Source organism: Carassius gibelio, chromosome B8, assembly GCF_023724105.1.
Source record: "Carassius gibelio isolate Cgi1373 ecotype wild population from Czech Republic chromosome B8, carGib1.2-hapl.c, whole genome shotgun sequence".
In the NCBI taxonomy this organism is placed as follows: Eukaryota; Metazoa; Chordata; class Actinopteri; order Cypriniformes; family Cyprinidae; genus Carassius; species Carassius gibelio.
Window position 1 is genome coordinate 6,228,228 of NC_068403.1, and position 114,732 is coordinate 6,342,959.

The window sequence follows — 114,732 nt, forward strand, 5'->3', positions numbered from 1 at the left end:
CTCATAACAGATGCTATCACTGGGAATTACAGTAGCAACTGTTCCTTTCCTCAAGTAGGCTCCGGAGGCAGCCAAGAGAGCGTTTCATTTTAAAGGGTCGACATGCTAAAAGACACTAAATTTGCCATGGAGTTGATGTGTGTAATTTTTGTGTCACTAGTGGCTCCAAATGGAATTGCACATCCCGTCAATCTGTCCCAAACCTGACACTTTGCTGAGAAATTTAATGCCTGCTCTATAATTGAAACCACACAATGTTGACGAACATGTGTGTAGAGAATGCTATTACATTAAATGGTTAATTCCACAGCGTAAACGGGACAGATGTAACCAAATCCCTCTATTTTAGGGGGAGCTCAACAAGCCATTGGAGACCCCGGCCGCATGTGTGTTGCATCTGCATGACAGGAATGGAAAGCGCAGTTGTTTTAAATGCTACATGAATGAGTGAGTGTCAGGCTGCTGAATTCTGCCTTTGTCCTCATGAATAATACAGTATGTAGACTAAAGAACAGTTTGTGAATGTAAACTAGTGGTTGACTGATATGGGTTTTCAATGGATTATGCCGATACTGATATCTATAGATCAAGAGAGCTGATGGATGGTTATATACTACCAATGAAAGGTTTGGAGACACCTTCTCATTCATTGCTATTAACTTTCCCATTTAAATTTTTACATTTTAGAGTAATATTAAGACAACTGTGAAATTATACCAATGGAAGTATGATAATTATGTAATGACCACCCTAAAAAACATTATACCAATGGAAACTCTTTCTTCTTCGTTTAAATTCCAGCTCTGCACTTTCTGAACTTTCAGCAGTCAGCTTCATGCAGTGAATGATGGGAAGTTTTGATACGGTATGTATATGGCACACTTGGTGACTGCTTTTTCTTCACTAACCTTAACAATTTGAATTTTGGTTTTTGTAAAGAAATATATTTTTAGAAACAACGTATCTCTCTTCATAAATGTCAACTCTGAAACAACATACAGTACTACCAAATTTAGCTATAAGTTTGATTGCAACGTATATAATTGCTAATAATATATCCTAATTAGCTGGTCTAATTATAGAGCAAAAGGTTGTGGGTTCAATTCCCAGGGAACACACATACTGATAAACAATGTATAGCCTAAATGTATAGTTACTCGATTTGGGTAAAAGCATCTGCTAAATATGTATATGTAAATGTAGTAAATATAATTTTAATAATTGCATATAATAATTGCTATAATATAAATAATCTTTAAGTGATTTTTCCATACATTTCTACAATATACCTGACAGTCACCACTGATAATCTACTACTAAATATATTGTAGAAACTTAATTTTCTGTAAAGTTGCTTTGCAACAATTTGTATTGTAAAAAGCTCCATACAAATAAACTTGAATTTAATTAAATAAATAAATGTAAAGCATTTAAGAAGCTTTTAGATCAGTGGTTTTCAACCTTTTTGACTTATTTAATACTTTAATACTTTTTGAATAATACTTATAATAGTATTATAACACTATGTATTATTTTGCTTATTATTTTATTTAAATATGCAAAACAAATAAAATTCAGTAATACCATTATCACTATTATTATTTTATTTTTGTAGTTCTTTTTAATGAGTCACACTATGTGTAGTGTGAGCACCAAACAAACCCAAAAATGATACATATAAAATATATATAAATTAATATTTCTATAAATGTGTATATACTGTATGTATGTATGTTTACTCATAATACATTTTTACCTGCTCATTTACAGCTTGGCCAAAAAAAAAAGGGAAAAAAAAGTTTTTAAAGATTGTTTTGACTTTTCCAAACAATTTTTGCAGATAAATCTTGATTTTTAGTTGTGTTGGCTTATTTTAATACTTGTTTTATAATAGTTTTAATTATTTTAACTCATCTTAAGGTCCTCTTGGGTGTTTACTGAGGCCCCCTAGTGAGCCGGGCCTCCTGTTTGAGAACCATTGCTTTACGTCAAAAGATGTAACACAAATTCAATAAAGTGTGTCCACACTTTTGACTAATAATCTACTGTATATAATACAATTTTATGATACCAAACAATGCTAAAATGAAATTGGACAAGAAGGATTATCATTGATCTAAAGCTCCCAAAGCATCTCCCAAAGCTTTCCGATCTCCGTCAATGATTTTAATACATTCTCCACTTTTCAGAAGTGTGCTGGCACCCCATTGTGCTCGGAAGCAGTTGAGGAAACTGAAATAAGAATGAAATTCTCATGCTGCTCCCACTGCCGAGAGAGGTGGAGCAACATGAAACGATCTGTTGAAAGAGGAGAGGATGCGATGTGTCTGAATGCAGTAAGCTGCAACAAAGGGCACAAGAAGATTGTGTGATCTAGTATTGTCAGGTTGTGTGGAACCTGAGCTATTGCCTCGTTCTCCATGACCCATTCTAGGGCAGGATGCATTTGCGAGAGATATAAGCTTTAAATGGATGTGTATAAGTGTAGAGAGAGAGTGTGAGAGAGAAAGAGGGTGGGGAGGTTGAGCAAGCAAATGAGAGTAAAAGAGAGAGAGAGAGGCAGCGCACGAATGCAACAGAGCAGCGGAGGAGAGGAGAGAGAGAGGCAAGGAGGACTAGGCATTACGGTCGCGCCTTTACAAGCTGCACGCGAGATGCCAGGACTGCTGCAGAGAGATTGCTGTTTCTTTCCTTTTTCTTTCTTTCATCAGCTTTCCCTCACATTGAACTCTTCCTCCTCTCGTCTGTCTCAGAGGTAACAAGTCTTTAAAACTAAGTCATTACTTATCGTTGCTGCTGTCAACTTGCTTGACTTTTTTTATGTTGTTTTATTTACGGCTCTCATTAATTTTGTGAGTCTCTTAAAAGAATGTGCATTTAACAAAATTTTAGAAGTACCTACATTTGCGTTTACACACTCGTCTGAAGAAAAAAAAGAAAGAATAAGTTGGTTAATGTGTTTTGCTCCAGAGCTGCATTAGTGCTAATGTAAACCCAGAATTTACTGTTCGTCTTCTACGTGCATGTTCTTGAGCATGGCGCAGGAGGTGTAGAGTAATGCATTATTGATTTTTGATTGTGGGAATGTGTTGTATGCATTATGTTGGGACTGGGCTGGGTCACCCTTCCTCTGAAAGTCGTGTGGTTATGTGATGATAACCCTAAAAAGTTTGTGTTGGTTTCAAAATCTGATTCTGGGTTAGGGAGGTTCTTTATACTGAGACATTTAGATGCAACAGGAAGTTGCATTAGCTTAGAAGTGGGGAAACACATTATTGATTGACTTTATACGTTGCATATCGATTGTTTTGAACCTGAACATTTACTTTTGCAAAATAATAGCATTTTTCTGACTGCATTGAAAAATGATAGCTCTCTATGCAAACTATTTTTATTTTTTTAGAAAGTAGTACAAATAGATAAATATTTATAAGCAATTTATGAATGTATTTCTGTGTATCCTATTTTATCTATGTACAGTGTAATGGCACACGTTTTCTGTGTAGCACAAAGTGTGCGAGAGCTCTCATAAACAGACTGTGAAGCTTGTTTATTTTAACAGTCTCTGACGTAAAACATGCTGGCGAAAGTAGCTACTGTGTCCCATGTTGCTTTAAGACATCATCTAAGGATTTGTTGTGCTGTTTCATGACAGGTGCATGAAGGAACGGCCATACTTGGAGTCCAGGTGGCTGCAGTTCTGAGATCTCTGTTTGAAAATCTTCTCAGCCTCTTGTGAGATTAAGTAGCCACTTGAAGCTTGAAGAAAGAAAAATTAAAGGCAAGAGCCTTGAAATTGCATAAAAAGGAGGGGAGAACGCCTTTAAAACAAAGGAATGGATGGAATAGAGGAGAAATAGTCTTCTTGCCTCATCACAGACTAATAAAAATTTGAAACGGCACAGCGCAGCAACAAATCAGTATTCCCCGGCAGAGCTTGCAAGAAATGGCCAAGAGGGTTAACCCTTTAAATAGCTGAACTGATTCTTTGAACAGCCACAATCTGCAAACAAAAGACTTGAGCTGATGAATTTTAATGGGTCATTTCAGAATCTTTTTTGATATATGGAGATCCTCAGATTCAAATGGCTTTGACACTCTGACAGCCCCAAATTTTTAGTAGCAGATAATGAAAACACACGCCTACTTCCATTTACCTCACAGGATTCTTTCTTAGCTTAATAAATGTACAGACAGAGCAAGGAACTATTCTGAGATCCTCAGCTCGGATGACTAGTTTGGAAAGACTCTTTCTTGTCCAAAACGGTTCAGAAAAACTTCTCAGGGCTGACTGGTGTTCTTCTCATTGACATATTTGATTCATTAGCAACGCTTAGCCACCAAATTAAACATGGCTGCTGGAGTGGCAACATGGCTACCATTTGCCAGGGCAGCGGCTGTCGGCTGGCTTCCTCTGGCCAAGAAAACCATGCCCAAACCACCAGTGGACAAAAAAAGCCGCAACGACGAGATCCTGTTCGTAAACGTGAGCGGACTCCGCTTCCAGACATGGAAGAACACGCTGGACCGCTATCCCGACACCCTGCTGGGCAGCTCGGAAAAGGAGTTTTTCTACAACGAGGACACTCAGGAGTATTTCTTCGACAGGGACCCGGAGATGTTTCGCCACATTTTGAACTTCTACCGAACCGGCAAGCTTCACTACCCGAAGCAGGAGTGCATTCAGGCCTTTGACGAGGAGCTGGCGTTTTACGGCATCGTGCCAGACATTATCGGTGACTGCTGCATGGAAGAGTACAGGGACCGCAAGAAAGAGAACCAGGAACGTTTGGCTGAGGACACGGAGGCTGAGAATGCGACAGATACTCCACTTCCGCCAGACAGCACATCTCGGGAACGTTTGTGGCGCGCCTTTGAAAACCCCCACACAAGCACCATGGCTCTCGTTTTCTACTACGTCACAGGTTTCTTCATCGCTGTTTCAGTCATCGCAAACGTGGTGGAAACCGTCCCCTGCCGACCCCCCAAAGGCAGCAAGAAAGACTTGCCATGCGGGGAGAAATACACGCTGGCGTTTTTTTGCATGGACACGGCCTGCGTCCTTATCTTCACATTCGAGTACCTCATGAGGCTTTTCGCCGCGCCCAGCCGCTGCAAGTTCATGCGCTCGGTCATGAGCGTCATTGACGTTGTCGCCATCATGCCCTACTACATCGGCCTGGTCATGCCTGAGAACGAGGACGTGAGCGGCGCATTCGTCACATTGAGGGTGTTCCGCGTCTTCAGGATCTTCAAGTTCTCGCGTCATTCTCAGGGCCTGCGGATCCTGGGTTATACTCTGAAGAGCTGCGCTTCTGAGTTGGGCTTCCTCCTGTTTTCCCTCACCATGGCCATCATAATATTTGCTACCGTCATGTTCTACGCCGAGAAAGGTACCAAGGGAACCAACTTTACCAGCATTCCAGCCTCCTTCTGGTACACCATAGTCACCATGACAACTCTTGGGTAAGTCCATTCCCTTTTTATCTGCAGCTTGTGATGTTTTGAATCTGCGACAGATTGTTTTTCTATATGCAGCGACTGTCGACTGGTGTTTTTGTTTAGACTACAGTGAAACTGGTTCCATGGTAGCATTAAAAAAGCTAAGGAAGGATTAGATGAGGTCCATTAAGAACTTTCGAGAAAATTCCCATGTGATCCAAACCACTTACAGCTTCATTGCTCATTTATGATGCTGACAATGTTCTTATATAGAAGTTTAAATGAAACCTTTGCAGTGATGTTTGAATATGAACAGGGTTTTGTCGTAAAGTTATAGCTATTGTGTGAGCTTTTTTTTTTTTTTTTGATTGAACACTGATTTGCTTACAAGCATTCAGGTTTACTATCGCACTTTTTTTTTGTTATATCTAATAATTACATTATTATATTTAAAAAGTTGATACATAAAATAAACAAACTTATATTATTTAATTATTGTATATTATTAATATAATTATTTCTATGATATTGTATTTAATAAAAAAATGTCTGTAGTAACCGGGTTAGTTACTTTCTTCTTGCTTAAATTTAAGACACCTGTCTACATGTTAAAAATGCAAGGTTAGAGAAACTTAAATCACCCCTAGCTACAAAACCAGTATATGTGACTTTGATTCCAGCAGTTATACCCTGAAACCTCTTTTATGGTTCTCTGTAGTGAGACATTTGCTCATAAACTGAGCTGTGAATAAGTGATGCGCTGTTTCTGTGTCTGGCCATTGGTTTGCTGTCAGGCTTTAGGGAAGCAGAAATGACAGAGTCCGGTTTTCTCTTGTTCACTGATGCAGTTTAATCCCTCAGAGTGATAGATGAAGAGTGGAACGCTGTGTCACTGCGCTCCAGAGCAGAAGATGAGGGAGATAGGTGAAGCGTACTCATTTTATGTGTGTTTCTCCTGAAACGTTTTCCTGAAACGTTTGGCTGTTTTGCAAATATCTCAATGTGGTCTCTCTTTCTTTTTTCATGTTGTTGTTGGGTAGAAAACACCCACACAGATGCAATGAGAATAAGTCAAATGTTGCAGAGTATGTGATGCAGATTATAGCACATGTAGGCTGTGTTCCCAATGACTTAGTATCATACAGTACTACTATTTTTTTCAGTATGTAGTAAGTATACTGCACAAGTGTGCTAGTTTTCTGTATGCATGGAACACCTGAATGGGCTGCTACTTTTGGCAAAAAGCGTGGTATATAACCATAGCACACTGTGAAATGTATCCTACAATGTAATGTGCCCGATTTGACCTTCCATTTCAAGTGTTAAGAATAAATTGGCAGCAATATCTATTCATTTGTTTTGTTTTCAAACAGATTTCCCTTAGCACTAATGGCAATGTTTGAGCCAATAATCAGGTTCTGAGAAGAAAATCTCCCTTCATTGCATTATAAATCCACTTCTGTTGAAGCCATCAGCCAGTGTAACTTCAATTTAATGTAAGTTTTGTATTTAGAAGTTTGAATTTAATTCCCAAATTTCAAATGAGGACTTCTAATGTGCGACCTTTATTCTATCATATAATACAATAAGAAACTATTTAGCTATATATGTGTAATTATATATATATATAGCAAGTGACTAAAATTAAAGGGGACATATGATGTTTTTTTTAAAGATCATTATTTTGTGTATTTGGTGTAATAGAATATGTTGACATGCTTTAATGTTCAAAAAACACTCTGTTTTTCAAATACTGCACATTATTGTAGATCCTCTGTGCCCCACCTCTCTCAAAAATGTCTAGTTTTCTAAAAATTCCCTCCTTAAGACAAGCGCAGTTAGCTCTGATCGGCCAACAGGCCCAGTGCGTTGTGATTGGCTGAACACTGCAAGCTCTCGTCTGAAATGTAACGCCCCTTTCCATAATCGCAAGCATCAGCTAAAAAAATAATTGTAAAGACAGTTAATCATTTCCTTAGTTTTACCATCAGTTCAAGCCTGAAAGGGGAACAGAGTGGCATGACAGACACAGTGATGAAGCTCAGACACAAGCCATGGATGTTTAAGACAGCTGACTCCACTGTGTGACTCTCTCTCTCTCTCTCTCTATCTCTCTCTCTCGCTCACTCTCTATCACAGATGCGAGGGCACACACTCACATGCGTAATGCTCAAAACTCTGCATTTGAACATTCAATAGCAAATACTTAAACTAATAACAAAACATACTTACAGTAGCTGATTCAGAAGCACCAGATTGTCATAGCAAAGTCAGAATTACCTCCTCTCCTAGGATCACAAAACGTTCATCCATAAAATGCGTTGCTGTTCTGTAAGTAATCTTAAAGATTCCTAAAAGCATCTAATGTAGGCCAAATAAAGTGTTTTTGCTTTCACCTAGATACACGCAGCATCTCCCTGACATGACTGCTTCAACACTATCTGTGTTACTGAAACCATGCCTTCTTTCTTTGTGTGAACATTTGGGTGGCATTGCGCAAATATTTCCACATAGTGACATAGACATGTGGGGGCGTGTTTGAATGAGCCATTTTAGAGTGGCGTAACAGTCTTAACTTTGATAAACTTTGATTAACTTTGGCTTTAAATCAGAGTTTGTAATGTTATGAGTCACACATCCAGATTGTTTCATGACTTTTTATTCTTTATTAAAGAGTTTTTCAGAATGCTTTATGGAGAAAACGTATTGGAAAAATCTGTCTGACGGCTGCACTTTGTATCACAGTGACTTGGGGGGTTATGATCCAAACTCATACTTGTAATGTATATCGTTGCATACTGCATATGGTTTCACATACTATTTTTTGTTGCAGCCAGTATCCGTTGGATACTTTGAAATACGACATTGTTGTGAATTTGGTGCAACTACATTTCTCTTGCTTTCGGGGAGTGAAAAAATTATGATGGTCTGTAACAATAGTGGACAGGTTTAGATATCAGATTCACATTAGTGTTAATGACAATCTTCCTGTGCATTATGCAAATGTCGGAAATAGCACCATATTACTCATAATATCGGAGCTTATCGTGCAAATGTCAGGAGCTGCGTATTAACACTCTCAGCAATACATCATCCTGTTTACATGATCATCGCACACACATATATTACCTGCTATCAGGTTTTCAGCAGTTTTTCATCAAACGACATGAACACTTTATACATTTATCTTTGGTGAGATGGTAATATCCATATCTGAGCAGAGTTATTGCTATCTAGAAGTCTACATATTTTATATACAATTTTTGTATATATTGAACTGTGTAAAATATGATCTTCTTCCACCTTTATGTATAATCTGAAACATATTATTAGATTTGCCCATTTCATGAAGTGGAGCTCCCAAACAGATGGTTCTCATTAATATAAGAGGTTCAGATGTTTGATCTAACAGTATCATGGTTTCAGTCTATCTGTTTATGCCATCTAGAAACCATCTATAATGTGCTTATTAGTAGATATAATCACTGTTGCTATTGCTAGAGGTGATTTTAACAAATTATTAAACCTGTGTCACACATTTGCCATGTGTGATGGTTGATATTGCGTGGTTTAAGAATGGTTGGTATTGTGATTCAGTTTTACAGTTTTTCTCCAGGCGAATTTTGCTTAATGCGTATTTATTTATTTATTTTGCTTTAGAATTTTTTTTTCCTTCGGGAAAGTGATTATTATTATTTTTATTTTCAATTTCAATTGCATTTCCTTTTTTTAAATTAACAAAATAAAAAATATTTTCACCCTCATGAAAAACTTTTGGCAAATCATTGTTGCCGGCATGTTTGAATATGCAGAAATGTGAATGAGATTTCAGAGCTATAGTGGAAGGAAAGATTTTAAGCGAATAATGATGTCAAGCAAGTTTTGTCTGTGTAAAGCAAGTCTGTTACGCCATCCTGCAACTTAAAACCTAATCGGTGACATTTCACCTTAAAACTAATTACTTTTACATAGACCTGGCTATGTGACCATTGTATAGTCTCCAAAGAAAATCAAATCTGGAAGCAATCATGTTGGAACAGCAAAAGTAATGTTCAGTGTTCAAATTCAGTACTATCTGTTTATATTTATATGTTAATATGCCCGAAAAAAAAACAGAGCGACGAGAAGTATGGCATTGTAAACCCTATAATCATATTTTCCAAATATAATTATGCACTTCTGTGGTTTGGAAATCCCGGGCAATGAAAAAGTAAATAACTCCATCAGGTTGCATGCTTCAGCGTGCATGTTAATGAATGTTTAAATTGAATAAATGAATATATTTGTGGCTGTTCAGTACAGAGATCACCTGATGCATTCATGTTTTATTCTGGGTTGGGTTGACTGGCCATGTTCCCTCTGGAGAGAGCCGGATAAACATTCTGCTTTAGCATTACTGTGCAGTGAGAAATGCATGTGTGCAGATCAAAGGAGCGAGCAAAGACACTGAGCAAGTACAAGATTCGATTGGTTGGTCTGTGGCGGCAGGCGAGTGGAATTCACATTACCAGGACTTAATATCCAACTTTACGCTTCCTCTCCTTTGACCTTGACAGGGCAGCATTTGGAGCAGGAGCTGCTGAATTAAGATGTCTGCTTCGTTCCATTTGGATACTGTGTTAAATGTTTAATGCACCTTCTTAGTTATTATTTAATACAACCTGGGAGAAAGCAGGATACAGTAGCCCAGTGTAAGACATAACAGAAGCTGCTCGTAAACGAGGTGATCTTGGCAGGAGTTACTTTCACTGCTTGAGTTAAAAATGTGCAGAAGTGAAGAGGAAATGTAATTTGAATTGAGTTGGCCAACAGAATGCAGAATTGAAATTTGAATTTGACACAAATTTGGGAAGTATAAATTAATATACGTGGACTCATTTTTTATTAAATGAATGGAATGTTGAGTTGAAAAACATTAATTAATTTTTTTAGTAATAATAGTAAGAGTAATAGATTAGATGATGGGTGGATTGAAGGATAGATTGAAGGTATGTAGGCAGATGGATGAATGGATAGATAGATACTATTCTTGTCATTCCAATTCAACGCTATTCAGTTAATTAATTAATTATCTTGCTTATTTTGAGATTAATAACTATATATAATTTTTATTTTTGGCCTTTCAGCCTATTTGCCTTTCATTTTAAGGAAAGTGGAGTGTAGACAAAATAGGAAAATAGGGTGAGAGAGGGTGAATGGGATTGGGACATGACCCAGGTCAAACTTAAACCTGTCTCCCTGTGGGCAAGCAGCTCTTATGCCCTAACATGTGCACAGTGCACTGCAGCACTGCCGTTTTATATATTTATTTATTTACTTTAATTTTGTTTGCACAGAATATATAGTGTATTTAAACATCTACATTCATTTTTTATAGCTTTTCAAAGAGCATATTAGGGAAGATATGGAATTGCATTTTTTTAAATAAGATATAGGAAATAAAATCTGTGTAATCCAAAAAAAAAGTGTTACGTAAAACAGGAGCAGGATGCAAAAGCAAGAGCACTTTATTAATTAGGTAAATAACAGTGGCCAGAAAGGAGACAACACCGATAGTCCACAACCCAGATGGTAGGTCGAACGATCACAAACTCCGATGGTGGGTGACGCAGGGACTTCGGTGGACAACCAGTGATGATCCTCAGTGATTCGGCGTAGTATCCCAGGTGACGGTGCTCATAATCCCAGTGCAGGTTGCAGGAAGACATGACGAAGAACAGAGAAGAATCCACGATTTACGACGGCACGATAAACAGCACGGGGGAACAGAAGGGAACACACCGAAGAACCACAACGATCTGACAACATGAGACACCAGTTACTGCACTTAAATAGACACACACAATAGGTAGCAGGTGGAGCTGCTGATCAGCCGTGATAATAGGCCACGCCCACAGACACAGACCTGCACACTAAACAAGATGATAGAGAGATAGCGAATTCATAAAACGTGACAGTAAGTTTAACAGATTGATTGGTTCTCAAATGAGTTTCGGTCCTACATTTTACCACGGTACAACCACAGTACCCTTTAAAAAAATAACAGTTGTTTTATTGTAGTAAAAGTGATGTAACCATGGCGTATTGATTACTATTAGTATAACCACAGTTTTACTACAAGTACCATGGCTAAACTATGGTTAATTTGTGGTTACCATGTTGGTTTTTTATGTTTTATTTGCACAAAAACCATGGTTTATTTTCACATGGGACATTTGTTAATTGTTCTTTGCTTGTTTTAGCATTTATCAATAACAGATATGATGGGCTGTTCAAATTATTTCCAGTCAGGGAGTAACGTTAAGCTGTCCCTTTATAAGAGGACAAAATTTGTTGTCCCAGAGCATCGGTGTCCCTCTCTAGAGTCCACACTCACCATCTGCTGTTGGCTTATATAAGTGTCTTGTGGGAAAAGCGTCGTCCTTGAACAATGCTAGACCCAAGAGACCTCACAGCAGCCGTGCTAAGCGCTAATGTCTGTGACAGAAACCACTCGACTTATCACTTCATTGAAGCTGTCAGGCTGCGTGATGAGATTGGGCCTCTTATTTTATTTATTTATTTTTTTCCTCGGAGTGATGATCTGTCAGAATTATGTATTAGTGATGTAATGCGGTTCTGGTCTTGGTTCAGTTCACATAATTTATCTTGTGCTGGAAGCAGCGGGAACCACATGTTTTTTTTTTTTTCGTTTGGTGTGTAAAGGTCAACCGTGATTGGCTGGGGTATTTGACTGTGGCATAAGAGATAATGTCGGCTGAGGACAGATTGAATTCAGGTGTGGATATGGTGCAGTTCGTTGAAGGATTTGTGCAAATTTATCAGTCAGCCTTTCCAAGTATTTTCTCCTTAAAACGTCAGTTTACCAAGTACAGTTTTTTTGTCCAATCACAACAACATACAGAACAGCCTTTTCATATCTGTTGTGTTTTTGCTACTTTGCTAACTGAGTGAAAGAGAAGCAGTTCTAATGCTGCATTCAATTTGTACTCAGATGTTGGAAATTCCAAGTTTCCAGTTTGAACTTTTAACTGGAATGCCTTACCGGGTCAGAGTTCCGACTTAAGAATCCAATATGGGTGCTCAGTGCATCAACAAAAGAGAAAAAAAGTAGTAATATGTTGTTTGTCTGGGTCTCAATAAACTCTATGGAATTATCTGTGAGAAAAAAGGATTTTTAAACAACTGGTATTGCTAACAATGGATGCGTAGATTTGACAAGTTCAGCGGAAGGGAAGATTTGAAGCAAATTATGACTTTTGGGTTCTTTCCTCACACATATATGGCTTGGACTTAGACTGTTGCTTTTTTGATGGTATTCTTCTTTTTTCTTTCAGTATTTTGTTTGACATCCGCTTCTGTGTTTTGCCGAAAAATCGATGTGAGGATGAGTAAATGATTACAGAATTTTCGTTTTTGGCTGATCTCAACATTTAACTTAATTACTCCAAAGATAAGTAAATTGACCTTTTTGTTGACATCTAGCACATTGTGTGTTTTATAATTTAGTGCAATGTCACATACTGATGGATGTCTAAGTACATTTATTCTGCCATTTAATCAAAGCAAACCAACTTCCTCCCTGCAAATGAATTTGAACTCCTCTGATCTGAAATAAAACCAATATCATCAGCTGCCTGTGGTCTTTCCATCTGTAATTATGGTCTGCCTATCAGGTGTCTCAGACTGTCTGCCTTGTAGAGATCGGTCTTAAAAGCATAAGCAGTGTCTCAAATGTTCTTCAAATTCCACCTGATTTCCAGGTACTGCTGAAGAAGTGATCAAGGTTAGATACTGTCCGCCTTTAATGGCACAGTCTTTGTGTGATGTGTGTGGTTTTTGGATAAGTGTATGGTTGCATGGCTGTAAATATAACAGTTTGAATATTTGCAAAAGCTAACAAATGCACAATTGAGGAAGTCACCAAGTCCATCTGTTTTCTAGCCACCCATCTTAACATATTTTTGCCATTTCATACTGTTTGTTATTTTATGCTGTTTGTCTGTGATTCATGGACTAAGGCTTTTTTTCACACTGCCAATCCAATTTAGTCATCAGACCAGATCTCTAGGACTGCACTGTAATTTGCAGTCAATTAAAATCACTGCAGTTAATATGCATTTTTAAAAATAATTTCTTTATCTTTATAATATGTATAAATTTGTATATATTAATTTAATTGTGTTGTTTATATTTTTCATTAATATTATTTCTTATCTTAAGACTAATCATATTTGATACAAAAACTAAAAAAAGTCCGATTTTTATAATTATGATGATGATTGTAATTACAGCAACATTTGAATTATTTGTGTATATTTATTTATTTTATATTATATTGTTGTTTATTTAACTCCCTCTTCAGACTAATAGTATTTTGAGTTAGACACAATTCGAAGATGATTTGGGTTTTTTTTCTGCCTGTCTGAACAAAGCTCAAAGGACTTGTATTGAACGCTGTAGTTCACACTCATGCTGGCTTCCTGACAGTTCTCAGGGTCCAGACAATAACAGGCAATACATAATCTTACAGGGAAAAGAGATCACACCTGGATTGCTGCAGATAAAGGGATTTGTTGAGGACTAGAGAGTCGTATGGTGCCATATGATGGATTAGATTAAAAAATCCTCTCAGCAGTATGCCATGGTGATTATTCGTCATTTCATTCAGATTTTTAAAATGATAAACAACTTTACAGCATAAGGAATAATAATTCAATGAAATTTAAAGGTCTGATTTTACTTTGCCTATGAGGTTGCAGGTTCTCACATACATGAGAACAGAAAATGAAATGTCAAAATGTCATGTGTAAATATCATATTTATTGTGGGGAAACAGCAGAGGTGATGACCCAAATGCAAATATCCTTGGCAGAAAGGTGCTGAGCATGTATTATCCTTGTAGTTTAGTAAATCATAGGATAAGGGTCTGTGGTCAGGAAGAGGGAGATATTTTAAATCCATTTGACCGTGATAATAATAGCGGGCCCAGGACAGAGCCATGAGGCACTGCCATCAGAGCTAGCTTTGTGTCGTAATACTGGGATTGAACAATAGCTTAAATAGAGGTTCCCATTGCCTTTCAGATGTTTTATGAAGGACATAAAAGCTGACACATGATTCAGAAGGTTAACTCACAATCAGGAAATCCAGCTCTCAGAATTTTCAAGATGATTATCTTTTTTTCCCATGCATGTAATTCTCATCAAACACATCTATGAATGTAGAGGTTGGTTATGGTTACAGTGACCTAGATTAATCATCACAGGTATATAAACCATTCAAATTGTCATACTGAGAGGCATTGCTTAATCAAAGTGTTCATAAGTAGCGATAGCTCTGTGCACAATTCATCTTCATGGTGCTGTTGCAAAAACGCACCCTCCCATTCTCCAGTGCTCCTGACATGATTTGGCCAACTTACACCTCCCTCCTATCCAAAAATAATCGGAGCTGCTCAGTCAGGTGGCCCCTGGCTGTGGTCCTTTTGTGTGCATGAGCCTGACCCATTTACCGCCTTTGTAGAGAAAAATGACAAAGCTGACATCATTTCCTCTTTTGCTTGTGCCTCTTGGTGAGGTCCACACCTTTCCCACAGGAGCTTGAGAGAAAGGGAAGACTGCGGCACTAGACTGAAGTGCAGGCACCGTGGAAGCAGCTAGTGCAGAATACTGTTGCTTTGATAACACTTTGCATGTCAGTCTTGTTTTCATGTTCGGTTCTTAATTAACTACTTACTTCCAAGCAGGACTTAATGTGTCACTGTGCAGACAGATATGTATTAGTAATGACAAACTTTCACTAAAAGGGGTCGTACCATGAATAATCAAATTTACCTTAATTATTTTGAGATGATAAAATCATAAAATGATAGTGTTCCTGTAGGTCAATTGGTAGAGAATTGCGCTATCAAGCCAAGGTTGGGGGTTCAATTCCCCAGGAACACATGATAGATTTATTTAAATGTAACTTAATTTAATTTTAATATTTTTAATTTTAAATACCAAGTGTTGCCAAGTCTGTGGTTGTTTTTCATGTCCGGGGTTCGAAGCGACCCCAATTCAAATAACGTGATGTTTAGCCCCTAAAATGCTAATTTTACCAAGGGAACCCCGCCAAATCATTTTTATTTTATCGCCCGGAACGAAACGCGATTGGGCTAGTTTTGAAAAGTAACGCTAATTGGTCAGGTTTTGTTTCTTTGAATCACTGATCATATCTGTGTAAATGAAAGCTCTTGCGCTCAAATGTGCTGGAAGGGAATCGGTCGTCCTTGCACATTGCCGCCTGCAAACCTGTGGGACCCTGAAAGTACAAATTCATTTACACGCTAAGAGCTGCATGTGCGCTATGTGAAGGTGTGTATATGCTTCTGCCCAGTGTCCAGAGGTTTGAAAATGTGGTGTGACAGTTTCCTGACCATGAAGTTCAAGGGAGAGAACTTGACAGAATACGTGATGGATAATTGTCTCACTGAGAGATGCAGATGAGTTCCTTTTCTGTTTTTCTGTTGAAAATTGTTTTTGTCACACATCATGAATTATAACGACACAGGTCAATCATTCCATTCTGAATAAGAAATTAAATGCAAACTAAAGATTTTAAACTCTTAAAGGGATAGTTCACCCAGATGACAGATTTTTCATTTTTGTTTGAACTATCCCTTTAACTTTTTAAAAACAAAAATCCTATACGTTTCATCTTTAATGTTGTTCATTTCCTGGGAGCAAGAAGCGTCCCATGAATGATCACCATTGTGCCCTTGAGGAAGGCACTTAACCCCAGGTTACTCCAAGGGGATTGTCCTTTTTATAGGGGTATGTCAAATTCATTTTAGGTCAAGAGCTGGATTGGAAAAAAAAAATATCACTATGTGAGCCAATTCTTTAGGACTAAAAAAAAATTACACTTTGGAAGACATATTAAGACCCTGGTTGTCTGGCCACGTTCTATTCTATTCTATTCTATTCTATTCTATTCTATTCTATTCCAATTCAGGTTTTTATTATTATTATTATTATTATTATTATTTATTATTTTTTTTCATAAAGTCCAGTCTGGCCTAATCTACTCTATTACAAGCCCAATGTTCATCTGCCCTTCCCGTTTCTGTTCCTCTTTTTTTTCTCTCAATATTAACTAGTTAGGGCTTATATACACAGTCATTCATTTTCACTCTGATAGTTAATCACTTTAATCATCTAGAGAACTGTTCATTGTTCATTATGCTTTGATTTATAACCCACTAAACATGTCTGGTTCTGGAGGGAAAACTCAGAGCTCAATGTCACCTATAAGAGAGGCACCTTTACATTGACTTTAATATGGTTTTTAATGTATGTTTGGGCATTTCAATAACATGTAATGGTAGAAAACAGTATAATTTTATAAGAAGCCAAAAATCATATATATTTTTAATTTTTATTTTATACAGTACAGGGCTAGTTGTCACATGGGCCTTCTCAGGAAGTTTTTGAATGAAATATTTCTATAAAGAATATGTTTGGGCAAGTGCACATTTATCCTTTGTGTTGTAATTGGAATATTTTAGTTTCATCATTTTTCAGTTTGTTCTTTAATTGCTTTTAGTTGAATTTTGTTGAAAACTTTACAACAGGCTGTTTAATGACAACTTACCCCATTAAGTGAAAAATAAGTGAAAAATCTACGTATGTATCGGATAAACTGTAAATTAAACATTAGTAACTTTTTGGAGCAAAAAACAACTTTTTTTTGAAAATTTACCCCACACAGAGAAATATTCACTAGAGTAAAAAGTGTGACACCCAGATCTGGTCTCCTCTACATCATAACACCAACAGCCACATTTTTGGGGACAAAGTTATTAGTGTTGACCTGATTATGCAACAATGTGTTATTAATTAAATATACCTTGAGACATTTATATATTCGCTATATTTAGGTCTCGTGAACTACAGGGTATTAGAAAAGAGACAAAGAGCTTCTACATGTTCACTTCATCAGCTTTAAAATGAGGTGCATTTTATCATTTTATCCCAAGAGCTCTCATTGTGTTCCAGAAAGAGCAGACATCATGATTTTTTTTTTTAATCTTTACGTTGGAACATGGATTATCTGAGTTTAAACTGTTCATTTTCAGAGATCTAACACACTAATAATACTTAAGAACCAAGTCTAACAGGCACATCGAGCTCTGGTCGCATGTGTGCAGTCCACAGATCTTTAATTAGACATTTCTGCAGCTTCCAATGTGGAGTCAAATTAAGTCCCTGCCATTTCCCCTCATCCCAGAGACCATTATCACCTTTCTGCATGATTGGGAAAGACTTTCATTTACAGCCTCAGCTCTATCTGACCGTAATCATGAGGAATGACAGCCGTGCAACCTTTCTTATTTTGAGCACTTGTATGATTGGGTTGGACTGTGTTCCTGTGATCCTGGCCAGCCATTGCAGCTTTGATTTAAGTGTTGATGCATGCTCGACTGTCTGCACATAACCATGTTAGCTGGAAGAAACCTGACAGATCCATGCACCGACCCAACAGCCTTTTTCAATTTGGCTTAGATGCTCTCTTTAGGTTCCATAATAACTTTCGATCTGAAACAGCTGTATTCTACATTTTTGTAGCATTTTTCTCCAAATATAATTTTATTTTTATTTTTCTGCCTCTAAACCTCCAGGAAATAGTTCCCCCCAAAATGAACATTTGCTAAGAACGTACTCTCCCTCAAGCCATCCAGGATTTGGGTTTGAAGTTTAAAAGTCTCAAAGCTGGATTTGTTTATTACATGCACACAGCTTGTAGATTACTTGGGGATTATTGTGGTGTTTTTATCAGCTGTTTGGCTCTCATTCTGATGGCACCCATTTACTGCAGATTTAATTCCATTGTTGAGCAAGTGATATAATGCAGATTGTCTCCAAATTTGTTCTCACAAAGAAACAAACTCATCTACATCCCAATTACCAGGGTTGGGAGATGCAGCATTTCAAAGCTTCAAACTTTTTGAACAAAAGAACTCAACAAAGCTAATTTAATAGTTAAATTCTGCTTTTTATTTTTTTTTGGCATTTATATTTTTACCTTTTAAATTCTTATTACACGTTTACTCTTTTATAATACTACATTCCTATTGTGATTACTTACCCCATAGAGTGTGACAACATACTTTACTACTGGGGCATGTTGTCACAAATGATCAATGCGTGTTAAATTAAGTGTTATTTTTTTGTGTGGTTTTGTATAAACAAGACTTCAAGGTGTGTGCATATAATCTGATTAATTGAATCAGTTCAACTTTTACAACCTTGGAAACACAATGTGAGTTACATTGCTGTTTTGCACAAATACACACTTTTGTTGTGCTACTGTACCTTTAAGACTTCTGTGGGGAGCTATATGTCTCTTTACATGCGACAAATAATCAAGTTCCTGAATTGAAGCATTGAAGATCATAGGCTGTGACATAATTTTTAATGTGGTTTCCATAAATAAGAATAGACTGAGAGCTTTGTTCAAGTAGAAACATATTTAGTTTGTATGCACACCACAAACTATGCAAATTTAAAGGTAAATGTGGAATAGATTACTGTGTGATCACATAACGGTCTGTTCTGTCTAAATTAAGGTCTTGTAAATTTAATTTAATCAAAAACATGTTCCTCTTGAAGTGTACTTCTGACCTTCTCTTTGCATATCAGATGGTCAGAACTGGAAACTTATTTCCAGGAATGAAACTTTGGTTATGAGACTTTGATACTTTTCTCCTGTTTGTGCTCTTGGCTCATAAACTGAAGCACTGCGATTAGACTCAAGTATAGCATATGGATCATACAGATGGCATAGCTTATCTTGGGTTTGTGCTGCTTTTTATTGCGCAGGTGGTGTAAACAATCAACTATCAGGGGTTGAAGGAGGAACATGATTTCCCAATCCATTCTCTTGCAACTTTTATGTACTTCCCATTAATAAGTCATTACAAAATATTGCATGCACTTAATGAGGTAATGCTAAAAGCCAAGAGGCAGCTTTGCATTTGTTGAGTTTCTGTTAAGCCACAGTTCAAATGTGCGATTTTCTTTGTGTTGTTGAACGCATTGAAAATTGCTGTCTTATTTCTAAGCAATGTTTTAATATATATAGAACTAGTTGGGAGGCGGGACTATCTGTTTGTATGACCAATGGCAGATTGGTTAGGTTTTTAGCACATACAGTATTTTTATTTATAGTAAAACCATGTTGTGAGTTGGTAAGTTTTGTAGATTTTCTTTTTAAAGTTAAATGAACAATGTCATGATGAACATGTCATTTATATTAAAGTTCAGCATTTATTCAGAATAGAAATCTTTTGTGACAATATACACTACTGTTCAAATGTTTGAGGTCATTAAAATGATTTTCCTTTCTTTATGAAAAAAAATTATACTTTTATTTAGCATAGTGATAGTAAAGACTTGAATAATTGCTGTTCATTTGACAGTTGTGTATATATATATATATATATATATATATATATATATATATATATATATATATATAATTTTCCAACATTTCCTCAAATGCTTGGTTACTTTGGTTTTTGTCTGTCTCTTAGAGTTCAAGCTCCCTTTAGTTCAGCATTTCTCTGACCAAACTTCAATAAAAGTACACTTTTTCACTCAATTAAATTTATGTCCATTCTTATATTACAGATGGATGGAGGCCTGATGGTCTGATGACGAAATAGGGTATGAATTTTTCTCTATTGAACTGAAACTGCGGGGTATGCTCTGTTACATTTTGGAAGAATTGTTCAATACTTCATCTGCATTTACTCAACATGAAATCAGAATTGACTCTATTCACTTTAATACTTGTTCCCAGTCTTATTGGCGATATTTCATTGGTGCATTCCTTTCCAACGAAATCTCAATTTCTCAAGATAGGATGTTGCTCATCTGAAGGCACAATAGCACACGTATAGTTGGATAAATTATCATGATCATCATTTCATTTTAAGTTTTATCAGTGCTTTTAACTACTGAATGAAGTATGTTTTTTATTATCAGTAGGCCTACTTTACATCTTTTCCACCATTTTGTCCTTTTAGATTTTTCTTTAGTGAGCCTGTTGCATTTTGCGAGGTCATGCTGCCTTGTCTTAAATGGGGGCTGAGTATGTACAGTAATTATTTTGTATAAGTAATTACTTCATGGCTGATAAAAAAGTATGTACTATATGTAAGCAGTGTAAATATAATCTGGACATGCTACAGTTGCTTTGTTGTCATTGTCACGTGAACTTACAGTACCAGCGTCAGTTGCATCATTTCACCTTCACAAATCCTTTCCCATGGCCTCATGAGATAGTAAAGTACCTATTGTATGCACTTCAGAATCTCACCGGAAGCAGTAGGTCATCTGGGGACATAATAAAAAAAAAAAAAAAAAAAAAAAAAAATAACATAAATTTTTTTTTACTTTTATTAAAAATAATAATAATTAAAAACTTACCAAGACAACATTTCTCATTAATTTTCTGACTGATGTAGGCCTACTAAAATGAGGAGAATAAATTAATAAATAAATTATTTATTGTTATGCAAATAACACTAAAATTATGCAGCACACTATGCTTTGCCAATGTTTTTTTATTTAAACAGCAGGTGCGTGTTGTCATTTAGATTTTCACTACATCCTTTAAAGTATGACTCCATATTTCCATATCTCATAACCTAGTAGTTTTAAATCACAGACTTGATGTTTGTAGACTGCATAGTAAAATCCTAGTTTATCTAAGAGCACTTTTCCTCCAGTTCCTGAGGCCTTTTTTTCTGTACAGGAATAAACCCCAGCTTTGTAGTCTCTGTTTTCTACACTGATGGTATTTGTGAGCGGGTGGTCCATTTAACCTGTGGATGCCGCATATATATCTCACGGACGAGGCCTTTCAGCACACTGGCAGCATCAGCGTCGGCTTTCCATTTATGGAGGTCTGCTGGAAGTCAAGCCTATGATCAGTTCTGTTTGTTTAGCTTCAAAGCTTTGATAAAAAAGGAAAGAATGTGAAACAGCAGATGGATTCTAATTTGTGCTCTGTCAGATGTCTCAATAAGTGGACCGCAAGCAAAGATCAGAAACAGGAGATTGAATCTGGCCTGAAAGCTTTAATAGTAAGTTACTATTTTATGCATACGGAATCCAAAAATAATGACCCCTTGGTTGATTCTCCAGTTGTTTTCTGCTGATCTGACTTATTCCCTGATGGTGTATTGATGTTGTGGCCACAGAATGAGCTAAATAAAACCAGTGTCTATTAATAGCTTTAATTTCTGTTGTTCTCCCTGTGAAGAGATGAGGTTTCAGAGCAGAAATATCATTTCTCACTTTCTCAGGCACGCTTGACGCCTCTCTCTGCTGCAGTCGTCTCAGCTGGAGTCTAATCTGACCGATCACGTGATGCACGAAAACCCGTCAAAAACCTGTTTTTTCAGATTCTGACATCTCCTTATAGCCGTATCCACATCTCCTTCCTGTTTGAATCTCTCTGGTGAAACAATGTAGCTGTAATTTGTTGATATCTGCAATGTTTTTCCCGACTGGTTGGTTGTCTGTGAGTATGTTGTCCTCTTGTAACTTCGCCGTCATTGTTGTATTGACTTATACTTACTCAGTGTCTTTATAACAGATGAGTTTCACTGTTCATTTGACCTTCCTTGAATCTTAAAATATTGGCAGAAAAAGAACAGCACAACACTGGTGTAGTCACTTCATATAGCATTTTACCAAACCGACAAATTGCAAATAATTGTGAAATTTTACTGCCCATAAATGTATCTTCCTGGCTTTGAAACTAGTTTTTGTCCCTGTGACATTGGACTTTTTGCCTCCTTTGCATATATTTGAGTTTAATAATTAAGTGAATGGCCAGTTTTTATTTATACACCAAACCCATCATTTTCTTTCTTTGGGTGACTGCTGGTTTTGAACCCTGAAGTTTTGGACCATGACATTACATTTCAAAGCATATATATATATATATATATATATATATATATATATATATATATATATATATATATATATATATATATATATATATATATATATATATATATATATATATATATATGTATATATATATTTTGCAATGGTCCCTTTGTTGCGTAATGATTAATAAATGTTTCTGTTTAACATGCATCTTTTTTGTACATTTTGCAGTTTAGCTTTTGTTTTGTAATTTCTTAATTCATTTTTTATTTTATTTTGTTTTTTTATTTCTGTGAAGTTTACATAATAGGGCTTGGGCGCCGCGTTCTCAAGCAGGTTCTCGAATCATTTGAGGCAGTTCGGCAGTTCGTAGCGGGTTCGCGAATCATTTGAGTCAGTTTGGGGATCGCGAATCATTTGAATCACTTCGGGAGTTCGGAGCGGCTTCGCGCATCATTTGAATCAATTCGAGAGTTCGTAGCGGGTTCGCGAATCATTTGAGTCAGTTTGGGGAACGCGAATCTTTTGAATCCGTTCGGTAATTCGCAGCGGGTTTGCGAATCATTTGAGTCAGTTTGGGGAATGCGAATCATTTGAATCACTTCGGGAGTTCGAAGCGGCTTCGCGGATCATTTGAATCAATTCGAGAGTTCGTAGGGGGTTCGCGAATCATTTGAGTCAGTTTGGTGAACGCGAATCATTTGAATCTGTTCGGGAGTTCGGAGCGGCTTCGCGGATCATTTGAATCAATTAGAGAGTTCTGAGCGGGTTCGCGAATCATTTGAGTCATTTTAGGAGTTCGGAGCGGGATCGCGAATCATTTGAGTCAGTTTGGGGATCGCAAATCATTTGAATCACTTCGGGAGTTCGGAGCGGCTTCGCGCATCATTTGAATCAATTCGAGAGTTCGGCGCGGGTTCGCGAATCATTTGAGTCAGTTTGGGGCACGCGAATCTTTTGAATCCGTTCGGCAGTTCGTAGCGGGATCGCGAATCATTTGAGTCAGTTTGGGGAACGCGAATCACTTGAATCACTTCGGGAGTTAGGAGCGGCTTCGCGGATCATTTGAATCAATTCGAGAGTTCGTAGCGGATTCGCGAATCATTTGAGTCCGTTTGGTGAACGCGAATCATTTGAATCTGTTCGGGAGTTCGTAGCGGGTTCGCGAATCATTTGAGTCAGTTTGGAAGTTTGAATGCAGTAGTTCAGTAGCTCTTTCTAAGGGTATTTTTTCAAAATCCTTTTGCACATTTTATTTATGTTCAGTAGTTCTTTCTAGCTCAAGCAAATCCACAAACTAATAAAAGGATTTATTATTAAAGTCGCCTGTTGACTGCTGTATATAAAACCCCTTCAATATAGTTGTTGTTACCTCAGGGGATGAAGGGAGTCATCAAAAAAAAAAAAAAAAAAAATTTAGCACCTCTTTTAGGCCACTTAAAGCAATGACTATATAGTAGGGAAGTATGCGATTTTGGATGCAGCTGGGGTGTCAGATGAGGCCAAATATTTAACTTTTGAAATATTGTTTATGTTAGGAACACTCACATGATATCTCATATTGTACTGGGTTATTATAGTTTAGTAAAACTAAAGCCATGAAAAAGCATTTTTGTCACTTGAAATAAAATAAACATTAATTCAAATACAATAAAATAGAAAAAATAATAATAATTTCAGCTAGTTTTTCAACATTTTCTGATTGATGTAGGCTACTAAAAAAAACTAAAATAGAAATGAATAACATCTATAGATATTAAAAAAAACTACTAGGGATGAGTAACAACAAAATTAAAACTTTACATTTAAAATGAACATTAAAATATATATATATCTTGAGGCTAAAATAACAGTTATGCAAATAATTTAAAAACTATTTATTTTACAATTTATTTTATTGTATTAATTTTTATTTTATTGAAATATTACATAATTCTGATGGTGCATTTCAAATATACTTTTCATTCCAACTGCATTGACATGATCTGTTTTAATGAATATAAATATAGGATTTTGATTTTGAAAACAGATCAAGTACTATTAAAAGTTGTTTAGGGGAGAAAAGGGATGTGGTTGTTTATTGGACATTAAGATTTCAATCCACATAATGTATGGGAAAAACTTTGGTGAAGTGGTATTTAGTTGCTTCACTTGCCATATTGCCATTCGTAAAAACAGCAAAAATACAGCTTGGGAAGCAGCTTTTAAAGCAACATTACCAGATGCAAAAATAAAATAGATTTGAGTGCACGGTTTGCTTCTCCACTCACTGCTGAACTGATTATTATTTTCATATACCGTGGTACTATGAAAGTTGCTTTAAACAATATCTGGTATAAACTTCATCATACAGTAGTGTGCAAAAAGCAAAGGTATTCCATTTTTATCATCTGAAATAAATCCATGGTGGGGCTTTGGTTTAGAAGAACACCTTCTTCTGCTTTGCTCCGATTACATGAGTGTCACCTAGAGGACTAGAGATGCATCAGACAGGAAGCTGTGTACAGGCACCTCTGACTTTCTCTTTACTGGCCTATCCATCCTTGCTATTAGCATGATGGTTGAAGCACTTTTGAACATCAACTTGTTTTCCACTCTTCCTTCCTCTGATCCTTCCATTCCCATTAGCTCATTCATAAGGGAACACTGAGAAGATTTTCTTTTTCTGCTTAATGCTGGCTAAGTAGTGGTTATTATTATTCTTTCTCAAACTTTTAATGCATGACTATTTTTTTTTTTGTTCTTTTTTTTTAAAATTGGTATTATTGTCTTGTTTTCCAGTAAAACATACCAGAACATTAAAGATCAGTTCACTTGAAATGCAAAAGTGTGTAAGATTTGTTTTGCATAAAGAAATTAGTGAAAATGTTTTTGTAGGCTAGCACTAGAAACAATTAGCCTTGGAGAAAGAGCAATGTAAAAAAAAAGGTTGGAGTTGCCATTCTAATCAGCTGTGATTTCACTTCATGAGTTATTTCCTTGCTTCGCCTTTGTTTCTCACTACGTTCTGCGATCATTTCTCTCTGTTATTGCCGCTCTCTGCTGCTATTTCTCTGCTGTCCTCTGTGGTATGTGTGATGGCTTCCGGGCATGATTGAGCTCAGATAATGACTTCAGCTCTTGTCTCCACATAGTGCTATTTAGCTGTCTTTTATTGACAGGCAGAGGTCAGTCACAGCCAGGGGAGACTTCCAAGACCACTGGAGACAGAAAGTGGACACAAATGTTCAGGGCAAACAGTCCTCACCGCTGAATAATTACAGTCTCAGGGAAGGACTGGATTTTGCTCAGTTCTGTAGTGATCCGAGGGATGACAAATAGACTAGGACAAGCACTAAAAACTATTAAGATTCAATTCTGATAGCTTGTATAAATCAACAACATAGCCAACTACTTTAGAGGAGACCTATTGTGTCTTAGGTGTCCCCAGAATGTGTCTGTGAAGGTTCTGCTCAAAATACCCCACATATCTTTTATTATATTATTTTGAAACAGAAAAAATTGCACTTCTCTTTAAATGCAAATGAGCTGCTGCTCCCTGCCCCATTTTCCAGAATAGGACTGTGCTTTTACAGCTTGCTCTTCAGATACTCTGCTATACAAACAGCTGTTTGGTTTTGATTATATTGTCTATTGCTTTGAACTTGTGCATTTTAAACCATATTAGTTTAAACTTAAATAGCACACACACAGAAAGTGGCCGTCAGACAGCATGTGAGTAATAATACTTCTCTTTCACGTCTTATTGCACTTAAACATGGAAAACATCAGATTTTCATGATATGTCACCTTTTATGTACAATACTAATTTGTTCAGTGCAGTTTTGATCATGTTGATAATTTATAGGCCTTAGAAATTCACTTTTTCAAATATAATACAGTATGGTTTTATAGGATTAGTATGCTGTTAAATAACAAAACATAAAAAATGGTTTGTTGTAGGTAATCTTCCCAGACTATACCAGAATGGCAGAACTTTTAAGGGGTCCTATTATGCTCTTTTACAAAGTCTTGATTTTGTTTTGGGGGTGTACTAGAACATGCTCTCAGGCTTGGTGGCTCGAAAAAAGCATTGTTTTTTCACATAATTTACATTATTACAATACCTTTTTCCCCAGCCTGTTACAAACGTCTCGATTAGTTCCGAGTTTGATGAAGGCCCGCCTTCCAAAAAACTAAATGTGATGTGATTGGTTAGCTGTCCCAGTGTGTTTTGATTGGCGAACAGCTTTGACAGTGTTTCAGTACTGCCAAATCTTCAAGTTCCCGTCAGCTCTGGTTTAGTTAAGGATGGCCTCAATATTGCCATACCAATTTGAGCTGGATTCAGACTCAGAAAATATTGAACAAGAGGATCCACAGAACTTTTGCACGCACAGATATTGCAAAACATATTAGAGTGGTAACGTAATTTTTTATTTTTTTTACATAATACATAAGTGCATATGTATTATGTTTATTGTTCTTTACACTATAACATGAATTGCAGTGAAACGGTTATATAGTTGAATTTTATACTATAGTCCATTGTTACCCACATACTTGACCTCTATTTGTGGCGGCTAATATGCAAATTTATGCTCTGCCAGCGGAGGTGCTGTTGGAGTGGTAGAGATGGGGGTTTCCCGTTTACGGCTGAACACAAATCAGCGCTACGCTCACAAACACAGTTTCATCAGACATCACATACAAGATGAAATGAAAATGACATCCAGTTTTCTGAAGACAGTCAATTCGGATTTCCACAGGCGGGAATTATTTTATTGATATTCTAAAGGGCCGCTTTGTGACATCACAAACCCCAGAAAAGTCCAAACTGGCCGTTTGTTGTAGTTCTTGAGGGATTTCTTTTAAACAAAATATCTCCCTTTTGAGTGGACTTTGAGATGTGTAACTTTGTAGATTATTTTTTTTATGCCCAAACATACTGTACACACTACACACTGACTAAAATGCAAAAAGTTAAAAAGCATAATAGGACCCCTTTAAGGAATTTTGCTGTATATCTTTAATTTTCTTTTTGTTCTTGTTGGATTCCAAGGTTTGTCCTGATGGCTGATTGTTGGCCATTGCGGGCACTAGCGCAGTTTTGACATTGATGTATAGTTTTGTCCTGTCTGAACTCTTTACACCCTGAAGGCACTTTAAAAGTATTCTTACCTCAATGACGTACATAATGGCTTATAGTGCTAAAAATAGCGAAGACACTCATTTCCATGGCTTAATTTTATAGAGACTATTTATGGGTTTGAAAAAAATTATCTCTGGGATCAATTATGGGACATTCAGGTACAAAGTATTTTGAATTAGTTTTTATTTTTATATTTTCCATATTTTTATTTTAGTTAATTTTGTTGTGTTTGTTGTTTTGTTTTGTTGTTGTTTGTTTTTTATTATTAACATTATGATTCTTTTTAAATATGTCTATATTTTTATTTCTTTTTTATTTCAGTTTTAGTTATTTTAGTACCATTTTAGTTTCAAGTTAAACTAAATGAAAATAAGAAATGTTTCACTTTTCAAAATGTTTGATCATCACAAAATTCATTCTGTTTTGCAAACACATATCTCAGAAAGTGAATAAATTTTGCTTAGTGGAAGGAAATAAAATTTTACAGCACTTGATGGACATTTTAATGTCAAAAAAAGTGTCAAAAAAAAAAACACCTTCTTGCAAGTAACTTTTTTTATTGAACGTAAAAATTGCTTGTAAATGCAAACATCACAATAAATCACCAAAGTACTTCTAAAAAAAAATGACAAGAGTGATGAAAACTAGTAAAAAGTAATACTTTTCCAACACTGCATGACTTACTTACTTATAGACTCTGATGTTGTTTGCTTTTAGGCATTCTTCAAAATATCTTCTTTCGTGTTCTTCATAGGTAAGAAAGTCATACAGATTTGATGTAGACATTAGGATATAAGTATATGATGACATATTTTTTTATTTTTGGTTTGTCTGTCCCTTTAAAACCAACACTATTGTGTTGGCAGATGGATTGTATTCAACATAAAAGTGTGCACTGCTAATGAATCTGCTTTAACACCAGTACAGAGGCTCATTTGGTATCATCTGCAGTATATCTGATAGCCCCTTTGGACCCGTCAGGTGGTTAAAAGTCTAACGTGACAAGTAAATGAAACATTAAATTAACCTTAGCATCATGTTGCGTGTGGCGTGTTGTTCTTCATAACTTATGTAAATTGACCTTTACTCCAAATAGCTTGTCGGAGATGTCTGACAGCAGTGCTACAGTTACTCCAGCCGTCGGCTCCAGGCCGTTAGCCAAACAGTAAGCATCTTGGTTAGCAGTTAGCAGTCTTGGGTTGCATTTTCCCCTCCTGAAACTGGGGTACGGTGAAGGGCAAGGCTAAAAGCCACTCAAATATGGTTCAGCATTCTGCATCGTGTTATCCATTATTCATGATTAGTGGTGCGCAAAGTAAATTTATCCGAGCTGTTATGAGGTGGAAGGGATTTTTGTGGAGTGATTACTGGTAAAGCACAGGTAGAGACTCCATTATGCCTTGTCATCTACACGGTTTTCTGCTTCAAGACAGCTGGACAAGCCAGGCTAGATTTATTTGAACCCCATTGGCTGTTTACAGCCGATTTCTTTTCCTGTGAGGATAGACGTCACTTTTTTCGCCCAGTTAATTATCAGTAAAGTAATTTAAAAAATGTTTGAGAATGCAGTAGAAGAGTCAATTGAAAATTAATGTGCACTTGAGATACAGTATGGATGTGGCCATGATGCAAAATGGAGTGGGAGTTACAGCTCTAGTGTGCATTCATTTTCAATAATTCAAACACGTGAAGTGAGTCAGTTGTTCTTGTTTCCACATATACACGTCTATATAATGTTTATCTAAAGACATTTCTCATGTTTATATGCCTAAACTAGTGTTGTGTGTAGTTTAAAACAGCTTTATCATTGCAGAGCAGAATATTACAGACAGGATGTTTTGACTTTTGGCACATTGGACATTTAAATTAATTTTTGCTGTAATTCTTCACTCAAATTTTAATCCCAAGTTTTAAGACCAATGTACACCAGTTACACATCAGTTACAATATCTAAAACCCCCTAAAACAAGATTTACTTAGCAACACTGTGAAATGTTAAAACTTGTTTTCAGAGATTGTGTCTATATTTGTATTACTGCCACTGCACTGACAGATTATTATCTATTTTACTTGTTTTACTTATAAACAAATTGAAAACAGCTGAACAAAATCTGCCAGTGCAGTGAGACAAAGTATAAAAATATCTATGAGAAAAAAATGTTGAATAAGACTAATTAAAACTTTTTAGCTGTGCATTAATTATCTAGGAAGATGAATAATAATCAGTGGAAACATGAACAAAAATAATTAGTGCATCTTTAATGGTAGCTAATGAATAAATAAGACAACACACCGGTATGTTCCCACACCACAAATATAACCAGTTCTAGAGTTACCACATTTTTTGTAAATGGTCTATAATGTTAAGTAAGTTGTCATTCATTAAGATATACTTTAACTTTGTCACTGTATACAGATTAACTCTTTCCATGCACTCATAGGAGTTATGAACTCATGACCTCCAATAGACAATTTTGCAGGCCCAACTGCCAACAGATGATGTCTATGAATCACAATGATCATCTTGGAGTGTTTCCTTTTCAACCAATACTCTTTAGCTCTGCTCATGCAAAACCTCACCCAGTAATGTGTAAAAATTCTTCCTCGGCTTTTTTGCGCTCTATTAAATTGGGATTTCAACAATCCCCTTCAATCTCATAATATGTAAAACCAGGAAGAACTTTCTTCTTCTGCTTATCATTTGGCTCATGGGTGGATTGTTATACCTGACACAGTTCCGGCAATAATATGTATCTCTAGCACATATCACTTTCGTCTTATTAGATAAGGGAGCTTCATATTCTTCCGCCTGCCAGTATCTCTAAGCAGAAATAGTGCTTCCCAGATGTCAGCAGTCCTACAGGTAACATTCACACTAGCAAAACTCTGTATTTACTCATCTATTCTCCTTGGAAAAGATACCAGAGGTTGGAATTGCAAACTGTTTTTTTTTTTATGTATATATAGCTAGAGTAATATAAAACTTTACAATAGTTCCATTAGTGTTGATTAGTGACTTAATAGGATAGCTAAATCTCCACCGGTTGCCCACTTCTCAGAAGATACAGTACGTCATCAGACTATATTTCCCTATTGTATCATGTATCTGATTGTTTATCAGGGAGAAGCGATTAGTCCACAGAAGAGACGGACGGCAGTGCATGAGTTTTTTGCTTAATACTTTGAAGATCTGCTGTTTAAATGATTAGCCTACTTGCCGCTAGGAAGGAATATTTCGTTGTCTACCTATTTCTACTTTTGTTTGCACTTTAGTCTCTCAAGGCTGATTTACATTTCTGTGTCAAAACTACGCCATAGCTACGCCATAGGTTGTGCATAGTACGTGCAGGCTGCAGCGTAACCAGTGCTTTAAGTGGGCCGGTACGCACCGGTACCCTCTCCGTGCGCCCAGAACGTGCTTTTAGCGTACTGGTATGTTCATTTGGACATCTGTTTTAATAGAGGTTTTAATCCTTTGCCTGTGCTGCCGCTTTTCAGAGCGCCCTTCACAATGCACGCTTCCTAATTCTCTCTAGTTCGGAGTATGGAGCTCGAATCATTTGAAACAGTTTGGGGATCGCAAATCATTTGAGTCAGTTCGGGAGTTCGGAGTGGCTTTGCGGATCATTTGAATCAATTTGAGAGTTCGTAGCGGGTTCGCGAATCATTTGAGTCAGTTCGGGGAACGCGAATCATTTGAATCAGTTCGGGAGTTCGTAGCGGGTTCGCGAATCATTTGAGTCAGTTCGGGGAATGCGAATTATTTGAATCCGTTCGGGAGTTTGGAGTGGCTTTGCGGATCATTTGAATCAATTCGAGAGTTCGTAGCGGGTTCGCGATTCATTTGAGTCATTTCGGGGAACGCGAATCATTTGAATCAGTTCGGGAGTTCGTAGCGGGTTCGCGAATCATTTGAGTCAGTTTGGAAGTTTGAACGAAGTAATGCAGTAGCTCTTTCTAAGGGTATTTTTTCAAAATGCTTTTGCACATTTTATTTATGTTCAGTAGTTATTTTCTGCTCAAGCAAATCCACAAACTAATAAAAGGATTTATATGTTAACTGCTGTATATAAAACCCCTTCAACATAGTTGTGGTTACCTCGAGATTCATAAAAAAAAAAAAAAAAAAAAAAAAACAGAAAAGAAAAAAATCAATTGGCTATAATAGAGTACCGACACCTCTTTTGGGCCACTTAAAGCACTGAGCGTAACCTAACGTGCACCTCCAATAATGTCACAGCGCGTCAAATTTACGCAGACTGTAGGCTCTGTGATTGGTCTACTAGTACCCCTCCCTCCGTATGTATTTGAGTTTTGTGTGTTTTGCACTTTAATATATCTAATGTTACAAAATAAAACAAAGCAAAAAAACAAGTGTCTTATCATTTATAATAAAATGTAACATTACATCACTTTGTTGTCGGCGACAAACTGTTCTTCTGCCATGGTACAAGTCTTTGTGGAGATTGAAACAATGCCATCTCCTGCGGTTCCGTTGTAGTTTCTTTTTTGTAGTTTTAAATAAATTATCAGTTCTTTGATATTTATTGGCCGCCATCACTGCTGTTGCTTCTCTGACAAGCTTCTTCTTCTTCATCTTTTGTCGTGGTGGTCTGCGGGTTACACAAGCAACATGCCTGTGGACACTGCAGACTAGCAGTTTGCATTTGAACTGCACGTCGACGCGGACAATGATGCAGAAGTATAAATGAAAACCGACACACATTCTATGGTGTAGAGGCTACAGCGTATGTCCGACGCAGAAGTATAAATCAGCCTTTAGACTGTGTGTTTCTTTTGTGTCTGTGAACTGATGCAGAAGTGTCAGCGGAAGCGTTCGACCCTCATGCTAAGACCAACGAGTGTAAAGACCTGCCACTTTACCTGTGCGACTTCGCCGAGCAACGAAATGGCAATGCACTTTTATCTTCCCTTTACACACTCTCTTTTCCACCTCTATCACGTGTTTCCAAAACATTTCGGTAGTTTCTCAACAACACTTTAACACATCACAGGCAGACAGCAACTCAGTCTTGATAACCTGCATCCTTTCTCTACATCTTCTACTGCAACTCTTTCTTTCTCTGTGGGTCTCTGGAAATGTCAGTCAGCTGTCAACAAAGCAGACTTCATTTCTACTTTTTCTTCACAATTCACACTCAGCATCTTGGGCTTGACTGAGACCTGGATTTGTCCAGAAACTTAGCAACACCAGCTGCTCTATCTAACAATTTCAAACGATTGGTAACAATCAACCCACTCTTCCCTGTGCAATTATAACTCATTTGAATCACTTGCTATTACTGTAACAGCTCCTATAAAACTCCATGTTGTGGTAATTTACCGCCCTCCTGGGCACCTTCCTAGAGGAGCTGGATGGGCTGCATTCCTCATTCATGGAGGATGGAAGTCCACTTTAAGTCTTTGGCGACTTCAACATTCATCTCAACAAGCCTTAAGGCCCTGATATACTTTAAGTGAAGTTCATTTTCATTCTTCATTTGGTGGCAAAGAGAAGTTTGAAAAAGCGGAGCGACAGTATACTGTTTTCGAATATTCCAACACCCCTGCTCTGCTGGAGGCGGGGTGTAGATTAATGTAAACATGTTGCAGTCTCGCGCATTATAATGAATGAATAATGCATTATAAAAAAACCTTATAATATGTTGTATCATCTCATGAATATTCATAAAAACTGTTTTAATATATGATAATATTTACTTATTTGTGGTAATAGCTTTTAAGAGCATGATAATTTATAACACAATAAACACGTTGCATCAACTTTTACAATGGATTATACTTCTCATAGTTATAATATATTATAAGTCTCATATCTTGCCTTTTTCTGATGCTACTTTACTTAAAGTGGTCAAAGATCACTTATAAGTAGTAATAATAATAATAACAAAAAAATTCTCTCAAACAGCCATAAAATCAGATATCGGATACCAGATTAATGTGTAATATGACACATTTGCTTTGAACTATTTTTATTGTAATATCAGTTTGATTATTTTGATGGTACCCTTTAGACAGCTGTTGATAAGTAAATCAACTAGCAGTCATCATAGTATTAGTATGTCTGCTACTGTATATATATATATATGCTAACACTTTATTTTGATGGTCAACCAACAGATCAACTGACTATAAGTGTCTTTAAAGTACATCAGCTTATTCTACCATACTAGATTCTACTATTCTTGAGCATACTAATACACTAATGAGAGTAGTAGTAGCAAAGTTGCTTTTAGTCGATTGATTAAGGGAACTATCAAAATAAAATGTAACCATATAAAACATTGCTTTTTTTTCAGTTAGAGTATTAAGCTCACATCAATTAATTAGCATTAGCTCCACTGGAAACACTCAAATAACACTCAACATCTAACCACTCACAAGCTGTAGTAAGATAATGTGCAGATCTTAAATAAATAATGTGTTCATTGTGTGTTATAAATAATAATAATAATCATACTCTTAAACTTATAACCACAAATACTTAAGTATTATGATGTATTATAATTGTTGTTATTATTCATGAGTTGATATATTATATAATAAGGCTTTTTATAATGCATTATGCATTCATTGTAATGGCTTAAGAATACCCATAAAATATATTATGAAGACAGGCTTCATAGAAAGTGTTACCCAATCTCTTTCTAGGAATTAAATGCTTTCTCTGAAACTTTAAAGTCTGTCCACTAGTGATCATATGTGGATATATTTGTGTCAGCTCAGCTATTTGACGAGGAGATATTGATTTCTTGTCTGACCTCGGTTGAATGAGAAATGAACTGACAAAAAAGAAATTGCACATCAAATAGGGTGGAGTTTTAGAAAACACCCACCAATTGCGTAATGGCCATGGAACAATGGAAGCTCAAAGGTGTTTATGAGCCAAAACAAACTCCCCCAGAAAGTTTGCTTTGGTCAGATGTTTCGAACTGCTGAAACAAACTCAAAATGAACTTAATTTAGACCTGACGTTAATATCAGGCCTGACTTCATATCCGTTTGTTCTTCGATTTTGTTTGAAGTATATAGGGGCTTTTATGCTACAGACTTCCATTCATTTGCTTCATTTGATCTCAAATGCCTTACCACCAAACATGCACAAATCAGGCAACCAACTTGAATTAATTTACACAAACCATTGTATTGCAGACAACATTTTGGTAGAACCCATACATATCTTTAAACATTTCTTTATTACATTAAACAACATTTTGCTGTCTGTATGCCACCAACCCCTATACCGGTTACTTTTAGATGAACCCTATGATCCCTTTTTACCCTCCCATCTTTCCTCTTTAGTATCCCCCTCTCTTCCCTTACCTACCCATTTCTTGTCTCTGGATGTGTGCAGCAACTGACACTCAGTATTGTGTGTCAAAATCCGTATTGTATCTGATCAGTATTGAAGAGTCAATTTAAATTTTTACTCAAAATGCGATATTCGCAGGGCTATTAGGTCATGTTGTCTACCTTTTTTGCAGAATTAGATACATCCGCTCAACCAATCACAGTGTACCAATCCACGTACTGACAACAGTAACAACCAATCACAGCGCACCATTTCACACACTCAAGACAGTAACGGCAGTACTTTGGATACACCTGGCATCCTAGTTTGCCTCATATACTTTGTAGTTTGTGATAAACAAGGGCTGCATGATAAATCGCATGTGATTGTCATGCGCATCTCATCAGTAAAGCAGATGTTTTATTCAGACGCATTTAATACACAGAGCCATAGATCACTGACAAGCTACACTAATATTGTGTTCATTAGATGAATCACATTCGATTATGAACGCCATATTTCGTAGCTTGTCAAGTGTTTTTATTAATGTCATCTATGTTTTTGTTAATACAGCACATAGCACAAGTCAACTAAATAAATGTATCATGGCAAAGATGAATGCACTTTTGGAAATTAAATGTAAGGGAAATGTGATCTTGAAATTTCTGTGGTCTAATGTGATGTTTTTCATGTTCTTTGTTTATGATGAAATTTGATTTTATTGCTGTAATTAATTTGTAACATTAACAAGATTGAGTTGAATTCATTTTGGAAAATGACTGATGAATGTATTTTTAGTCCACTGCCTGTATAAAGGATTAGTATTGACCAAGTTCAGAGGCTGTCATATGTCGATTAACTTACTATTTTGTGTATTTTCATTAGTTTCAAAATGAAAAATAACTTTCATATTGATTCAATGGATTTATTGCATTTTGGGATTTATTTTTTATTTTTTAAATAAATCTTTGAAAATCGAAACCTGGATTTAAATTTTTTATGTTTTTATAACCTAAAGATGCTCTGTTTTCATCTTGCCACTTTCTTGGTAAAAAAAAATAAAAATAATTATATATATATATATATATATATATATATATATATATATATATATATATATATATATATATATATATATATATATATATATAGAGAGAGAGAGAGAGACATTCCTGTTGATCAAAGCCGGATATATTGTGTGCGTTTCTCTTCTGTTCTGAAATGAGTAATTAATTTGTGCGGTAGACAAGAAACATGAGGCTTAGTTGCCAAGGCTGCGCGGTCCAAGAGGGTGGATGATAAATATAGCTCTCAGTCCAATAGGGATGACATCTGACCCCAAACACTTGGCTCATCCCGCTCAGCCTTGCCGAACAGCGCTGAATAGCTAGCTAATTGAATGTTAACAGTGGCTTTTCACACCAGCAAGGCCAGGGAGCTAAACCTGAAGCATGCAGAGAAAAATGGATTGGTTTAATGTTATCTCCTCGAGGGTGTTTTTACCGTCACACTCGACTGATGTAATCCAGTGTTTGGTTTCCTTTCTTCGAGAGCCAAAATTGGAAATGAAAGTGCAAAATAATCATGTGATTAAGAGTCTTTTTTTGTTTTGTTTTTTACCAGCGCTGCTTCCTCAAAATATCATATTTATATAATCAGCATATTTTATTCTGAACGTATTGCGCGTTCACACTTTTGGTGTTAAAGTAATCGTGGGTGTTTTACCAGATGGTCTTTAATCTGGTGCTGCACATTGTACTTTGGTACTTTGTAGGATGCAGAAAATGGTATATGGAAAATGGCTCTTTATAATTCATACATATATACATTATACATATTATTATTATTTAACTTATGTGTAAAATCATATATCTATATCTATCTATCTATCTGACTATACATATACACTCACCCAAAGGATTATTAGGGACACCACCATACTAATACTGTGTTTGCCCCCCGTTCACCTTCAGAACTGCCTTAATTCTACGTGGCATTGGCTCAACATGGTGCTGAAAGAATTCTTTAGAAATGTTGGTCCATATTGATAGGATAGCATCTTGCAGTTGATGGAGATTTGTGGGATGCACATCCAGAGCACGAAGCTCCCGTTCCACCACATCCCAAAGATGCTCTATTGGGTTGAGATCTGGTGACTGTGGGGGCCATTTTAGTTCAGTGAACTCATTGTCATGTTCAAGAAACCAATTTGAAATGATTCGAGCTTTGTGACATGGTGCATTATCCTGCTGGAAGTAGCCATCAGAGGATGGGTACATGGTGGTCATAAAGGGATGGACATGGTCAGAAACAATGCAATTTAAATGATGCCCACTTGGCACTAAGGGGCATAAAGTGTGCCAAGAAAACATCCCCCACACCATTACACCACCACCAGCCTGCACAGTGGTAACAAGGCATGATGGATCCATGTTCTCATTCTGTTTACGCCAAATTCTGATTCTACCATCTGAATGTCTCAACAGAAATCGAGACTCATCAGAACAGGCAATATTTTTCCAGTCTTCAACTGTCCAATTTTGCTGAGCTCGTGGAAATTGTAGCCTCTTTTTCCTATTTGTAGTGGAGATGAGTGGTACCCGGTGGGGTCTTCTGCTGTTGTAGCCCATCCTCCTCAAGGTTGTGCGTGTTGTGGCTTCACAAATTTTTTTCCTGCATACCTCGGTTGTAACGAGTGGTTATTTCAGTCAAAGTTGCTCTTCTATAAGCTTGAATCAGTCGACCCATTCTACTCTGACCTCTAACATCAACAATGCCCACAGGATTGCCGCATACTGGATGTTTTTCCCTTTTCACACCATTCTTTGTAAACCCTAGAAATGGTTGTGCGTTAAAATCCCAGTAACTCAAAATTGCTTAAATCACCTTTCTTTCCCATTCTGAAATTCAGTTTGGAGTTCAGGAGATGGTCTTGACCAGGACCACAACCCTAAATGCATTGAAGCAACTGCCATGTGATTGGCTGATTAGATAATTGCTTTAATGAGAAATTGAACCTGTGTTCCTAATAATCATATATATGTATATATGTATATATATACTTTATGTTTGTGTGTATATTTGTATACTTGTATATTTGTAAGTTCATATTGTTTGCCTTGTCATGAATTATGCGTAACTCCCTCTAATTAATGGTTTCTGTGAGCTTCTGTGCAATGTTGACAGCAGGTAGTCTCCATGGCATGATATTGGTGCATAACACCCTTGATTTCAGCTCCCATAATTCACTGATGTAGTGAGCCATTATTGTTATATATGGATCCAAGACGTTTTTGCCTTTCATTTCATATATACATATACAGAGGGTAAAATAAGAACACATCACCTTTTTTCTCAGTAAATATATTTCTTAAGGTGCTGTTGACATGAGGTGCAGAAAGGCATGGAAAGCCAAGACACCAGCAGAAATCTATCAGTAAGCAATCCTTCCCCTTGTCAGTGGAAATTAATATTAGTTGGTTCAGTCCCAACTGATGGCCTATAAAAAGGTTTCTCATTACCAAGGTGTCACACAAGAAACATCTCATGATGGGTAAAAGCAAGGAGTTCTCTGAAGACCTCCACAACCTTATTGTGGGCAAAACATACTGATGGTATTGGTTAAAGAATGATTTCTAAAATTCTGAATGTTCCATTGACCACTGTTGGGCCATAATCTGGAAGTGGAAATAACACCATTTCACCTTAAACCAGCCACAGTCAGGTGGTCCTCGCAATATTTCTAACAGAGGAGTAAAAATGATTATCAGAAGAGTTGTCCAACACTCAACTGCCGTGGCATGTCTGCATGCTCACCACACATGATTCCTTTGCTGAAGAAAAAGCATACTGAAGCCCATTTAAAGTTTGCTGCACAACATTTAGAGAAGACTGTAAAATAGTCTGGGAGAATATAGTCTGAGTCTGGTCAGATGAGACCAAACTTGAACTCTTTGGATACTATAATACTCATCATGTTTGGTGGTCAAATGGCACCTGAAAACACCATACCAACAGTGAAGTTTGGAGCTGGGAACATCATGTTTTTTCACCATATGGAACTGCCAAACTACATACAACTTACATTCTTGATAAAAAAATATGTTGCCATCTAACAGGACGATGAAGATGAAATGACTTTGGACATTTCAGCAGGACTCAGTTGGTTTCAGAGAAAAAAAAATAAAGCTGCTAGAATGGCCCAGCCAATCATCTGACTTGAAATCAATAGAAAATCTATGGAAAGAACTAAAGATCAAAGTTCAAGAGTGGGAAGAGTCCCACAGAACCTTTTTCAAAACATCAAGATTTGAAGACTTGTGCAAGAATGAGCTAAAATCACACCTGAGCAATGCATGCCACAAGTTTCTCCATTTAGTAGGGGTCTTGAAGCTGTCATTATCAACAAAGGCTTTTGTACAAAGTATTGAATACATTGAATACAAGTGTTTTCAGTACTTTTTCTCTGTGACATTCCATTTTATTACACACAACATAATGTCTGAACTTATTTATATAGTTTTCTTTATATGTATGGATTACTTGGTTTGTTACTGAGATCTGATGAAAATGTCACGTCAACAGCACATTTAGAAATATATTTACTAGGAAAATGGTGACGTTCAATACTTATTTTACCCACTGTATACACACACACACACACACACACACACACACACACACACACACACACACACACACACACACATATATATATATATATATGGGCTGTCAGTTTACAATGTTAACTTAATTAATTAGTTTAAAAAATTTAACACAAAAATAGCATTAAATTATATTTTGCATGTATTTTCACAGCCATATATAATTTGCAGTTAAATAGATTAATTTATGACATATGTCATTAATTTAATAATAAAAAAGTAATTGACTGACAGCCCTAATACACACACACACACACATAATTATATAAATATATATAATATATAATATTTATTTTTACACACAACCAATCCATCCAGGCAGCTGATCCAAGAAACTCCAGATTTTCAGCCCATGCTTTATTTTGTTCTGTTTATGTCTACTTTTGGATACAAGCATAATGGCATATACACATGTGAACATTGAAGCAGTTGGATGTTCACCATTTTTCTTGTTTAATGTTCTCATTCAGCCTGCATCAGCGTGACTCTGGGCACAAACTCGTAAATCTGGAGCCGAATGTGAGATACGTGGACACAATCGCTTAGATTTCTCTGTATTCTGTGGGAAGAAATAAATCACTCTTGGCACAGCCAAATGCACTCAGCCAGAAACAGTTCCAGAACGATCATCAAGCCACTATCAGAGACCCAGAACACCCACCCTATCATTACCACAAAGAATTACAGTGTTGGAGTCAGTGCGCCTCCAGGACATCACAATTGTGAGGTTAACCCACATAGACCAACTGATTTGTACTTCTTAGCTTGAACTACCTGACAAAATTTGGGACATGCTTGACTAAATTGAGGCTTTTTGTGGTCTTAAAGAAAAGCCTATGCTCATGCTTATGTCTATGTTTGAATTTCCTGATCCTTTGCATTTTGCTTTGTAAAGGGAAATGGCCACATGAGCACAGCAATTCCTTATATTTCATAAACTATAAAAATACATAAGTTGGACTAGATAAGTAAAAACAGCCAACAAGTTGCCGGCACACATGAATGGAAGCTATTTCCACTTCAGAGTAAAAAAAACAAGAAAAAAAGAGGGAGAGAGAGAGGGATTTATTTTATTAATTTATTTTAATTTATGAGATTTAAAGACATCGTGAGTTAAGATTTCTTAGTTGGAATTTTTTTTTTTTGAGTTTCACAATAAGAAATAATTATATTCGTGAGAGATGAAGTCGTACCATAAGCTATAAAGTCACATTGTGTGAGATTTGAATCAAGTCACATTATAAAACAGAATTGTGATTGTGAGATATGAAGTCACTTTGTGTGAGATTTAAGTCCCAATTGTGATATGTAAAGTCTTAATTATTAGAAATAAAGTTGCAATTGTTATAAATAAGATTTAGATATCAAGATAACTCTTAATTATAGGATCTGAAGTCCTAATAGATAAATGAGAATATATATATATATATATATATATATATATATATATATATATATATATATATATAAATATATATATATATATATTTTTTTTTTCTCCATGTTGGGAGTGGGCTGTTTAAATTAGTTTAAAAAGCATCCTAATTAAATTAGTCTATGGGCTGTGTATGTGTTTACATAATATTCATTATTCATGATGCAATAATCCAGTCAATATATCCTTGACTGGTTCTTACTCTAGACTTGGTTCCCAAAATATAATTTCTTTTCTCCGAATTATATATACCGATGCGGTTACATGGCTTAAATAATCATACAGACAATAGCTACATGATATAGCGCAGAACACTCGATCATCTCAGGTTTATCCAAAGGTAATGGCGATCTGTACTAGCGGTGAATGATACACAGGCTCTATGAGCATTTAGCATGCTCAGGGTAACCAGGTGTTGCTAAGCTGGGATGATTAATGATATTAACACACTATGTGGAAACTTCAGCACCTCATTTAATTTTCAGCACGCCCTGACAGTTGCCCATTCATAATTGAAGTAATTACTTAAATGTGATTAAATCTGAGTGGGAAGGATTTGGGAGATCGGCCTTTGAACAGGGAACTTTTGGCATGTCAAGTGGCAGTTTTGGACATGTCAGTTGCTTAGCAAGAGCCTGTCAGCTGGAGAAGACTTGTGCTTGATAATATGGACTGTCAGGCGTAATCGTTGGCCGAGTCAAAACACATTCATTTCTGTTTTGTACGGTTTAGCTGTCAGGCCCGACGGCTGATGTATTCAGTCGTGAAGTGTGCTAAATGAACTGTTATGTTTAATCAGAGAGTGTTTCAGAGTTTATGGTACATGCACATCCTGCAAACGCCGAGTTTGTAATTGTAGGCGGACGCCTCGTGAATATTTTATGTACAATTAAAATGTATGTGTCAGGCTTACATGGTCTGTGCTTTGTCTACACGGGCGTTATCTTGCTGAGCAAAACTTGTTGTGCGGCTGCCATCATATTCATTACTTGATGTTTTTAAATTGCCTAGGTAATCAAAACATCAAAGTTGCATTAATGTTGACTTGTTGTGCTTGTAAGACTTAACTGAAATCTTTAAGACCGGGTTCCAGTGGTTAGGAAATACCAAATAAATGCTATTAATTAAATAATCCTGGCTTATGCTAAATTGTTTTCACAATATTTATTTTTCACAATAGTTTTCACAAAAATGTAAACCTACATAACACTTTTTAACACTGATAGTAATACAAATGTTTCTTGAGCACCAAATCAGCATATTAGAATGATTTCTGAAGGATCATGTGACTCTGAATTTAGATTTTTTTATTGTTGTTATTATTATTATTATTATTTTTATTATTATTTAGTGTATTCTCTGTATAATGGCTTAAAAATATATACAGTATATAAGTATATATAAGTATGTTATATATAGACATTCAGATTATTATTATTATTGTTTTAATTTGTTCAAATTTTGTGAAAAATGTAAAATGTGATTAAGTAAAACAATAATGCAATAATCAGAATGCATATTTTTATATATAATAGTAGTGTTTTGGAGAGTCTTAAAATCTTAACATGCACATATATTTGTTCCCTGTTATCTGTATGTGGGGAAAACTCTTGTGCAATGACAGCAAAATTTAAATCAGATACTTCCAGGACTGAATGTGCAAGCCATTGAGATGAATGGTTTGCACCCCCCCCCCTCTTTTTAATCTATTCAAAGTCATACTTTTTGCTATGTACTTAATAATAGCTGACACTTCAATTACGAATTAAGTAGAAAACGTAATATTGACATGTCCACTGTTAGCTTTGCTTGAATTTTAAGCTTTAGATGTCTGCTGTCAGAGAATTTGCATACTGTCAGAACGTTGATTCCATCAGTAGCACAGGTGAATGCAATGTGAATGCAATCAGAGGTGTGTATTTGTCTTGAGACTTGAGTGCAGACACAGACTAGCTACAGAGGGAATGTGAAGACAGGGCCAAATGAGAGTTTTAAAAAAGACGGAGATTGATGATAAATGAAATGTAAAAAAACTAAATGGCACGGCTGGAATCCATGAAGCTGTGTTTCCACATGTAATCTATGCTTGAGCCTCCTCGATTTCCACCAGCAGATAAAAACCACCCATTCACCAGTTAACCCTTGACCTCCCACTGCTGGTCAGGTATATGTTTGTGCATGTTCAGAGGAGCATACTACCATTCTGCAGTATGTATTCTGTGCATATTGTGCAAATGTTTGGTTTGCTTGAAATATATACTATATTTGAAATGTATAGAGCACCGAATATACATATACAAAACATTTTTTTTTTTTCAGAGGTTGTCATGGAAATTAAACGACATTAGACATCGTTGGTTTAAAGATACTCAACATTTTTTTTGCTTGCGTTATATTGCACTGGTAGTTGTCATGAATATCAACTCCTAGTGGAATTAATGCATCACCATGCAAAAACAAACTTTCAGTCAGAGACTCCGTTACAGAAATGCACAATTTGTTATTCGCAATCATGATTAAGGTGAGATAAGCTCTTAAAAATAATGCGTTCAAAGGGTTTTTTTCGCAGCTGCACCAATGAAGAACCATTTCGGTTCCCCAGTGAACCTTTCAGTGGTCGGTTCTTGAACGATTTTTAAAGTAAATTTTAAAAATGTGAAATGATATGGTTCCATTGATGTTGTTAAAGGTTCTTTATGGAACCATCAATGCCAATAAAGAACCTTTAATTTAATTAAAGAGTGTAAAGGAACAATTTTGTGGTTTCACAACAAGCCTTTCAGTGACCAGTTCTCAAAAGTACCATATTTCTTTTGAACATTTTAATGATCTTAGTAACCTTTTTTCCACTATAAGAAACTTTTGTCCAGTGGAAAGGTTCCATGGATGTAAATGTTCTTCATGGAACCATCAATGGCAAAAAAGAGCCCTTATTTTTAAGAGTGTGCTGTTTTTTTTAATAACACGTATACAGTATGTAGATACTGTACCATGCAGCAAGCAATACATCAGCTGGTATTTCAGCACATTGCCCTTGTGTGTTACGCCATGATGGTGTACTCCTGATGCTGTGAAGGACTTCAGGATGACATGCTCCTAATTGCGATTGTGCAACCGCTTCTATTCATAGCTGAGTTTTGCCGAGTTTAAAGTGATGTCATGTTTCAAGGCCAGGGAAACAGGATTGTATCAGATTCGCAGGGAAAGACATGTTTGAGGAAGCTGTATTTTGGGCTCTGTAAGTTCTGTCCTCCTGTACCTAATCATCCCTTTATCTCCAGCAAGATTTCCGTGAGAGAGAGAGAGAGAGAGAGTGAGAGAGTAAGCATGACGTCCCAGCACTAGCACCTCAGGAAGGGAGGAAAAACTCAGCATCAGCAGTCATGAAAACAACTGTTTGCTGTTTTCCCTCTGATCCTTTCCATGCTGTCGCCAATTAATATTCCGTCCCATTTCTGCTCAATGTTCTCCGTGAACTTCTGACAAACCTCCTTGACCCCTTTCCAGACCGGCATCTAGGCCAGGCAGCCTCGTTCTTGCCCAGGGGACGTCTGTCTAAGACTTTCTATTATGGGAAAATTAAAGGGATAGTGAGCTCTCCTGGATAATGCCTGAACGATGCATTAATTGACACTGCATAATAAAAAATACGATGCGGCCTTGTTACATTACCTGTCCTTTTCGGAGCTACTTTTACTGTTTATGTAGCAGTTTTATGTTTCAAAGTTATCAGCATCCACCTCATGTAGGTAATGATGTTTTTGCTCTTGCAAAGGTTATTTTTTTCCTCCTCACTAACTGCTGATCTCTGCTTTATAGCTGAATAACAATAGTAGACAACAGAATGAATGTTCAGAGATCAAGAAAACGAAGAATCATTGGAGAGATAATAGGCATTGTCATTGTACAAATCTATATCTGCTTCTTGCCCTCCTTGTGCACCCGGGGCCATCTGCCGATGCCAGAATTTGGACGTTTACCAGTTGGAAACAAGATTAAGGGGCCAGGCCGATGTAGATTAGTCCCAGGAGTGTAGTGTGTACTGAGGGCCTGAAAAATGAGGAATGCTGGAATGTGTCAATAAAACATAATTGTGAGTCCTGGTCTGATTTTGGTGACAGGCCTGGATGTGACTGCTTTTACTGGAATCTTTCTAAAGAGATTGTTCCTGATCTCTGGAGAGACCGTAAAGAACATGTCCACATGGATATGGCATATGATTACTGCTGTATAGAAGGGAGATATTGTAGATTGTATTGTATTGGAGATTTTGTAGTCTGTAATAGCACTTAAAGGAATAAAAATACTAATTCTGCCATGATTTAATGACTCATGTCATTTGACTTCAGTGTTGCTTTTCTTCTGTGAAGGAAATGTTTTGGTCTTGGAATTTACTTGGTTTATTTAACAAAAGACGCATGAGAACTGATGTCTTTTGGCTTTTTTTAAATTGAAGTGTGAGAGAAATGTTTGTTTTTCTAAGTTATAAGTAAACATAATTAGTAAAACAAAATGTCACATTTTAATTAAATTTAATAAAGGTTCTTTTATAAAAAAAATTATTAATAATTTATGCATTGTTTAATATATTTAAATGCAATCCCTATTAAGACATGGCAATGGAAAACGATTACAAGGGTGGGTGAAATATATTTTTTTTCCTTTTTCTTTTTTCAGTGCTTTTCATTAATTGTTTTACACTATCCTTCTTCTGTAAAGCACTAAAGGGCATTTTTGGTCCCAGAGATTCTTTGCTTTGTTTGCAAAATTATTTATGAGAGAATATTTTTTTCTATGAATAAAAATAATTACTCATATTTATTTTAAGTAACAATTCATTTAAATACATATTTATTAACAATTTATTTTTTATGATATTATATTTAAATGGATCTCCTTATAAGACATGGTGATTGAACAAAAAAAAAAAACATTTTAATGAGGGGAAAATACATTTAGTCCCTTTGCTAATGATTTGCATTCCCCCAAGTAATTTTGCATTCACCTTTATTTTACTTCTGTGCAACACAAACAAATGTTTTGGTTCATGCAACAAAAGTGGATGGTTCATTTTTTTATTTATTTGGTGGTTATGGTAATTGGTGACATGACATATTCAGCGATTTTTTTTATTTTTATTTAACAAAGGCTTGAATGAGATTTATGAATGAAAAAAGGTTTTTAAGCAATAAATAAGCATTATTAGTAGCATAAAGGTTAAAATTGTATTTAATTTATCATTTTAATTAATTAATTTATTATTTGTTCATAATTTTGCATATTCATACAGTACCCTTAAAGAGACATGAAGATAGAATATATATATATGGGAGGAAAAAAATATATTTTGTGTTCCCCTATGAAACTTTGCATTTGCAAAAAACTCAAAAGTATTGCAAACAGGGTCAACATTTCTCTGGAAAATGCAAACATTTTGTATTGTTCACGCAAAAATAATAATAAAAAAAATTCCCTTAGAGCTCATATTTCTTACCCATCACCTTGTCCCTTGGCTGCTTTGTATTTTTATAATATTGTATATAATTAGTTTTACTGAAAAACCTGTATTAGAGAAATTACATTTCTTTGAATTGCAGTTCAGTAAACTCTTTTTCCTGTTATTCAAATCTTTTTCCTGTTATTCAAATTTAAATTCCCACTCATTGAATGAAAGAGAATACGTTCTTAAATTCAGAATTGTACCTGATTCTGCTGACCACACATCTTAACCATGGTCAAATCTCTATAATGCACAACCCTGAGTGTCTTATATAGCATTCCTGTTGCTCAAAGAGTAGATGACTGTGCTAGCAACATCAAGGTTACGGGTTTGATTCCCAGGGAATGCTTGAACTGATAAAATATATAGTTTGACTGTAGTAGTGCAAGTCACTTCAGCTAAAACCTTACTTATGTCACAACTCCAAAAAAATGTATCCGAGTTTTGATTTGCATGTACTGTCTGTATTATTGAAGAAAAGTGTTCAGACAGTTTCGTTCTGGTGATGCTGTAGACAGGATATAAGTGCAGAACATCAACACCGCTGTAAAAACAAATATTGGTTTAATTTACGCCACCTGCAGATCGGTCTCCTGTGAAGGGATGGAACATGATGTGAATATGAATGTGCCGTATGATGATTGCGTTCTCTCTCTCTCTCTCTCTTTTGTTGTGTTGTTGTCAGCGACTGATCCAAAATGCAGAGTACACCTCAGAGAAATGTTTATCGCACCAGGACCCTTTCAGAAACATCAGAAAATTACATTTCAAAAGTATTGCTATTTGCTTGTAAAGCTGTGAATAATTGTGCTATGGCCGTTTCATTCCCCACCATCCAAAAACTGCAGCTATGGATTTTATTGTTTTTTTTTTTTTTCATATTTTTCTTGCTTGTTTGAGTTATAAAAAAGTTTGATGCACCTTGCTATAAAAAATACAAAACGTTCAGCTTTCAGAACTTGCTTAATCCAGAATGAGTACTTATTGAATGACTTGATTTGATTTTAACTGAAAAATTTGGTGGTTTAATTATAAGTCATACATGACTAAGTAAAAATAAGTCATTAAGAAAAAGAGCTAGCTTAAATTTTATTTCAGAAAGTAATGAACAATTTATTTGGGAAAGAAATTACAGTTTTAATGTAGTAGGTGAAGCAGTAGGATTTATTTTAAGGTTAGGGATTTTAATTGATTGTATATAACACATCCTGAAAAGAGACACTTTATTATTTTTGATGTATGTATGTCTAAGAAAGAATTTAGTCTAGTCTTTAATTTTAATGAAAATGTAAATTATAATTTCATATATATATATATTTTAAATATTTTCCCATTAAAATGTTGTTCAATTTTTTTGTAGACAATTTAAGTAAATAATATTTACTGAAATATTGTAAATTATTGTATATATATATATATATATATATATATATATATATATATATATGTGTGTGTGTGTGTGTGTGTGTGTAAACAGGAATTTCATCTTTGAACACTAGTAATGTTCTAATGAATTCTGTTTAATTTAAGCTCTTTATTCAGTCATTAAATTTCCATTTTTCATTGACTTTATAAATGTTATTTTGAGTACATTTACTTGTATTTTTCTTTATATTGCATATTAATAATAGTATGAATAGTATGGTATAATGTAATTATCCAATAGTAATCCAAACAGATCAAATAATAGACAAGAATGTAAAAAAAATCACAGTTGTTTGAAATGCAAAGTCAAACTGAGTGCATTGCATTGTAGAATATATATGTAGAATATATAGAATATTTTAGAATATAGTATTTCACAGTGTGCTCTGGTTGTAAACTGTATACCTTTGCAAATGCCATCCAGGAATTGCATGCATATAGAAAATGTGTATATTGTACACAGTATGCATACTGTAAAAAATCATATGAATAATATCATAAACAAACATACCTATAGTGTTACATCTTAACCATGACAACTCCTCAAAATGAATTAACCCTCATGCAGTGTGTAGGAGGACAGCGCTGATTATGGCTGCTGCAGTGCTGCGGTGTGTGTGAGTGTTTATGAGAAGCACATCACTTTAATAGCATTCTGCAATTCTATGATGGTATATTTTGCTATTAAACATGGGTAATGGGATGTGTTAGGGGTCTTTTAGAGCCCCAGGGGTCTCAGAGATGAGCTTTGGAGCCTTGCGAATTGAAATATGCATGCACTTTTATAAACTCATTTACACAATTACATTAAATGTGACTGCAAAATAGATTCTAAGCAAGCATTTATCATTAAATAAGCGTAATTATATTTACACAAATTGCCATTGTCTTCTACACACACACACACACACATAGCAAGCACACACACAAATAGAGTTGTCAAGTGTTTGACTGACGTTGGTGTTTGTTGCAGGTATGGAGACATGGTTCCAAACACCATCGCTGGAAAGATCTTCGGCTCTATCTGCTCTCTCAGTGGCGTGCTGGTTATCGCCCTTCCTGTACCCGTCATCGTGTCCAACTTCAGCCGAATCTACCATCAGAACCAGAGAGCGGACAAGATGCGAGCCCAGCAGGTACTACATGACCGCTTCATCTCAGTCTAGATTTGTTCTGGATATTATTTTGGTTTTAAGAACTAATTCCTCCACAATTAAGTCTTTGCAAAATAGGTTTTTCAATTAGAAATATATGATAGAGTTGGATGTAGGCCTGTCGCAATAATCAGTAAATCGACTTATCACGCTATATATATATATATATATATATATATGACCTCAATAATTTTTGTTGATGCAATATGTCACTCATTATATTTTTTATAATTACATTCACTAATGACACCATGTTTTTTACATTCCACTTGCCGCGGTGTCTTTTGCAGCTTATCGTATATAATGTGGTGTAGTCATGAGGTGCTAGTTCAAACAATTATTAAAACTTATCATGACATCCCTAGTTGAATGCTATGCCAAATCAAGAATGTGATTGGATGCTTTATTGACTGGATTACGACGTAGTGAGCGGAGGCAGAAATCCGAAACAACAATGGAAAAAATGAATATTTGCAAAAGCCTAGAAACATTATCTGGTTTAAACTGGTTTCATAGTGTTTTGATGCACTGGACTATGCTGAGTTTAACCAGTTAAAAGTTCACCCCAAAATAAAAATTCTGTTAGAATTTACACATCCTCAAGTTTTTCCAGACCTGTATTAGTTTAATTATTTTACTTACCACAAAAGAAAGTTGTTCTTATTTGTGGGAAGTTGTGGCCTAGTGGTTAGAGAGTTTTACTCCTAACCCTAGGGTTGTGGGTTCGAATCTCAGGCCGGCAATATCACGACTTAGTTGCCCTTGAGCAAGGCACCGAACCCCCAACTGCTCCCCGGGTGCCCCAGCATAAATGTCTGCCCACTGCTCCGGGTGTGTGTTCACAGTGTGCGTGTGTGTTATCACTGCTCTGTGTGTGTGCACTTCGGATGGGTTAAATGCAGAGCACGAATTTTTGAGTATGGGTCACCATACTTGGCTGAATCTTTTGTGCTTAAAATAAACTTGTACTGGTTTGGAACAACTTGAGGATGAGTAAATTATAACAGAATTAAAATTTTGGCCAAAAGGCCAAAAATAACAGTAACTGTATAGATATTTCATAACTAAACAGTCTTACTGGCATCATTGCAGTTGTGTGTGAAACAAGTGCTGACAGTATCGATTCAGATAAATTCTCTTCTGTTTTATAGAAAGTCAGACTGGCCAGGATTCGCTTGGCCAAGAAGGGAACCACCAATGCCTTCCTACAATACAAAGAAGAAGGGGGATTTCAGGTGAGATTTTTTTTTCATGAGTAGTCTAAAAACAGTGTAACCATGTACTCGCCCCCATGTTGCTCCTTCGAGTTATGACTGCCTTGCTTCAAAATAAAAGAGGAATTTTTGAGGACAGCAGTGGTCAGGAACTGTCATGCTCCAAAAAGGGCCAAAATACGTAGTACATATAATCCATTTTACTAGTGGCTTTGAGGACACACTAAAAATTATTTGAACTTCTTTTTTGAATTTTATTTGTGTGTATGCAGACTTCATGCACACAGTTATTCAAAAGCTTGGGTCAGTAAGTTTCTAATGCTTCTGAAAGTCTCTGATGCTTGCACAAATGCTCTTTTATGCTGCATTTATTTGATTAAAAAAATACAGTAAAATGGCAGCAATATTGTAAAATGTTATGATTTATAATAACTCTTTTCTATTTGAATATATTATAAAATTGAATTTGTTCATGTGATGCCAAACTGAATTTTCAACTTCATTACTCCAGTGTTCAATGTCACATGATCCCATCAGGAATCATTCTAATATATAGATTTGATCATCGAGGAACATTTACTATTATTATTATTGTTATTATTATTATTGTTGTTGATCACAGGTGTGATGCTTGATATTTTTGATGAATGGAAATTTGAAACCAAAATTATTTGTAACTTTGGGACTTTTGATTCATTTAATGGATTCCTGCTGAATAAAACAAATCCGACTCAAAACCTATGCACTAAAATAAAAAAAATAAAAAAATAAAAAAAATGCATCATTTACATCAAATCAAGCTTGTAAAATAAACAGGCAAAGTTTGAATAAAGGTTTAGTCTGTTCTCAACACAAGGTTATCCCATATCTTCAGAAGACTTTAATTATAGCACAAAAATCATGTGAATTTAATTTTATGATACTTTTTATGCTTGTTGACCTTTTTGGAGCTTCTGATTAAAATTCTTCAGAATGTCTCTTTTCTGTAAGAAAGGAAGTCATGCGAGTTTGGTACAATAGGAGGGTGAGTAAATGATAACAGAACTTTGCTTTTGCTGTGAACTATATTGAATTGATCTGAAGAACAACAGTCTGGCTCACTGAGCACATCCAAGAAGAACTAGTTTTTGACTGTCTTTGCCTGACATCAAATCATTAAAAGATACACAGAGATATATGGAGATATAGACGGTAATATTTGTATGTGTATTCTGGGAAGTTGTATTGTTGAAAGAATCGTTAAGTGTTCTCTCAACTACAGTCAGTATTGTGTCTGCTTACATAGAGTGTAATAGATGCTGCAATGATTCTCCAGCAGAAATGTTTGATATTGTATCTTCCATAATAAGATGGATTTCGGTTTAGAGGCTAACAGTATCATCTCGTCTGACAGCAAATTTAAAAATGAAAAATCTCACAACATTTCATGCATATTACTGGCAAAGCTGTAATGTGCATACATACATTTTGCTCCGTATACTCAAAAGGATAGTTCACCTGAAGATACTAATTTTGTCATTATCTATTTGTGTTCCACAGAAAGAAAGTAAGTCAGGTACCATGTATGTATGTATATATGTATATGTATGCATGTGTATATATATGGTTTTTTTTTCATGTTGATTCAAAACTGACTTTCTTTCCATGGAACACAAATTAAGATTTTGTGTGTGGGTGTGGGTGTGTGTGTGTGTGTTTGGGGCCCAAAATTCTTAAAAATATATTTTTTGTGTATGTGTTCTAAAGAAAAAATTTCATTATTACTGTAGACATTCACTTTCACTTCACTACATGCAATTATGACTCTTTGTGGAACATAAAAGAAGATATTTTGAAAAAAGTTTTTTTCGTCCATACATTGAAAGTCAATGGGGACCAGTGTTGATGCACTCCAAATTTCCATATTTGTTGTAGTTTTTATTTTTGTTTTGCTTTGTTTTGTATGTTCTGCATAAAAATGAATCATGTACTGTAGTTTGTAGTGACAATACAATGCAACGAAAGTGAAAGGGGTTCAATGTTGTTTACACACCCTAATATACCCAGATTTTCACCCACTTTGCATGGAAAAATAAAGTCCTACAGCTTTGAAAAAGCATGAGGGTAAATTTATTTTCATTCTGTTTATAAATTGCCATAGCTCAGTCATCTTTAATTCATCAAAATGTATTTGTCCATTAATAATCTGAAACATTCACAGCTCAGAACTGCAACACAAATCTGATTCCTCAGATCTTAAAAGCATAAAACTATAAAAGTTTAATACAACACATTAAATTACAGTAGAACCCAGCAACAAGAAAAAGCTCCAGCTCCAGCATCAAAGTATTCATATTCACAGCATGACACAGAGGGTCATTAAAGCTTAACACAGCAGCTCGTAAAAAGTACAGTATATTATTCAGCTGCCAGCGTGCTGCTAAGCACAGAACAGATTTCTGAGATATTAACGATCATATGGTCTTTCCGATCTCATCAGACAGTGTTACAGTACATGTAAAGGTCAGTCAGTTGGCCTTTGAGAATGCATCAGTCCCACAGGGTCCTTGTAATAACAGCTTTTTCATATGGCCACTGACATTCAGAGTCAGCTAAACGTGTTTGAGGGCTGTGCCCAGGGTGCCTCGTCCTTGCTGTGAGGAAATAGCAATTAACAACAGGGAATGAAAGGCAGGTGATGCCGGACAGATGGGATGCACGGTAGTAATTACAGAGAACCTTTAAGGTGAGTCGGTTCACTTGATGCTTATCTTGGTAATAACCCCCAGGCATTTTTTGTCAAGGGGTCAGGTTCAGGTTAGTACAGTTCAGTTAGCCTCCTGCTGGTAGATGCCGTAACTACACCATCTGGAGACCTGTAAGAACTGGAGATCTAGGAAAATGTAGCTTTGTCCTGAAGCAATTATCATGAAGCAATTTATCACAGTATGATTCAGCAGTTTGAAAAGTATTTCAACAGGTTTTCTTTCTCCTTCCGGCATGTGGGTACGCTATGAGAAAATGAAAATTCTGTCATCATTTACCCACCCTTATGTCATTGAGAGAACTTCATGACTTTCTTTCTTCTGCTGAACACAAATGAATTTATTTTTTAAGAATGCTGATAACCATTTCAGTTAACTTCCATAGTATTTTTGGTTCATATGGTGAGCCAAAACTGTTGCCAACATACTGCAAAATATCTTTTGTGTTAATGTATGCATTTATTTTCTTCTGCTGAGGACAGAAGAGGATATTTTGAAGAATGTTGATAATCAATCAGTTTTGGTTCCCATTGACTTTCATAGTATTTTCTTGCCCATACAATGGAACTGAATGGGAATAACAACTGTTTGGTTACCAACATTCTACAAAATATCCTCTGAATTTATTTATTTCCACCTAACACAAAATATATTTTGAAGAATTTCAATAGCCAAATAGTTTTGGTTCCCATTGGGTTCCATAATATATATATATATATATATATATATATATATATATATATATATATATATATATATATATATATATATATATATATATATATATATATATATATATATATATATATATATATATATATATATATATATATATATATATATATATATATATGTATTTATTAAGTCAATGGGAGCCAAAATCAATGGGAACCAAAGCTGTTAAGTTACCAACATTCTTCAGAATATCTTATTTTGTGTTCCTGTATGCAATTCTTTTTTTCCAAAAAGTTTCAGCTCCCATTGTCATCCAAAGTATTTGGAAAAAATATCTATATTTTGTAGATTGTTGGTAACCAAACAATCAGTTGACGTAGAATACCATGTATACATAGTATTTTTTGTCAATACAATGGAAGTTAAAGGGAACCACAAAAGTTTATTCTTCAAAATATCTTCTTTTGTGTTCTATGCTTATTTGTTTTGTTTTTTAAATCCTGATATTTTGAAGAATGTTGGAAACCAAATCATTTTGGTTCCCATTGCATAGTATTTTACAAAGCATGTCAATGGGAACTGAAACTGAAACCAACATTCTTCATTCTTCAATGTTTCTTTTATGTTCCACAAAAGAAAAAAAAAAGACTTTCTTCCTTTTGTGGAACACAAGGTTTGGAATGACACGAGTGTGAGTAAATGATGGCAGAATTTTCATTTTGGGGTGAACTATCCCCTTAAAATCCTCAAATGGGATTTTCTCCTCTGCATTAAGTGATATTAAGTACAAGGTTTATTCCAATAGAAACAATATCTTGCCCTTTTCCAATCACTGCCTTTGAGGAAGCCCTGCTTATCATTATTCTGCAGTAATTGCCATCCCGGGGAAAACAAACCTGTTTAAATATCTGTGTCTCTCTGTGGTTTATGTAATTATTGCACTCGTTGCAGTTCCTCTTGCTCCAGGGTGTGTTTCCTGTGCTTGTCGTTGATCGTGTTGCTCTTGTAATACATTCTGAATAGTCTACTTCACAGTTAAGAGTGGAAAATGAAGATACATTGTGTAAATAACAGTGTATGGTTTTTCCAATTTGTTAAACATAAATCCAAAGTTACTTAAAGAATACGAAAGAATAAGAGCAAACCTTATTATTAGTCTATGCTTTCTGAAGAAATTATGGTGAATGATAATGCAGACATGCCAGCATGATGCTAAGGTGTTCTGGGTTGTTGTTAGGGTGTTGCTAGGCTCATGTCATTTAGTCAAAGTGTGTTGGATTGTATGTTTTATCATTTGCTGTGCAAACCGTGTAGCACTGTAAACATCTTTCCTTACTTAGTATTTAATCATGTGTTCCAGTACACATATTTAAACATTCTTAAATGAAAATATATTTATGTAAAATAACCTTTAAAGTTTAACCTAAAAAGTACTATTTTACTTACTTAGCACCCATTCATAATCAATTTAAAGGTCTCTTAAAGCTGCAGTCGGTAACTTTTGATGCTCTAGCGGTTAATAAACAGAACTGCTTGCGTCTTGCGGAAGAACATCGTAGCTGGAACTACTTCTCTCTGTTTATGTCTATGAAGAATCACAAAGGTACTGGGTTACTCTGCCGCTGTACCCCCGAAGCAATCTAAAATAGTCCGAATATAAACACTTATTATAGGTGCACCCTAGTGATTCAGGACAAGCTAAAAACACGGTTTGGAAAATGGGTTCATGGTGTACTCACTTATTATATACATTTTTCTACATTTTGAACACAAACAAAGTTACAGACCGCAGCTCTGATTGGTTGTTTTCTTACCATGAGCGGTCCGTAACTGCAGATGGCAATAGGACCACTGGGAAGGAGCTGGAGGAGCTTGAATTTTTTCACAGATTATCTGTCTCATATTCTACTGTCAGGACATAATGACAGGTTTAACAAATATGTAAAAAATATATTTTTACAAAAGTTACCTACTGCAGCTTTAAGATTAAAGGGATAGTTGACCCAAAAAAGAAAGTTCTGTCATTATTTACTCACCCTCATTTTGTTCCAGTTGTGTAGGACTTTATCATCTTTGCCATAAAATGAAAGTGAATGTTGACCGCTGCTGTCAGATAGCTAAGCTAGATAATTTATTTTATGTTCTTCTCTTTCTTAAAAGCTGGATTTACAGCTTGCAGGATTTTTTGAAGTGTGTGTTAGTGGTGTGTCGGTCTTGAAATCGTATCAGCCGCAGACTCGTGGCCTGTCAGTTTATCAGATCATAACTGCAGGGATTAAAGCAGCGCTCTCTTCCATCAACACACCTTTTCCCACTGCTGAAATCCATCTTCACCACGCTGGAAAAGTAGCTGTATTCAGAGCGTCTTTACTAATGCAGCAGGTAGAGTTCTCCGGAATCTTCTCAGGTTGTGAAACCCACAATAATCCAATATTTACAATCCCCGAGTGAGAGGGGTATTTTTTTTCAGCGTGGATCTATAAACCCATTACTAACAGGCCTGCAGTGCTATTTATAAACCAGACGAAGGCTTTTTTCAACTCTGCAGCCTGTTCTGGCTTTGAATTTCTACTTGGGTCTTACTTTTGTCTCTGCACAATGTTATTCAGCACTCAAGAGTCTGTGCGAGTCTTGTCCTTTGATGAAAGGTCATTAGGAAAAGTTTATGTGGTGTATGTATAAATAACCCGTTATTAATAAGTTATAATTGTAAGTAAGTGGCACTACATTTAATAGTGTATTTCAATAATAATAACAATAATATATTGTCGGAAATGTTCAAAGGAATTTAAAATAAAATTATACATCAAAATAACTTCATGCAAAATACAGCATTTTAAGTGTGGTTAAGACATTATAAATTAATATAAAATTATTAATAAAATACATACAGCAACAGCAACAATAATAGTTTATTTATTTTTAAGTAAATTATATATTGCCTTAGGAATCACCACTAAATATAATTTTGTATATAATAAGTAGTACGATTTATTATGATTATTATTAGTATTTTTTTGTTAATCATAATTATACTTGCATTATTAAGCACCACTAAATATAAGTATTATATTTACTTTAATAATAATACATTTTAAAGAGTAAACGTATTTAACTTAATCCTGTATTTAAGTTAACTCATCTGACTTTACCTAGAAGAAAATTCGGAAAATTCCAGCATTGTAATCATCTTTTTAAAAAAAGTTTGTGTTATGATTTACAAAAGCCAGTGACCTGCTGGATTTCTTGATCTTATCTAACCTTGGAGCTTTTCGGAGTACTGCACTGTGATGCATAGGTTTTTTTATTTTTTTTTACACCAGTACATTCTGCATAGAATGCTAATCACAGGTAGTGCTGTCATCCAAAGGCTGTATCTCTTGTCTCCACTGAGAAAATTGTGTCGTTAATGTGACTTCCCTATCAGCGCTTTTTTAACAATGGAATTGTCAGTGATTGATGGTTTAATACCCTCTGAGGTTTCTCCACAGGGAGGCAAATCTCTTCTCCTGATGGAGTGTTCGGGAAGAGAGTATTGCTGCCTGTGGATTTGACTGAAATGTATTTATTTGGGATTTATTGCTGGCGTACCTGTGATTGGGTGGCAGGGAAATTCACTTTGGGTTCCTCGGCCAAACAGGAACTAGATTAAGACAAATTGAGATTCTTTAATTTTCTCTTTTCGTGCCGCACCAAAGGACGTATCGCATTGTTACGAGTCAAGATAACATAGTGGATCCTTTATTGAAACAGCTCTCTAGAATTTGTTTGCTCACACACTTGTGCTTTGGGGCGTTTTTAAATCTAGTTCCCGTGTTGAATTAGATGGGAGTGAAATGCTTTGTATTATGTTCCTGGTTGTCTCGGTTCTGGTGGGCCACAAATGGATTGAGAAGTTTAAGTTTTTCTATCTGAGAAGAGGAATTGCCTTTTGCTCCCACTCGCGTCCTACGTGATCAAACTTTCTGGAATGTTTTCGCCGACGTAGCTGTGTCATGCCATTCTACTTGGGACTTTTAGTTTTTGCAAAAACAAGTCTAATTGTGCTTAGGTCCAGGTATTGGTGATCTTATCTGCCCAGACTCCCTCAGTCATCCTTGGTTTCGGCTGACGGGGCATTTCCTGCGTGGAGGACAGAGCCGTCCTTGCTCCTTCCCCGGCTGTCAGAGCCGCTCCGAACAGCCTGTCCTCTGTTTTCTCGATAAGATCGGCTGCTTTAAAGGCCTCCGATGGGCTGCATCTAGATGCGATAAACCACCTTGCCTTGAGCTACAAAGTGCTCAGGGGCCAGATGATATCAGGAGGCATAAAAGGGAGACGCTGGGACTGATGTTTTCTTGAGAGACTTGTTCTTCAGGACACAACATCCTTGTGTGTGATTGTTTTACAACCAGAGGTTAAAAAGGTTACCGGATACGTGTGTGTGGCATCAGGGACAGCGGTCTGTCTCGAGAGGTAGATGAGTGGTGAAGCAAGGTCAAATCACAGGTGACATGAGGACAATGATGTTTTTAACCCTCAGTGAGCCAGTGCCATGTTGAAAGCAGTTAAATAATGAATCAGGAATTATGGTATTAAAGTGCACAGAAACGGCTGCTCTCATTCTGAAATGTATCATAGCAACAAATTTGGCAGGAACAGAAATTAAATCTCCCAGCATGCCAAATTCACAAAACATGGTCACTGCTTACTACATTGCTGGCTGTTTTGGATCATATTTAGCAGTCTTTCATGTACATATTTGGTCTGTATTATTATTTTTTTTTTTTACTGTAGTTATAGAAATATATATATATATATATATATATTTATTATATTGTGTGTTGTTTAATATCTAATTAAAAAAACAATGGCCAAGTTACAGATAAAAGAAAGTAACTACACTCAGAATATTACCAAAGCTTTCTGTCATATAAATGTTCTTTTGAACTTATATTAAAATACATATTTATATAGAATACAATAAGACTATAATTTGTGTGTGTGTATATATATATATATATATATATGAAGTACAGAGTACAGGATTGATATTAATAAAAACAATCATCATAATGCATTATTATTATGTGCCAGTTGCTATGGTAAGTATATCAGATTAATATTAATTATACATTATTTTAACTTTTTAGTGTTATTTCTTATTATAATACGGCACTTGCCTCAGTATGTAAATAAATAAAATATTGTTCTCGCTCCCTCTCTGTCTCTCTCTAGATACATCAACATATTTTTGAACATTTATATCTATACAGAATTTAGCTTGAATTTGAGGACAAAATTGTTTTGTGGAATTAATCAATATAATGAGTAAATAGCAATATTTTTGTAGATTATACATATAAGGAGGATATATATATATATATATATATATATATATATATATATATATATATATATATATATATATATATATATATATATATATATATATATATATATCCAGGCATTCTACATTGGAGATGACAGTTGACAAAAGTGAACTTTTGTTCTTTAACAAAAATAAACCTGAAGTCATGCTGATGTTAACATCCTCTGAAGGCTTTAAATAATCGTGGTGTCTTTAAATAGATTTGTGTTCACTTTAGATTGATGTTTTAAGGTGAGTTGCTGGTATCTAAAAACGTGGTTTTTATGGATCGTCTTAAATAAACTCTTGTGGTGTTTTTATCTCTCAGGGTCGAGGCAGTGACAACGCTGTGTGTCTGAAGAACAGATCTTCCTTTGAGCACCAGCACCATCACCTGCTGCATTGTCTGGAAAAGACTACAGTAAGTGCAGCTCAGTCTGTCACTGGACACAAAATATGTTTCTTGTTCAAAATGTCCCAAAGGAAGAACTGCATGAAGCATTTCCTCCTGTATTTCCAACAGAACCATGAGTTCACAGATGAGCTGACTTTCAGTGAGATGTGTATGACTGAGTCGGTGGGCTATCGCACCAGCCGCAGCACTTCCATCTCCAGCCAGCAGGGGGTGTCGACATCCTGCTGCCCCCGCAGAGCTAAGCGAAGAGCCATCCGCCTCGCCAACTCCACCGTATCCGTCAGCCGGGGCAGCGTGCAGGAGCTGGACACTCTGCAAGTGCACAAAACCTCTTCTGGACCCCAAAGGTACGACATCACACAGAAATTGAATTTCTAATGAAAGATAATGAAAAGTCTTATTAGAGCCATTTTGAATTTTGGCATTATTACAATAAAAAAAACTCCTCATTACTGTAATAGAAGTAAATTATAATTAAAAATATGTAATTGTTTCATGAAAATGTAAACACAATTTTAAAGTAGGTGAATATCATTTATATTGATTTGTCATTTATATAGAATTTAGGGGAAGCTACATAAATACAAATAATTCAGATATCTTTTTAATTTTTTTATATTTAATAATGGTATATTTTAAATGATTATAAATGTTTTATTTTCATATTTATGCATATAGTAATTAATAAACATGATATTTGTTTTGAATTAATATTTTTATCCAACATAGGAAATCCCCTTTTTATTATAACTTTAATCATATTTCTTGACATTTTCCTTAACGTTTGTTAAGATTATATATTATTCTCTTTTTTCTTTTCTTTTTTTGTCATAGAACATAATTCCTATAAAAATGAAGTTGGCCATATTTAATACAAAATTGACAATAAATTCTAAAGAAAATTATACTCTGAGTAAAGCTTGTTAGACTTATGTCACAGTTGATATTTTTGTCATTTTTATACTATTTTTTTTATGTATATGACTATGTAACACTTAGGATGATATCTCATCTAACCTATAACTTTTTCTTGTGTGGTGTGTGTGCATACGTGTGTGCGTCCATGCATGTACGCATGCATGCGTGCGCACGTGTGCATCCAAACAGCCGCTCCAGTCTCAACGCCCGGACAGAAGACCTGAAGCTAAACTGTGAGGATCGGGATTTCACTGCGGCTATAATCAGTATACCCACCCCACCCGCCAACACCCCTGACGAGAGTCTGCCGCCCTCTCCTGCCATTCCCGGAATCTTACGCAACTCTCGCCCTACTTCCTTCACCCATGAGACAGTGAAGATCTCCTCCTTATAACCGCCACGAGCACATAAGCATCCCCTTCTGCACAGAGGAAAGGAAGTGATGCAGGCTTCTCCCAGGAAAGATCGCAAACGCCACAGAAAAGACAAAGTGCATCTCGTAACAAATCTGCTTCATTCCAAAATCGTCAATTCGACGTGGACTCGCATGAGCTGACATGCTTTGTGTGACCCCAGACAATTCATGCAAGACTGACGGTACGCGTTTGGGGGAGATTGAAAAGATGAACTCAATCGCATTTTACGATAAATCAGCAGTTGTAGTGGCACAGAAGGCCTTTTACTTTTAAAGATATGCAATGTTTCAACAAGCAGGAATTATGCTTATACGTCCACTGCGTAATACAGTTGCAGGAGAGATTACAAAAGGCGGAAATTATCGTAAAGTACATCGATATATCAAACCCGTAGATCTTTTCAGGGAAAAATACAATGGCCGAGATAAAGCAGGTGGTGTATATGTACCAATATTTGTATCATACCTCTTTAGATCACATGCATCTTCAAAAGCCCACAAAATAAGATGAGGAGATCTCTGACCCAAACATGCATGTTGTTGTATAGTAGATACCATGGCAGAGAATGGAGCCGCCAACATGCTACTCTCACATACTTTTGCATGGTACTTCTTTTACCTCCATTTCGTTTGTCTCGTTTTCTTTCTTGACATCGATGAAAAAAGACGATATTTACAGTATTAATGATCAAATGTGTTGCACCAGATGTGCACATTAGAAAAAAAAAGAACGATAAACAGAAAAAAAAAAAACATTCAGGCATGTTCTTTGCAAAAATCTGAGGTCGGCAATGAGTGTGTGTGTGAGTGCGTGTGTGTATGATGGGTGACTGGGAAGGACTTGTATTATTTGATCACAGATATGCATGGATACCGTTGTAGGTATTTTTATGTGTTTTCTCCCATGGGAAAATGAAAGGTTTCTATAGCATTTTAAAGCGAATGGAGGGCGTTTACCACTGTCATAGAGTTTTACTGCAGTAATTAGAGTCACTTCAACTTATTTTTCATTTGGCTTAGTAATTAAGTGTAACCTTTAAAACCAAGCTAGCTATTTTTATACAATAGCTTATGCATTGAACACGGCTATGTAATGATCCAGTGATGCATTTCTCAAATTTGTTTTTAAAGCTCATCTGTTAATGTTTATTTAAAAATCATTAGCAGCAATGAGACAGGCAATAATAGTGTAATTATTTTTAAGTACAGAACAGAAATGAAAGATACAATTATGTATGGAAATTAGTACAAAAAAGGAGGAATGCAAATTTGCACTTGACTGTGATGAAAATATACAGTATTTGTTACTCTGTTTACAAGCATTTTTCCAAACTTATTTTTTACGTTCGTTTTGGTTCTGTCTATTTCTCTCTCTCTCTCTCTCTCTCTCTTTTTTTCTCTCCAGCTTCATAAAGCAGTGTGAAGTGGTAAATTTAGTAATTGGTCAGGCACCTGCTCATTTTCGGTAGGGGGTGTTGGATGAAACGGCTCCCGGTAGGAGATTAAAGAGTTAGATAAAGCACAGAGGTGTAAAGTCTATTCCACAAATAAAGTGAACAGAACTCAGAAAACATGGTGTGTGTCGGCTCTCAATTACATGTAAACATACACATCAGTTCATTTGTTTGAAATGTGTCATTATTGAATATCAATGATGGCACAAAAATGTCTGAATGTTGACCAATTATGGTCTTTTCTTCAGATTTGCTGACACCATCTGATATTTTATAGTGCTAATCTTCAATGTGATGGTTGATGTTCACTTAAAAGTCTCATGGCTAATTGTTTTCTGGTCTTCTCCTGAGGGAGCACTGTGTAATTGGCTATCAATTTGCATAATGTGAGAATTTGCCATTAAATCATAATAATTTGGCTGAGCGTAATTACCCACACTGCATCCAATGATTCACTGTTATGTCAACATGAAATAGCATTAAAAACCCATTTAACTTCTAAAATGTGATATTTCAGAGAGGAATAGAATGCTAAAAATATGTAGGGTTGGGCTTGGTGTTATCTTCTGAGATTTAATGAATGAAATGTGGTGAGGAAATGGAAGATGTTCTTACATTGAGTTGCAGTGAAACTTAAGTATCACAAGATATTTTCTTCTGTATGTACATCTGAGTGTAATGGATTACTGGAAAAGAAAAATGAAGGGTGGGGACATGGGTCTTTGCATCAGTTGTTGATTGGATTTTGAGATGTAGCCTATACATTGCACTCAACAATGGAGGCAGATGAACATGACTTTGCAGGGGCAGGTTTTAAACGGAAACAAATTATTGAAGAAAGTCCCCATAAGGGACCCTATTCACAGACTGTGGTAACCACTGATCTATAATATAGAACTGGATTGCTCATGACGTCATTAAAGTGAAGCCGCTGCGCCGCCATATTGGTAATCCCTAGTGTGCGAAAACATTCCATTGAATTAATAGGAATTTGTATGATTTTAATGAGAAAACATCCCCTAACAAGTCAGTGTTTATAAATATGAAGTATCACTGTACATTATTACAATGCGAACACCCTAGGAAGGTAAACGGTTATTTTTAAAATGTCGGGAATTTCCCCTACTTATTAAAAAGCTACGTTTATTACAGCAGTGAGCATCATGAACATGATAAACATCAGAGGGGCACGATCTCAACACATATAACAAACTACAAAGTGTTCGTTCTGAAATCTGAATTTATTCAGAGAAATAACTGACTATATACAGTACAGATTTAAGAAATAAATACAAAGCTTTATTTCCCAGATAGTAAATTATTATTTTTTATTTCATTATAGAGAAATATTAACAACATAATTGTATAATTCATTATAATATATTAAAATCCATTTCTGATACTAATATGTTCGTTTAATAATTCCCGAATAATTTTGTTCATAAAGAAATAAGCCATTTTTGTTTGATCAGTTACCTATGTTGTCAGTGATCAGCAGACACACCCACCAACACGATTTAAATATATCGCTTATCCTGTCCCAAAAGACCGTAAACACTGAAGATAACTTCTGAAGTAAACATTACTTCATTACACATAGCATAAAAACGAGTCCCGTTTGACTGATCAGCTTCAAATCGAGTTATTTTAGGACAGCGGTTTGAATGTAACTCAATGGTGCTCTCTGCTGGTAGGGATTAGTAAGATGGCGGATCGAACACTTCCGGTGGCTTCACTGCCTGTTGGCAGTTTAGAACGCGATGAGCGATCCAGTTATATATATAGATCAGTGGTGGTAACACATTTCAGTGGTCATCAATTCTGTTTGGATGACAAATTTACTTAAAAGCAAAATTTTTAGGCTGGTCTGCCTCAGCTGTCTAACAGCATTCATCAACGTAAAAATTAGAGCTTCATTTAAGTGTTGCCAGACTGTATGATAAATTTGTATGATAAATTTTACATCTTCATGCATGGGTGTAGAATATGCATAGTACTTAATTTTTGGGAACTTTTGTAAAGTAACTGAAATTATAAATAAACCCACATATTATCATCTAAAATAAAGAGAAAACCTATGAACAGCTAGCCAGCCAAGCAGTACATCCACCTGGAGAGAGCTGGAGAAACATCAAATGTGCGTTAATTTGCTATTTATCTATCTATCTGTATAACATTTCTCTCTCCCTCACTTATGAAATGATGGCTGCGCCCCTGTCTGTAAGATCAGTAACGAAAAACATGCCATATGTACGATAATTTCGGAATTTCAAAATCTCAAAGCCCTCAACATCTGACAACAAACAGGATTCTGATGACGACAACTCAGAAGTGGAGTTTGGACTTTCCCACAAGGTACAGCTAGGGCCCTTTGATTTCCACGAATTGGAAAAATAATAATATATCTTACTGAATTATGGCGAATGTCACAGAATTGGTCAAAGTTTAGAGGACTTAAACAAACGAAGGTCATTAGACTTAAATCAAATCATGACATGGACTAGTACCTGTAAATATTAAGCAAAGAAAAAGACTATTAAAAATTAATCCTGCATGTTCTGTGTCTGTTTGAATGAATGACGCAGATGCGTGGTTTTGTTTACTACCCCAACACCCCCCCCCCCAAGCAGCAACCTTCCATAATTCTTGTAAAACCAACACGGAAGAGACTAAAACATCTCGATTACATATGTAACCACGGTTCCGTGAATAGGGAACGAGATGCTGCAGGGATGTCACCGTACGGGAACACCTCTTGCTGTGATGACTGTCTGAAGCCCTGTGCCAGCCAGCAAATCCTATTGGCCAAAGGGTGATTGGCACCGCCTTACGCATACGTAAGCACAGTACATACCTAACCGAAATGTTCCCTTTTATAGGTCACTTAATGATATACCATCACGCCTGATGTACCTTAGATAGCTGGGATCTGAGGACAGCATCTGCTCAAGTGGAAAGAACCCGGGAGCCATGGGCCGTCCTCACATCCAGGCTATACAATTTGACAAAAGTGCTCTGTGAGGACCATCCAGCCACAGCACCTAAGCTACCTATAGAAGATCCACTGAGAAAAGGTTTGATGAAGCCAAAGCCCTTGTTGAATGAGCTTGAATTCCTAAGGGCGAAGCGAGCCTGCGCGCCTCATAGACTAACGACATAGCCTCCACCAGACAATGGGACATGTGTTGCTTTGCGACAGCACTACCTTTATTTTTACTCCGAAAACAAATGAACAGCTGGTCGGACTCACGCAATTGGGCTGTATTATCAACATAGATCTTCAGTGCCCCCTTTGCCCATCTTCGGTTATCCGGGAGTGATGCACAGTGACATTCTGCAAAGATGGCAATGGTTGGCTCCACCCACTTAGAGCTTCAAAAATACCCTTCAGAAACCTATGGGTGATGTCACGGACACTACGTCCATGTTTTTATACAGTCTATTGCCTTGTCCAAATACCCACACTTGTGGTCTTGGCCACTCATGAGCATGTGCGCATGACAGGAAGTAAGTTGCCAAGACTGTCCAGAGTCTTAATAATGATGAAGTGCAGTACCCTGAATGCACACTAAATCAACACTATCTCAAATACTGCTCCTAGGCACTATTCAAGGTTTAGTGTATCCCATCATGTTCTGGAAATAAAACGTGAGACATTTTGCAAAGATCGCAAGAGGTCATGGAAAACGTCTCGGTTACGTATGTAACCCTTGTTCCCTGAAGGAGGGAATGGAGACGTAACATCAGAAAGAGACTGACGAATGGGATCTCGCCCGAGAGCACCTTCGAGTGATTACAAAACGAGCCAAGTCGGTCAGTCTGTCACGTTCTACGTTACGTCAGACAGAGACTGATGAATGGGGTCCCTCACAAAACGCAACATGCCTGTCTTCCAGTGACCCCTGAGAGAGATAGCACCCTGTCGTGAGGCCAGCACGAGTGAGGGCCTATAGCTAACACAGAATACACTTGGTAGCATATTCCAGCTGGACGTATGCTAGCAGGCTGCCTGCTCATAGGAGGACTTACAGGTATCAGGCAGGTATCAACCAAGGTGGTGATACAAATTAACTGTGAGGTACCCAGCCCGCAGGGTGGAGGTTTCAATGACAGAGCTGGCAAGGGGCTTTCACAGTAAGTCATGCTTCGAAGAGACTTACTGTGGACATACACACGTGGGATTGCCCAGAAAGGGGACTCACAACACATGGAGGCACCTAGTCCCACACAGGGCTGACCAAAGGGCACGCAAGCATGCAAGTGGACATCAAAAGTGCTGGAGGAACCCAGGATTCTTAACTGAGGAACTCACCTTAGGGGAATAGCGCACGTATCCATTCCGTGGAGTGGAATGGCGAAGCAAGCGGATTGACACCAAGCAGGGCCTGTAAGGACCTTTGTAGGGAAGGGGCGAGTACCTGGGTGGACACGGGCTCTACACAGAGATTATAAAATCTTGCAAATGTGTTAGGTGTCGCCCAGCCTGCAGCTCTACAGATTTCTTTTAGCAAGGCGCCATGCACCAGCGCCCAGGAGCAAGATACACTCCTAGTTGAGTGAGCTCTCACCCCTAGGGGGCATGGCAGGTCTTGAGCCTGATAAGCCTGGACAATAGCATCAACTATCCAGTGGGATAACATCTGCTTGTAGACAGCCTTTCCCTTCTGCTGGCCTCTGTGACAGAAAAAGAGCTGATCTGAGGTCCTAAGGCACTGAATTCTGTCTATGTAGGTGTGGAGCGTACGTACTGGACAGAGCAGCGCCAGGGCTGGGTCTGCCTCCTCCAGGGGCAGTGCTTGCAAGCTCACCACCTGATCCCTAAAAGGAGTGGTGGGAACTTTGGGCATGGATCCAGGCCGGGGTCTCAAGATAATGTGAGAGTTGGCTGGCCCGAATTCCAGTCACGCTGCATCAACTGAAAATGCCTGCAGGTCCTTGACCCTCTTCACCGAAGCCAAAGCAATCAGGAGCGCAGTTTTCAAAGATAGAAACTTTAGCTCTACTGAGAGAAAGGGTTCGAAGGGAGCCCTCTACAGTGCTGATAGAACCACTGGTTGAGGCGGATTGAGCCTCCTTGCTCCTCTCAGGAACCTGATGATCAGATCATTCTTCCCAAGAGACTTACCTTCAACAGGGTCATGGTGAGCCGAAATAGTTGCCACATAGACCTTGAGGGTGGAAGGAGACAGTTTTCGTTCCTTCCCCTCCTGAAGAAAGGGAAGCACTGACCCGATCGGGTATTTCCAGGGGTTCTCACGCCATGAAGAACACCAAGTGATGAAGAGGTTCCACTTCAAAGCATAGGCGTCTCTGGTGGACACGGCTCCAGCTGAAGTGATAGTAGCTACCACCCGAGGTGGCAAGGTACCTAAACCTTCTGTGACCCATCCAGAAACCACACATGTAGGTTCCAAAGATCAGGACGTGGATGGCAGAGGGTGCCCCGTCTTTGAGACAGAAGGTCTTTCCTCAGAGGAATTGGCCAGGGAGGGGCTGTGGCAAGGAGTAAAAGTTCGGCCAGCTGTGTGCCAGAGCGTCCGTGCCAAGGGTGCCCTCGGTCAGGGAGTAAAACAACTGGCAGTGGGAATTTTCTGGAGAGGAAAACAGGCCTACCTGAGCAACTTTGAAGTGTTCCCAAATCAGCTGAACCGACTGGGGGTGGAGTCTCCATTCCCCGGTGCTCAGATTCTTCTGACACCAAAAAGCAAGCGAGCGAGTTGCGACATGCGGTGGGAGTGTAGACCGCCCTGACGGTTGATGTATGCTACGGTCGCAGTGTTGTCTGTACAGACCAGAGCGAGCTTGTCCTTCAGCAGGGCCCTGAAGTGGTGCAGAGCAAGCCATACTGCTAGCAACTCGAGGCAATTGACATGCCACTGAAGTCGGGGTCCTGTCCAGGAGCCCGACGCAGCATGCCCGTTGCACATGGCACCCCAGCCCGTGGCAGAGGCATCTGTTGACTCTACATGTCTGGACACAGATTCTAGGGGAATGCCAGCCCATAAAAATGAGTCACTCTGAGCATGCCCAGTTGCCATGCCCATCTTGGGACTCGGTCGTGAAGTCAGTGCTGAAGCGGTCTCATATGGAGTAACCCGAGTGGTATGACTGCCGCCACGGATGCCATATGCCCCAGGAGCCTCTGAAACAGTTTCAGTGGAACCGCTCTCTTGCCCTTGAATTGTCTCAAGCAATTCAGCAGTGACTGTGCATGCACGTTTGTAAGCCGCGCAAACATGGTGACGAGTATATTTCCATACCCAGAAAAGAGATCCTCTGCACAGGGGAGAGTTTGCGAGGGTGAGGTGTCTGAGCACCAGATCCCTGTGCTCATACAACCACTCACGAGAGTGAGCTAGAATCAGCCAGTTGTTGAGGTAGTTGAGGATACGGACACCTCATTCCCTGAGAGGAGCCAGGGACAGAGCCAGAGACAGAGCCAACCCGAATGGGAGAACCTTGTACTGAAATGCCTGCCCCTCGAAAGCAAACTGAAGAAACTGTCTGTGTCAAGGAAGAATAGAGACATGAAAGTATGCATACTTCAGGTCGATTGCTGCAAACCAATCCAATGGACGAATGCATTCAAGGCACGCAAATCCAGGATTGGCCGTAACCCACCTGTTTTCTGGGGTACTATGAAGTAGGAGCTGTTAAAGCCGAACTTCATGTTGGTTGGAGGGACTGGCTCTATTGCGCCCTTTGCCAGCAGAGTCGTGACCTCCGCGCACATTGACAGGAGCATCTTTGCCCACCATCATAGCGTGAACACCCCAAAACCTGGGACACACTGGGCAAACTGATTCATGTAGCTGAGCCTCATCGTACGGATGAGCCAGCGGGATGGCCTGGGAAGCTCTAGCCAGGCTCACAGAAACCGATCCAGCGGGATCAAGGGGACTACAGGTGTACCCACAGTGGGGCAGCGAGGTGGAGCAGACAGCCCTGGCCCTGACTCCAAGTAGCAAAGAGGGCATGAGAAGGCAAATCATTCTCGAGCTGGCTTTGCATGGAAACTGGCAAGGGGAGAGGGGAATGAGACTGGTGAGGAAGCACATTGCCAACTGTCATTCATGGCCTCTTGGGACCCGGAGGTAGAGGAAACAGCTTTTTTAGTGAAGGTTTGGGTACCACTGGCCGCAGCTTGGCCTGGTAGACTTGAAGGGAGGCCATGGCATGCAGGGCAGAAGTGGCCTGGCCTATAGCTCTGTAAGCCTTGGCCACAAGTGTGGATGAGAACTTACAGGCAGTGAAGGCGGAGGAAGTACCAGAACGGTTTCAGGCAGTTAAAGGTGCCTTCCACTGGAAAGAAACCAGAGGGGGTTTCTGGCAATCAGCACGAGCAGCCCCCAGGAAGCAAGTCTCGTCCAGCCTCGAGCGCTCGGGACAGGGTGGAGGATTCCACTCAAGCCTAATGTTCTCAGCTGCCTGGGAAAGCACGGCCGTCAGCTCGGGATCTGACTCGGACAATGCTGCCACTCCCGAGGACTCAAGCCCGCCTTGTGATGTGGCGATCGACATAAGTTTCTCCTCCCAAGCTCCGAATGAGATGTCAGGATCCTGAGAGGGTCCAGCAAACTCTTACGGAAACTCAACCGGCTGCGGCGTTTGTGAGGGGGGTGTGGCCTGAGGAGGCTGGCTCATTGGGGAAGTAGCAGTTATGAGAAGAAGTGCTAGAACGGGGTGTGGCAGAGGGGACTCTATACCTTTTAAGGTAATCAAGTCTCGATCTTAACACCGAGATGGTCATGTCATGAAATAGCTCTTTTAGGTGCTGAAATGCTCAGGGGAACGCGGGGGCTGACACAGGAAACCCAGATGAACCGCTGAATCGTGCCTTTACACCAACACCAGCTGATTCATTTGTAACACTCCGGTGAAGCAGCAACGATGTGTTTAGCCCGATGCGAAAGCTTGAATGCGAGTTGCTTGCGCTGCTCCCTATATACATGCTCTGCGGGGCAGAGCTCGGGATGCAAGTTCCATAGACCAAGGTACTCGTCGTACCATTGGCTCGTTTTGTAACCACTCGAAGGTGATTGAGCTCTCGGGCAAGATCCCATTCGTCAGTCTCTTTCTGATGTAACGTAGAACGTGACCGACTGAAAGGGAACTTAAGTTAAACATTTATAATAATTAGATATTACATGTTGGTAGTAAAACAAAGTGCTACACATATTATTGGTGCACAGATGAGTATTTTGTACATCATTTGCAACTGTTTTTTATCACTTAATTAGGAGAACCAGATATTTTATTGTGTTCTCTGTAATAGGAACTACTGAATAGACATTTAAAAGTTTATTTTAAAATGCAAAGTATTGAAAACAAACATTTAAGCTCTGTGCATTTTTACAACACAATAAGTTTGTCCCATCGGGTAATGAAGTTTTACTCACAATTATGGTCTTCATCCTCATTTGAACACTGCATGGGGCTAGATACAGGAAATACATCATGTTAGTAGTCAAGCGATCGAATGCAAAGACCACATGTGTGGTTATTTGGACAAGGCTTCTGCTTACTACACACACACACACACACTGAAGAGTGCGTGTGGTGTGACACTCGCAGTGTTTTCAGCCTCTACTGTCTCACTAGATAGGATAAATACATCTACACAACATCTAAATACAACATCCCCAGAACTGCTCTGAGAGTCAGATATATATATATATATATAATTTCTATCAGAAATACATTACTATTGTTCAGTAGAATGTACATACAACTACTAGACTTACTTCAGAAATTAAGGCATAGCCACATAATAGCCTATTTCTTTCATGTTTTAATTTTATTTTAATTTTATTAATGCCTCTTTTTTTGCCAGTTAAAATTGGTTTCATTTTTATTAATTAAAATATATATTAAATTCATGAGTTATGCTTTCATTCGAGATAAAATAAACCACACAATGCAGAATTAAAATAATAATAATAAAAAATAAATAAATAAAAACATTTCATAAGGGTTTATATATACAATTAGTTTTTAATGCATTCAAATAATTAGACATGCTAAGCCTCTAAACATGTATTTTTATTATTTATCAATAGTAAAAAATAATTCACTTATTAATCGATTGATGTTGTATATGTTTCATGATTTAAATTAATAAGACATGCTTTTGATCAATACAATTTAAAAATGAGTTCAGAAACATTTTAATGGAAAAAAACGGAATCCAGAAAAATGTGAAATTTGGGGGAATTTTTTTTTCTTACGGATTTCACAGGGACCTAGCCTAGTTATTTATCTATTGTGGTAATTTGAAGGTCATGTCAAAAAGTTGTTGGTCTAGCCTAGAATAGATAAGCTGTATTGTGTATGTTTGACTTGTGTAGGACAATTTTCTTCCAAATACAATAATTTTGTGCTTCTGGTACGATACTTGTATATTTCCAATTTGACACTATTCAGTTTTAACGAGGTAAGGTGAAAGTAGTAAAACATTTAGTATTTGACTACTGTTTCACAATATAAATTTTAATGCAAACTACTAGAGATTATTATTTTTTTTTCTGGAATATGGCCATTCTGTATTTTGGATTTCTGTATCTCTTTTTATCACTCCATAAATCAGAAAATACTGTCAACAATCAGGAAAATAATAATAATAATAATAAGCTTTTTTTTCTTCTTTTTCTTTTTAGGAATTAAATTTGTAAAATCAGGCAAATTATATATGAATAAACACTCTGAAAAAATCTCCAGGATACAGATAGGAATAAAATTGCATCTAAAACTGTATGTAAAAACTGTATGTATTATAACTGAATTCTACAGATGCAAATAGACAAAGTGCTATGAAAGAAACAATTGAAATACAAAGTGTATTTTGGATGTTTTCCTTCTACTAGTCTGAGAGAGAAAAAAACGGAAAGCCAAAATCTCAAAATTAACAGGTATATTAAAAAAACTGTTTTTGCCTGTTGTGTCTTATTTTTAAATCTGGATGTGACAAGATTATCAATAAATAATTGCCTAAATTAAACGCAAAGCTCATTTTTATCAAGTGAAATGTGGATGAACGGTCTCAGGTGAAGAAAGTGAACAGGATGTTGAATAAAAAAAAAAAAAAAAAATGATGTAACATCACAGAGCCCTTAAAAGCAGGTACAATATTTGCCCAGTCCCTCTCCTCTGTCCTTCTTTCTGCGATCATGTGGTTCCTGCTCCTGTATTTTCAAATATCAGCTATTCAAGGCAAGTGAAATTGTTTTTAATAGATAAAACTAATTCCATATTCTGACATGTATTGTGTTAAATGTTGCTGTTAATTCGGCATTAGATGAAAATAATTTATGTGGCATACATGTGTTTAATGTGGGACCAAAAGTAATATGAGACAGCTAATGAAAATGCTTATACTTTGTGCAACTCAATGCAACTTTTAGTATGTATCATTAATTAATTTATATTTTTATATTTTACAAAAAAAGAACAATTTGAATGAAAAGAGGAGAAGCAACTTAATATTACAATATAAGCAATATTACTTAAAACGTGATGATGATGATTATGATGATGATGATCATTTATATCCATATATTATTTATATCCATATATTATTTATATCCAACATTTAAACATTGTAACTTTATTTAGAGGAAATAAATACGTACAGGTAAATCAAATAACGTTTCTCTATACTTTTACTTTATACTTAAAAAAAAAAAAAAAAAAAAAAAAAAATATATATATATATATATATATATATATATATGTGTGTGTGTGTGTGTGTGTGTGTGTGTGTGTGTGTGTGTGTGTGTGTGTGTGTATATATATAAATATATATATATATATATATATATATATATATATATATATATATATATATATATATATATATATATATATATATATATATATATATTTTTTTTTTTTTTTTTTTTTAAGTATAAAGTATATATATGGGAAAAAAAGCTTGTCAAAAACACACACACACACACACACACACACACACACACACATATATATATATATATATATATATATATATATATATATATATATATATATTATATGTTTTTTTTTATATATATGTTTTTTGACAAGCTTTTTTCCCATGACAAGCAGACGAAGATGACTTCCTTTCCTTTCCACAACTTCCTTTCCTCAGAGTACTCAGATTGCTTAGTGCACCATCTCCCCAGGGGGGCACCATCCCAGTTGCTCAAATAAATAAATAAATAAACAAACATTTGACGCGCCATTGCCCAAGCTCGCGACCACTCTCACCTCATTCTTGCGGCTGAATGCAAATAATCATAACTGATGGATGCACAAGATTAAATATTCCTTTGTGCGTTTTCTGAATGCTTGAGACTATAAAATCAAGAAGACAACTGTGATAATAAAGTCATAGCCATAGGTCTCTAGAGCTACAACTGGAATTTGTAAATAATACAATTTATTTATCTACTTTTATATTTTATTAAAGTTCTATTTTATCCTACTATCCTACTGAGAACCAGAAATAAAAAGCTTTGTGAATTTAATATTTTTTCATGTCATTACATTGTTTAGAGCGTAAGAAAAAAAAAGGGTGAAATATATATATATATTTAATTTTATTTTATTCATATGTCATGCTATGTCCTCTGTAGAGAACAGCAGGACTCCAGGAAATAAAGAATAGAGAATAGACATGAAAAGTCAAAAACAATGAAAAAAAAAAAAAAAAAACAATTCATTTTTAGGTTTCAGTATTTTTTTAGTAACACTTTACAATAATGTTGTATTAGTTAAAGTTAGTTAATGCATTAGTTAACATGATCTAACAAAGAACAACACATCTGTTTAGCGTTAATTAATCTTTATTCATGTTAACTTATTCATATACTAATGCATTAGTTAATGCTTTAGGTAACATGAACTAACAAAGAACTATGCCTGTAGACAGCTTTATTTAATAAACTTTATTTAATTAGACTAAATACAGTATATACACAAGTTTATTTAGCAGCTAACACACAATGGATAAACAATACCAACTCCCCATTTGGAAATTGATTTGGGCTATTGGTAAACTTGGAAACCATCTAAACATCAACTGATAATGTCTCTCATGTTTTTAGACTGTTTATTAACATGACTCACACTTAACAAAGCATTTATATAGGGGATTTGTGAACCTGTGGTGTGCACTAGTCTAACATTAAATAACTTTTAACTAACATCAGTCATTATTGATTTTACTGGACCTTAAACGAGTGAAAGCCATGCATGCATCTCTTACATTTTTAGAAACTTTTAAACATAGGCGTAATTTATTATTATTATTATTATTTTTTATTTTTTCTAAAGTTCTAAAGTTTCTATAGTTTTCTAAACGTTCTGTATTAGTGTATTAGTTCTGCTATAGAGCCTAATACAGCATGTAGGTCTCTGCCATGCCTCATCTTGTAAGCTAGTTTGTCATTGAATCTAATTCTGTTATTGTTGTTGTGCATTTTAGTTAAAAATAACAATGAATCCATCTTTTTTTTTAGTCTTAAAAGGTGAAAGGTGTCTAGATGTAAGCAAAACAAACAATTTTCTTTTTTTTTACCTGACAAGATTGTGAAATTGAAAGTGAAGGCATCCGAAGCCTGGCTTATAACACAGCAAAAGAGGAACTCCTTTCACAAATAATATAGGTACTGATGAAAAAGAACGGGTTGAATGTTATCCACTTTCGTTTCCATATAACTATAAACTACGATAAAAGTTTAGCAGCATGCATTGATTGGTAGTGCTCAATTCCAGTCCTCGTGCCCTCTGTTCTGCACATTTTGTATGTCTCTCTTATCACTTCAGGCGTTTGTTATATTCGAAACTAAGTGCTCCGCGAAGTGGACATCACAGGATATTCCGCAATGATTCCCGTTCGAAGTGAACGTATATTACATTCAAAGTGCACTGAAGAGTGCATTGTATTTATTTACCGAGGTATATGATGTCACACTTGTCCGTGTGTGAAAATCTGTGAATAAATTTCGTATCATTCATTCAAAGCAAAGTTACGCCACTGTTATTACATATTAGATTATTCTATAACAGTAGTATAAATTATATACATTTATGTAATATAGTCAGTGCATTAGATAAATAATCAAACAAACAAACTTCGAGAAGAAGCTGTTAAACTTCGCTGTTAAATTTATATATTTTCTGCCAGGTGTTTTTTGCTTATTTTAAGCAATCTGGCAACCCTGCGCACATGCTCACTCATCATTAAAGAAGCAGCGCCACAGATGATCTGATCGATCTAAATGAAAGCATCATGCAGCCTGTCAGTGTTCTGTCATGAGATCTCACTGTATTGTTTGAGATTGTGATCGCTGAATAAATACACTTACTCAATCGCTTTTGCTTTGCTAAAGAATAGACTATTGCAATAATGGAATTAGTGGAATTACTATGAATTTCACAGTTATAATATTTTTCATTTGTTTTAGATGTTTTCATAATATAAACAGAGAGTTTGCATATGTCTTTGATGTTTATTTAGATAATAAAAAGCTTATAGTAAATCAGTACACTAGAAGAGGTAAAATACAACGTGGCATAGGCCTATGTGTGTCCACATTCTATTGATTTGTGCTTACTGGAGAAAGTGCAATAAATGAAATGCAATAGTACATTTCTCAAATGACAACAATCATTATGATTATAATTTATTTATTGATTTTTTGATCTGTTTAACCATTATACAGAATGACGAAAATGTGACTAATATTTAATTTACTAAAAAACCTGACTAAAATGCTCATTCATTTTATTGTATAAACAAAAACTAAATATGATAACTAAAATGTTCTTTTGAGTAAGACTAAGACTAAATAAAAAAAATAGCTGCCAAAATTAATACTGCTGTAAGGTTAATTAATAATAATCTTATTGCTAGAACTAGACTAAAATAGGCCGACTTCATGTTTTATTAGTCTAAAACTTAATCAAATATGAAAAAAAACTAACAAGGACATTTTAGCCTGGGACTAAGACTAAGACTAAAATGAAAATAACTTGCAAAATTAACACTAGTCTCCATCCTGATTTATAATTAATTTGTTAATTTTACATACATATACGTTAATACATACATAATATAACATATAAATACACCCTTCATCTTTTCTTTTTTCTTGTCTCCTCTAAGTATAAATTTACAAATTTAATACAAAAACATTGCATTAATTCTAAATGAAAACCACTACAGTGATTAATATATATTAGTACATGATAATGCAACTTTGTGATATAATAGTTACTCAATTATCTATTTATTAAATCTACCTGGTGGAATGAAAATGGTAAGAATAAATAAATATTTATGCAAATGTAAACACATTACATTAGATATGAATCCATCTTCAGATGTAGTGCATACATTTTTAATTACTTTTCTATGAAGAGACCAAAACCAAGATCACGCTGTGGTTTGTGTGTCAAGCGTATGTTCTTCATAACCCTGTGTGGAAAGGCACAGTTATACCTGTGGTTAACGTACTCAAACTTATGTGAAGCGGGGTTATCTCAGAATCTGCATAAACATGCAACCTGCCAGAGTTTAAGAGCTGAAAACCACGGGCAGATATGAAACCGCAGCAGTTTCTGCAGAGTATGTGGCTCATCTGTTCTCAGAACTCAGAGCCGCATTTTTCCAATGACCATATAAGGTTAAAAGAGGAACATTGACCCTCAAAATAATAATTACATGTTTTAATTTACAAATATAACTTCTGTACCCTTTATATGTCATTGTATGTTTTTGTTTATTCAAGACGTACTGTACCCCTTATATTGCATTCAAAAGAAGTGTAGCAAAAAAAAAAAAAAAAATAATAATAATAATAATTATATATATATATATATATATATATATATATAATTTTTTAATTTAATATAATTTCATTCAATTTAATTAATTTACATTTCTTGCAGGTCTCAATGTGGCTTTGCGCGGATCTGACAGCCCTTGTAAAGGCCGGCTGGAGGTGTATCGTGGCGATAAGAAGCAGTGGGGCTTGGTGTGTCATTACGGGTGGAGTAAAGAAAATGGAGAGGTTGTGTGTAAATCAATAGGGTGTGGGGATCATACACGCTCTGATGTAGACATGACCCTCTACAAAGATCCACCTCTGCCCCAACAATACTGGATGGATCAAGTGAAATGCACATCTGGAGAAGAGAGCCTTTGGAAATGCCCTTATGTTGACATAAATAAAAAAGAAAAGTGTGATGAAAATAGTTTTGTTGCAGTTGAATGCTCGGGTAGGTAGTATTTCTTTAAGTATGTGTGTGTGTGTGTATATATTCATTTAATCTAAGTTAGTGTTCAGATGTGAATCTACACATTGCTGATGCCAAGCTTTTTACCACAGGAGAAGTTAAACTGAGTTTGAATCTGAATGGACAGCGTGATGTATGTGCTGGTGTGGTGGAGTTCTCTACAGCCAACGGCATCATTGGGGTCTGTAATGATAACTGGGGTAAGTGACCAAAAACAAGACGTTTATTTTAGTAGTATAAGAGATAATCTTTAAATGTCCTTGTATAACAAAATAAATAAATGAATAAATAGTAATCTCAAAGCAAATAGCAGTATTTTTCAGAGTCATCTTTGCAATGACTGGTCATTTAGTGGACTGATGCAATTTAAGTAAATGATTTGTAATTATTTAAGTATTTTAAATTGATAACAACTAATCTTCAGTTTATCTAATCTGTTTAAGAATGCAGTATGTATAATTATTATTTAAATCCCAATACCCTTTTTTTGTGAAATGTAAATATTAATTATTTATATGTTGATATATTCATTTTAATATGTAATTGCTAATAAATAATGCAGTTTGAAAAGGTTGTTCTCGTACAATGTTCCATATTCTATTGCAAACCATTTAAATTTAAATTCATTGTTTCAACTCAGATTAACAAATCAAACCAAGTTAAATGTTCAAGCAAATGTTACTCTAGAACTAATGGCACTTTTCTAAGAGGTTTTTTTTTTTAATCAAATGATCATTTAGTAGACGGAAATCAGTTCTCCTCAAGACCACAAAACTTTTTGTCCCAAGCTTCCAAACGCTTTTGACTCTGTTTTGAGCATCATGTCTATTTATTTATTTATTTAGTTTTTTTTAACTCAATAAACTTTATTTTTTTATATACACACACACACACACACACACACTACCAGTCAAATGTTTTCTGATGTTTTTTTTTAAAGAATGCTCTTCTGCTCACCTAGCCTGCATTTATTTATTTTAAAAGCAAAACTATTAATATTGTGAAATATTTTTACTATTTAAAGTAATTGCTTTTTGTGATCAAAGCTAAATTTCCAACTATTACCATTCAAAAGCTTGGAGTCAGTGTAATTTTATATAATTATAGAAATTCATACTTTTATTTAGCAAGGATGCTGTAAATTGATCAAAAGTGATGATAAATCAGAATCAGAATCAGAATCAGAATGAGCTTTATTGCCAGGTATGTTTACACATACGAGGAATTTGTTTTCGTGACAGAAGCTCCACAGTACAACAGAATGACAGCGTCAGAACATAAAACACATAATAAAAGAATAAAAAATACAAAAAAAAAAACATAATAAAGGCATTTAGAATGTTAGAAAAGATTTATATTTCAGAAAAATGCCTCTTCTGAATTTTCCTATTCATCAAAGAAAGCTTAAAAAAATCCACTCAGCTGTTTTCAACATAATAATAATAATAATAATAATAATAATAATAATAATAATAATAATAATAATAATAATAATAATAATAATAAATGTTTTTAAACAGCAAATCATAATATTAGAATGATTTCTGCAGAATCATGTGACTGGATTAATGATGCTAAAAATTCAGCTTTGAAATCACAGGAATAAGTTACATTTTAAAATATATTTAAATAGAAAACAGTTGTTTTAAGTAGTAAAAATATTTGAGTGTTTTTTTTTCTGTACTTTGGATCAAATAAATGTTGGCTTGGTGAGCAGAAGAGACTTCTTTAAAAAAAAAACATTACAGATCTTACTATTCAAAAACTTTTGACTGGTAGTATACACACACACACACACACACACACACACACAGACACACACAATATGTTACAGTGCATTTCAAACAAATTAAAATATGTGAAGTTTGATGTTTTATACAGTTATACAAACAGTATTTTAGCAGAAATAATATGTTTAATTGGTTCTTCTTAGTTTAACAAATTAAACCAAATAGCATGTTCAAGCAAATGATGCTCTGGAACTCTTTAATCACCTAGTTAGATCTTTTTTTTTCCAAGCATATAAAGTTTTATTTTATGTATTTATGTAACCTCAAACAAAGTTAAGACAGACTACTATCCATGGAACACTAATTTTGATTTCATGTCATTTAATAATGGTTTCTTCTACATTTTTGATGTCATTTTTACATTTGTAAATTAGTTTTTGACAGTACATTATTTGAGAAAAGCTTTAGTATTCACAGTGATGCTGAAACTTTATACATTCATTTTCTTTGTTGTTGTGTATATTTATTTAGCAAATAAGACATGTCAGGAGCTTGGTTGTGGAGATGTTCATTACAGTCCCAAGCCTGGAATGTTCAAAGGACAACAGAGCAAACGAAATGTAATGCTTAATTGTGTTGGCAATGAGAAGTTCTCTTGGCAGTGTATGGAGAGGTCAGACTGCCGGGAGCGAGCCAGTGTGATCTGCAGCAGTGAGTGTATACTATTATTAAACAGCTCTATGGAGTATGTTGTTCTGTTTGGGGTAAATGAAATGGTGCTGAAACGGCTTCTCAGTATTTCCATGTTTTGTGTGAGAGGTAAAATGCACATTTACACAGAAATACTTGTATTACAGATCACAGGAGGTTCAGTCTACAAGATGGCAGCGATGCTTGCTCTGGGTTGGTGGAAGAGAAAACTGTCAAACAAAAATCATGGAATCCTGTTCAGCCGGCAAATGTGAAGCCTGAAGTCATCTGTCCACAACTGAACTGTGGTTCCACTGGAAACTTTACAAAAGGAACTAACATACTGACATGCTCAGGTGATGCGGAGTTTCAGCTTTAAATAAAATTACATCAATAAATATAAGTAATTATTATTAAAAGATTTAATATGTTAATAATAACTAGGTAATTATAAATAAATAAATGTTGCATTAATACAAGATAAGAATTACACAAGTTTTTTGACAATTGTTTACACAGCAAAATCCTCAGTGTGGACTCATATAAACACTAAAGCAGTGTTAAAAAGTTACACTGAAGCAGAGTTGAAGTTAATGAGATAATTAAGAAGTTTATTGAGTTATGATTGACCATTATTGAAGACACCTGATGTTAACAAGCAGAATCACCAAACGAGAAAATCACAATTTGTGTGTCACCATTATAGTGTTCAGTGTTTGCTTTAGCTGGGATCTTGACCCTTCAGTTATTATATTTAGATTTTATGTGGCTGTGGTGACTGAATTATATCATACAGACAGACCACAGCAAAGGCAATCATGTGTGCCATTGATTGTGGTTTGAGCTATTTGTTATGGAGTGACCTGAATGCCTGAGTTTAGGTTTCTTTACTGCATAAATTAAGTGAAAAAGAAATGTAAGCAACCCAGCATTTTTGACATAATATGACATTGTATGACCCAACATAATATGACATGTTTTTAATAGTTAGTTCTACGTAAAAAAGAAATCTTTAGTTTAGACACACAGACATCAGGAATCAGCGTGAGCATCACGACAACGGTGACCATCAAAAAAGCATGTTGTAGCCAATAAAAACTCATCCATGGCTCCCATCAAGCATTGCGGCATGAATAAATTATGAGCTGAACTGTCTTTTTAACTTTTTATTCTAACTATATTTTATTTTTGCTGTTTTTATGTTCATTTTTTGTGTTTTGTGATGTTCAGAGTTGGTCTGTTTATCTGAATATGTTGTTTGTCACCGTTGTTGAGATTCATACGCTGATTATTGTTATCTGTGTGTGTCTAAAATTTAAATTCTTTAATAAAAAAAAATCAGAATCACTTGCAAGAGATACCTATAAAATGTATAGAAAATACAGACTTTTTCATTGTGGAATCAAAGCTATGACAATCAATAATGGAAGTTTTACTTTAGAAAAGACTGTAAATGAGTTCAGTGACTCATGTCAAACAACGATTACATTAAAACATAATCATCAACACGCGATGATTTTTGCTCTTGGTTTGACAAACAAACTTTAAAAGTAAAAAGTCACAAGCCAAGATCCCAGCTAAAGCAAACACTGAACACTATAATGGTGACACACAAATTGTGATTTTCTCGTTTGGTGAATCTGCTTGTTAACATCAGGTGTCTTCAATAATGGTCAATCATAACTCAATGAACTTCTTAATTATCTCATTAACTTCAACTCTGCTTCAGTGTTACTTTTAACACTGCTTCAGTGTTTATATGAGTCCACACTCAGAGTGTTAAATTAACACTGGGGATTTTGCTGTGTAGTGTTAATAAATTAATAGGATTATTATTATTATTACAGTAATAGGGTTGACATTGTTTGTTGACATTACAAGTTCAAAGTTAAACTATTCTATTAATATATTGTAACTATTAAACTATTAAACAAAGACATCATTCTGTCAAATAATTTTTTTCTTTTTCTTTACATTTAGTTTAACATGTTTGTTCTTATCTTATAAAAAGTTTAATTATAACTACAAATATTTTATTACAATGTATTAGATTTTGTTTATATATATATATAAGGCATTGTAACAAGTCATTTTGCTGTGTTCACAGACCGCGTGAAACTCCAGAATTTCACAGCAGATTGTTTTGGAGATGTTTCCATTGCTGTGAATGGTATTATCTATGGAGTGTGCTACAGTGATCAGGATTCGATTCAGTCCCGTAAAAAGATGGGGGCTATGGTCTGTCGAGAGCTTGGCTGTGGTGAGATACTGCGTGTGAAAAAGGGCTCCTTCACTTCTAATGGTTTTCTGAGTAATGTTGATTGTCAGGGTGATGAACGGTCACTGTGGCATTGTCTGGCAATTCATGAGAAACAAACATGCACAGGAACCAACGTTATATGTTCAGGTAACTAAGACGGCTTTGCAGGTAATTATAATAAACTCAGAATCTAGGACAACCAGAATCACCCATAACTGATAAAGTCTAAGTCATACCAATCTTTTTTTTTATTTTTTATTTTTTTTAATATAAACGGCAGGCAGCTTGGATGTGCGTTTGAGTGACGGTCTGGGTCGCTGTTCTGGACGTGTAGAGGTGAAATGGGAAGGCTCATGGAGGCCCATTAGCTCTAAAAGGAACACTATGAATTCAGACGTCGTGTGTAAACATCTAAACTGTGGTGCATCCTCAGAAATAAATAGACAACTTTTCACTGAAGGAGAAAAGACACTGCAATGGCTGTGGGATGTCCAGTGTAAAAGCTCTTCAGCAAAGCTCCATGAGTGTTTCGAGAATACTGTCTTGAGGACACCAAGTCTAGAGGAGAAAAACAAAGAAATCATTTGCCAAAGTAAGACAATATACTACACACCAGTCATACTGCTCAAAAGTTTGGAATACTTTAAATTTTATTATGTTTTTTTTAAAGAAAACTCTTATTAAGGTTACATTTATTTGATAAAGTAAAATGAGTAATATCATGAAATATAATCACAATTTAAAATAAGTGTTTTCTATAATTTATTTCTATAATGGCATTGCTGAATTTTCAACATCGTTACTCCAGTCTTCAGTGACACGTGATCCTTCAGAGATCATTCTAATAAGATGATTTTCTGCTCAAGAAACATTTCTTCTTCTTCTTAAAAACATTTGTGATGCATGTTTGGATGTTTAGTAATGTTTGATGTTAAGCTTTTTTGTTTACATAATTTTTAACAGGCTTTCCATGATTCCAGTAGTTTTAAGTTTTGCTTATTTAGTAAAAAGTCTTAGGTGTTACTCTGATTATATTGCCTGTGCAACATGCAGTAACCACAAATCCATTTTATTTGTTCTCAGAGGAAGAACTGAAGTTCTTTGAAGGCGATTCTCCATGCAAGGGAAAAGTGCGCATCAAGCAATTTGATGATAAGACTGCATCAAATCTGCCTGCAACACCAGAGGAAGAGAATAAGAAAAAAGCCAATGACGCATGCAAAGCAATGCAGTGTGGAACTCTGCTCTCGTTTGAACTGGGGCAAAACACCAAAGATGCCAAAGTCACATGTTCAGGTACAGTACATGCGGCACCAGAATTGCCTTATTGTTTTTAACCTACTCTCATAAAACTATATATTTTTTTAAAAGTTAAAATATTTTAAATGATATAAACTAAATAGCACGATTTTTGAAAATTTAATGCCAACTTAATTTAATTGTGTTCACTCTACCAAATATATTTATAATTTAAATTTGCATAATTAATTTGTATTAAAACCACATAAATAAATTTTGTTGACATAACTAACTGAGTAGTAGATCTTTATCCCAGAATGCTTAGCAAGGGACTGCATTAGAAGAGTAAATGTTTAATATTCAGTAATGTTGGACATTTAGAGGAGTTTCTGTAATGTTTTTGAATTTTGTTCTTACCATTGTGCTTAGGGCTGTGGGCACTCAGTGAGTTATTGCAATTAAAAAGTCAGAACTTTTCTAATTTGTTCATTATATGCATTGTTTATAATGATGAAAGCAATAGATTGTTTAAACATAAGAATATTAAATAAACCTCATTAAATTTATATTGATTCATATAAAATTTTTGTTTGACAAACCTAAAACACTTAAATTGTGTTTTAAAAACTAAATAGATTTATTTTAAATGAATTAAATTAAATCATGTGTATAAATGTTCTTCAGTGGTATTGAGGGTTGTGAATTCTTTCTTTTTTTTTCTTTTCTTTTTTTGAGTAGTATATAACTGCAATTTCCTGAAAACTTATTATCTTCTGCTAAGATGCATGCAGTTTTATTTTCTAGAAGGTCAAAAGTTACATAGTGTAGCTTTATCAGTTCTGTGTGTAAAATGCTTGTATTCTTACTGATGTCACATGTAGGGACAAAGACTCTTGCACTTGAAAACTCGCTTGGAGAAAAATGCTGGGGAATCGTGAAGGTCTGCGGAGATGACCAGTGTGGAGGGGTTTGCAGCAACAATTGGAGAACAGAAGAAGACTCCAGAATGATCTGTGGGAACCTGGGCTGTGGAAATCCAATTCAAGCCAAGTTACCACTTCAGATAAATAATCTACCTGCCACTTACAGTAGTGTGTACTGCTCAGAAAATGTACAAAATATGATCATGTGCAATTTTATTCCCAACAAAAACCCAACCTGCAAACCCCTGGCCCACGTGATATGCACAGGTAATGTAAACAGTCGCTTCATTCAAGACCAAAACTTCATGTTAACTCCTGCTTTATTTATCAGATTATTTATTTGGGCTTGTCACAGTCAAAATTGTTCAGGCTTACAATGTGTTCTGTTCCATGTTTTACAAATACTTTTAGTTTTCAAGGTCCCCTGAAGTTCGCAGCATTTCAACTGAAATGGGAAAGAGAGGGTAGGACATATAGAGCAGGCCCACCCCCTTTTTAAAATAGTCTTTTGACAGCCACAGTCTAATAGATTACCCCCTAGATTCAATATATTCTAAGTAAAACAAAATAGTGTTCATAATCATGCTGAGGATGTATAGTTGTAAAGGTTTTTTATATATATGACGACTTGCGCATATGATCCGCTCCGTGTGACCACATCTCTGGAACGGAGCCAAAGTGCAGATCAGACTTTGTGTGCTACCGCGGTTTGCCTGAAATATCGTGAAACCAGACCTCATTTGCCCCAATCAAAAGCATATTTACACTGTTTGAATCATTCCCTATTACCTACATTGTGCACTAGGACCCATTCACTATACAGGAAATACTACACTGTAAACAGTGACCGATCTCAGCTGGTGCTTCAGCGTCTATCTGTAGTGCAGGGGGCGGGCGCTTTGGATTCTAGAGAGCATTTGATTGATCAGAAGATTTGATGAGAAGATGAAGTACAATCAAAGAGTGTAGATTACCAAAGACGTGAGACACGTATAGTATAGTTTTGAATGGTGAAAACGCTAAATATGGCCGCTCAATTGCAGGAAGCCCCGCCTTCTGAATGAAAGAGCCAATTGCTAATCAGTAATGTCAGCGTGTCACTGCAGCTGCCGTTAGAAGCATCCAGTTGCTATAGAAACAAGCAGCACTCTGAGACGTGCATTTAGGTTTGCGCAAGCTTTTTTATTAAGCTATTTGAGCAAGAGTAATAACATTTAGTTGATGTCAGATTTTTTTGGTGATTTCAAATATGAAATGTAACCGCAAACTTAGTGAGCAGTTTTGGAGAATTTGATGTTTCCCCATTCAAAGAGCACTTGGATGCAACTTGGATGTGTTATTAAAGATGGTGGCCGAGTGACATGACTTGACTCAAAAGGACTTTGGTACAATGTGATGTAAAATAAAATACAAAATAAATAAATAAATTATTAAGCTGTTTTGGCGGAAGTGACGAAGTACAAGCTTTGAATTCTTATATCTTCGAATAAGATTATATCTTTGAATATCCCACCAGCACTACATTAGGACTGTGCAATTCTTTTCTGTGAAACAATAGTTTACTGTGTTTTGCAAAGTATGTTCACAAAGCATGTTTTAGTGACAATTATATCAACAAAATAATATAAATATAATATGAACATAAACAAAGTATGAAAAATGTCCAGAGTTTTCATGTTATTATAGATTTTTAACAAACATGTTATTACCAAATCTATGAGGCAAAAGGCCCCTCAAGTCTGACAAAGAAATTTGCTTTAAACATTTACAGCAAAATCAGAGTAAAGACAGTTTTTGCTTAAAATTAAAAAGATTATGATCAATAATTTTAAATTACAAAATTAAAGAAAAAACTATTTGACACATTTCGTTAGCTGATGCTAACTGGCTAGCTAACTAGCTACCTGAGGCTAACTTGAGGTATTTTTTAAATATAAAATGCAAATATTTTAATTTAGCCAACTAGTTAGAATACATCTGATGGAAAAACAAAGAATGATGTTCAAAAACAGAATAAATACAGTAATTGTGCATTGCCAACTGGGGGCCTTTTACCCCATAGGCTATGTTTAAAAATAATATATATATATAATAATATTTTTAAGAAATAACACGTACTCTCTATCTACAAGCCCTACTGTTCTCACATGTCATTAATAATTGTGATGTTCTACAAAACAACAAGCTTTAAAACAATTTTTTTCTTATTGCTGAAAATTAGATAATTTAATGTGAAATCGGTTTTCTCTCTGGTACATCACCAGTGTAAGCTTCATGGTGAAAACGTCTACATCACTCTCGTCAACGCTGTCCATAGTTACAATAAAAATTGATCTTGACTTTATCTTGTGGTTATTTTGGGAAAAACAGTTAGGGGGCGTTTCCCCCCACTCTATCTTAACATGTGTGAAAATGGCAATGTTTAAAAAAAAACTTACCACGTAAACCAAAATTTGCAATCTATATGTCACTATTCAACAGTTTCTCTCCGATGCTGAAACTAAAACACTGAAACTTTTTTGACTGTACAGAGCACATTAATATTTCATATGGCACCTGTTGTTTATTTTAAGACTGGTTGTCAAAAGATGCTCTTTACCCTTTCTACAGGATTATAAGTGTGATATATTGTCAAACCCATGACTAAAATGGGCCTTAAAGGAATAGTTCCCACAAAAAATTATAATTTGCTGAAAAAATGTACTCACCCTCAGACCACCAAAGATGTAGATGAGTTTGTTACTTCATGGAAACAATTTTGTAAAAATTTACAATTTTTACATCACTTGCTCACCAGTGGATCCTCTGCAGTGAATGGGTGCCATCAGAATGAGAATTCAATCAGCTGATAAAAACATCACAATAATCAAGCACCCAATCTCTGCAGATTCAAATTTTCTCCAGATCTGTTCCCATGAAGAAACTATTTCTTTATTACACTACCCAGGTGAAAAAAGAGTGTACTTGAATGCTATACTTGTATATTTGAAAATACCAGCAAGTACATTTATAGTACATTCATATTTTTTGTGCTAAATAAAATTGTAAAAGTTATACACTATATACACTAATTTAAAGTCTATTTTTACGTCAGTTTGCAAATAGCAAAAGTATGCCAAATACTACTGATATATATATATATATATATAGTGCATTGAAATAAAGTATATTACCACAAAAAATATTCAGAGGACTTTAATTTCTGTATTTCTAAAAAGTTTGCTTTGTATAAGTTAAAAACAAATTCACTTTTATGTAGTTATTGTTTAAATTACATTTATTTTAATTAACATATATTAGTAAAGTAATAGTTATAAGTACGTTTTCCCAACTGTACTACTGAAGTACACTTAAAGTAAATGCACGTTTTTGTACAAGTGGTAGGTAAATACATATTTTTAGAGGTATAAAGTATTTTAAAAGCACCTTGGTTCATATGCATGGTGTCCCAAAACAGCACAGTTGAGAACCCTTAGATGTTCTTAATCTTTATTTTCTGCTTAGATTAAGACGTACTAAAGAATAATTTTTGTACCTTAAGTACAAAATAAGTGTGCGGAAATAGAAAATTGCAAGTACATTATAGAATTGTACTAAATAAAGTGACCAAAATGAAGTGAATTTTACTATACTTTTTTTTTTTTTTTTTTTTTTTTTAAACCAGGGTATGTATAATGTTTAACACTGGATTAAATTATCAACTAACCATTTAGTTTTCATCCATTTTCTGTTTCAATATTAAGACAAATGTTAGTATGTAAAAATACATTTAGTTCATCCAAATTTTGGATGGCCTGAGGGTGAGTAATTTTCATTTTTGGGTGAACTATTACTTAAACACAGTTTAAAATTCATTTATTTGATATACTCTTCACAGACAGCATCAAAGCTAGACTGGAGGATCCAAGAGACAAATGCGCTGGAAAAGCATCACTGTTTTACGCTGGGAAGTGGACACCCATCTGTAAAGACAGTCTTAATACAAATCTTAAAAATTTGATCTGCAAGGAACTATCTTGTGGCGATAGCATAAATGACCAACATGATTGGATTTCACAAGAAGAATCTAAATCTAGAGGACTATCAGGAATTAAATGTCTGGATAATGCCAACTCTGTTTCCAAATGTGACCTCAAAGAGGTTTCAGAGAAAGAATGTATTGATGGCTATCTGAAATGCTCAGGTACTCACCTTTTTAATTTTGTGCAGACATGAAAAATTTTTCTTGCGATGGAAATTTTTGTGATCCCAACTAAGTTTTCTTTTTCTTGCAGTCTGGTTTGTATCCTTTTGAGAACAAAAGGTACCAACACTTTAGCCAAAGTTAGTTAATATATTGCCATAACAGATGCATATGAACGAGGTGACTAGATGTCTATCTTAATGTAATAATAATCATAACAGCCCATGACTTGATTAACATCCTGAAGTAATCATAAATCAAATGTGCTTTGCCTTTGAGTTTTCCTGATTTGCACATGAAGAACCAATTATTAGAGATAAATGATATAATAATGTCATCTTTGCCAAGAAGGTTTGGTTCACCGTTGCAGTCAGAATAAGTCACCTGTAGATAATTTAACTTTTTTAGGGTTTGTCAGATGCGAAGGGGAATTTTTACCACACTCTCTAAGTGTAGTTTCTGCAAGTCCTCTGACCTTTGACCTCTGCTCCTGCACATGTGATACAAGGTTTTTGATATTTCTGCCCTTTATGTAACAGCATGGAAACGATTGCTCCTCTATAATAAGGAAGGAGAATGCAGTGGTCCAGTATATGGTCTGCGAGATAGGAAAACACCCACTCCAGTCAGCATAAGTGGATGGGGCAACGAGGAAGGACAAAAGCTGTGCGAGTATCTACAGTGTGGAAATTTCACATCAAGCATCCCTAAAGACACGGACACAAACGAGTGGTGGAACAAGACCTATAAATGCTCAGGGAAGAAGAATATTTGGGAATGCGAGAGCAATGATCAGCCCGTCCAGAATCAACAGCAGTTAAACATCCAGTGTAACCGTAGGAATGATCTCTTTCTTCTGTTTGTTAGCACCCTTACACGGTCAACTATAATTAGAGTAGATTAACAGATTTAAAAAAGGCATTGCCAATTTAATTCTGAATCATTAATTCAATTACAGTTTTATTCATCTTTTGAATTCATTTTTTTAATTATTATTATTTCAGCCAGTTGCCCAGACAAAATTTCTAATTTTCATTGTTTAACTTTATTAAAACTTTATTATAACTACTAAAAAATAGCAAAAATGCACTTCAATGAAACTAAAATCCCACTACACAAATAATTTAATAACAAGTTGAGTTTTATAGACCATAGTGGAGAAACATTTATTTATTTATTTGCTGCAAATTAATTATACATTTATATGGAGACATTTCAAGAAACTTTACTGATTTTTGAAACAAATATACTAAAACAATAAATAATTAACCCTTTCATGCATGAATTATGATAACCTCAGTCAGGATTTTTTCCCTTTGTGTTTTTATCGTTCTTATATAGGGCATGAAAAACAAGAATTTTTTTTTTTTTTTTTTACATTTTTCAAAGAGATCTTCAGATGTTCACTTGAGTGGACAGCATGCGGTTATGGTTTAAAGATATATTAAATATAAGACGATAATCAAACAGATAAAGTATGTGAATTTAACAAACTAATCAATACAATTATTCATATAAAATCATGTAAAAACGATAAAATATATACAAAAAATATATATGCGAAATATTGCACTTCGCGTATCTTTGATATTAGAACATGAGGACTTTATTACATCAGAATTTTCTACAGCCTGTCAAGGTACAAATGTGTTAACCACTCAGATGCTCCGTCCAGTGCACCAGAGTATGGATATTTACCCTTATTAGCTGATTAATTCTGATTATGTTCAAGATGGACAGATGGACATACTTTTTGATGTAACGAGTAAGGAAACACATTACAAGTAACATGCATTACATAATCAGATTACTTTTTGATGTTATGAGTAAAAAAAAGCATTACAAGTAACATGCATTACGTAATCAGATTACTTTTTGATGTTTTGAATAAAGAAACACATTACAAGTAACATGCATTACGTAATCAGATTACTTTTTGATGTAACGAGTAAGGAAACACATTACAAGTAACATGCATTACATAATCAGATTACTTTTTGATGTTATGAGTAAAAAAACGCATTACAAGTAACATGCATTACGTAATCAGATTACTTTTTGATGTTTTGAATAAAGAAACACATTACAAGTGACATGCATTATGTAATCAGATTACTTTTTTATGTTATGTGTAAGAAAATTACAATAATGTGCATTACGGAATCAGATTACTTTTGGATCTAACAAGTAATGCATACATTATGTAATCACATGACTTTTTTGATGTCAATGAAAATTACATTCTAATAATACAAATACATTTATTTACAGTAAAAAGTCACTGCAGATTAAGTTTTTAAGTTTTAACTTTCAAAAACAATATTCACATTATAATTATGTGATTAATCAAGAGTTTTCTCTAAATCTAAATTCAAAATTTGGAAAATGTTACTGTGATATGACTCATTAGATATTGATTGATGCTGCAATATGTTTTTTACTTACAAGAGTCTCCTAAGATGTCTGACTGACCCTTGGCCACCTTGGTTTGGAGGGGGAAAAATCGGAACACAACAGCTTGCCACTTGGTTGCAATTTATAGGATGATGCACCAGGGTCCAATGAAGAAGCTGATGTGCAACTTTGCCATAAAACCCTGTGCAAATTAAAGAAAATGTTTTTTTTAATAGCTGTCCACTGTAGTGACCACTATGCGTGAAAGGGTCAAATAAAAATCATATAAATAAATATTTTTATTTAATAAATTAACTCTAAACTATTTTTTTTTTACAGAAACATTCATAGAAAAACACGTATTTTCCCAGAATGTTAAAATTGACCCTTACAACATGGCAGCATTTTACCCATTTATTTGAATATCCTTGGTTGCAGTTCAGTCATTCTCTTTTAATATCCTGAAGTGAAACAAACAGGAGTCAGTTCTTAAATGATGAATTTTCTCAACCCTGCACAAAGAGTAACACTTCACTCTCATATTACAGAAATATTTGATTGTCTGATTTCTCTCCTCTCCAGATAAACCTCCAAAAATGATGCTCTCAAAAAACTGCACAGGCGAGGTGCTCATAGATGAAGAGCATGTTTGTGCATCCCGGTGGGATGATGGGATGTCCAACAAGTTATGTGACAGCCTCAATTGTGGTAAGGCACTCTACAGCTGGACCACAGAGTCCAGAGAAAAAAATACTTGGCATTTCAGCTGCACAGGCATAGAGACATCGGTGTGGCAGTGTGGCTCTAGAAAAGACAGCTGTAAGAACATCCTCTCTGTGGCCTGCAAAGGTGAGTCATACACGTATTTCTGGACCGTAATTAAGAGTGTTACTGTAGTTAAATCATGAATAGATGTTGAAATGTAGTTCAGTTTCCCTTGTAAATGTCCCATAATGCATGTGTCCTCCTAGTTCATGTTTGCAGATAGATAGAAATATTAAAAAGATTAGTCATATTAGTCATATATCACATTAGTCATAAGCTGTGCTTTACCTTCAGTGACAGAAGTTATATTTGTATTGCAGATAGTGTTGAATTCAACTCTACTGAGAAGTGTGGTGGGAAGCTTGTGATCAAGTATCAAGGGCGATGGGAATATGTCTGTGGAAAACTGACTCCGAATGATAACAAGAAGTTTTGTGATGTGCTTAAGTGCAATGATAGACAAGAATTGCTGGAAGGACAGATAATAGAAAAAGAAATAAAGGTTAAAATTAATTGCCCAGAAACCCATTACAACATTTTTCAGTGCATGCACCATCTCAATAACGATAAATGCAGTCATGGACCTGCTGAAATCAAGTGTGAAGGTAAAAAAAAAAAAAACACACACAGATGCCATACACTGTAAAAAATTTATAATCTTCCCAACTCAAAATTTTCTAGTGACTGGTCACATCTAAATTTTTCAATTGGCCCAAGTGAAATTCTGTAAATGTAATTTTATCAATTGTAGCAATAGTCTGTTAACATTGGCTAAATTAGAAATAATTTGTTAAAACAATTGAAACGAAATTAGGTTACCAACCCATGTTATTGGCCCAATTATACATTTTAAATTGTAGTAGCATTCCTTTTTAGTTTTACCTAAACTAAAAATATATTTTGGTAAATTTATATTAGAAAAGCAACTTCACTGTATTGTTTATTCCCCGTTGCCCCAAAAGAAAAAAAATATATACATTAAACACTCAATCCATACTGCCACATTTTATTTAATACATTTGATCAAATCTACAACAGTATTGTGAAAATACCTTAAATGGAAAATACATTGAACATTTCTGCACAGTAGACCTTAGTAGATAAAAATCAAGCATTTCAATTCAGGATTTCAAGATGCACAAAACTCATTAGACCTTAGATCTTACATTAACAAAACCACTTTATTTTTTACACAATTATTTAAAAAACATGTATTATCAGTGTTTAGAGAAATTTCACTGACATTTTGGTATTTAGGTACTTCATTTATGAAACTGCACTAACAATATAAAATATTTTATTTATGCACATCCTAAGGAAGAAGATGGACTCGCATCATTGCACCTGTTCTCAGGACAAACTGATGTCCAGAATTTAATCCATTTAATTTTTAATTCATTTAATCCATGGGATTTGTATTTTCCTGTTCTTATGAGCTGTGAATGTACAGTAACTGTTGCTACAAAATTATAATTTAAAAATGGACAATGAACCCTCTCGTGGTTTTTAAGATGTCCTCTTAAATGGTAAAGAAATGTTGATTGAGAGCAGATTTCCCTAAAATCACAAGAAAATGTGGTATTCCCCTTGTTGCCAGTCTTTGGATGTACCCTCCACAAATGTGTTTTTAAAGCTCCAATTGTCTTGAAAATGCAAACACATTCTAGGTGTAAACATGGAAAGGAAGTTGCATTAACTGACCAATTGCAAGTTGAAAATTAGGTCTTGGTGAGGTGATGAAAACTTGCAGAAGCAGCACTGCATGGACTTCTTCTAAACCTGCAAAATAAATAAATGAAAAAGCTGAAAGATGATACTTTTGCAAAAAAAAAAAAAAAAGGCCTTCTAAAGATAGAGCTAAATGGGGAAAAGTTGTCATAAAGTCTGTACAGCAACTGGAAAATATAGCCAACTGTGGACTGAGTGACCAGCATGCTGGTGATAGTCAAGTCCACACTGCTGAAAGGGCAAAAGACCCATATATATATATATATATATATATAAAAAAAGAGTTAGAAATCTTTAGAAAAAATTAATTAGATGTACAATAAAATTTGTTCAAGTTTGTAGAGATTTTCTGAGGGAGGGGTTCCCAGACTAATGCCCATTTCACACATACTCCATTTGCAGTGAGTATGTTAACCGGTTAGAGCTTTCACAGTGTGTTCCAGGTGCGGTATGTCTGCAGCAGTGCGGCATTTCCGGTTTAAGTCTATTTTTTGCTGTGCTGGACCCACTAAATTAAAGTGACAGCACATTGTTCGCATTAAAATAAACATGTATTGACATGAAAATCTAGTAATTTCACCACAGATGCACATAATTTAAAGTCTACTCTGTTTCAAAGTCAACACATGGCTTTTTTCCTTGGATAAAGCAAGGAAAACGACACTATACCTGGCATTTTGGTAAAAAAAAGTGACATAATGGTTAACACTCATCCTTTCTTGGAGGATTTCTTGTAAAAAAAGATTTTAAAACAAAAGAAAAGATGAGAATCGGCTGTTTTTGTCAAGCCTGTTGTAAGTTTTAATTTAAAATATATCTCATTTCTAATAAATCTAGTAATTTCACCACATATGGATTTAATTTGAATATAATTTATAACTCTACTCTGTTCCAAAGTCATGTACACAATATGGCGTATCTCAATGGGATGCAAGCGGCGCAAGTGATCTTTCGTGCGTATCTCTATGCCATATCGTGTAATTTGACCTCATTACCAGAAGTGATGGTGTGGGGACGGCTGATTTGAGGTAAAATGTGATATAAATACTGTCACTGACACATTGATGTCTGACACGAAATGATCGGTTTGTGTGAGAAACCCAACAGTATTTAATTATTAATTAACAGATTGCTATTAATAAATAGTGATTTAATTAACATTACTAATTCTGAGCTTTATAGCTTGCCATACATGTACTGCAACACGAACATAAGCACTGCAGACGGAGTATGTGTCAAATGGGTGTAAGACAAATTGGCCAACCACTTTGTAAATTATGTAGCCTGAATTACAGTGTCACAAATTTTAGAAGCGTCTCATTGGCGGCTCTCAATAAAGCAATTTAACACAATTTAAATATCACAAGAGCTAAGGGTATTTGACACGAATATGGTATGAACAAATATGCAATAAAAACTTTTAAATACTCACTGTGAAAGTCGTAACGTTAGTCGTTCCGTTGAGTCAGACCTAGGATGTTTGGCTACATTGAGAGAGAAAAAAAAAGTTATAACAGAAACATATAACTAATAGCTAGTGTCTCATACATTTATCATAATCACAATATAGTTTGATAAAATTATTTAGTTCAATAAATAGTAAATGAGATATTAGTATTGGACTAAATTAGTTTATTAAAGGCTGTCATGAAACCAAGGCGTGAATTCAATGTTATTTTGCAAAATACAATGTTATGTAGGCTAAGGAAAATATTGTAGCGCACAGACTCTTCATAGTTGTGAAATTGGTGTTTGTTTTGCACCGGCAGTGATGGGGTTAACAAAGTAAGTTCGGAGCATAAGTTAGATCGGAGGGCCGGGACAGTGTTCTCATCTCACAGACTGTCTTCGTTCTGATTAAAACTTCGGAAATAGAGCTTCCCTTGTCTGTCATTTTTCAGACATTACAATATACTATGTCCTCAAGTAAAACATTCGGAGAGTCGTTAATGCGTTTAACCTTACCCAATGTTAGTGTAATGGCCGCGGTAGTGTAACATTAATGCCCATGTTTTACGGTTTTATGCTGAAACATTGAGACCTGCACTCGGTTTGACGTAAACAAGACTTAATAAATTCATATTTCAGTACTCACCATAACTTAAATGAAGAAAAATCTGTTTTGAAATGATGTCTGAACTTCTGTCGTCGTACTTCAGCATCGACTCCTCAGTCTCCTCATCTCTCCCGCGTAGATATATTTGAATCCACTATACCATTACCAACGGTTTCTCTCAGGTGCGTTTTTTTCTCCGCAAGGCTTGTTCAGCAAACACAGATATTTCACTTTTACTTGATTAATTGGCTGAACACAATTTAATATGTTCAGAGAATATATATTTTTAATTTTACCTTTGGACCAAAAGCTAAAATTACCCCAATGCATCTTTTTGTTTGGGGATAATTATTTGAAAGCAATTTGTTGGGTCAATATTTAATTGTCAGTTTCCAAAATGTTTCAAAAAAATTTTTTTTTACAGTGTACACTTTAATATAGGAAAATCATTTTATTGTTCTGGGATTTGTTTTGCTGTTGCTTGCATGAAGTTAAGTAGCTGTGAGTTTACTTTAACAAAGTTTCGTTAACATTCTAACCTGTGAAACTGTTTCATTAAAACTATAGGTTATATTCCAAAAACTGCAGATAATACTCCAAAAGGAGGTAATTCTTCAGTTGGTCTGATATTGGGTCTGTCGGGAGCTGTGCTGGGGTTGCTGATTTTGTTTTTAATGTGGAGAAATCGGAAACGTCTACTTTTAGCCTGTGAGTATCACTTGCACCAGAAAGACATTGTTCTGATTCGCAGATAAACATTATTTTTTCATGATGTTACAGCGATATTTGAAAGGTCTTCATGTTTTTAACCTGTTGGTGGCAGTGTTTCCCACTCCTTGTCTCACTACACACACTACACATCAAATAATAACCTGTAGAATTAATAGAAGCATAATTTTCTACCTGTTTCTGTTTTTGCAGTAAGATATTACAGAAGTAAAAAGGGCAAAGACGTCAGCCCAGATGTGAATGAAATGGATAAGATGGATACAGGGGACAAAGGTATACTGTAGAATTTAATTATTATTACTTTGAACAATGTAATTATAAAGACATAAGCAAATGTTTTGCTTAATTGCTAAATGTTATTGTTATTATAGTTATTTATTTATTTTACTTGTATAATAAGTTGAAAGAATCATTCACAAACAATCTATCTATCTATATAGATAGATAGATAGATAGATAGATAGATAGATAGATAGATAGATAGATAGATAGATAGATATTCACTCTTTTATTCATATTTTAATTATAAAATATTTTCATGAGCAAAGAGATTTTATATATATATATATATATATATATATATATATATATATATATATATATATATATATATATATATATATATATATATACACACACACATACACTCACCTAAAGGATTATTAGGGTTTACAAAGAATGGTGTGAAAAGGGAAAAACATCCAGTATACAGCAGTCATGTGGGTGAAAATTTCTTGTTGATGCTAGAGGTCAGAGGAGAATGGGCCGACTGATTCAAGCTTATAGAAGAGCAATTTTGACTGAAATAAACACTCGTTACAACCGAGGTATGCAGCAAAGCATTTGTGAAGCCACAACACGCACAACCTTGAGGCGGATGGGCTACAACAGCAGAAGACCCCACCGGGTACCACTCATCTCCACTACATATAGGCAAAAGAGGCTACAATTTCCACGAGCTCACCAAAATTGGACAGTTGAAGACTGGAAAAATATTGCCTGTTCTGATGAGTCTCGATTTCTGTTGAGACATTCAGATGGTAGAGTCAGAATTTGGTGTAAACAGAATGAGAACATGGATCCATCATGCCTTGTTACCACTGTGCAGGCTGCTGGTGGTGGTGTAATGGTGTGGGGGATGTTTTCTTGGCACACTTTATGCCCCTTAGTGCCAAGTGGGCATCGTTTAAATGCCACGGCATACCTGAGCATTGTTTCTGACCATGTCCATCCCTTTATGACCACCATGTACTAGGGTGACCACCCCTCCCGCGTAGCGCGTGCGCGCACAGCGTTTGAAGCCCAATTCATGCGTCCCACAAATTGAGACTGTGTCACGCCCAATTCAACACCACGTTGTTCTGGTGTTCTGGTGTTCAGGGCTCGCGCAGAGAAAGGCGTCTCAAAACACTTGAACACCGAATTTGCTTATTTTTGCTCTTGTGCCGACAAATACATACAAAATATGTCAAAATATCCACCTTAGAAATTATGCTCGAATAAACTGTCAGTTATTTCTTAAGTAAAAGTAAACAGTTGAGGAAAAAAATGGGATGTGTATTATATTGGATCATGCGTTCATCGTCTCTTAAAGGGACCGCGCCTAATTTAGCGACTGGCTGCTGTAATGTTAATCCAAGAAAATGAAAATCACTCACTGCTCTTGATTGAATTTCTTTGTAGTTTTAACAGTCAAACCAAAAATTATTCAGAAACTTTACCTTGACACCTACAAACTTGAAAAAAAAAAAACATTGGTGTGAAAGGTTGTTTTTGCACCTTGTGCAATGTGGAATTAGTTTACAGCTTTTTCAAGCACTTTGTGATGCATTTTGGAAACAGGAGATGAGCCCCTTTTCTAATGCACCACCTAGCTTGATAAACCCCTTCTCAAAGACTTACTGTTTGTCAATTTTATTTGGGTAACACATATTCTGAATGCCTTTGGCAGAATTCGAATGAGCTATTTTAATCTAGATTAATCTAGATTAATTTCAAGATCATAGTGCGATTAATCTAGAAAAAAAAAAAAAAATCTATGCCCACCTCTAATAAGTGAAAAACAATATATATATATATATATATATATATATATATATATATATTTTTTTTTTTTTTTTTTTTTTTTTTTTTTCAGGTTTTTCTGAAGAAAAGGCATCCTTTTTAGATGATGATTACGAGGATGTGGATTCTCTCATGGACAAGTCAGGTGAGATATTCAAATATTAGTCTTATAACAGCAGGTAATTTTTAATTTTCAGTTTCATTCATTGCAACACAATGTATGTCAGTCAATCAATCTTTTACTTAGTCTGTTGATTTTAGTCTGTTGCCTGACTGCCTGCACATTTGTCCATCCAAATAAATAAACTATACTAATACTCTACAAAGTAAACTTAAAAATAAGTATGTTCATCTCAACAAATTTTAATCAACAAAACTGCTGATTCTTTTAATGTTTGACAAACTAAAATGTCATGTAAAATGAGTATAAAAGTATAACCCAGTTTCACTGGGGTGGCAGTGGCTCAGTGGTTCATGTAGTTTGTCTACAAACAAGGAAGGTTTCCCTGGCTCCACCTGACCAAGTGTCGAGGTGTCCTTGAGCAAGACACCTAACCCCTGCTGCTCCCGATGAGCTGGATGGCGCCTTGAATGGGATGGCTGACACGAGTGTGAATGAGTGTGTGAATGGGTGAATGTGAGGCAAATTGTAAAGCGCTTTGGATGGCCATGTGGTCTGTTGAAAGCGCTATATAAATGCAGTCCATTCACCAAGTTTAAGTGATGTTTCCATGCAAAGATTCAAATTTAACTCCTGCGCAAAACTGGAATATCACATACAATTGATGGAAACAATTAAAAGGGCACATTCAGACTCTACAGGGGGAAATGAATAATGTATGAATAAATTAATATAGATGTATATCTATTCATGTAAGACTAAATCATGTTTCTCCAACAGGAGAGGAGGATGAAGATGACCGAAAGAGGGATTCTTCTGGGACAGAATATGATGACATTGAGGGACAAGCCAATGGAATCTCTCCTTCTCAAACCCACCATGATGAAGACCTCGACATCCCTCTCCTTCCCAAGAGACCCGAGAACATTCTTGGTACATCACTCAAATTTACACTTCACTGTATGTGTGTGTGTGTGTGTGTGTTTGTGACATATCAGGACACAACTCTGTATGATTGACATGGGTATGACACAGGTATTACAAGGAGAGGGTGACTTATTTTTCAAAACGCTTATAAAACATACAGAATGAGGTTTGTTTTTTTTTATTTTTGAGAAAGTAAAAATGCACAAAGTTTCCTGTGATGGTTAGGGTTAGGTTTAGGGTTGGAGTAGGGAGATAGAGTATACAGTTCGTACTGTATAAAAACCGTTACACCAATGGAATGTCCCCACTTTTCACAAAAACAAACTTGTGTGTGTGCCTTTATGGAAATGGTGCTGAACTTTTCCTTTGTGTTTCTCATCAGATCAGGACACCTATGAAGTGGAGACAGAGAAACAGCAGGACTATGATGATGTCATGTCTGTCGAGGCTACAGCCAATGAAAATGCAGGGATGACAGGCACACAAGCTCATGTAGATGTAGACATGGATGAAGGTGCAGATTCAGATTTAGATGCAGGTCTATTTGCAAATGCTGATGCAGATATGTTGACCACAGAGGTAGAGGTTCACGCTCAAGGAGAGTAATAAAGCAGCCACGAGACCAAATTGTTATTTTATGTTAATATTAATAAAATCTAAGATTGTATGTTCTTATGAAAGTAGAATATTAATAAGAAAATATGGATGAACAAATGCTGTTTAATAATGATGCTAGCTCTCTAGATTTTTTCTCAAGATGTATAAAAGAAGGGACACATACACAAACCTGATTTGGAATAACAAAATCTTTAATTATAGTCACAAAAGTGTATGAACTGAAGAAAAAAGCTAATTTTTGTACTGACAAACCAGTCAAACTTTTTGTAATTCTTAAGGTTTTGATGTGTAGTTTTGATCTGTTTGTTCCTGCTTTGCTTGATTTGTTTTTTAGTCTGTTAGAGCTCATGAGTAGGCCCACAAAAAACCTTGAAATTCAGTTATCATCATTCAATCTTATTCATTTGATTTGATAATTTTTTTAAACATTTACAAGATCAATGCTTTTAAAAAGGTTCAAGATCAGGTAACACAATGTTATCACAAACAGGCCAGAGCTCACTCAAATTTGCAGAATATTTCTAACAAGAGTTTGGTCACTACAGATAAACTAAAAAAAAAAAAAAAAAAAAAAAAAAAGAATTAGCATTATGTCACTTCACCAATGGATCCTCTGCTGTGAATGAATGCCATCAGAATCCACAAGTAATACACTTGACTCCATCAGTTAATGTCTTCTGAAGTGAAACGATTTGTGTTTACAAGAAACAAATCCATCAAGACATTTTTAACTTCGAACATTGCTTCAGACAAGAATGCAATTGCATAATCCACTAACATATTTTAATGTTTTGGATTTTTATTGTAAACTTGTGCTTGATCTGCGCATGTTTCTCTTCTGATTCAAACAAGTTGACTTAAAAAAAATAAAAAATAATAATTATGTATAAAGTACTTGTATTTTAGCTGGAAGCAGCAGTTTGAACTTAAAAACATCTTGATGGATATGTTTCCTGACAGGATTAATTGTGGGTCATTGTGATGTTTTTATCAGCTGTTTAGACTCTCATTCTGACGGCACCCATTCACTGCAGAGGAATTATTTGTGAGCAAGTGATGTAATGCTAAATTCCTCCACATCTGTTCCCATGAAGAATCAACCTCATCTACATCTTGGATGGCCTGAGAGTGAGTACATTTTCAGCCAATTTTAATTAATTTTTTTCACTTTAATACACAATGTATATATGGACAGATAAATGTTCAACTGTCCATTTAGTTTCCATTCCTCTGAATCAATAATAAGGCAAATGTAAGCATGTAAAAATATATTTAGTTATGCAAAAAAATCAATTAATCTGTAACACCTAGTTTCTTTAACTAGAGATGTTACTTATTTTAAAAGGAGTTATAGTTTAACACAATTTAACAATAACAATCTTATTTTCCATTTTTGTATATACAGTATTTTGAAAGATAAACTTAAATAATGGATTGTTCAGAAATTGTGCAATTTTTTTTAATCTGCGATTTTTTTGGCTTGTTTTTAATGATTTTATATTAAAGTAATTGATGGCTTTGACTCTTTTGTACATTATTATGACATTTAAAGGTGTCAGTTTCATGTATCTCAGTAAATCTCAGAAGAGCTGGAGGTGAAACCGTGTCAGTGGAGTCATGCTCTGGTGCTGTGTGTTAAACTGTATTGTTCTATAACACCTATAGTTTGATTCACAGCACAAGAGTTTGCTCTCCTTGCTTCATCAGGAATTCTCCTTCTAATTGCAAACATGTCTGATTACATTTGGCATTTACTCACACATGGCCAGCTTTAAACACAGTAACAGCTGCCGTGTACTATAACTAGTAGTACTAGTGTTACTGTATTTTGGTGACGTCTTTCTGTGGCCGAGAAAGTTCACATGTCATCTGCTTTACCCTGGGGGACTCGTGTGTAAGTGGTTTGTGTAAACAGAACATGTTTTTTATTTTATTTTATTTAAGAGAACTAACCGTGTGTCTTTAGGGGCCAGAATCTTTGAATAGAACATTCCAAAATTCAAATGAGGATTATCCAGGATTTATTTAACATTCACTACAGTTCCATTAAGAGCTTTTTTTTTATCACAGTCTGTTTAAAAAGATTAAACATGGCTGATTGTGCTGATTTTAACTAATGAATGTGATGCTAACTGTTCCCCCACTTAAATCATGGGTGGACATTTTTGTATTTTGTTTATATTGTCATTTTGACCTTGTATAACTTATTCTAGCAGTTGGTTTGCTAAAGTTATTCAGATAATGACTCAAACATAACAACTCAGATAATTAAAACACACTGCACACAGTATATATATATATATATATATATATATATATATATATATATAGATATATATAGATATATATATATATAGGACGCCAGCGCACAGAAGCATTCCTTTGCTCACGTTAGTTCAGAGTTACTGCTAGTTTTTATGAGGTTCCATTTGTGCCAAAATTATGTCGACATGCTGTCTGTCTATGCTATGTGTCGTCTCAACTTGTCATCTGTCTTTGTCATTTGACTGTGTCATTTTGCGTGTCAATGCTGCATGTGCTTTTTCGTTCTGTCGTTAATATGCGTCAATTCCCTCTGTCGTTACTATGTGGACATCCTCAGACCTCAGTCATTAAATGAAAAGGCGTCATGCCTCAGACTAAAAGGCTTCAAGGGGCAGTCACACTAGACTTTAAACGTGCAAAATTATTTTGGACGCCGCTGCGAATATGGGCGGGAACGAGATAAAACGGTCTCTCCTCAATTATCACAACATGGATTAATATGTGCTTGTACTGAAAGCTTCAGGTCTCAGGAAAAACTACGTCAGGTATCAGGTCTCATACAATTAGGCATCAGACGAAACAGACTAAGGTGGAGTATCGCGTTCCCCCGCCCCATGTGACGTCACAGATACGCCGTTCAGAGGAAGTGGTATATAGAGCATCACAGTCCCGCCCACAGCTGGTGCCGGAAGTAAAAATTCGATGCAATTTCTGCATTGACATTTGGGGTATAAGCCATAAAAACTTAACCATACATGGTAGACTTAAAACCAGCTACGGCAGTACTAAGTGTTAGTATATGCTCATATAAACGCAAAAGGATCATGGGGCACTAACCTTGTTTTGATATAAATGCCTTTTATTCGCGATGTCTTGGCTATGTACTTCATTACCCACAATCCCGAACAATCCCACAATCCCACAGTGATGCATCTGATTGGTAGAGCTCGTGTTACCTTCTGGTTAAACCCCGCGAAGGTCCGTGAAGACTGAAGATCATTAATAAAAAAAAAAATAAAAATAAAAACCTGTGTTGCGTTTCAGTACAATCATGATCTCCTTGGCTGCCATGATAGTTTTGCAGGGAGGTTGGTAACGCTAGTTAGCATTATCGTCCACTTTAGCTAGGCTACTGTAACCTTCATATGGTATGAGTCATATCAAGCATTTTATAATGCCACTTTCAAAACAATATTTAGCCTAGGCATACCTTTTTGTGCATTTACTGAACATTTGTGTAATGGCAACGACATGTGTTGACGACTGAGTGGTGATCCTAGAGAGCCGCAGTCCTGCAGAGTTCAGCTCCAACCCTGAAAAAAAAACTTTACCTACCTGTAGCCTTATTTATCCTGAAGACGTTCATGAGCTTGTTCAGGTGTGATTAATTAGGGTTGAAGCTGCACTCTGCAGGACTGCGGCTCTCTAGGACCGAACTTGCCTACCCCTGGTATAGGCTATTATTAGGGATGGACCGGTTGACCAACCATAAATCGGAACCGGCTGGTTTTTGGTCTTTTTCAGCCGATTTCTCCGGATGTGCGCTCGCGTGCACAGACTACATTGTGATCACCGTTCAGCACTGGAAGTGCAGAGCTACACATCTGAGGCACATAGACAGTAAAAGAAATGGACACAGCAACCCCATTGGATTCAACGGAGACAAGTGAAGTCAATTAGAAGCACGCACTTCTTGGGGGTCGAGTGTACTGCGCAGACTCAAACTGAGCTTGATGATGTAAATGTTACGTCGGCAAACTGTCTGACAATTGTAAGTCTTCTAATCGCTGTGTCAAGCGTAATCTGAATCACCCACCGAATCTTGGAGGATCTTGTTGAATAATTTTGTCCTGTTTTTTTTTTTTTTTTTTTTTTTTATGGACTCTATATGGGCTTCTCCCTTGACTTCATGCCTCCACGTCCCCCCGATAGCCTCATAGACAGTAAAAGATTTCCTGTGAGCTTCTCCTCCTGTACATACAGTAATTTCTCTACTGTGCCACAGAGAGTCGCAGGTTATGACGCAATCATTAGCCTATTTTTACTAAAACTGCTTCTACGGGGCCACAACATAAGATACAAGGTAATGGGGCCTTTTATACAGTATTGTCTTCTAGCCAATGTCGGCACTCAGGGATACTTCAATAAATATGAAACCCTGCCCCCTGCTGAGGCACAAATAGCAGGAAGCGAACAGCCGTTGGTGTACTGGTGTACAAAATAAGAGCATTTCCTGTGCTCACTGAAGTTGCGCGAGTGTACTGTACCTGTCCGCACCCTCCACAAGTGGAGACAGTGAAGGGATGTTCAGCTCAACTTCTCGCATGTTGGATGAGATGAAACGGACTAAATTGTGACAAAACAAAAGTTTTTTTTTTTTTTTTTTTTTTTTGTAAAGTAGAACTTGCATACACGTTTGAAAAGCTGGAAGTAAATGTCAATTCTATATAGGATGATTATTTTTATTTTACCTAAAAAATACATTGACTTAAAAATCACCTGCTGTAGCACACTGAAAAAAAAGTGTTTCATTCATCCAATTAAAAGATTTTAGGGTAATGATTCACATTTATATTTTATAACTTGAGACAATAGTTATTTATTTTTCATTGGCTCAAGTAAAAAAATGTAGATGTGAATCATTACCCCTTTTTTTAATAGGATGAATGAAACACTTTGCATCTTTGTTTTATTCACACCACTATTATTTGATTTTAACATTTTGTTTCGGAATAATGTATTTATATAGCATACTTTTATTTAGTCTCACTTGTAAATACCTTTTTTTAAAATTTAAAACCGAATTTAAAAACTAAAATACTGAATGCTGATTAAGAAACATCTTATTGAATGTGTGTTGATTGTGTTGTTTGGACTGTAGAACTATGCAGTTGTTGCCTTTAATTTCACATGGTTAGTTAATCTTTTAATTTAAGGCCAGTTCTATGTAGTTTCTGTCAGGGTTCTGTCACTTCAGTCTAGTGGTATTCATGGTTTTGTGACAGAGCCCTGATACTCTCCTCATGTCATTGTTTTCATGTGGCTTGCGATTGGTTTGCTGGCCATGTGCTTGTTTTTGTTTTTTGTGAGCACATGGCTTTTGTCTTTGTTCCTATGTGCCATGTGCTCTCGTCGATTGTCTTGACCCCACCCATCTTGTTACCTGATTATTGATGTAATTTTCCCCACATGTGTTCCCTCGTTACCCTCCTCATTAGCTTCCTATTTATTGTCCTTGTGTTTGCAGTCTGGTTGCTAGTTCGTTGTCTAATATTTGTCTGTGCACATCGTGTCTTGCCTTGCCAGTCAAGTTTTGTCTGTTTTCCCCTACGGGGTAGTTTTTGTTTGTTTATTTTATTATTATTACTATTAAAGAGCCCTTCTCTCTGCATCATTGAGTCCTCGCCTCATCCCTCTACCCAAACCCTGACAGAACGAACTAGCCAGTATGAGGACTCAGCGGAAGAAGGGATTGCACCGTCCACCAGCCTCCACTCTCTCCAGCCCCCACTACCAGCATATGCTCCAGTTTAAGACTTTGATCTCTCTTCATCAACAAGGGACTGGTGTGAGGGATTTTGCCCTGGAGTTCAGTGGTACTGCAGAGGGATTGGAGTTTAATGATGCGGCCCTCAAGGACCTCTTCAATTATGCCCTTGATGAGCCTCTCAGCTGGTGGAGAATGAGGGGGCTGGACCACCTGTCGTTTGGGGAATTTGTGGAGTTTGTGGCACGTTCCCCAGCTAAGGAGGCTGCAGTGCTGCCTGTGGTGCCCGACAAAGCTGCAGATCCACCTGTGGTGGATGAAGGAGCTGCAGTACCCCCTGAGGCGACTTGCGACACTGCAGAACCCCTAGAGGTGGCCGAAGAGACTGCAGCACCTCACTCTCGTAGACGGAAGAGGGGTAAGAAGAGGAATGGCTCTACCCCGCCACTGCCAGAGGAGCCTGATGAGGCTGCAGCGCCCCCAGAGGAGCCTGATGAGGCTGCAGCACCCCCAGAGGAGCCTGATGAGGCTGCAGCGCCCCCCTCTCGGAGACGGAGGAGGAGGAGAAGAAAGGCTTCCTCCATCCCACATGGCCTGGAGGCCATTCAGGAGCCCACTGCTGGCCTGGAGGCCATCCCAGTCATGCCCAAGCTCCTTGCCCTGCCGGCGCCGCCCAAGCTCCTTGCCCTTCCGGCGCCGCCCAAGCTCCTTGCCCTGCCGGCGCCGCCCAAGCTCCCTGCCCTGATGCCGGCTCCGCCCAAGCTCCCTGCCCTGATGCCGGCTCCGCCCAAGCTCCCTGCCCTGATGCCGGCTCCGCCCAAGCTCCCTGCCCTGATGCCGGTTCCGTCTATGCTCCCTGCCCTGATGCCGGCTCTGCCCTTGATGAGTGCCATGCCAGCTCTGCCCTACCTATCTGTCGGGTCCCTGTTTGGCTGGAGGCCTCCTTGTCTCTCCGTCTGGTTCCACCCTGCTGGTCTGCCGGGGTTCCTGTTAGGCCGAATCCTCGCTGGTCCGTCCCTCCGGCTCCGCCCTGGTGGTCTGCCGGGGTTCCTGTTAGGCCGGATCCTCGCTGGTCCGTCCCTCCGGCTCCGCCCTGGTGGTGTGCCGGGGTTCCTGTTAGGCCGGATCCTCGCTGGTCTGTCCCTCCGGCTCCGCCCTGGTGGTCTGCCGGGGTTCCTGTTAGGCCGGAGCCTCGCTGGTCTGTCCCTCCGGCACCGCCCTGGTGGTCTGTCGGGGTTTCTGTTAGGCCAGATCCTCGCTGGCTCATCTCTCCGGCTCCACCCTGGCCCACTGCTGGGACTCCTGGACTGCCTGAGTCTCCTTGGTTCAACCCTCCCGCCCCTCCCTGGTCTCTTTTAATAACTGCTTGGGTTTTCCTGTTGCTTGACTGGGCCCCCTTCCCTCCCTCCCCTATTTTGTCTGTATCTTGATTTCCATGTCGTGTGTTCTGTTGTGTACCGGGTTTGTGTTGCCATGCCTGTGCTGTCTTGTTCCCGTCTTGTTTTTGGGTGTTCCTCGTTAGGGACGCCAGGTGGCGTCCCTTTTGAGGGGGGCTAGTGTCAGGGTTCTGTCACTTCAGTCTAGTGGTATTCATGGTTTTGTGACAGAGCCCTGATACTCTCCTCATGTCATTGTTTTCATGTGGCTTGCGATTGGTTTGCTGGCCATGTGCTTGTTTTTGTTTTTTGTGAGCACATGGCTTTTGTCTTTGTTCCTATGTGCCATGTGCTCTCGTCGATTGTCTTGACCCCACCCATCTTGTTACCTGATTATTGATGTAATTTTCCCCACATGTGTTCCCTCGTTACCCTCCTCATTAGCTTCCTATTTATTGTCCTTGTGTTTGCAGTCTGGTTGCTAGTTCGTTGTCTAATATTTGTCTGTGCACATCGTGTCTTGCCTTGCCAGTCAAGTTTTGTCTGTTTTCCCCTACGGGGTAGTTTTTGTTTGTTTATTTTATTATTATTACTATTAAAGAGCCCTTCTCTCTGCATCGAGTCCTCGCCTCATCCCTCTACCCAAACCCTGACAGTTTCGACCAAATTCAAATACAAAAGCTAAATGCTGATGTCTGTACCATCTGTTTGTATTAAAATGTAGGCTACTTACTGTGCAGATACTGCCGTTAATTTCAGATGGTTATGGTTATTGTTTTCAATAACCAAAAGCCAGTTTGGCTTATTAAATACCAAATACACACATTGTTTATGCACACTTTCTTTCTTTCTTGTTTGTTGGTTAAAAAAAAAATGGAAATAAGTATCAGAATCGGCCAGTTTGCTTGGAAAAAATCGGTATCAGAATTGGCAATGAAAAATCATGATTGTTCATCCCTAGCTATTATTTACAAAACTCTTCAGGGCTGCGTTTTCCAAAAGCATCGTAAAAACTAGCAGCAACTCTGAACTAAGGTGAACAAAGAATGCTTCAATACACTGGTGTCCTCCACAAGTTAAAACATTTTAAACAAACACTGTTAATACACATGCAGTTAATCAAATGAAACATTTTAATGCTATAAAAGTGTGCACATCGAGATTAATAAACAGCAGGCAGATGTTCATGTTAAAAATAGGGCCGGGACTTTAACGCGGTAATTGAGATTAATTAATTACACAAAAAATAACGTGTTAACTAAGATTAATTAATTACAGAAAAAAAAATCCCGCATTTTTAATAACTTAATTTTGCACCGCGGAACGTTTCTCACTGGATGAGTTTCGGCGGGACCGATTATACTGGAGCACCGACTAGCGTTCGCATATCACTGCAGCAGCACATCGAGCCTCAAGTATCACCTCAACGCAAAACATATAGCAGCTAGCGTGGACTTTACATTTTATGTTGAACTATGTATTATTTTGTTGGTGCAACAGTTTATGTTGAACTCTTTATTGTTTTGGCCAAGGTTGTTGAGAGTTGGACTTAGTATGTTATGGCCTCTGAAGCAACAGAGAGATGTTTTCTAATAGTCAGTGTTTCCAATGTTCTGAATGTAATTGACAGTATTGTGTTTTACTTAAAAAAAAACACTTTACAGAAGGTTCCAGCACCTATAAGCTTCCTGAATTTCTGAAATGTACTATTTCTAAATTGTTTCTAAATATGCTATTGCTACACTTCATGGCAAAAATTGCAATGGTCTGCTAGACTTGGTTGAACAAAAATAAACAATATTTTGTTGCTTAAGCTTATGTATTCAGTCATTATTCAATGGTATACTATAAATCCATGTGAAAAAAAAAATTACTTCTCACTGTTCTCAGGTCAAATATTTATATGCGATTAAAATGCGATTAATTTCGATTAATTAATTACAAAGCCTCTAATTAATTAGATTTAATTTTTTTAATCGAGTCCCGGCCCTAGTTAAAAACTTATTTAACTTGAGCAAACGCTGCTAATACACACATTTGTTAATAAAGTTAATAAAATAAAATCATGCATGCTTTAATGCTATTGAATAATAATAAAAAACATCTTGGTTATGTATGTAACCATGGTTCCCTGAATAGGGAACGAGATGCTGCGGTGACGTCACCACGTATGGGAACACCTTCGGTGTGACGAATGTCTGAAGCCCTATACCATCCCGCCAATCCTATTGGCCAAATGGCGCATGGCACCACCCTACTCATGCGCACGCATGATATACCTGGGTGCCGCGCGCCATTTCGCTCAGATTTCATGACTGAAGATGAAGAACATTATCAAGGTACGGCACGGCCAGGACCGCAGCATCTCGTTCCCTATTCAGGGAACCATGGTTACATACGTAACCGAGATGTTCCCTTTCATAGGTCACTTCGATGCTGCGGTGATGTCACCACGTATGGGAACGATATACCAAAACACCTGACGTACCTGATAACTGAGATCCGAGGAAGCATCTGCTCAAGCGGAGAGAACCCGGGAGCCAGGAGCCATCCTCACATCCAGACTGTAGGACTTGATAAAAGTGCTCGTTGAGGACCATCCTGCCGCAGCACAGATATCATCCATAGAAGATCCACTGAGAAAAGCTTGAGAAGAAGCCACAGCTCGAGTGGAATGAGCTTTAACTCCTAAGGGCGAAGCGAGTCCGCGCGCCTCATAGGCCAAAGAAATTGCCTCCACCAGCCAATGGGACATGCGCTGTTTTGTAACCGCATGGCCCTTACTCTTATGCCCAAAACAGACAAACAGCTGGTCAGATTCACGCCAAGGGGCTGTACGATCCACATAAGTCTTTAAAGCTCTCACAGGGCAAAGACTTAGATCTCCTGACTCAGCCTCAGCAGGTGAAAAAGCTTCCAGGACCACTTGCTGAAAGCGAAAGGGGTTAGATGCGACCTTAGGAACATAGTTAGGCCTGGGCCGCAGCAGCACCTTCACAGAGCCCGGTGCAAATTCCATACATGAGGGTGAAACAGAAAGAGCCTGTAAATCCCCAACTCTCTTGAGGGAGGATAAAGCCATGAGAAGAAGTGTCTTCAGTGTCAGGAATTTATCCGGTACAGTCTCCAAGGGCTCAAACGGATGCCCTGACAAACCTAGCAACACAATGGATAAATCCCATGAAGGAACTCGCACAGGGCGGAAGGCCTCAGCCATCGCGCACCCTGTATGAAACGAGAAACTAGTGGATGACGCCCCACAGAGGCACCGCCTATGTATTCGTGGTAAGCTGAAATGGCTGCCACGTAAACCTTTAAAGTGGCTGGTGTTACGCCATCCGAAAAACGGTCCTGGAGGAACTCCAGCACTGAAGCCACTGGGCAGTAAACTGGATCCACATTACGATTGCCACACCAGGCTGTGAACAGTCTCCACTTGAAAGCATATAAGCGTCTCGTAGAAGCTGCTCTAGAATTCAATATAGTCTCAGTGGTTTCAACAGAAAGACCGGGACATACTGACGCACTCCGCTCAGTGGCCACGCCCACAGTTTCCACAGATCTGGCCTCGGGTGCCAAATCAGTCCCTGTGCTTGTGATAATAAATCCTGTCTGAGGGGAATCTCCCTCGGAGAGCCCGCTAGCAGACTGATCAGATCCGCAAACCACGGCTGCGTGTGCCATCGCGGAGCCACCAGCAGCAGCTGTTCCACTCTGTCCCGCCGTATTCTGCATAACACCGCTGGGATGAAACGAATCGGAGGAAAAGCATACAGACTGGTCCTGGGCCAGCTGTGAGCTAATGCATCCACGCCCAGGGGCGATGGAGGGCATAGGGAGAACCATAGCGGGCAATGCGTAGTCATGTTCGACGCGAATAAATCCATTTTCGCTTTGCCGAATATCCGCCATAAAAGATTCACCGTCTGAGGTTGTAATCTCCATTCTCCCTGTTCCAGAGCCTGTCTGGATAGCAAGTCCGCCCTGAAATTCAATCGTCCTGGGACATGAATAGCCCGGATCGACAGAAATTTGTCCCGAGACCAAAGAAGAACATGCCTTGCCAGCCTGCACAGGGGGCGAGAATGTAATCCTCCTTGATGGTTCAGGTATGACACAACCGCTGTGTTGTCCGATCTGAGCAGCACATGACGGCCGATCAGCAGATCCGTGAAATACTGGAGAGCCAGAAAAACTGCCAGTAATTCCAGTCAGTTTATGTGCCAGTCGCGCTGAGCCGCTGTCCACACTCCGTGGGCTGGGCGCCCTTGACAAACAGCTCCCCAACCAGTCAAAGACGCGTCCGTCGTGACAGTCTCTCGGAAAGCATAAATTCCCAGCCGAACTCCTGTCAGGAGAAATTCGGTTGACATCCATAATTTTAGCGACATCACACACCGCCGTGTCACCGAAATCGTTCGATGCGGAAGACAACGGGGTGAAATATTCTGCCTTTTCGTCCACCACTGAAAGGGGCGCATGTTAAGCAATCCCAGACGAATCACAGGGGATGCTGCTGCCATTAGACCTAAGAGCCTGAGGCACAATCTCACTGTCACCGTGCGACCCGCTTTGAAGTGCCGCATGCATGACGCAATCGACTGAGCGCGCGGGAGAGAAAGCTTCGCTGTCATCGCGTGAGAATCCAAATCTATTCCCAGAAAAGTTATCCGTTGAGAGGGAGTTAAAACACTTTTCTTGAAATTTGTGCGTAAGCCCAGGCTGTTTAAATGATTCAGCACAAGATCTCGGTGAGAGTGTGCCTGAGTCTGCGATTGCGCTAGCACCAGCCAATCGTCCAAATAATTCAAAACACGAACGCCCTGGAGCCGCAACGGGACCAGAGCTGCGTCCATGCATTTGGAGAAAGTACGGGGCGCTAAAGCCAAGCCAAAGGGAAGAACGCGGTACTGATACACTTTGCCCTCTAAAGCGAATCTGAGGAACTTCCTGTGTCTCTTGACGATCTGAATATGGAAATACGCATCCTTCAGATCGATCGTAATAAACCAATCGTTTGGTCGGATCTGAGACAGAATAGACTTTACCGTCAACATCTTGAATTTGCTCGGCCTGAGTGCAAGATTCAGACAGCGTAAATCCAGAATGGGCCGTAATCCGCCGTCTTTTTTCGGTACCACGAAATAACGGCTGTAAAAACCTGCCTCCATCTGAGAGGGGTGTACTTCTTCTATAGCCCCTTTGCTCAGCAGAGTTGACATTTCCTGTCGCAGCACCGCCATTTCCGTAGACTTCACCGTAGTGGAAAGAATTCCGCGGAAATGAGGCGGGCCTTTTCGAAACTGAATGGTGTATCCGTGACAAATTGTGCGTAACACCCATTGAGAAATGTCGGGCAGGCGTTCCCACGCGGCCCGAAACAAAATTAGCGGTCTCAAAACTTCCGCTCCCTGCAACGCTGTCATACGCGTTAAAACGTCCGGACACGAAAAACCTGTGGTGTTCGTGCACAGGGGAAGCGTATGCACAAGAGTTGTTGCGTCCCGTTGAGTATAATCCTGAGACGTGTTCACGGCAGGAATTAGGCCAACAGATTGAACATCGGGCTCTGCCGCTAGCGCAAAAGCGTCGGCTGTTTGTGTAGGGTCCCTGAGTCGCCCCTCGAATTCCAAAAGCAGGATTGCGCAGAGTGTCTGAGGGAGCGTCTGACATTACAGCTCGATCCAATGCTGCTCGAGGCGCTGTTTGCGGCGAGACAGTCAATGTTTGAGCATGGGGACTGCAATGAGAGTGTAGGATGCGCGAAAGCGGTCCGGCAGCGCTCTCTAGCGGAGGGCACAGTCCCTGGCAAGCAGCAAAATGATCAGGAGCTGCTATTCGGTACCCGAGAACGAGAGGCCTTTGCCGTCGAGGTCAGGTTCATTCTTTTCCGTTGACGCTGGTGAGCCGGAGGAAAAACCCTAGGGCCCCAATCCTTACGAGGAGGCGCCATAGGTGAGGGCTCCTCTCGAGAGGCTGCTCGCTGGCGGTGAGAGGAGGTTGAGCGAGAACGCGCGGGCGCTTGCCGGCGTTCAACCTCCCTGGGTCTGCGGGGAATCAGCTGGCGGAAAGCGGCTGATTGCTGTTTCGCTGCCCTGAACTTTTCCACTACCGACGTGACAGCCTCACCGAACAACCCATCCCTGGAGACAGGGGCATCCATGAGGAAAGATTTGTCCTTTTCCTTAATATCGGTGAGATTAAGCCAGAGGTGGCGCTCAACCGAAATCAAACCGGCCATAGAACGGCCCACTGCACGAGCGGTATGTTTGGTAGCACGTAGCGTCAAATCAGTTGCTCTACGCAGTTCTATTACTGCCTCCGGCGTGATGCCCTAACCTTCGTCAAGTTCCTTCAACAGCTCCGCTTGGTAGGCCTGAAGGACCGCTATAGAGTGGAGTGAAGCAGCCGCTTGACCAGCCGCCATGTAGGATTTACCCACCAAACTAGACGTGACTCGACACGCCTTTGAAGGAAGAAGGGGGCGAGACTTCCATGCCGCGGCCGAATTAGGCGCAAGGTGTTCGGCGAGAGTCTCTTCTACAGGGGGCATTATTGTGTAGCCATGGTTCGCCATATCAGAAACGGTGGCGAAATCCGAGGCCGCAGCATTAGTGATCCGCGCCGAAAACGGCTGTTTCCAGGACCTCGAAACCTCCTGGTGGAGGTCCGGGAAAAAAGGTAAAGGCCTCCGGGGCTGTGTAGGTGTCCGACTAGTTAAAAAATGGTCGTCCAGCTTAGAAGAAGGTTGGGCCTCGTCCTTGTCAACCTCCCAGTCTAGCCCCAATTTACCCACCGCACGAGAAACCACGTCCAACAGCTCACTGTAGGAGGGGGAAACATGCCTCTCCTGTCCGCTAGGAGGGAGAGGGCTAGTGTCGGTCGCAAAGTCCTCAGACCCCGAGGCCACGGTGGATAAAACGTCATCATCATAGCGTCCACAACCGAAGGAGATGGCGGCGCATGCCTCCGGTGTGGGGTGTAAATCCTCATTCGAGAAGACGACAGGCTCAGTATAACTTTTATTCTGCAGCAGGGTAGGGGAGAGCGAGCGATGTGGAGAATATTCCAGCGCTGCGCTGTCCACGAAATCCATGTCGCACGTGTCACCCAAGGCCCTCGCCTCGTGCGGTGCCTCGGCAGTCGCGGAGGTGACATGACGGGGGTTAGACTCGAGGGCGACATCGGAGAATACTTCCACCCTAGAGCGCAGTACTCTGAGCCGCAGGCCATCACAATGGGGACAGGAAGAAAGGCCGCTAAGTGCCGCCTGTGCGTGATGTAAACCAAGACACACTACGCACCTGTCATGAGTGTCCCCCGCCGTGATGTACCTGGTACATGGCTCCTTACATTTACAAAAACTCATCGCGTCCGCGAAGAGGAGTTAACACTGCTCGAAGAGATCGCTGGAGAACGCAAGATGATAGGGCACACATGATTCGCTATTCCTGAAGGAATGAAATCTGAGCGAAATGGCGCGCGGCACCCAGGTATATCATGCGTGCGCATGCGTAGGGTGGTGCCATGCGCCATTTGGCCAATAGGATTGGCGGGATGGTATAGGGCTTCAGACATTCATCACACCGAATGTGTTCCCATACGTGGTGACGTCACCGTAGCATCGAAGTGACCTATGAAAGGGAACTGATCCTCTTGCAAGCCTTTGCTCATCATGACAGTACCTGGATCAGTGAG

The 114,732-nt window shown here is 36.9% G+C and overlaps 2 protein-coding genes across 2 annotated transcripts; both read left to right on the top strand.

Annotated features, from left to right (window-relative positions):
* The first annotated feature begins 2,353 nt into the window (after nt 1-2,353).
* On the top strand, nt 2,354-62,317 carry LOC127962903 (potassium voltage-gated channel subfamily D member 1-like). Its single transcript, XM_052562503.1, has 7 exons — nt 2,354-2,755; nt 3,656-5,466; nt 48,835-48,997; nt 50,167-50,250; nt 59,327-59,419; nt 59,522-59,760; nt 60,521-62,317. Exons 2-7 carry the CDS (start codon nt 4,352-4,354, stop codon nt 60,723-60,725), a joined length of 1,899 nt encoding a protein of 632 aa, XP_052418463.1. The 5' UTR covers nt 2,354-2,755; nt 3,656-4,351; the 3' UTR covers nt 60,726-62,317.
* A 14,815-nt stretch (nt 62,318-77,132) lies between these two features.
* On the top strand, nt 77,133-100,538 carry LOC127964134 (scavenger receptor cysteine-rich type 1 protein M160). Its single transcript, XM_052564292.1, has 16 exons — nt 77,133-77,461; nt 77,572-77,679; nt 79,741-79,920; nt 80,067-80,255; nt 82,007-82,306; nt 83,243-83,460; nt 84,222-84,588; nt 88,199-88,504; nt 89,044-89,340; nt 91,481-91,747; nt 91,984-92,268; nt 96,015-96,155; nt 96,369-96,449; nt 98,314-98,385; nt 99,142-99,294; nt 99,671-100,538. The coding sequence occupies exons 1-16, from the start codon at nt 77,305-77,307 to the stop codon at nt 99,892-99,894; spliced, it is 3,345 nt and encodes a 1,114-aa protein (XP_052420252.1). The 5' UTR covers nt 77,133-77,304; the 3' UTR covers nt 99,895-100,538.
* The last annotated feature ends 14,194 nt before the right edge of the window (nt 100,539-114,732 follow it).

What these genes read in the sequence shown, in the direction of transcription:
- LOC127964134 (XM_052564292.1), top strand. Translation starts at nt 77,305, where the DNA reads ATGACCCTCTACAAAGATCCACCTCTGCCCCAACAATACTGGATGGAT. An exon ending in AAGTCACATGTTCAGGTACA is followed by an intron (nt 83,461 to 84,221) that starts GTACATGCGGCA and finishes AAAGTTACATAG; the next exon opens with TGTAGCTTTATCAGTTCTGT. An exon ending in TGCTGAAATCAAGTGTGAAG is followed by an intron (nt 92,269 to 96,014) that starts GTAAAAAAAAAA and finishes TTAAAACTATAG; the next exon opens with GTTATATTCCAAAAACTGCA.
- LOC127962903 (XM_052562503.1), top strand. Translation starts at nt 4,352, where the DNA reads ATGGCTGCTGGAGTGGCAACATGGCTACCATTTGCCAGGGCAGCGGCT. An exon ending in ACAAGATGCGAGCCCAGCAG is followed by an intron (nt 48,998 to 50,166) that starts GTACTACATGAC and finishes TCTGTTTTATAG; the next exon opens with AAAGTCAGACTGGCCAGGAT. An exon ending in ATTGTCTGGAAAAGACTACA is followed by an intron (nt 59,420 to 59,521) that starts GTAAGTGCAGCT and finishes TATTTCCAACAG; the next exon opens with AACCATGAGTTCACAGATGA.